Source organism: Typopeltis vanoorti, chromosome 25, assembly GCF_054136105.1.
Source record: "Typopeltis vanoorti isolate ZY-2024b chromosome 25, IOZ_Tvanoo_1.0, whole genome shotgun sequence".
Taxonomy (NCBI): domain Eukaryota; kingdom Metazoa; phylum Arthropoda; class Arachnida; order Uropygi; family Thelyphonidae; genus Typopeltis; species Typopeltis vanoorti.
The window spans coordinates 75861867-76006045 of NC_143573.1; the positions used below are offsets into that span (position 1 = coordinate 75861867).

General features: G+C 35.0%; 1 protein-coding gene across 1 annotated transcript; it reads right to left on the reverse strand.

Annotated features, from left to right (window-relative positions):
* Nucleotides 1–21252: 21252 nt before the first annotated feature.
* On the reverse strand, nucleotides 21253–88654 carry LOC150092857 (soma ferritin-like). The gene is made up of 4 exons (XM_090414681.1): nucleotides 88358–88654; nucleotides 59985–60131; nucleotides 40270–40395; nucleotides 21253–21820 (listed from the first exon to the last, which is right to left on the reverse strand). The coding sequence occupies exons 1-4, from the start codon at nucleotides 88460–88462 to the stop codon at nucleotides 21680–21682; spliced, it is 519 nt and encodes a 172-aa protein (XP_090270807.1). The 5' UTR covers nucleotides 88463–88654; the 3' UTR covers nucleotides 21253–21679.
* Between the last annotated feature and the right edge of the window lie 55525 nt (nucleotides 88655–144179).

Consider the following 144179-nt stretch of genomic DNA (forward strand, 5'->3'; position numbering starts at 1 on the left):
AACTGAGTGTCTTCCATTGCTTTAAACACTGCAGTTAGTCTTCTAAAACGCTCTCAAATTTCTGTTCTTTGAGTTGTATTTTCATCTTTGTTTTTTCAGTAAAAATAATTCACAAGACTCGACATTTCATAAGTACAGAAGGATTGGGAACGGTTATGTTTTATTGGCCAAAAAAACTATTAAGGAGTTTTTTGGCCAACGGACAACGCGGTCACGTGTTTATCTAAACAATAATAAATTCGTACATCTAATATGGCTTTAAATTGAAATCAAAATTACAACTCAATAATTCGATACAATAACACGTTAAAAGAATGTACAAATATAAATTATAATATTACAATTATGAGTATAAACTCATAAAAAAATTATGAGTATAAACTAGTTTCTGTAGTGAAATTAGATGTGTTATCAACTGACGTTCTAACTCTTATCGAACGTAATATATAAATATTAATTTTTATGGCTATTTGGCCTATTTTTCTGTAGGAGTATCCCTTTTATGATGTCGTTGGCTTTTTACTCAATTTTTAGGGTATTACTGATTTAGGGTATTACTAGTGTCTTCTTATTGAGCGGCATCCGACGTATGGCGATAAACGTTTACTGCTGAAGTATGAGAGAAAGGAAGGGGGGGGGGGGATAGAGATGTGGGAGAATTGCGGCTAAGACCAAGGTATGTGAGTTTAAAACCCGGATTTCAAGGGTAGGCCGTGAATTCTTTGGGAAGAATGTGAAAGATAGAAATTTTGAGGAAAGGAGAAGGATAGAATATGATGAAACAAGATTAGGGGTGGGAGTAACGGGGTGTGAGCCGTTTCGCATGTGTGTAGTCTTCGGAGCTCGTGGGAAAAGTGGAAGCGTGAGAAAAGTCGCACGCCTCCACTAAAGAAAAATAGGACAAATAGCCATATAAATTAATATTTATTTATTTATGGATAATATCAAGAAAGAATGCCGATCAAGTTTAGATCGGCATTCTTTCAGGCCAGTTTAATTTTTAAATCCACGGGTCACTTCTATCGAACTTAAGAGATGTAGGCAATGGAAAATTGTCTAAAATGTCAGCATATCTTGTTTATTTTCTGAGCATTACAACGTGTGTCCTAGTGCAAAGTAGAAAGAATCTACATACCATAACATCACAACTACCAAACTTAACAGACGGGATGATACACGCTGGGAAAGAAAGAAAAATTAAATACTTTCAATGTCCTCTATATACTGACAAAGCCTTCTTAATGCGAAAAATGTATATGGTGATTCACATCACCAGGGTTCACTATGTACACTCAATATACGACAGAATTATTTATACGGTTATTAGACGTGTTTCATTATTATTATTATTATTATTATTATTATTATTATTATTATTATTATTATTATTATTATTCCTGTTTTTGTAACCGTTATAACATCAATATTCTAGTTTAAATGTTCCTCAAGGACTGGAGAAATAATACTATTAACCTAATTAATCAAAATTGCTGAATGAAGTACAAACTATGAAAAGATTATTAAAAGTAATAACGTATGCTAGTTATCAGGTGGGACATTTTTAAATAATGCTACGTAAAGCAATATTCTGCCTTCGTTAAACCTACTTACATGGATCCATAGCGGGAACTGGTCTGTCATTAGCATAACGGTTTACTTCTATTTTTCTGAATGTTGTTAACAAAGAAAGAGATCTCGTGTGTGTGTGTGTGTGTGTGTGTGTGTGTGTGTCATTCGCTCTATTACAATCAGATTTACAACCATCAGCTAATATTAAGTGTGTGACCGGCTTTTTAATTGCATATGAAGCTTATTTTAGTCAATATTAACCGTACAGCGAGTGGTTTTACCAATCATTATTTGAAAGTGATTAAAAAATAAACGATAATGAACTTATAGTAATGATACATTTCATTTCTTGATCTCAAATCAACCATTAAAACTTTGCATTTCATTCACTCTATTACAATCAGATTCGTGATTTTTTTTCTTGCGCTAACTCTTGGGACAGTTAACAGCAAGTTGAAAGTCTACAACATAGATAATCAAATATAACTACGGTAGAAAAAAATATTAAGTTCGGCTACTCACAACTCTCTATAGTTGATTGTGGATATCTTTCATTGCAAAATATTTCAGACTTGGAAATATCTCCAGCAGCATCAAAACAAAATTATCTGTTATCTATGTTTCTCACTTGTAAATATTATATTACATATTGTTATATTCTATTTTATTTCATTATATCTTTATGAATATGATATTTATGAAACTGGATGTTATATTATATTTTAATGTTTGTGTTACGTAGACAGGAGAGTGAGTAGTGTGATGTAGAGTGCCCTCCCTAGATTCCAAGAAATCCAAGTATTTATTGAAAGTGTAACGTAATAATAATAATAATAATAATAATAATAATATCCATGATTTAGGATTTTCTCAATAATTCTAGATTTTCCTGGAACAACATGAGGAATATCAGGATCCATATAGTGGCGCCATCTATTAGTTACTAACAGAGAAGACAACTAGTTAGTGAAAAATATTTTAAATTATATAAATTAAGGGATATTACATCCCATATTGTTTCATAGCCGAATAAGAAACTCAAAGAGTTTCATGCCGAATATAAAAACTATATAAAGTTCGACGAGTCCAAGCATAAGCAAATACCTGGATAGTGCAACACATAACCCATTTGGTAGTGCAACACTGAAGCAACTCATAGCAAGGGTGGAGCAAGTTCCGATCACTGTTCTTGGTATTTACTCATAATGTGAAACCCAGCTCCCAGGAGCTGCATGAGACCTCAATAAAGGTTGAAACCAGTCTGGGTAGTGTTCTTCTCTCACTCATAATGTAGAACAGTAATACAGCTCCTAGGAGCTGGGTTTCACATTATGGGGAAATATCAAGAACAGTGATCGGAGCTTGCTCCACGCTTGCTATGAGTTGCTTCAGTGTTGCACTACCAAATGGGTTATGTGTTGCACTATCCAGGTATTTGCTTACGCTTGGACTCGCCGAACTTTAAAGAGTCTTATTCGGCTATAAAACGATATGGGATGTAATATCCCTTAACTTAAATAAGTTCACGTCGCCGAATTGAAGCCTTTGGCTCTTCATATAATTAGTATTTTAAAGTATAATAAATAGAATACGGCAATATTTCAGAAACGTTCTTTTATGATCTAGAAAAAGTTTATTATTATTTTTGAGCAGTCTGACATGACGGACTATTTCTCTAAAGCGGCTTAATTATGATATTTTTTATGCAAGAAGTTTTTTTTTTTTTTAAATCACTCATATAATAAAAATAATAATTTTACACAAGTAATTCTTTGTGAAGTAATTCTTTGAATGCAAAATCAAAATGAATTTACGTAAAAGTAAAGTAAACTTTGGGGAAAAGCAGGAAAGGGAGAATTTGGTGCGTTTTCATATGAATCCCCAATGGAATGTATGCGTTCAATAACATATGTGAGGCCCTAATATCTTTCGTGTGGAATTTCTGTTAACTTGGAGTGCAGAGTTTTCTGAGTGGAATAGTTGGGAACCACATTAGTTGTGAAAGCGGTATATTATTATGAAAACTAATAAATAAATAAAAACACTTTGATTTCAACAGTAGCCTTAACCATTTAGGAAGAACCTTCATCAATTTAATATGGCCGACAATGACATTTTTTCATTCTTTCACTTCCTATTCAAAATAAAATTAGTTTTTCATACCATCTGCACAGGTCCGAACAACAATAATCTTTCACACGTGGCAGGACAAAGAGGGACAGTTGTCAACCTTAAATCAATTAGAAGAAAACAAAACGGACAAGGAATCAAAAAAAAAAAATGTCAATGGCTTGATGGCAACCTTACGTCCTATGTGCACACGAAGTGCTATTATCCTATCTGGAAAGGGTGTAATGCTTAAAAGAAAAAGAAAAAAAGAAGCCTAGTAGGTGAGTGCATTAAAAAGCAATTCTGGATAATGTAGATGAAACTGCGCCTATAGCCGATCCCATAATTAACCTAATTAGTATCTCAGGATTATCTATATTGATGGGATTCATAAACTGTTAGTTGCTAGTGTTTTTACCTTAAAGGAAATTGGAAGATGACAGAAGCGAGTCTAGAAGAACAAAACCTGTGAAAATAGTAAAGAAAATGCAATGAATTAGACACAGCATTTTTGAGGAATTATTCTGCGAGAAGGGGAGTCATTTATTAATCTCAGCACCCGTTTTTATCTAAAATGTTTAATAGCAAGAAGTTTTACAAAAGTTTACAGTGCACTACGTAAAATGTGAAAACAATATTATAAAGCTAAATGAATTTGAGATTTGTAGAGTTTCGGCAATTTGGGGTTCTGCTTGAACGAAAAAGGATAAAAGGATTTTTGGAAACAGAAGAGACTATGGTTTGGATGGATTTGTGCCAAAAAACGTTACAAATGTAACTCAGAATATCAAGATAACTCCGATCTTGCCTACTGATCGGAGTATTATCAAAAGTAAGGGGGGGGGGTATTATCAAAAGTGTAAGTAATACACTTTTCCCCCTTGTAGAATATAAAATCATTAAGTAGGCCTCATCACTTCAGAACGACACTTGCATCTTCATTTAGAACATCGGTTATATACGATCATAAAGCTTGGATTATTTGAGTACTAACAACTTTATCAATGATGAGTTTGGGATTAGTAATGTAATTTATGTATATAATGTGTATATAATTTGTTTATTTATTTATTCATGTAAATTATGAGGCAATTTATGTATAGGAATAAGAGCGGTGTCGAAAGTGCTGAAACCTGGGATACTCCTAATTGATGGAAAAGTCTGAAGAGAGAAACGCTATTCATCAAGACCTCCAGTTGACCACCAAAAAAATATCTGACTAACGACTGCAAAGTATAGAAGCTATATCGTAGGATGGTAACTTAGAAAGCATCTACTGTGCAATTGACGTGGAAATTATAAGAATGACCCAAAAGGGTCTTTTCATCTTCTTTCTTTCTTTCCATACAAATTTCACATAGTTTCTTTACAAAGATGGATAAGGTTGGCTAGCAGACATGCTCCTTATCATCTTAGTTGATCAACTTCCAGATCATGAGCGAAGTCTCTCCTTGTGATCTTCTCCATTTATGTAGCTGGGTGGGTTGGGTGAGTTTAATCCCCTTTTTTGGGATCATTAATTATAGGTTCGTTTTCGTGATGTCGTATAGATGCCCGGATAATATGAAAGATTTGTAAAGACAATATAAGATTATGTTCCATATTTAGTGAGCTGAGGATACCATCAAAACTATGCCTTACTGGTATCCAAGATAGTAAGGATTATTCTGGTGTGTGAATGGTCAGAAAAAGCATGCTGTGCGCTGTTTTTGGTGGACGTGATTTGCTTTGATTGTCTAAACAAAAATTGGTGCAGAAAACTTATGCCAAGGGGTCAGCCTTATCATCCTGTGATTATCATTACAATCCCACCCAAAGATTTTAGATAGATGTAAGAGAGAGAGAGAGAGAGAGAAAAGACGCAGAAAAGTAGAATTTGAGCACATAGCCTTGTAGAATAACCAGAGAGCTCAGCTTATTTAATAATAATAATAAAAAGTTTCTGAACTTCTTATTTAAAAGTTTATTATACATAAAACTACAATAATCTGCGAGACTGTTACAGCTGCTGCAAGTCACTTGTGATACACATTTTTCGTTAACTAATTTAAAATAATGATTAGAAAGCCGGCGGTGACTTTATGGAAGCCTTTGAAATCACTGATAGCCTCGCTCTTAGTTATGACTAAGGATGATTGCTCACTGACCGTCCAAAAAGTTTCCAGGTAAGATTTATGCAAGTCGACTTGAGTAATTTGAACACTAGCACAGGTAAATAGTTTTTAATCTTGAAAATTCTCGTTGTTAGCCCTGCAAGTAGAAGAAGAAGAAAAACTCTGCTTGCTTGTGCCAGAGATGGAAGAACTCTGGAACTGGCTGAAAACAAGGTGACGAGAAAAAATTTCGGTATGTAGCGACTAGAAACGCTTTTCCTTATGGCAATCTAGCATTATGGTGATGTTGCCATAAAGCTCTTTCTGACAAGCATACTTGAAAATAGGATATGAAAAACTGGGGGGAAAGAAACCTGGAAAGAGCAAGCTGAGTTCAGGTCAAATAGGAAATTTCAGATATTTTTTTCAGATCTGTCTGATCTTTTTTTTCTTTGCACCTTATACAGCGTAATATAGAATCTAAACTTAAGATGTAATACAGCAGTTAGAACTGAAGGATGGAGTGGAAGTTGGTTTTGTCCAAAATTAGACAAAAGGGTGAAGTTGTTTTGAATTGCAGCCGAAGCAACTGACTATGAGACCACCGTATTATCTGCTAACTTCGTGCTTTCCTCGGGCCAGTTTTCTAGCTTTAAGGAATGTAAACTAGTTTCAAGAAGGGAAAACTTAACTCCAAGGGATTATTTTGTCATATTCCAAACAGAATTTGAATCAATAATAACAATAATAAGAAGAAATATACTCTTCATTTTTATTTATTTTTCACATCATTGTTTGGCCTCTCCAGCAAGAAAACTCTTTTTCAAGCTACTCAGGCCTGAAGTAAGCAGAAGGATGCGCTCACTCTGTACAATGATGTTCATCTCTCACCTAAAGTAAAACTTGAGGTAACTTGAGGTAGAACTACAGATTACACATCAAATGGAATAAAGCAATTAACTCAATAACTAGAAGTAACTGATTACAAAGAGTTCCTCCCATTCGCTGGTGCTGTTTGAAATCGCAACCAGTTGGTTGGAGAACGATACTTTAATCATGCGGACAACAAGCTAAAAGCGTGATTACGTTCTTTTTCGATGAATTAATCAAAGAAAGATTGTAAGTTTTTCAACAATTGCATGAGATTATAGACACATGGAAGTATGCTATATGGCATCAATTCACCATGGCTGTCAGTTTTTGTGTTTGTTATTGCTGAGACGATCAAACATCAACAGAAACATTTAAAATAAGAGTTTCAATATGTTTGCATCACTTGGGCTTCAGATTATATCACTAATAAACTATCTTGGTTTTTTCCTATCTGGTATTTGAAACATTTTAGCCTCTGTATGCCCCCCCACACACACATCCGCAGTACTGAATTATCCTCTTCTGGCTTAGAGATTACTTGACTCTGGCTGTGTTGAGGTAAGCAAACTCAGTACCAGAGTATGCACTTACATCTTATATTGTAATATTTGCTTTAATCAAAGACTTCTCAATTTCCGATAACATAACATACCGCTTATCTCACAGACTTAGGTAGTCTGCGATATATAAACAAGCACACACAAACACAAAGAATCGTTTCAAAAGTTCTGTACTGCACAAGTATGCGAATTATTAACGGAAATATTTCCATTCTCACATCAGTCGTGAGCCAGACTCTGGATAAAAGTCCTTTAATCCGTTTATTGTTTCTTGAGCTTTTGCTCTGTGAAATACAGCTCAGGTCAGATATTATCCAATTTTTCATAACAGCGTGAGACCACGTTTTAATGGAAGTCGCTGATATTATAACAAATGGATGGCAAATGCTCCTTCACCCCAACTCTCGCAGCCCTGACATGAGAAAGAACTACTCTTTGCGAAAAACGTTATGACCACTTATGAATGCTGATGAATTGGACTTAACGTATTAACATCATAAACAACAAAAAACGTTTGTTGACGGTTACACAAAGACTTATTAAAAGATGGATATAGAACTCGTAAGGTAGAGTAAAGAATATACACTGCTTAGAAAGAAGCCAACGGACACCATAGTGTGAAGAACAAACAGCCATGGAACCCACTTTAATAAGATGTAATAATAATCAGTATATGATGCAGCAATCCTACGGAAAATAATTTTCCACAAGCGTATGATCGCAATCAATGGGAATTTTCAACTATTCTTCCTGTAGCCATTTAAAGAGGTCCTGGCTGTTGTAGGACGGAAGTCCTTTGAACTCACCCGGTTTTTTCTCTCTCTCTTTCTCTCCCTCTGTGGGACGGAAGTCCTTTGAACTCACCCGACGCTCTGGTTCGTCCCACAGATGTTCATTAAGATTCAGATCAGGGATCTGTGGAGCCACTCAATTGAAGTGACGGTCATGTTACAAACCACGCAGTCACAGCAGCAAGCTTATTATATGGTGCATTGTCTTCTGAAATGGACAATGATCAGTTCCGCATATAGTCGGAAGCATTGCCTTGTCCAGAATCTTCAGATACCTATCGAAGATCGATATTCGTGGCACCAGAAACTGAGGTCCTAGGCCAAACCACAAAACACAGGATCATATCACCACATCGCCACTTCTGTATTTCATAGTCTGAATTAAGCACTCTGGTTAGAGACGTTCGCCAAGCATCCGTCCATTGATCGTTAGAGGGTGTAGTGTGAATCGTCGCTCCAAAACACGGCTTTCCAAGCTTCCACGTCCCACTGTATACGTTCTTTGCATCACTAAATATGACGTTGAATGTTGGGTCAGTTACGAAAGCAGGGCTTGCATATTGAGGTCTTATGGAAACCCATGTTGTAATCCTCGGTTCTGAATGTTTTTGTGTAGATTCGTGTTCAAGTCGATGCCCGGATTTCTGCAGTGTCGGTCTACTAATGGTGGTTTGTACATATTATCCTATGTAGCACCTTACGATCACGTTCGGAGAGTGTGGTGGGTCGTCAGTTGCAGGTAGCACTTGCAGTTGTCTCCCTGAGCTTCCGTCTCAGTATGATATTGCTGTTGACCTCGATTGTTCCAATTTGTCAGCAATTTGCCAAACAGATTGGCCTGCAGCAGGGAATCCTATCACAATACATCTTTCAAACTCCATCAGTTCCCTTCACACCAGAACACAGTTGCACTGACTTGGGAGCATCGTATTCCTCCAATTTATACTGGCAACAAACACGTGACTCGTTACATGGCACGATACACCTTGCCCATGGGGGTGTTCGTTGACTTCTGTCAAAGCATTGTAGATTGAAAGCTAAATATATTTCGTTAAATAAATGTTTCCTTTAACACCAAGAGTCCAGAACTTTTGAAATGAGTCCCATTTAAAGACTATGAGATGACGGCAGTTGTCCACCTGCTCTCCTCCTCTGATACCTATTAAGTTCACTGATCACCTTGCATCAGTCTTTGTGACGGCTACGGTGGACGGATGGGCACAACTAGTCTTCAAATTAATTCACTAAAGTTGAACGCGCTTGCCTATTCTCTCTGGAAAGCAGAAGGCAGTAGGGGATTTATATTAAAGGCATTAGGAAATGTACGGAGACCGGTTTTTTTTCTCTCTCTCTCTTTCTCTCTCTCTCTCTGTATGGAAGTCATGTCCATCCCTGTCTCAGTGCACGTCACTGCTATATCTTTCTATCTAATCATGATGAATCTAAAATGAATCTCCTTCATAAAGCATCCAAAAAGTAATGTTACAACCAGACACAACATATACAAGCCAATCAAGAATCTCTTCAATAAAAACTGACTCTCACAGTCACTTTGCTAACACCCGTGGCATAAACATAAATGACGTCCACCACCACTTGCAATCCTCAAGACAGATATCTTATTCCTATCAGAAACGCAGATTGCAGCTACATCCGATACCCAGATTAATGAATGTTACTGAATGAAGCAAGGAAACCTTGAGCCAGAGAAGATCAAAACCAGTGGATTCTAAATTAACCATTCTTTAGCAGGCTATGTCAAAAGGATCAGGTGCCACCCTTGTGCCTTTGTGAAATCTGACATAGCCTGCCAGAGAATAGCTAATTTAGAATACCCTGCTTTTGTCCTTCTCTGGCTCAAGGTTTCTTTGCTCCATTTAGTAACATTCGTTTGTTGCATTTACCAGACTTAAAACACTGATAACCATTGAGACCTCTTGACATTCCTTTCCATGAAACTCAATCATCTGCAATCCAGCTATCCGAATAGTGAGGTCAGCTTACTGTGCGACCTCAACGTCCACAATTCCAACTGCCTCTCCTATTCCAACATCATCGACCAAGCTTGGCGAAGGTGTTGAAATACGAGTTCAATGTTCGTGACACTACAGGGGGTCTGAGGCCAAACCAGAAAAAAACACAAACATTCAAGATATTCAAGCACGCCCTCTCCACATCCGACCTTATATCCCCTCACAAATGGAGCCAGCTAGGATGACCACTGGAAAAATTTAGTTTACTACCTGTGGCTCTCATCAAGAACTCCAGCTTCATACTCTGCGCTTCTGCTCTCTTGCACGTTCACCTCTCTCTCTCATCCTAATGGCACCACTGATACTTCACCCAAAGATAAAACTGACTCCCTGGCATCATTCTTTTCATCGAACTCCCATAGGACGACCAAAGGAAATCGCCTTCTATCATTCCTGAATCGAAGCGCTGTTTGGCCCCTGAAGTTTTTGGATAAAGAAAAGTAATAAATAACTTCGATACTAAAAAGTCTTCTGGCCTTGATGACATTTCTCCAATTATTCCCAAACATCCCGCTCCGGAGTTAATCCCCTACTTGCATCGTCTCTATAATCTATTATAGATATCTGATACTTATCCCAGATGGTAGAATTCTACCATCAAACTTCCAGTTGTTATCGCCTCTGTCCACCAATTAATCAACGTATTCCACCGTTCAAAATCCACAGCTGATCTCGCAGCTTACATCACCAGCCACTGAACACGTACTATGGAAATGTTTGGAGAAATATGTGCAGTCGCTTTCGACCGTGAGTAGCATCATGGCCTGCTTAACAAAATGCCATTCCTTTGGTCTCCCGGCCACCATCTGCAATTGGTTAGTCAGTTTTTTCTCTAGCCATCCTATGTGAGTTATGATAGATGACACTCTCTTCCAACTTCACCACCAATGATGGAGTTCTTCAAGGCTCTGTGCCATCACACCTACTCTCGTTCTCCTGTCCATAAATGACTTACTCACAACCACCATTAATCTTATTCACAGCGTTGCAGATGACAGTACTCTCCACTCATCCTACTCAGATAAACCATGCAGTGTTGCGACATCCCAGGCTAATGATAATCTACAACTAGTGACTTAAACATTGATCTTCATACTATCCTTCAATGGAGCGAGGACAACCTTATCCGGTCCAATGCCACCGAAACACAATCTTGGCTATTCTCTTGCAAAAGAGCTCTCTGCTCACCCACCCTTACCTTAAATAATGCACAAATCACCAGACAAGATAATATTTCTCTGTTTGGACTCTTTTACCTCAATCTCTCCTGAAATAAACACACGACGTCAATTGTCTCCTCAGGATCCAAAACACTAGTCATTCTCTTTCCTTCAAGAGCCTATTTTATACCCAACCAACTCAACTATATATATATAAATCCCAAATCCGCTCATGTTTAGAATACTGCTCACATGTTTGGGGTGGTCCACCTAAAACTTTGCATAAAATCCTTGATGCTATCCAGAGACGAGCAATTATGCTCATCGATGATCCTTCTCTTACAGATTTACTTCAGCTTCTATCTCACAAACGCAGTGTTTCAGCTCTGTGTCTGTTTTAGAGCAACTTCCATGGTTACTGCTCTAGTGAATTGGCAAAAATCATTCCTCCACTTTCTGTTGTACCTGTAAATACAAGAGTAGCAACGGTTCAGTATCTCTTTTACTGTGCAACTGCAAACATCCCATACCTGCTTCTCTTTTTCCTCTTTGATTCTCTCCATCTCTGTCCTCTGAACAGCCTTCCTCATAAGTATTCCCAAAAAAACTGCAACTCCTGCAGCTCTTAAAAAAGAAAATAAACTTCTATCTCGGTCCTCGTCTGCATACCTAATAAGCTCTGGTGTGCTTTAGGACTTTTGTGTAAGAGATCTATATAAAAATATTGTTGACAAGGTCGTTTAGCCTTAACTAACTTGAAGACTAGTGTTAGCTGATGGTCTAAACCCTTAGCTGTAGTAGCCAGCATATTCAGAGCAATACGTAGAGAGAAAACCAGTAAAAGAAATGCTTTCAGACTTTATGAGTATCGTAATCAGATCATTAAAAAGAGGTTTTAACTATTAAAAAAATATCTCTTATATAATCATATCTTTAAAATGACCGATAGGGGAAATATGGCTCTGTGAGAGGGATACAATTACACTAATGTGAACGGGAAAGTATGTGATTGTGAAATGATTCTGTCATTGTCGGACAAAAGTATTCGATTATGTTTATTTCGCTCGTTACATAAAATAAGCTGATACAAAAAACTTCACATAAAGATGAAATGTTGCAAGGAGCTGTCAAGGAGATCTGGATAATCAATGGAGATGACGTTCGATTTCTTGACTGGACTGCCTGTCTCTTGAAATCGAGAAACCATGCATCACGTCGCATTTGTTGTCACTGAGTCTTTTTGCAGTCTAGGGGTCTACTCTCGCAAAATGCTGCTGCAGTACTTTCCACATTCCTATAGAAACACTTCACAAACAAGGTAAGGTAAAATCAATTGCGCATGTCAAATGATTGTAGAGCGAGTTTGGTTATTTTCGTATTGGTTATTTTTGCATTATGATATTTTTAATTGCTAAAATCTTTTCCCCGTGATCTGGTTAAAGTACCCATTACATCAAGTTTGGGGACTATTTTATTTACTTAATCTCTCTACAAATTGCTCTGAATAGGGGAACTTTAATTTGAAATTTTATACATACATACCCACCTTAATCAGATGTAAGACTTTTCGCTGCGAAGGCAGCAGTCCTACGTGGCATACTTTTCGCAACCGCAGGATAGCGATCAATGGGAATTTTTGACCGTTCTTAGTAGGCATGCAATGATGTCCTGGACTGTTGTGAAGCAGAAGTCCCTTGACCTCACCTGCTCCAATTCATCTCACAGGGTTGCGATCAGGGTTCTGTGGTGGCCGGTTAAATGTTCATGTCCACAAACCACAAAGTTACAGCAGCAGCCTTATGACAATGTGCATTGTTTTGCTGAAAAAAAAAGACAATGGTCAGTTCTGTTAAAACCCCATAAAGTAGGAAGTGTTTCATTGTTCAAAATGTCCAGATACCTCTCGGAGTTCAATGTTCATGGAACCACAAAGGTCCGAGGCCAAACCAGAAAAAACAACCATACCACCACATCACACCCTTTGTATTATTAAGCAGTCTGGTAAGAGACGTTCACCGGATATACGCCACACCAGTCGACCTTCTCGTTAGAGGATGTAGCGTGAATCGTGCTCCATAAACAGCTTTCCAAGCTTCCACATCCCACTGAACACGCTTTTTGCACCACCAAAGACGACGTTGCATGTTGGTTCGGGTAATGCGGGGCTTGCATATTGCGGTCCCACCATGGAAACCCATGTTGTGAGCCTCGGTTCTGAATGTTTTTAAGCAGATTCATGTTCCACTCGGTGCCCGGAACTCGGCATTCAAGTGCTGGCGACGAATGGCGGTTTTTACATATTATCCTTTGTAGCATCCTTCAGTCACGTTCGGCGAGTGTAGTGGGTCGTCCATTGCGGGTAGCACTTGCATTTGACTCCATGTGCTTCATTTCAGTATGGAGTAATTGATTGTTGACCTGTAATGGCCCGACTTGTCAACAAATTTCTAAACAGATAGGTAGGCCTGCAATATGGCATTCTATCATGCCTCTTTCAAACTCCGTCAGTTCCATTCTAGCAGCTACTTGTTCTTTTTTTAGTCTTTAGACTACTGCACTTGCGATATGTTGCTGCAGCATTCCCCCATTCCTATAGCCACTTCACAAGGAAAGTAATTTGAGATCGCGCAATTCGAATGACTGTAAAGCCATCGAGCTGAATTTTACAACACGTGAACCGCCCTAGGGTTCACGTGTTGTACAAAATTCAGAATCTATTCTCGCTAACAGCGCCATATTTTCCTATTAGTTATTTTTGTATTATCATTTTTTAATTGTCAATATCTTTTCCCCCACGATCTGGTTAGGGTGCCTATCAAGTTTGAGGGCATTTCATCCTTGTTCTCTCTATAGACTGCTCTGAATAGGGGTGCTTCAATAGGGGCCTGACTGAAAATCACTTTTCAGTCAGGTGCCTTGAATACCTCGCATGTAATCATATGGAAGAAAACTCTGCTCCACCACAGTAATTGAAAACTTGACTCTTTTTTAGAATCAGTAGCAGATTTAAAAATAAAAAATAACCAGCCCAATCTTAATAAATATGGTTGTGTTACACTTCACAATGTTTGGCTGTATCATAATAGGGATTGGGCAAAATGATAGAAACACTCGTTTTACACATACATATCAACTTCATTAATATTGTGTTGGACCACCTTTTCCCTTCAAAAGAGATTGAATTCTTCTTGGAATGAACTCAAATATATGGTTTGAATAGTTTGTGCTGGAATTTTGTACCATTCTTCTTGAAAAACATCTTCGTTGTTTTAAAGGCGTCCGAGATGGAAATCTGTTTTTATTATACTCTCCAAAACTGACCAGAGTGGGTCAATGATATTCGAATCTGGTGATTATCCTTGCCAAGGAAGATATTCATTCTGATGCTCTCAAAATTACAACTGTACAGTCCAATCTGTGTGAATGTCGCATTTTCGTCTTGGAATACTATACTACATTATTTGGAAATAACGTTTGGCTGATGGTGATGCACTTGATTACCGAAAATGTCAAAATAATCACTTGCAGTAATTCTGTGATGAAGAGTAAGTAATAATGGGACAAACCGAATACAGTAGCCCCCCCCCCCCTTATCCGTGGGTGATACGTTCCAAAACCCTCAGTGGATGCCTGAAACCGCGGATAGTACCGAACCCTCCCTCGACTTACGTCCATTCGAATTATGTTCTTTCGAAGATACGTCCGTGATCCCATAAGAGAATGAATAATATACTTTCGAACAAGACGCAAGCGACCATAAGGTAAAGCACGCACAGTGGCAACAGCGCTTTCAGCGGCAACCTCCCTCGGCAGTGGGTACGTGTCTTCAACAGTTCCTCTGTTGATTTTGTATTTGAGAAATGGGTTATTTGTGTATTAATCATTAAATATTTCGCGATGTTTTGTGCAACAGGACCCTCTACATGTACAATCAAAAAACCTAGTGACGAATCACAGAAAAGGAGACGAGCAATTGATTTTGAAACGAAGTTGGAAGTTATGAAGCAACATGAAGCTGGTAAGCCCGTCAATGTGATTGCACCTGACTTCGGATGGTCTCATTCTACAGTGACAACCATTTTGAAAAATAAGGATAAAATTTTAAAGGCTGTGAAAGAATCTGCTTCCATTAAATCGTCGATAGTGACGAAGCAAAGACAAGATCCTAATCGGTGATATGGAAAAGCTACTTGCATCATGGATAGAGGACCTGAACCAAAAGCACATATCCCTTAGCACTGTGACCATAACTGCTAAGGCACTTAGTCTCTTCAACATGTTGAAGGAGAAAGCAGAATCCGATTATGGCTACGAATTCAACGCTTCTCTGGGTGGGTTCACGAGATTCAAGCAGCGTTTTGTGGTGCATAATGTGAAAATGTATGGGAATCTGCAAGTGCTGAGAAGGAGTTTGTGGAAAAATTGGATAAAATATTACGGAGGAAAATTATTTGCCCCAGCAAATATTTTTTTGAGCATTAGCAGGTCATCTCTACATATAGGAATTGCCTAATGGTGTGCCACCCTTTTTTAATAAATTACTCTGGATTTAGAGAAGGATGTTGAAAGTTTATTTTTCACTTGGTTAGACTATAATAAATTTAGTTTAATCCTTTATCCAAGTGTGAGCAAACAAAGTTTGCACCTGAAAGCATCTTCAGGACTGGGGTAAGGTGGTACAACACCATCAGGTGCAAACTTTGTTTGCTCACACTTGGATAAAGGATTAAACTAAATTTATTATACTCTAACCAAGTGAAAAATAAACTTTCAACATCTTTCTCTAAATCCAGAGTAATTTATTAAAAATTAAAAAAGGGTGGCACACCATTTGGCAACTCCTATAGGTAGAGATGACCTGCTAATGCTTCTGCCTGGTATCTCCACTTGGGCCTGGCTCCCACTGAAGAGACCTCAATAAAGGTCGAAACTAGTCTGGGTTATGGCCCTTCCCTTAATGCATAACATTAGACATATCTGTAAGGAGATGTGTTTTGCATTATGGGAGATACTGAGATAGGAGTGTTGGTAGCTTGCTCCACCTTTGCAAGGAGTGCCCTGGTGTTGTACCACCTTACTTACCCCAGTCCTGAAGATACTTTCAGGTGCAAACTTTGTTTGCTCACACTTGGATAAAGGATTAAACTAAATTTATTATTAACAAAAATTAAATTGATCACATACAGGATTAAACACACAACTATTATATATTACTATAGAAAAAAAAAATTAATCTACAATATGGAGTTAAAAGGGGATGGATGCATATGATCCTCTCAAGTAGGATCGAAATTCCTATGGACAGCAAGCTACACTCTATACAAATACCAAATTGGAGTGAACATACTGAAAGAATGGACAGTTCAAGAGTATCCAAAAAAGATATGCCAATACCCACCAATTGGCAATAACCAAGGAATATGAATGAGATCAGGACAGTGGGCCTAAATCCCTGAAATGCTCACTTATAATAAGCATACTGCATGGATATACCTCTACAAATTTTGTTAATACAACCATACAACCATTTGCAATTGCTTGGATAGTTCTTGGAACAGACAAAAATGCAGGGAGTGATTTAACTTTTGACCACTAGCCTTCTCCCTTACTTTACCCAAATACTGCCCCTACTGTAAAATCAGTTAAAAATGAAACCTTCTGCTAGAAGTCTCGTTATCAAAATAAGTTGAAATTTGCAAGTAGCAACGTTGCTGAAGAAAAAGATGTTTAGCTCATTAGTGTTGCTTTTAATTACTAAGAAATAAACTATATTTAAATATGGTTTTAAAACAATGGACAAATAAGTTGGGTTTAATATTACGTGTATTGTAGTTATACAAGCATATATTCATAGAAATTATATCTAAATATGTGATTATATTTTTCTTTTGAATAGTTTTTTTAAATTTTTTTTTATCAAGTTGAGAATATATATACAAATAAAAAAAAAATGGGGGGAGTTAACTCATCACTAACATATATAGCAATGGTTGTCACGCCATCAGTGCTTATCGTGACCAAGTTTGACTACTCACACGAACACATTTTCCCTCCCAAACATTTGCTTTTCTCAATGTGAACACTAGCAAACCAGCTAGAAAGCATACAATTGATAGCCACATTATGCAAATGCAGATAGGATTAATCACTCATGCATTAATTATGTTTGGAAGAAATCACATTACTTGGCCATGATGAGAATTTGATCAAGATACGTCCTGAAAGAGCAAACAGGAAAGCAGATAAAATGAACAAGCTCTTGGCTCTGAAAAGTTAATTAAATTATACCATAGCCATATCTAACCATTTACTTACAATTTGTTGACACTAAGAGTAATTCAATTATACCATACCCTCATTTCAAGAAATTATAACCAATTAGAATTTCTTGAAAGTTGGAATCAAATGTTTGTGTTTCAATTTGAGCATCCAGGAAGAGAATCAGTTTTTTTTTTTTTTAAATATTGTATTTAAAAACATTAAAATTAATTGTTTACTTCTTTGCTAATTGTTCAGGTTGATGAATCCATAAGACTAGTATTAAACTTTTTCTTCTGAAAACAGTGGAATAAATGGAAAATTCCATTATACGATCTTTTGAACAATCTTATGGTCAGTACTATTAGTACATAAAATAAAAATGCTGCTTCAGAATACATCTTAAGTGTCACGTCCTGAGAATGTGGAATAAAAAGCTATGAGTCAGTGCATTTTTAAGTCTCTAGATTTATGTTTAAGGATAAAAACCTTAGCACCTATGTTCCACATTATCCTAAAAAATATGAACCTAAAGCTTCCCACAAATGCAGTGCATGAATAAAGCCATACCTGTGCAAAAGAATGAATGTTGCAGGAGGCCCCCCGCCCACACACACATTTTTAAGTATTTAATATCAATTTAGTGAGAAACCCTCGAAGTCAATGCAGCAGAAGACATGCTAAAAATATACATACATACATACAAGCAGACCACTGTGGGAAGCCAAGTGCAACCCTAGATCAAAATGCAAGTTTTGAAGAGGGAAGAGAAAAAAAAAAAAAATCCAAGTAAGCTAATTTGATCCTTTTTTATATCTATAAGGACTTCCATCATACAGAAATAGGTGAACAAAGCAGTTATACTTGGCAAGGAACAGCACAGATTTACTAAATGGAAGTCATCCCATAGAAATTTGCTCCTGTTTATAATATTATTATCGCTGAGTTGAATAAAGGAAATGGATACACTACGATATTGTTTGACTTTGATATCACATGACAGGCTACAGCAGGGGTGGCCAACTATGTGTCCTTTTGGAGCCAAAATAATTCTGGTAAGACAACATTTGACCGATGCAATGGTAGGGAAGCGAGCGAGTGTGCGCATGGTGAGTTTTAACAAGCTTGTAAAAAATGCTTTGACTAATTACACACTTAATTTTAAGGAGCTTACTAAGAAAATGGATACAAGGAAGGCCGGTACTAGTAAATAAGTAGCTAAAATTGTGTTGACTTCAATAAAATTATTCTAATTTTTCAAATTAACTTCATTTAATGTGTTTCGAATTAAACTTTTTTATTGCAGTAATTTTTATTAACCGTTTTTTCCTCTCTTTAATTTTGTTCCTTTTTTTTTTTCATTGTCTCCTCTTCTCTTTTTGTTTATTTTTTCTGGTAGATCTTGAGGAGCAATGTGACACGTGGATGCGAGCAGCTAGTGAGCCACCCTTGGGTTATAGCATAAACTGGAGAATATGCAATTGAAATGTAAACTGTCTTGGATAAGTGGGTGGCTGATGAACAGGTATCAGAAAGTGTTATGGGGAGAGTATCAATCTGCCAGATTTTAACAGGGATCTGTTCTTGGACATTCCTTTAATCTATATATATCAATGATATTAGAAAGGGACTGACAGGAGATCAATTGTTTGCAGGTGATGCAAAGATAGGCCATGCTATAAGAAATGTTACTGATATAGAGCATTTACAGGGCAATTTGAATAGGTTTTCACATACACAGTAGTAATGCACCATAAGTTGATCAACCAACCTCTCGTGTATGGGCACAACATAAAAACGTTGGAAGTGTAGTCAAATCGTAATGACTATCAACTCAACATTTAGTAAGTGTTGAGTTATGCATGTTGTCATGATGAGATATCTAACAGGCATATTATACCAGAAAGATTGTACTTGGAGTAAATTGATGAGGCCAGAGATTTGAGTTGTGGTAGACAGGAATTTGAGGTTCAAGGGTCACATAGCAAAAATCGTAAATACAACACAGATAACTGCAATGCTGCAACATGTTGATGTGTACAGGAAATAAATTATTTGCCTTTTTACAGTATCCTGATACTACACACTGATCACCACATACAGATTTGGTCTCCTGGGTTTAGGGAGAGGTGAAGCCAGGGGCATGCCGGGAATATGTGCAACGCACGTGCTAAAGATTTAAGGCGAGGAGGAAATACTTTAAAAAAAATTATTCATTAATTATATCAAAATAAATTATATTTTATAGAGAGCCTGTGTAGCTCAGTAGAAGTGGCGTTTGCACTCTACGATGCTTGACACCGCATGAAGAAAGGATTTGGTGGTTCAAATCTAATTGTCGACTAGAGGAAATTTTTCTAAGCCTCTTTTTGACCGGTTCCCGAGTTAGTCGATCTCTGGCATGGGCTAGCGGGTTTTTTCTCCCAGAAACTCTGGTTTTTCGACCTGTAAACTCAAGAAAATCGACCGTCGAACCCACGCTATTTTCAGACATTAAAAATATTGCGTTAGGGACCACGAGATGGCGGCACTAGCTTGCCACCTTCCTCACTGTATACAGATGAATCAGTGATAGCCTTGGGCCAGCTATCTCTCTGATTGGCTACCAGTGGAGATTGAACTGCCCACTCAGTCTCCAAAAAGTTACATAGGGTAAACAGCCCTGCCTACTCCCTATACAGGAACAAATAGGCATTAGCCGATTTTCTTTTTTTAGATTTGTCTTAAACAAATTTCCTTAAGATCTTATTTTATCCTGATCCTAGTTTTAACAAGTAGTTTAGCATAAACAAGTAAAAACTTGAACTTGCATGAGTTACTCTTTACAGGATGATGCACGTTCGAATTGGTTTCTTGTTCACACTCTCATTTTCTCTAAACATAAAAAAATCTGCTACGGTTTTTAACTTTATTCTATATTCTGCTGTTATCAGCAGAATATAGGCAACATCTTCCAATGTATCTGAATCATCATGAGAAAAATTTAAATATCATTTGAACAATTACAAAAAATGGACAGAATTAATTACATCCTTAAAAAATAAAACTTGTATTGATCATTTGCAGCAAACAGTTTTAGATAATGAAAGGAAACTTTGGTATGAAGTTATAAAAAGAATAATTTTTGTAGTACAGTTTTTAGGCAAACAAAATCTAGCTCTTTGTGGTAAAAGTAATAAACTTTACCATCGCAACAATGGCAATTTTTTAAAATTGCATTGAGATGTTAGAAAAGTTTGATCCTTTTATATCGGAACACATGCAACGTGTAGCTAATGATCCTGACTAAAAATATGCCCTCCTATTTAGGAGATAAAATTCAAAATGAAATACTCACTTTATTGGCATCAAATATTAAAAATAACGTTTTTATAAAGTGTTTTTTTATTGGGGGAGGGATATAGGGGCATCAACTAAATTTTGTAGAGGTAGTATGGGTTCTCAGAAACTTGTTTCATCTCAAACATACATCAGGGACAACAGAGAACATACCTTGGTAAATTGACTATGAACAAGAATAAATGCCCCAATATGAAGGAATATGAAATATTTGTAGATTTAAAGTCAGTTTCTCCATACCTTCTAAGAATCCCCCCAAGAAAGAGCTCAAATGTCTTGTGTGATTTTGCTTTTTTTGCCAGATGTTCATATAAAGTAGTTTATTACTGGGCTGAAGTACAATGTAAACAAAAAGTTCAAAATTCTTTTGAAGGTTCTGGTCACAACTGAAGGTGCAGTAAATAAACATTAAATTATATATCTTGCTTAGGCTACTCCAAAAAGGTTTTCTTCAAAAAACAAATTAATTATTGGACAACAACCAGTCTTGGCAATTTATTTTTAACCAATTTTCTTTTCTTTTTTTTTTTACACAGTTAAAACCTATCGATTTTAAATCAGTACAACACTGTCAAAAATAAATCACAGGACCATATTAAAATGAGAAATTGTGCATGTCTAAAACTGCTCATAATTTCTAGGTTAAGTACACTGTTCTCATTTCATATTCAAGATGAAATGCAAAACAAAATAAAATGCCATTTTTATATAATCTAAATGTACAATAAATGCAAGATAACAATATAAGCCCTATCCCTATTAATTTTTTTTTACTTTTTTTTTTTAACATTTTCCTGTTATGAAGAAGTATCTCAACTTCTGTATTTTTTTAAGATGGTGAAGTGCTCTCCAACTCCTATTCCAAGCCATTCTGGAAAGGGAAATAGATAGGAATTAATCCTGAAGAGTCTCCTTGTCAAACATATATTCACCAAGGCCAGAACCTACACGTTTCAGATTTGTAATATAGTCAGACAGCTGCTTGATGGCCTCTACTTGTTCTTTCAGGTATTCTCCTTCCAGGAAATCCATCATCTTGATTATAAACAAAAACACATGAGAGATCATATCACAATATATAAATAAAAAATTAATCAATATAAAAACAGAAGATTTTAATCTGAAAATGTTTCATATGATCAACTGCAACTTTAAAAAAAAGATAATAAAATAGAGGCAGGTTTCCCTGATTAATAAATTTAAATGCAAAAGCTAGAAGAAAGGCAGGTATCTTAGTTTAGGAGAACGCACCATTAATCCACAAATCAAAAGCCATACACAAATTGGCAACAGAAGACAAGAGTAAGGAGCCATCACTAAATCTTATTTCTGGAAATAACTGCTCCAAGCAAAGACAAATTTATTCTTGAAAAGAATGGATATATATTTAGAGAGCATTACTTCTCATATCCATCCTCTCTTTCTCTACTAATGGACAAAAGAATATCAGATTTATGTATTTCTGGCACACCACATAATCTAGAAGTAATAAGAAGCATGATGTGTTTATTACTTCACATCCTTTAAAAAACCAATTGTATGCCAAGTAAGATCATTAGTCTTAATGTGAAGACCAGTTATGTCAATTATTACACAAAACTTAGGAGTTTTGTGTAATAATTTTCTGCTTCTTGGGAGAAGAGCTTGATAAGGAAGATAGAGTAATTAGTCTAATGCTTAAAGCTTCTTCTTGAGATATTTAGTAGCTCTTCCTACATTAGCTATTATTATAGTAGGCACCACCATGGAGTCTGAACACTCGTGTGAAACCCAAACTATCCACACAATATTTATCATCTCTCTCCTTGAACCCATTAACAAAACACTCGACTGACTGGCATGCTATTCATTAAATAAGGATGCAAGGACTAGATTAAAAATCTAGTCCTCACATCCCTAACAACCACACTCTTACTCAACTTCCAGGGATGACCATGTTCTGCACCATTTAGCCAAGTGCTGAAACATTTCCCATGCAAAAACCCTTGTAACTTAAAAATTCTGTTCTCTCACTATCCTGACCATCTCCACGACTTCATCACACACACACAGGTGATGTCTACTTTTGGAATGCAAAAGCGTAACTGCAAATCAAAAAACACTTAAAATAAAAGTTAATGATTAAGTTTAGAACTGGAACGATTTACTTTAAAGTATGGTATAGTCTGTTTCATATTGGAGCTGGTATAGGCAGCAGTTATTGCCCCCCACCACCAATTAGAAAATAGGCTTTAATCCAGGGGGTTTGAATTTCAGCACAACAGATATTTAGACCACTAAACTTTTGTAGATCGTTTCAGCTTTACAGGAATGAACTTTCACTTTAACCTTAAGTTTGGAATAAAATAATTCTTTACATTCTTTTAAAAAACAGAATGTGCTAAAAAGCAAAACTTTCAAGGACATTTAAAAAATTCTGAGATTATGAAATTCAAACCCCCTGTATATGATTATACAGCACATTAAACAGGAACCAGGGCCTCACACGTCATGACATACAAAAAGCAGAGTTTTACGTATCATTATTTAAGATAACAATAGCCATCTTAAAACCTTACATGTTTCACACTTTATTTCCTTTATCAAAATATAAGCAAACATTGCATGTGAAATATCTTCACAAAAGGTACTTGTATACAGCAGTTAATGACTTCACACCAATTGCCTTTAGTATCCCATAATTGATGTAAAGTCATTAACCTCTATATACAAGTAGCCCACTTGTGAAGATACTTCATGCACATATATCGTTTGCTTACACTTGGATCAAGGATTAAACCAAGAATATGATTTCTTCACATCTTTAATTGATAGTAAATCCAAGTAAAAAAAAATCTTTCAACATCTATCTGTAATGCAGAGTATTTTAATAACGTGTCGCACCTTCTGACTACTTGTATATGGGAAATATACGACTTCTGCATTACCTCAACCTTGGTATCTCTTCTGGATCTGACTCCCACTAAATGTAGCTTATTTCCAGGGTTATAGAGAGGTTCTGCTTGGAGCATAGCTTTTGCCTGTCACTGAGTCACCAGGTTTACTTGTCCAGTAGTGATAACTTTAGTAGTGATCCTTTGGAGACGATGAAATTAAGAGTGATCTTGTAAATCACTCAGATTTTGGAGAGGTATCCTTGCACTTTAACATACCTCAATAAAGGTCAAAACCAGTCTGGGTAGTGGATCTTTTCTCTTTTCACAATGCATAGCATTATACACATCTGAAAGGAGAGGGGGGGGGAGTGCATCATGGGAAGGGCCACTATCCAGACTGGTTTCAATTAATCAGGTCTCATTACTATAGATTTAGTAAACATTAATTAAACAACCAATTGATGTGAAGTTATTAGCCTCCATATACAAGTAGCCCAGTCACAAAGATACTTCGTGTGCAACATTGTTTACTTACACTTGGAGAAAGGATTAAACCAAGAATATAATTTTTTGGCACCTTTAAATTATAGTATAAGTGAAAAAACTTTCAATATTCTACAGATGATACACAGAAGCCAGAGAACAGGTATGAGATTTAAAAACATGGATCCACCTGCTATTTTACATATATTGTAAAGAACCAGAGAAAGCTTGCAACCTAGCCTACTAAAGATAGTGCCAAACCTAATCAAATGACTTATAAAGAGTAACTGCTTAGGTTTCTCTAAAATTTGCCAGTATATTTATTCAAGGGTGGGTGACACACAAATTCATTCTGAATGACAGTGACAAATAAAGAAAATTAATGAATTTCTCCACTAAGAATTAATGAGAGCAACAGAATTTAGTTTGATTTATTGCTCTTCTAAGGAAGGAACTGGATATGGACTAATTTTCAAGCGAGAGAGAAAAAAATGCGCATTACAATGCACACCATTCAAATTGGATAGCCTGTTGGATAAAAGTTATGACCATTAGCCTTCACAAATGACATAAATAGATATAATGCAAGTTTCCTGCATTTGACAATTTAAAATGTTTTGGATATGATAAATTTTCTTATAAGCCTAAAGTTTAAGCAGAAGAGGAAGATAAGATTTTGATGAGTCAGTTAAGATACTTGATTCTTCTCTTGAATATCACTGGCACACTTCTTGAAGAAATACTCAAACTCTACCTCCATTTTAAATTTTCAAAAAGAATGAAAAATGAGTCTACATTAGAAGAGTGAGAACAATAATCCAATCAATGAAATGACATAAGTAAAAGATCATTCTATTTATTGTAATGCCTAGCATGACAAGTAGCACTGTGCAAGTGTTACATGGAAAAATTAGGTCGAGATCTGAAATGCCTAAGGATAAACAACCTTCACAGCACAGTGGTCAAGTGGCTGGAAAACCTGCAATTTACAGACAAAAAACTATTGTTGAACAGCAGATAGCACTGTGTGTTGATGGTGGTAAGTGTCATTATGTGGAGATGGAGGATTTAGTAGTAGAGATAGTGTTTTTGTATAGAGTGCCCTCCTTCTTTCATGAGTCACCACATAATAATCCACTTAAGGATCACAAGTGAACAGGAGATCAATTATAAAATTTGTTATAATTATGTGGTATTCTTGCAGGCATTCACACAAACCTGTGGTTTGTGTGAATGCAATGCTGATAAAAAATAAATAAAAAATCCTTATCTCTACCTGCTGGATCAGTGCAATTACAGAAAGAATTGCAAACAACAAAATGCCTAAAGAATAATTTTACTATCAGGAAATGGGACTAGAGTAAATTAAAGTGATGAAATCAAAAATTTAAGAAAGCCAATGACAAATTAGATTTTTTGACAAAAGGCCTAAAACAGATTATTTAATCTGAATGCTAGCATGGCATCAGAGGGCAAACATATGCCACATCTGAGATTGAGATGTGTGAGGGAAATTATAAAGAAGCTGACCATTGATTTCGTTAGGAAAACAATTGGTTTTGCAGATTAGAGACAGAGATGGTCATCACTAGGTAACTAAAACAACTATTTATAAAGTAAATCTGGATGGTTTGAGGTCACTAGCTTTTCTGCATATCATCTATTTCTCTTTTGACTTTAAGTAGTTATTTAAAGTGAAATGAAACAGGGATACATGAAATGTAGTATGACACCCCACTTTACAAAATAACTACTTTAAAGCTGTATTATCCTTGAAAAGAAATTTCAAACTTCATGAGAAAGACCCAACTCAGGAAAAGATCACTGCATGCTGGAAAAAAAACAGAAGAGGGAAAGGCCCTCCAAGTCTGTGGGAGAATGACTTAGCTAACAGGCTACTAAGCAACACCAATGTGAAAACATTGAGGATTTAGATGCTGCATAGCACATAGTTCTTATTGAAGTTCACACCTGGACTGCTAAACAAGCCTGAATTCTAGTTCTAACAAAAGTATTCATGATTTTCTAAAAAATATAAAAGTCATGCATCTACAGCTTTACTTTTAGACCATATTAACTATGAATCTAAATGGTTTATAGGATTGCATTCTGTGTTTTAATTAAAACTGAATAGTTCAACTATCAACAAAATAATGTTATTTCACTAGACTACAGCAACATCTTCAGCACTTTCACTTTAAGAAAGTGATGTTACTTTGGGAATGTAAATAATTCAGTTCTCATGGGCATGTTGAAGTTATAACTGAAACTAATCTTTAAAACATAAGAAACTACAAAGCAGAAGAGAGAGAAAGATACTTTGTATGTGTTTTAACACTGATTTAACCTAAACAGGGAAATATGGATGCAATTTGTATTTCAAAATTGCACTTAGTTTTTAATTCATACAAACTGCAAAAATTCAGTCGGTGGGAGAATGGAATACCTACTTTGGATTAAAGCCGTCAAATTATCAGAAGATGAATTAAATGGAATTCAAAATGTATGCAGTGGATGATTATCAATTTCATGATGACTACTAATGGATGTACACAGGCTAGGACAAGTTTTCATCAAATAAGCCTATTACTTGACAGCACTCTAATACTGTAATATGTAATACCTCCATCTTCTAAGGCACTTCTGACTGAATCAATCCAAGTAGATCTTGCCAACAAATACCTGTTTTAAGATTTCCTCTTCCATTCTCTTTAAATGCCCATCCAACCTTAGATTAGCCTTGCTCACATTATTGAATCCTAACAAATGTCGAGTTCCTTCCTAATATTTTCATTTTTAATATGATTCTGATAGTGATCTTATCTGTTCACAGCCTAATCTTTCTCAGAACTCTCATATCTGTGCTCTTATCTTCGATCAAGTACTTTATTTCTAACCCAACTCTCAGATCAATAATGTAAAACTGGTTTGAACACCATCTTATATGCTGATAGTTTAGTGCTTTAGGTAATTTTTCTTATTCCATATACATTTATTCAACTGGCTCACCACTACACAATACCATACCAGCTCTGCTTATGCAGTTTATCTATTTAATTTGCATCTTTACTAAAAACTGTCCCTACACAACTGAAATACTTTACATGTTTTATAGGTTCTCCATTGAAAATACAGCTGAAGTTTTCTATATTCCTGCTTATTTTCATAATTTTAGTCTTAAATGCAGATTTTTTCATATAAAAATTCAAACCAAACATCACACAGGATCATTCCTGTGTGATATTTGGGAAAAAAAAAATCACTCACTAGATATTTCTGCATGTCAGACTAACTTTTCAGCCAACTATCTTGCACATATCACTGAACAATAGCTAACTCGTGCTAGCTCCACATGGTTTTCATTTGACTTATTATAATGGGTCGTACATGCTCTTCATTTTGTTCATGTTAGCCTTTTATTCTATTTTTTTTTTTATCTTAATCCAGATGAAGCTACAAGCATCTGCAGAGAAACTAGTCAGTTTTGTTTTGTTTTAATATTATTACAGCCAAATAAAACTCAATGCATTTCTCCTTATAATTAGAAAAAACTTGCAGAAAAGCTAATATTAACAAGAACACAAGTAGAATTCTTAGTTTCTATTACTTTAGTATAGAAGAGTATACTAAATATAATAATAATCTGAGAGTGTATACAAGATGGGCATCTTTTCACTATCTACACATAAAACAGTGAAACAATCTGGGTATGAATTTTTTTTTTTTTTTATGTGATCTCTACCCATGAAAAGATGGTTGTAAATCTATAGTATTAGTCAGGGCCAGTTCTAATAGGTGTGAAGGGTGTGCATGCAAGCAGTCGGCCGATGGAATAAATTCGATATAGCCTATAGTTAATTTTAAAATATTAGCGATGAAATAGGAATGTAACATTGTTAAAACTTATAGCGGTGCTAACTTCGAAATATCTTCTTTGGGTTTCATTCTCTTTCTCTTTAAAAACCTCATTCAACAAGGAATGTTCATTCAAGTGAACCATAGTTTTGGCCTAGTTTTTTGCTACTAAAAATACATAATTGGGAAAAAAATGGAATTACAATTTTTTTTTTTCTAGCACCCGTTATAAAATATACCACCGTCTTTCAGATAGACCTGACAGACGGAATGGAGTTTATTCGGAATCGGTACAGAAAGGCTTAGGTCAGTTGGGTCATTACAACATTTATTTATTCATTCAAAAAGAGGAAAAATAATTTGTGCTTATCATTATTATTAATGTTTTTTATTATATGTTTAGATATGTCGATAGGAAAACTAAACATCTGTCTGGTGCATTTTATCACAAAAGAAAGAATGAAAGTGATAAGGTAAAATTACAAGGATCCATATTGAAATATGTAAAGTTAGACAAAGATAACTCAGCAACAACAATCACTTCAGAACCTTTTTCAGACAGTAAGGGCAAAATCAAAGTGGAATGTGAAAAATCAAATGAAAAGTTTGAATTTGGTTCAGAACTGTGCCAGGAGGAAGAGTCAACGTCAAAATCAAGCTGTTGGGATAATTTACAAAGTAGGTCTTCTGGTAATTGTGCTGAATTCACGACAGAATGCGATTTAGAGGATCCTTGTACCTGGCCATCTATTGTTATAATCGGTTATTAGAACTCATAATTCATAAGGGACCTGTAACACCTCAAAATATAAACTTTATTAAAGATAACAATGGAAGATCATTTTCCACGTCACAATTTCTAAGACTCTTAGGTTCAAAGAACTTGGTTAATCTATTCTGAAAAATCCAATAGTGTATTTTGCTATTGTTGTAAGCTGTTTGCTTTAAAGCAAAACAAATTAGCAGATAGTCAGGAGTTTTCAGATTGGAGACATTTGGCCACTAATTTATCACGACATGAAACGAGTGTAGAACATATGCAAACAAAATTATATCTGTTTTAGCAAACAGCATTAAATCAAAAATTAAGGAATTTGTAAAAAAGGTGAAATATTTTTCTATATTTCTCAACTGCACTCCATATGCCAGTCACATTGAACAGATATCATTTGTAGTAAGAATTTTAAATACTGACACTTCTGACGTTGCAATCCAAGAATAATTTCTTGGATTTTATCCAGTTTCAGACACTACAGGGGAAGGTTTATATAATTATCTTTTAGGTGGACTCTTGATAGATTATGAGTTAGTTATCAAAATATGCATGGACAAGGGTATGAAAATGGGGCCAATATGCGTGGCAAGCATAATGGTTTGCAGAACAAAATTAGGAATATAAATCCTAAAGCTTTTTTGTACCTTGTGCATTTGATTCTTTAAATCTTGTTGTAAATGATGTTGCCAAAAAAACATTTGAAACAGTTAATTTTTTTTAACATTATCCAAGAATTGTATACATTTTTCTCTGCATCTCCTTATAGATGGGATATACTAAAAAGCAATATTCCTAAATTGACACTAAAGCCTTTAAGTGACACAAGATGGGAGCGCAGAATAAAAGCGGCGCGACCTCTCGAATTGCAATTAAGTGAAGTCTTAAAAAGTTTAAATGATATATTATTAGCTGATAATTCCAAAGATATGAAAACAAAACATATAGCTCAGTGTTTGTTCGACCAGAATGCTTCTTTCAAATTCATTTACTCAATTGTTATATGGAACGATATTCTGTGAAAAACTGATGTAAGCAAAATGTTGCAGTCTCCTGAATCTAATATAAATGAATCTCTTGATGTTTTGGGTGAGCTCATTACATTTTTAAGAGCAGCTAGATGTGATAAAGCATTTGATACTTATATTAAAGACACAAGCGTTTTAGCTAAAGAAGTAAACATAGTATCCAAATTTCCAGTGGTAAGGAACAGAACTAAAGTTTGCCACTTAGATTACGAAAGTCCAGATGAACTTGATGAAGAGATAAAAAATTCAAAAGAATTGTTCAGAATAGAATTTTATCTAATAATTGTTGATACTGCATTAAATTCCACTAAGGAAAGATGATTTGAAATTCTGAATAAATGTAATAACGTATTTAAATTCCTTTGTGAGGAGACCTCCACATAGCCTTTAAAGGAATGCGGAGAACCGACCAGGGCTTCTGACCTAATGTCCAATCCTCACCTTCTCGTGGTGCACCCTGTTGGGTATCTACTTTGATACTGAACGAACGAGGATGGGCTGGCAATTTGGGATTTAGCCGACCAAATTGTATTCTTATTGGTTAAACCAAAATAAAAAATGATGGTACAACATGACAAAATTTCATGCCGGCTGGGGCGTCGCCCGGTTAAACAAGGCCCCCCGTTGTTTTCGCCAGGGAACCAGGGCGAACAGCGAAAAGTCAGCTACTGGAACAAATCTGGAAACAAACCCCAACTCAACATCACCAGAGTTAAAGATCGGTACTATCAACGTAAGAAGCCTGAATGGCAAAGAAATGGAGCTAGCTGAGGAATTAGATAAGTACCAGATCGACATAATAGGGGTGACTGAAACAAAAAAGACCAAAACTGGTGAGATCTTTCTGAGCAATAAATACAAAATGTTATATTCAGGCAATCACAATCAAGGAAAAGAAGGAGTAGCCATAGTATTCAACACAAAATACGAGGCTAATCTTCTTGAATGGCAGTCAGTCTCAAGTAGAGTAATGTGGGCAAATATGAGAATGGGGAACTGGACAATGAGACTTATTTGTGCCTATGGTCCCACAGAAGGTTCTACTAAGGTAGAAGTGGAGGAATTTTTTGAGGCTTTAGAAAAAGCAACTGACACAATGAAAAAGGAAAAGTTGGTCCTTGTTGGGGATCTAAATAGTAGAGTAGGAAATCATTGTGAGACATACAAAAATATTTTGGGAAAATTTGGAGAAAAGAGCAAAGCTAATAATAATGGCAAATATCTGTTGGATTTCTGCTCAGGACATGGACTGGTTATTACTAACACCATGTTCCAACATAAAAATGTGCACAAATTCACATGGAGAGAAGAGGCTAGGAATAAGAAAAGTCTCATTGACTATGTTATTGTTGATAGTGATGTTTTCTCCCTGGTGCAGGACACCAGAGTGTACAGAGGATTTGAAATTGGAAGTGATCACTATTTAGTCTTGAGCAGGATAAAATTGAATTTCATATTGAAAAGAATAACATGTAAGAAAGTTTTAAAGCGAATAAAAGTTGAGCAGCTCTCAGATGTGAACTGTAGACTAAAATACAGAAATATTATTGAAAAGAAAATGAAAGAGTTTGAGAACAGGAATCAAACCTTGGAGATTCAGTGGCAAACTCTGAAGGAAACATTGATTGATTCTGCCAGAGAGGCATGTGGTGAGGTTGTGTGCAAGGATAAAAAAATTAGAACTCCCTGGTGGACACAGGAAGTCAAAGAGGCAGTGAAGGAAAAGAAGAAAGCATATCAAAAGTTCCTGGCAAATAAGTCAGCTTTTACTCTTACAGAATACAGAGACAAATGTAAGAAAGCTAAACAGTGTGTAAAACTAGCTAAACAAAAGTCATGGGAGGACTTTGGCAAGAATATAGAAAATAAATATCAAGAAGGTGGCAAAATATTCTGGAGGTTGTTGAAGAAGCTTAGGAATGGAGGAAAGAGTGCTGTAAAAGGAATTAGAGATGATAAAGGTGAAATGAAAACAGGAGAAAAAGATATCCTTGAAGTATGGAGTAATTACTTTGAAAAACTGCTAAATGAAACAAGCAGTGATGACAGCACAGTGGTAAAAAACACTGACCAGGCATGCAGTCAGGAATACATATCCATACTTGAAGTAGAAAAAGCCATCAAAGGCTTGAAATGTGGAAAGGCAGCAGGAGTAGATGATATTCGACCAGAAATGCTGAAGTATGGTGGTATAAGAGTCTTACAGTGGCTGCACTGCATAGTTCAGAAAGCCTGGACAGAGGGACGAATTCCCGATGATTGGAGTAGAGCTCTCATAGTACCCATATATAAAAAGGGAAATAAAACTGAATGTGAGAATTACAGAGGTATTTCCCTACTGAGTGTTCCTGGCAAGATCTATGCAAGTATACTTGAGAAACGGTTGAGAAAAATTGTGGAAGAAAAGCTTGGTGAAGAACAAGCTGGATTCAGGCCAAATAGAGGCTGTCAGGATCAGATCTTCACTTTACGACAAATAGTCGAGAAAGCATGGGAATATAACAAAGATCTGTATTTAAGTTTTGTCGATTTGGAAAAGGCATATGACAAGGTGCCAAGAGAGAAGCTATTCAATACGCTGCAGTTATATGGTGTCAATGGGGCATTATATCAAGCAATACTTAGTCTTTATTTGAGTTGCAAGTCAGCAGTTAGAATTGAAGGAAGTACAGGAAGATGGTTTAATGTTAAATCTGGTGTGAGACAAGGTTGTACATTATCCCCTCTGTTATTCATTATCTATATGGATCACATTATGAAGGAATGTGGTATTCAACCTGATATCAAAATTGGAGATGTTAATGTCAGCTCTTTGCTTTATGCGGATGATGTTATACTTCTAAATAAATCCGCTACAAGTCTGCAAGATTCTCTGACTGAATTGAATAGCTGTTGTAATAGATATGGTATGAAGGTCAGCAATAAAAAGACAAAGACAATGAAAATAGGCAGAATCATTGAAAATGTCAACTGTGTTGTGAATGGAGAACCTATGGAACAAGTAAAACATTTCAGCTACTTAGGCACAATTTTTAATGAAGATGGTAAACTAAATATAGAAATAGACAACAGAATCAGCAAAGCTGGTATCGTGGGAAGTCAATTGAATAAATTCATATGGAATAAGAAAGAAATTAGTTGGAACACTAAATTAGCTGTATACAAGACTGTGTTCAAACCAATTTTAACTTATGGATCTGAGAGCTGGGTCAGAAGTAAAACACTTGACCAAAGACTAGAGACCGCAGATATGAGAGTCCTGAGAAAGATTAGAGGCGTGAACAGATGGCATCAATGGCAATATCATATTAAAAATGAGGATATTAGGAAAGAACTTGACATTGTCAGCATCCAGGAATGCGTTAGCAGAGCTAATCTCAGATGGTATGGTCACTTAAATAGAATGGGAGAGGAAAGATTAGCAAAACAAGTGTTCTCTGCCAGGTTGGCAGGAAAACGACCCAGAGGAAGACCAAGATATAGGTGGATTGATACGGTACAAAGTGCCTTAGACGATAGAAATATAAGATCTGATAATGTTGGAGTCTTGACAAGTAACAGACTGATTTGGAGGAAAATTGTAGATAGGAAGTTAGTAATGATGTAATTTTTTTCATGTAGTACTGTCATATCCTGTACACCCCTTGAGGGTACATGACAGGAATTTGATGATGATGATGATGTGAATTCAGAAAAATGACTGAAGAAAAAATTAAAAAATTTGTGTTGATTTAGACGTTTCCCTTCAAATTAATAAAGATGGTGAATATATTAAAGATATTGATGGTTCTGAGCTCTTCAATGAGCTGATAATGTACAGAACTTTTAGCGGTGGCAGTGGCATTACAGAAACTGACCCATTAAAAAATTTGACATACATTGCAAAAAATAACTTTATGTCATCATTTCCAAATCTATTTACAGCTTTGAGAATTTTCCTCACATTACCCGTTAGTGTAGCATCAGATGAAAGGAGCTTTTGGAAACTCAAACTTATAAAAACACATTTAAGAACATCAATGACCCAAGACAAGTTTAGTGATTTAGGATTGATAGCAATAGAAAAGGATTTGTCTGAAAAATTAGAATTATCAAATGTTATTGGTGAATTGGCAAATAAAAAAGCAAGAAGAGCAATGTTCTGACATAATGATTGCATCTGTTTGGGAAGTTGTCATTTTGCATCTGTTTGATATAATTTATACATTCATTGTACTTTTCCATTTTTATAAAATTAAAATAAATAGCCTACAGTATATAAAATATTTTATGAATTTTCCTTTGTCAATTAGGCTACATTATACTGTCATAAAAACATACTAATAGTAATATTCTGGGTTATGCTGTAAATTTATTCGCGATCTGCATTATTAGGGCAAGGCTACACTAGTTTTTTTTTCCGAACATGTACAGCATTGAATAGATAACATGCACAATAATGACGATGTTCTGCAGAAATTTTTTCCTTCAACGTGGCTATTACTATTCTTGCATATGTTCTATTCACTGCAGTACATGTTCGGGAAAAAAAAAAAAAAAAAAAAAAAAAAAAAAAAAAAAAAAACACTAGTGTAGTCTTACGCTCAAGGGCGGCCAATTATTTCTAGCACGCAGGCATCGACAGTCTAAAACTGGCCCTGGTATTAGTATAATGCGTGGGATAAGGATTTTTTTACTCTTTATTTCATACATTTTTGGATGAATTAACATGGAATTTTTTCAAGAAAAATTTTAGGCCTCCAAACAGGGTTGCGATTTCACACTTCTTTTCAGCCATTTCTATCCACTGCGGACAAAGGCCTCCTCCAGTTCTTTCCACCTTTCTGTTTTTGGCAATGGTTGACCAATTTTCCCCAACAAAATTTGACAATTCATCACTCCACCTTCCTTTAGGACGTCCTCACTCTTGTTTCCCTTCTTTAGGAATCCAGTTCGTTAGTATGGTGGTCCATTGCTCATCTTCTCTTCTGGGTAGATGTCTGCCCATTTCCATTTCAGTCGCTTGTGGTGAAGAATGATGTCAATGATGCAAGTCTGGCTTCTTATCCAGGTGTTTCGAGTGGGACATGATTGTTTTGAAAAATGCTTTTCCATTTACTGAATGTACTCCAGGCACGTTGAACTCTCCTATTTATTTCCTTTTGGAGTCCACAGTTTAGATCAATGAGATGACCTAAGTATGTATATGAAGAGACTCTTTCCAAGAAATTGTTTTCTATTATTATGTTTTTTGGTGTTACAAAATGATTAAAGATGATTTTAGTTTTTTCTCTGTTTATTTTTAGACAAACTTTTCTGCTTTCATGATATAGGTCTATCATTATATTAAGGTCTTCTGGAGTGTTTGCAAAAATTATATCTGTATGTCTTAGGTGTGTTAAGTTTGTTAACTTTTATACCAAGGTTTGTCCAGTTTATATTATTAAATATTTCTTGAAGAAATATTTAATAATATTTCTTCAAGCTGTAAAGATTTTGGGTGATAGAGAGTCTCCTTGTCAGACACCTTTTCAATTGATATTTTATTGCTACTCGTGTGAAGTTAGATTGTTGCAGTGAGGTATATTGCCTGGAGGAGGTCCATATATTCTCCAGGAATGCCCTGATTCTGGAGTGCTTTGATTATTGCATTAGTTTTGATGGAATCAAATGCTTTTTCATAAATCAATGAAAGCTAAACAGAAAGGCAATTGGTTTTCTTCTGCTTTTTCTATTTGTTTTACTGCACAAATATAAGTGATTGTGTTAAAGCCTTTACAGAATCTTGCTTGTTCTACTGGTTGATTTGAATCTAGAAGAGGTGCTAACCTGTTTGTTATTACTTTTGTGAGAATTTTGTACAGATTAGAGAGAATACTAACTGGTCTATAGTTCTTTTCCCCCTTATTTAAATAGCAGTATCAGAGTAGCATTTTTCCAATTTTCTGTTATCCTCCCCTCTTTTAGGCATAGATTTAGTTAAGTTTGTGACATGGTGAATTATATTGTTTCCTCCTCTAATTAATTCTATGTGAATTACGTCTTCAAAAGGACATTTTCCATTTGTTTTAATGCAGGTTTTATTTCATCTGAAGTGAATGGGGGGGATTGATTCCATATGCAATGGAGAAGAGTTATTTATATTTGATTTATCTATTGAAGGATCACTACAGAGTTCTTTATAAAATTATTCTAGCCTGCTTAGGATTTGTTCTTGGTTCCTTATTGTAGTTCCAGTCTTATCTTTTATTGCAGTTATTTGACTTTTGCCAACTAATAAATGTTTTTTTAGTATTTTCATATTTTTATTGTTTATTTATTTATTTTTTTATTTTAAAAGATCTTATTTCTTTCATCACAATATTGCATAGTTCTGCATATTCTATTTTAGAAATTAAGTTTTTGTCTTGTTTCATATTGCGTCTCTTTTTTAGTAGTTGTAAGGTTTCTTCTGATAGTTTATAGTCTTTTTGTTGTTTGCTGCTTTTGAATTCATTGGCTGCCGAGATTATTACTTCCGTTAGGTTTTTGCTTATTTATGTCTTCTCCAAATATATTTATTAAATCTAGTTTTTGATCTAGTTTTTCTTCATAATCCTTCTTGTTTTTGATAGGTTTTCAATCAAAACTTGATTTTTTGTTGTTTAGCCATTTTATTCTTTCCAATTTGGGATTTATTTTAATTTTGGCTCTGACCAGTCTGTGGTCACTTCCTGTTTTTACTTGATTTAGGTACTGAGGTATTTTGAACTATTTCTTTATTATTATACAGTATATAATCTATTTCATTTTTTATTTCTCCATGTCTATTTTCTTTCGAGGGCTTTCTTAAAAAATGTATTCATAATATAAAGCTTGTTACTGATAGGGAATTCTGTAAGAGCTTCCCGAGTTGCTGCTTGTACCACATATGTATGATCCTATTGTATCTATTTGGTGAATGGGATGACTTACTTTGGTATTAAAATCACCCATTACTATAGTAAAGTTTTGATTGCTATTTCTTTTTTTTTATCTAGAGTGCTGCAGTGCATCATAAAATGCTTCTATCTCTTGATCAGTGTGGGATGAGGTGGGAGCATATATTTGGATGATCCTGATTTTAAGTGCAATTTCTATTATTCTTTTATCTGTATAATTAAATTCTTCTATAAGGTATGCAATTGTTTTCTTAATTAGAAATCCCACTCTGTATTGTCCTTTGTTTTCCCATAATAGTATAAGTCGTCTCCATTTTTTAGTTTTATTAAATGTTTATCCTGCCTACGAACTTCACTTAAACCTATGATGTCCCATTTAATATGTTTTAGTTCTTACTATAAGATGGCAAGGTCTTCCTCTTCTTTAAAATGTTCAAGAATTAAATGTTCCTATATAGAAGAAAAGAGGATTGTATTGATTACTGTTATAGTTATGAATTCTTTGGGCTATTCCAGTATTGCTTATTTGGAAAAGCTTCCTGAATGCATCATGCTCTGCTCTTCATAAATGGTTTCGATCAGAGTAGTCATATAGTTGGGGAAATTTAGTCACATCCAGTGATTGCCCATTCTGGCCATAGGTTTTATGGCCTTTCTTCTTCTTGGCATTGTAGTGGAGGGGTTGTGGCCTTGCAAAACCTGGATTTCTTTCCTTCTTTTGGAGAGATGCCATTTAAATTATCACAAAACATTTAGTACTATTTGCATAATACAAACTTAAATATTTAAAATTTATTAGAAGAATGCAGTTACATGAATCATGTGAATTCTGGTCTGGAAAACCACAAAGACTATTGAATGTAAAAATATATTTATTGGCTGAAAGTCAGAATAAATCTGACCAATGCCTTTTATAATGCTATGACTTCTGTTGCCTGCGATATTTTGCACATGGCTGTGTATGTAGGAAATCAGTTCTTGTTTATGCACTATAATGTGAAATCAAACATATTCTGAATTAAATTATACTTAAAAAGAAACTCTTGTTTCAAATACAGCCGCTCGCACATGACATATCTTTAAGGCTACACAAACAGCAAGTTGGTGTATCACATATCAAAATATTATAGACGAAAAAGTTACAACAAGCATTTTCACATGGTTAGGAAGCAAATTATATATTTGTCAAGAAATGGTGTTCATATTTTAATCCTTTATCCATCTAAAAAAAACAAGAGTGTGTGTACTGCGAGTACTTTCATGACTAGGCCACTTGCACTAGCAAAAGCTTCTCTGTATATAAGTGGCTTAGTTGGGGAGCTGCTTCATAAGCAAACAAAAGCTTGCATATGAAGCAGCTCGCCAACTAAGCCACTTGTATACAGAGAAGCTTTTGCTAGTGCAAGTGGTCTAGTCATGAAAGTATTATACAGGGTGTTCAGGATAAATTTGACATATTTATAATTAATTATATTTTTCCGTAAGTTACATGTATTAACACACACTTCTCTTCATTTAAAAGTTTGGACCCTTCTTCATTCATATACAAGATGTCAGAAAGGATGGATAGCTGGAACCCACCTGAATCATGGAAGAGAATAACTTGTATCATGATGATTCGTGCCCGCCATCAAAATAAGGATATTACGACTGCTGCCCAATGCTCCCTGAATACAGTAAAAACAATCAGGCATGAACTAGAGACTTGCAATGGTGACTACGAGGATGTAGCAAGAAGAAAGATCCCTAGCAGGCGATCTGATTGCGTTCGTACAGCAGAATTCCTCGCAAATCTGCAGGAACAGGTGTTGAAGAACCCTGGCATTGGAATTCGGGCTTTGTTCGTGGAGTTGCTAACTGTAGTCAAGCCCTGGATAACAAGGGTAGCCAATGGTAGGCCGTATGTATGGCAGCAGGATTCGGCCCCTTGCCACACCTCTGGGAAAAGTCAAAAATGGTTGTCTGAAAATTTCTACGACTTCACCAGTCCAAATGTTTGGCCTCCAAACTCCCCAGACCTTAACCCCATGGATTATTTTGTATGGGGCGCAGTTGAAAAAGACACCAATCGCACTTCCAGTAATACAAAAGCCCAGTTAATGGATAAAATTAAAACAGTTTTTGTGGCCCTTCCCAGGGAGACTGTAGCATCAGCTTGTTCGAGGTTCCGAAGCAGAATTGAAGCTGTGATCGATGCTAATGGTGGTTATTTTGAGTAAATCTTGTTGATAGTATTGTAATTAACTCTGCCTGTAATGTTTTTTTGTCAATTCATTAAATTTAATAGATACAAAGAAGATTTTCTTTTTCCTTACGAAACTGTCAAATTTATCCCGAACACCCTGTACATGCATTTGTTTTTTTTTTTTAGATGGATAAAAGGATTAAAACATGAATACTGTTTCTTGACAAATATAATTTACTTTCTAACTAAGCAAAAACATGCTAAAACTTTTATTCCATTGAACCAAGGAAGAATACTGAATATTACTAGCAAAAGACCAATGTTTGAATAAGAACTGTAATCTTTTGACATTTTATTCTGCAGTAAAAAAGCATCTATTGAATTTCATGGTCTTTGCACAAGTTCAGTCCTGTGTGGCCACTCAGGATCAGCTTATTTTAAGTGTAATTTCTATTATTCTTTCATCTGTATAATTAAATTCTTCTATAAGGTGTGTAATTGTTTTCCTAATTAGAAATCCCACTCTGTATTGTCCTTTAGTTTTCCCATAATAGTATAAGTAGTCTCCATTTTTTAGTTTTATTAAATGTTCATCCTGCCTGTCATAGGTCATAAAAACTTAAGGTGGACAGAAGTTCTCTACCTGAATAATCGGTACTCTCCTTCTGGATATCTTAATTCCAAAATGAACATTCATTCTCAGTGTTCTATATACAAGTTTATATCCAAATACTTTTTTTTTTAATATGCTCTCTCTAGTTTCTCATCTATGTTTATTTAGCCACATATTTGGAAAAGGAAATCTTAAATATTCTTGAGGGAAGACAGTAAGATGAAACTAGATAACTCATCTCTTCTAATTTGAGGCCAGAGGATAATCCAACTGAATCTTCTGACCAAAATGACCAATTTACATCTCCCTGAAAGTTGGGATTAGGCCAACCAACACCTTCCTATTTTCTTAAATAGGAAGGTATTCCTAATAAAGTGGCCACTGAATGTGTGTATGTCAAATTTTTCTTTGCTATAAATATGACCTTTCTTCAATTCTTTTGTAGTACCCTGAAGAAGATTGCTCAACTGACTAGCAAAACAGTCATTAGAACATAAAATATTCTTTGAAATATTTAATTAAACAAAAAAAAAACTAGAAATTTTATTTCATATTCATCACAATTTGCCTTTATTACCTCATTAAATATTTGCTGTCCTTGCGAATAATAATGTTACAACAAATACTTTTTTGAAAAAAGAAAAAGTCAAGTCATGGACTATCTTAAACATTAGCTATATTTAAGTATTTTACTTTTTACTGAATAATTATTTTGATCAAATAAATAATTTAACCAAAATTTGATCAAAAAATAAGAAATGCATAACATTTACCTGGGCATCATCATGAGTGGCAGCAATCTTATGCAGATCTAAAAGAGATTGATTCACACTTTTCTCCAGTTCTAATGCTGCTTGCATGGCATCAACACCAGCACCCCACTCTTCACATGATGGTTTCTAGAAATCATTAAACAAGTAGTCAAATATGTGGCGATTCAGTACCTGAACATGCGATTTAATTTAAAGTTTAGATCCAAATACTTTTTTTTTTATAAATCTAATTCTTTGGAAAAGAAAATCTTAATGTTTGGGGGAGTGGGAGTTACTAAGAGATAATTGAGGAGATATCTAGTTCTATTTGGGTCAGAGGAGAATTCTATTGAATCTTCTCACCCAAATGATTAATCTATATCCTTGTAAATAGATCTGAATGTTGAATGAACAAGGAGGAGCTTAGTTTGGGATTAAGGCAACCAAATTATAATACTGGCAGAAATTACATATTTTGCATGATATCAGATATCACGGGAGTAACATATGGCTATGCAAGACTTAAGTTATCAAGAAATCTGAACAAATACTAAAAAATTAGTTGAAACAAATCTAAACAGAGCTGATCACCCTTGAAGTACAAATCAAACGGAAGAGCAGAACTGGCAGAAGAATTGCTGCTGAAGTACCACATAATTGGTGTTACTGAGATAAAGATGCAGGTGTGGATCATCCCACAAAATAGGATGAAAAACCCAAGTTCCTGGGAAGAAACCTGGACACCTCCATATGAGACCAGATATGAAAGATGTTTCAAACCAAAGGGCAACCAGAGCTCAATACATTGTGCAAAACTGTACTCGCAACACAAAGTTTACTCACCGAAAGTCTCAAGTCAATAGGAGTTCCATAAAACAATCAGGGATGCTGCATCTGTTTATAAAGTTAAAAATATTGTTTAAAAAGTTATTAAATAGAAATTTAATATTTTGCCCAGTCTGTGGCTTCTCTCCAGCTGGCAATATCTACTTACTACTGGTAAGCAGCATATCTGTTGAACCCTGGTCATTACTGACTAAAATAGACCAAAAACAAGATCCTTTCTTTCTAAATATAAATTTTGATTCAAGCAGCAGGATTTATGGAATTTATGGAACAGTTGAGTGATGTGGGGAAAGTTCAAAATGCAGAAACTGAACAATGACATTTATTCATATAGTCTAACCAAAGGTGGTGCAAGCAGGAAATGAAAAAAAGCTGCTGAAATAAAGAGCCAAACGGTCTCGCTCTGCCGATGCAAATTATTCAAATTAAGTGGATATTGAATCCAACATTATTTCAAAGCCGAATAGAGAAACTATAAAGTTTCAGCAGATCCAAGCATACCTTTCATGACAGGGGCTACTCATGGTAAAGGTGGAATAAGCTCTGATCACTTTCCTTAGTATTTCCCATAATGTAAAGCACATCTCCTTGCAGAGATGTATGTTGCTATACATTATGGGGAAAGTCACTACCCAGACCGGTTTCAACCTTTGTTGAGATCTCATCAGTGGACAGGTACACCCAGGTTGAAGTGATGCAGAAGTTATACTTTACCATATGAGTTGCCAAAAGGAGTCACATCACAAAAGGCACCAAGAATTACTGAAATAAAGAACCAAAATGCTCTGCTTCAGTGATGTAAAATTATTCAAATTAAGTGGATATTGAATCCCACATCATTTCAAAGCTGAATAGAGAAACTACAAGTTTCATGCTGAATATAGAAACTATAAAAATTTCAGTGGATCCAAGCATAAGAAAACCTTTTCATGACAGGGGCAACTTGTGGTAAAGGTGGAGTAAGATCCGATCACTTTCCTTAGTATTTCTATATTCGGCACAAAACTCTTGTAGTTTCTCTATTTGGCTTTGAAATAATGTTGGATTCAAAATCCACTTAATTTGAATAATTTTGCATCATCACCAAAGAGACTCCTTTTGGCTCTTTATTTCAGTAATTCTTGGTGCCTTTTGTGATGCGACACCTTTTGGCAACTCGTATGGTAAAGTATAACTTCTGCATCACTTCAACCTGGGTATTTACATCTGGATCTACCTATCCACTGATCAGACCTCAAAGTTCAAAACCGGTCTGGGTAGTGACCCCCCACCTCCATAATGTATAGCATCATACATATCTGCATGAGGAGATGTGCTTTACATTATGTGAGATACTAAGGGAATATGATACATTATGGAAAATACTAAGGAAAGTGATCAGAGCTTACTCCACCTTTACCACGAGTTGCCACTGTCATGAAAGGTTTGCTTACCTTTGGATCTGCGAAACTTTTATAGTTTCTATGTTCGGCATGAAACTCTTGTAGTTATTCCTCTATTCGGCTTTGAAAAAAAAGCTGGTTCTTGTTAGATACCCATGATAGATTCTCAGACATAGGAAAACAAGATAAAAGCACAAGGTAAAAGAACATAAGTACCTGCTAGATTTGTCAAAGACTGACTGGTCATTGCTAACAACAGTTTGAGAAAAAGGATGATAAAAGGAAATGCATATTAAGTTTTGAAAAAAATCAACTAAAATCTGAATAAAACTGATTCAGCCAAGAAAATTAATATCTGTCTGCAGATAGACAAATAAGAACTGTATTGTCACAGGAAGTGAAAAGTGAAAAGAAAATTATGAATTCCTTGCTAGCAAATTAGTAAGGGCTCAGAAAGTAATATATTTAAGAAGTTTTGTTTTCCTTTAAATGATGTTTATAAGTATCAAAAAAGTCATGAGAAGATTTTAAAAAAAATAAAGGGATGCCTTAAAAATTATTTTGTAATAATAAATAAGGTAGCTAGAAAAATAAGTGTAATATGAATTACACAGGGAATGCAATCCCAAAAGTGTTAATATTGCATAGTTACATAAAACCGAATTCTACAGGGTTTTTTTTGGTAACTGATATTTTAATTCTAATGTCAGATAAAATTTTATGGAAACTTTGGCCCAAGAGAACATTTTGCTAGAAGCTACTAAAAGTAAATTTTGCCTGCTAAAGTTTAAAAGCTTGTAAATCGACTAGCTCCAGGATAACACATGCAATTAACAGACAAATACTATTGGCTGATAGTAGACAATGTGTGGAGTATTAGTGGGCAGTAGAGTGCCCGTGCCCTCCCTACCCCCAACAAGTCCATGGAGGTGGAATGTAATAACATCAGGTGACCATAGTACTCCAACTTAAACTGACACCTGACTAGCAAGCAAGATATGTCTGATTGAATATAGAACCCAGCATGAATGTGTTAATGTTAATAAAAACCTCACATAAAGCAACACATGGCTTATATTTAATGATGCAAATCAGCAGTCAGAATTGAAGAGCATACAGAAAGATTGCATGACATTAAATCTAACATAAAACAAGCTACAGTATTATCTACTGTTATGTATAATCAACTAATACATACACATGCAATTTCATTTATTTCCCCATTTCAAAAGAATTTGAGTGGTAAAATGAGCTACTTGATAACATTCTGTGTTTGAAAGTATATCTTGAATAGTTATTTTGAGTTACAATTATTTTATTATAATGCATATTGTGTTGTAAAATACTGACAATATAAATGGCCATGAGTGAACATATGTAAATAACTGTTGAGTATATGCACTGTTAGCACTAACCATTGTTGACATCTGAGCAGTGTCATTCTGAAACCAAAACTAATTGAAGGGTGCAGGGGAAAAACAACTTCAGTCCACGATATTGACTTCCGAAAAAAACTTAATTAAATTTTCCTTGTCAAAATGCAAGTAAACATAGCAAACAAAATAATAATAAAAAAAAATAATAGATATGGTACATTCATGTATATTAAGCATAATTAATTTAAGTAGTACTTAAAAATTAAAAAAAAAAAAAACAAATGGCAAATAATGGCCTTTTTGTCAAAATGGCCAGACTGAAGTGGTTTTTCCCACAGTAAATTATGGCTAAGTTGGTGCCAATATAAAAAAATGGTTGTTATGCATATTTTTTTTTTATTAATCAATTTGGTAATATCCAATTTTTTAATTAATTAATTATTTAATTTATAAATAATAATCAGATCGCATCTCTTGTTTTAAAGATAATAGATACTAAGGGAATTATTATATTATTATACTAACAAAGGTTGGTAAGTGCTTGTTTATTAAGCAATAATACACAAAAAATGAAATATGGTAAAAAGTAATAAAAATTTAAGTAGTTAAAATATTGTAGTTTTAAAATAATCATTTATTTCAATCATCTATTGGATGGTCACCAACGTTGTTTGTCATCGCCACCCTCTGGAGCATCATTATACAGCAAGCCTTTGTAAAAATTTTTTGAATTTGGCCGCTCTAAAAATCGAGACAGGTGGAGTAGGTCGTTATACTTCGCTAACTTTATGGGTACTTTGGCAGTGTATAAGCTCTGTAGCACAGTTTCTCTGTTATTTTTTTTTTTTTTTTATTCTTCTGATTCTTTATAGTTTTCTTTAAATATGCCCCAGAATAAGCCTACTTGTAAAATATCACTGTAGGTTTTTTGTCCTTTAAAATTTGCAGCATACGAATTGGTCTCGTGGGAAAAGGGCATTTCGCTTTATACAAAGGCAATAAATGATTCGTCCAATTTTGGAAATCAAAATCCTTTCTGCAGTCGATCACTTCAAAACAGGTATAGGTTTATCTCGACTGATACGTAAAACTTGTCTCCAGTCGTCCGGAGTTTCAGTGTAAGATTATTGGTTTAACAACCCCATTGATGCAATAGTGATAATAGTTGATGCAATTGGACTGAAGTTGTTTTTCCATACAACGGCTCAGACTGAGGGTGTTCTTCCCAAGTTTAAGAAATATTCTCCGTTCATTTGTCTGGAATGAGGTTGTTTATGCAGAAAGTCGTATTTATGAGATGAAACCTTCCTTTAATCCCCAACAGATGGCAGCATTAGGTTGAATTCACAAAAATTGGACTGAAGTTGTTTTTCCCCTGTACCCTTCAATTTCCTCCAGCATGCATAGGAAAATTTTAGACATATAAAGAAAGAAAATACTGAAGAGTATAGAGTAATAATATTTCAGTGAAGATTCTGGAAGATATCTGCCTCTGGAAAAAAGTACAAAAAGCAAGAGACCTGGATGTGACTGATGCAATCATGCAGGGATTCTTTGACTAACAACTGAAAATGTGTAGAAAAATAACAGCTAGAGTAGAATTGGGGAGCATAGCAGAGATGACAAGTATGGAATAATTTGGATCCAAAATTTAAGGAATGAAACAGATTTTATTTAAGAAGATGAAAGTCAATCTGTTAACAGGTGTATGCCAATATTTTCAAGCTGCTTCTTACAGGAATTTGTTAAAGTAAATGAGCTGTTAATAATTACTACAGTTGTTAGTGCCTGGAACAGAAGAAACTAATGTCCTTCTATCATGTTATAGAAGAACTTATATTTTTGCAATGGAAGCAGTATTTGAATTTTCTTCCAACTACTGAAAAGTAATACTCGTTTCTTTAGTTAAAATTCTCTTGTGGTAAAGATGGAATTGGATGGTTATTACTAAACACCTTGAACTCTGAATGCAGAAAAGGTAATTAATATAATTTACCTGCTCTGCTTAGTTCATTCAGAATAATTGAAGATTTCAAATTGTTTAGTTTGGATTAGTGTGATATCACACCATGGCCTACATTTGTCATGAGTTAAATTTTTTAGTGGAGCTCACTTCAGTTTCTGTTTGTACAATTTAATTGATAGAAAGATCTTGAGACTCAATTTTAAGTTCTTGATATAATGATTTGTCTTTACATCTTGTATATAATGACTAAATAATATTTATTTTTTTATTTTTTTATTTTTTTTAATATACTTGGAGTTATCACCGCCTTCAGCTGTAAGAAACAATGATGAAATTTTCTTTTAACTGAGATAATACTTGAGCAGGATTAGTAACAGAATTTGTATAGGAGACAAACCTGACTGGCCTTTCAGCAATTATGACAGATCACTGAATATCATAAAGAAAATATTCAGCATATAAGAAAACTTGCAAATCCCCAGATGAGACATTTTTATAGCAGAAGATTTGTTATAATGAATTTAGAGTAAAAAATACTAACCTCTACACTGTTCCCATGGAAAAAAAAAATTGAAAACAACAAATGAAATTGAAAAAACCATAAATAGAACACATGTACTGAACAAACCATTGGCAGAAACAATATAAAGCTCACAAAATGACAACATGGGGATTTGTAAATTTTCTTATATGCTGAATGTTTTTTTTATGATATGCTTCAAATGCAAGAAGCAAGACAAAAGGAAATAAGCAGAAGAGGATGAAATCATAAAAATGAAAATCCATAATTAATGGTTACATTTTAGTTTAAAATCACCCGGAATCTTCATAATACAAGTAAGTGTACCTGAAATATTCATATTACGGGTTCACATTCATAATGCGAACCTGTATTTATATTATGAATACGGGTTCACATTATGACCCATATAATGTGACCCGTTCCATGAAAATGAAAGCCATGGAACATTATATCAGAGACACATTATATATATAGAATATCATTATATTCAGAGGCACATTATATATATAGAATATCATTATATTCAGAGGCACATTATATATAAAGGATGTGTGTGTAAAAAGCAGTGAGCCTACTGTTTGCACTTGCAAATATTAGGCTCAATTCTATATCATCTAGATAAAGATGAATCTAATGAATTCAGATTTGCTTGCAAGAGCTTCTTTGTAGATTAATACAAAAATAAAGACAAGGAGAAATAGCTCAATATGAAGTTCATAAAATATTTGTGCAGTATAAACTTCTCTGAAAAAGAAATCTTAAAACATGAATGAATTTAATTTTGTAGTGGCATGTAGTTTTGCACGTGCATCTAGATAGGTGTTAAGTATGAGAAACTTGAAATTTATATATTGTTATTAATTCATTAACTTAGAGTTGTAGAGATACAATTATTTAATTTTGCGAGGATAATGTGTTATGCAATGACCACAGTCAGACATTTTAATTTGTCTAGAGACAAGTGACTGGAGAAGCACAAAGAGTAATCATTGGGGCCAAGAGAAAAGTAACAAAGCAAAAAGAGAAAGAAAATGTGGTTTCAGACATTGAAAGACACCAGAGGTAAAATGAAAAGATCTCTAAAAGTAAGCTTTCATTAATTAATTATTTTCTGTATTTTCTAGATAAAGAAGAAATCTTTTCCTTCTGATATATCCTGATCAGCAGGTGTTCATTCATAATGTCATTACAGAATGTTTTCTTCTATTTAAAGAATTTAAAATGGAAGTCTGATTTAGAAAAATAAACCATTTGTTAACAAATGCCCTCAGGCTTTCAGAAATCCTACTAATCTCCGTATGAAACTGAGTAACTCACATTAACTTGGAAAACCCTTAAAGACCAACTCCTACATAAGATTTGAACTGAACATGAAACCGATCTTATTTATATAGTAGAACAATATGCTAGTTGGTTAGATGAGCAGTCAAATGTATCCACTCTCCAACCAACAGGCTATGGGTTCAAATTCTAGCAAGAGAATGGCTGGTTGTGATTAGGTTGAAAATTCTTTGTCCGGTGATGACAACTGCTCGTCCCACTTATTAAAGGCTTCAAATTTGAAATAAAGTACCATTTCAGCAGTTGAGTGTAATTTACATATTATGTCAAAAAAGCTTTAAACCACCCATGATATTCACATAATATAGGCTTACAATCCTTCATGGATGGGAGTCAAACATTCTGCTTCAATCTAGGAAGAGCAAGTTAAGATGGCTAAATTAATATGGATAATATACGTGATTTAAACATTTATTGCTGTAAAATTTCCACCTATGTTTCACAGGCATTATCAGAAAAATGGAATAGACCAACCTAAAAAAAAATAAATAAAATTAATGTACTACTACAGTTAGATTTAGCATGGTAACATGCAGTTAATTCCAAGAGTGAAAAATCCTAGAGAAGATTAGCACACTGGAGATGGTACATCAGACCTGCTGAAATCAGGATAATATAATAATGCTTGCACCCTTGCATAAGCATCCACTCTGTAAAATTTGCAATCTTCGAAAGTGTTTAGAGAAGATCACATGCTGCAAGGCCAGAATGTATATAATATAATACTATATATATAATAATGTATATAATACTATAGAATGCCACAGTAAACAACTTATGTAAATATTAATCTTATTTATCATAAGACATCAGTACAACTATCAAACAAGAAAAAGGAACTGAATTCAAAAAACAGTAGTGCACATGCTTAAATTGGAATCCCTCTATGTATACAGTCACATGTTCATGGATTAAAATTATTGGGCTAAAATGAAAATTAAATTAAAATATAGCAGATAATTATTTAATACAACTGAGGATAACAATTTTCCAAACTTTTGGAATAGTGAGACAGTTGTTCAGATTAAGATTAGGTCTATGAAGTAAGGCTTCAGCACTTTCATGTGTATATATGTAGTAGCTTAGCATTTGACAATGTTCAGAGATACGTTTATTTACAGATCTCTCTGTTTGTCCAAAGTAAGACAGGTTACACAAACATGGTACTTCGTATATGCCAGGTAGCATCACTGGTGAGAGTGTCTTTTAGAAAAGGTAGCAAGTTGTGAATTTGGTTGATGGGTTTGAAAGTAGCAATCAGTTGATATTTTTTCATAATTTTTGTCACACGTTCAGATATGCCTTTAACATATGGTATAGAAGTCCTGTGGGCTTCTTGTCTTGGTTGATTTGAAGGAGAGTGGTTAATTATATTATTGGGGTTGCTATTGGTTTATATCCATTTAGTAAGGCTGTTTCTTTGATAATTTCCAATTCTTGTTTTAAAAATTCTTCAGAAGAGAAATCTTGTGTACTCTGGATACTAGAGAATTTAGATGCCATGTTTGAGATGGATGGTGAGCTGATGTATTATGGATCTAACAACCTGAAAAAGTTATTTATGGTAGACAGAAGTGGAAATATTTACGATGGATGTGTACATCAAGAAACAAAATACCTTTTAATGATTCTTTTCTCAGTGTGAACTTGATACAAGGATGCAGGCTGTTGATTTCTTTGTAGAAATCAATAGTTCAGGTTCTGTGCAACTCCAAACTGCAAAGATGTCATCAATGCAGCACAGTCAAATTGTTAGTTTTGGATCAAGAGCGAAAATTTTATTTTCTAGGTGTTCAAGAAAAAAAGTTGGCTAAGTTAAGTGATAAGGATGAGCCCATTGCTGTTCCTTCCTCTTGTTTATATATATTTTATCTTCCCATGTGAAGTAATCTGATGTGATTGCAAATTTGAATAATTCCACTGTCTGGTGGAATTTTTTGGGATAACAATTCTATTAACTCTTTGTGAGGGATATTAATGGAGAGAGAGACAATGTCAAAGCTTACTGACATGTCTGTATCTGCCAGTTTAAATGTCTTTTGCCTTGTATGAAATTCTATGGAATTTTTTTTTTTTAAATCAAAAAAGCTGAGTAGCCTGTGAAGGGTGGAGAAGGTTGGACAGAAACTTGATTTTATATGTGGGCCAAGAATCCACAATAGGTCTAACTGGACAATTACTTTTATGTAATTTTGGTGAACTATGTATTCTAAGTCTTGCATGGTATGTTTTGAGTCTTTTGATGGTTTCTTGATCTATGGATGCCATTTCATCCAATAACTTGAGTTTTTTTGAGCTGACTTTTGCTAGAATTATTATTAAGCTAGGGGTATGTATTGAAATTCTCCCTTCAATAATATCCCTCACAAAGAGACAATAGAACTGTTAACCCAAAAATTTCCAGTCATAGTTACATGCAAAGAAATGGAGCAAGCTGAGGTATTAGATAAGTACTAGATCAACATAATTGAGGTGACTGAAACAAAAAAGACAAAAACTGATGAGATCTTTCTGAGCAATAAATACAAAATGTTATATTCAGGCAATGACAATCAAGGAAAAGGAGTAACCATAGTATGAAGCTAATCTTCTTGAATGGCAGGCAGTCTCAAGTAGTGATGTGGGCAAATATTATAATGGGGAACTGGACAATGAGATTTATTTGTGCCTATGGGTCCCACAGAAGGTTCTACTAAGGTAGAAGTTGAGGAATTTATTCATGCTTTAGAGAAAGCAACCGACACAATGAAAAAAGGAAAAGTTGGTCCTTGTGGGGATCTAAATAGCAAAGTGAGAAATGATTCTCAGACATACAAAAATATTTTGGGAAAATTTGAAGAAAAGAGCAAAGCTAATAATGTCAAATACCTGTTGGATTTCTGCTCAGGACATGAACTAGTTATTACTAACACCATGTTCCAACATAAAAATGTGCACAAATTCACACAAAGAGAAGAGGCAAGGAATAAGAAAAGTCTCATTGACTAGGTGTTGATAGTGATGTTTTCTCCCTGGTGCAGGACACCAGAGTGTACAGAGGATTTGAATTTAGAAGTGATCACTATTTAGTATTGTGCTGGATAAAATTGAATTTCATATTGAAAAGAATAATGTGTAAAGAAAATTAACATGTAAGAAAGCAAATAAAAGTTGAGCAGCTCTCAGATGTAAACTGTAGACTAAAATACACAAAAATTATTGAAGAGAAACTGAAAGAGTTTGAGAACAGCAACCAAACCTTGGAGATTCAGTGGCAAGCCTTGAAGAAAACACTGATTAGTTCAACTAGAGAGGCATGTGGTGAGGTTGTCTGCAAGGATAGAAAAATCAGAACACCATGGTGGACAAAGTTAAAAGAGGCAGTGAAGGAAAAGAAGAAAGAATATCAAAAGTTCCTGGCAAATAAGTCAACTTGTGCTCTTAGAAAATACAGAGACAAATGTAAGAAAGCTAAACACTGTGTAAAACTATCTAAACAAAAGTCATGGGAGAACTTTGGCAAGAACATAGAAAATAAATATCAAGAAGGTCGTAAGATATTCTGGGAGGTTGTTGAAGAAGCATAGAAATGGAGAAAAGAGTGTTGTAAAAGGAGTTAGAGATGATAAAGGAGACATGAAAACACGAGAAAAAGATATCCTTGAAGTTTGGAGTAATTACTTCGAAAAATTGCTAAATGAAACAAGCAGTGATAGTACAGTGGTAAAAAACACTAAACAGGCATACAGTCAGGAATACATATCTATACTTGAAGTAGAAAAAGCCAAAGGCTTGAAATGTGGAAAGGCAGCAGAAGTAGATGATATTAAACCAGAAATGCTGGGATATGGTGGTATAAAAGTCTTACAGTGGCTACACTGCATAGTTCAGAAAGCCTGGACAGAGGGACAAATTCCCGATGATTGGAGTAGAGCTCTCATAGTACCCATATATAAAAAGTGAAATAAAACTGAATGTGAGAATTACAGAGGTATATCCCTACTGAGTGTTCCTGGTAATTGAGAAACTGTTGAGAAGAACTGTGGAAGAAAAGCATGGTGAAGAACAAGCTGGATTCAGGTCAAATAGAGGCTGTCAGGATCAGATCTTCACTTTACGACAAACAGTGGAGAAATTATGGGAATATAACAAAGATCTGTATTTAAGTTTTCGATTTGGAAAAAAGGTATATGACAAGGTGCCAAGAGAGAAGCTATTCAATATGCCACAGTTATATGGTGTCAATGGGGCATTATATCAAGCAATACTTATTCTTTATTTGAGTTGTGAGTCAGCAGTTAGAATTGAAGTACAGGAAGATGGTTTAATGTTAAATCTGGTGTGAGACAAGGATGTACATTATCCCCTCTGTTATTCATTATCTATATGGATCACATTATGAAGGAAAATGGTATTAAACATGATATCAAAATTGGAGATGTTAATGTCAGCTCTTTGCTTTATGCAGATGATGTTATACTTCTAAATCCACTGCAAGTCTGCAAGATTCTCTGACTACAGATATGATATAAAGGTCAGCAATAAAAAGACAATGAAAATAGGTAGAATCATTGAAAACGTCAACTGTTGTGAATGGAGAACCTGTGGAACAAGTAAAACATTTCAGCTACTTAGGCACAATTTTTAGTGAAGATGGTAAATTAAATAGACAACAGAATCAACAAATCTGGTATGGTCGGAAGTGAATTGAATAAATTCATATGGAATAAGAGAGAAATTAGTCGGAACACTAAATTAGCTGTATACAAGACACTGTTCAAACCAGTTTTAACTTATGGATCTGAGATCTGGGTTAGAAGTAAAACACTTGACCAAAGACTAGAGATGCAGATATGAGAGTCCTGAGAAAGATTAGAAGCGTGAATAGATGGTATCAATGGCAATACCATATTAAAAACGATGATATTAAGAAAGAACTCGACATTGTCGGCATCCAGGAATGCATTAGCAGAGCTAATCTCAGGTGGTATGGTCACTTAAACAGAATGGGCGAGGAAAGATTAGCAAAACGAGTGTTCTCTGCCAGGTTTGCAGGAAAACGACCCAGAGGAAGACCAAGATATAGGTGGATTGATATGGTACAATGTGCCTTAGATGATAGAATTATAAGATCTGATAATGATAATATTGGAGACTCGACAAGTAACAGACTGATTTGGAGGAAAATGTAAATAGGAAGTTAGTACTACATGAAAAATTTACATCATTACTATCATATCCTGTACACCCCTTGAGGATACATGTCAGGAATTTGACAATGATGATGACATATGTCTGAACATCAAGACCACATCCGCTTTATCAAACCTCACAAATCTGGCCTTGCACAACATGGAATTGAAAACATCAAGTTACTACATGTTATATGAAAATGGCAGCTGATGATTCTGTCCTCAGTAAAATGTATCTGAAGTAGCCGCTTGATGGGGTGGTAATGTGAGGAGGGGCACCATCCTGCATAAGAACTGTTGAATCCAGGTGCTGACACTGTGGAAGTATTAGAATCACCTGATTGGCTAAGAAAGATGTATAGTGCTGGCCATTAACAGTGCAGGTAACGAGACCAGCAAGAATGAATTCGAAAAAGAAAGGTCTAATAATGAATTCCACTGTAAAACCACGCCAAACAGTGACCTTTGAGGAATGAAGTAAAATCTGTTACATGATGTGTGGGTTTGCAGTTGCCGAAATTCTGCAGTTGTACATATCTACAGCACCATCCAAATGGAAGTGAGCTTCATCAGTCCAGAAAAGGTTTCATGGCCAGTTGTTGACCAGTTCAGAATAAGCAAGAAACTGAAACTGCAGAGCAAATGTTTCTCATGCAGCCGGTCAGGATTAAGCAACTTCTGAATGTGAACTCTTGTAAAGATAACAGTGCAGAATTTGCCTTACAACTTCATGAACCATGGTTATGGGTTTGTCTAAAGACCGTGTGCTGCTGCTTCCTACAATATTTGCCAACCTTTCTTCCTCTAACACTGTGGCTACTTATCCTACTGTCTACTGTTCAACAGGCTTCCATCCTCTGCCAGGTTTGAGATCTAAGGAACCTGTCTCTTCAAATTTCTGGATCATTTTGCATAATCCATTTGCAGTCATAGGACCCATTTTTAATCCTTTTTATGTTCTGAACTTTCAGAGTGCTGTCAAGGCACAGCTGTTATTTTGGTACAGCAACTTCAAGTGCACAATTCTTCATTAATGGTAACATTGTGCTATGACAAGTCTGCTCGCAGGTAATGAATTTATGCATTCTGCACTACCTACTTTTTATAGAAGCTTCTTTCTAAGCATATGCCATAGGGGACATTTGTATAAATGGTAGTCGCAGCATTACACTGCATTCCAAGAATATCATAGCTAATTTATTGTATTGCAGCATCACCCTACTGGAAACTGTTAGAACTAATCCTTTTTGGATTTTGTGCAAAATGAAATTCCAATGCTGCACTAAATATTAAATCATTCTGGCGAGTTGTTTGTAGATCATTTTTTGCCAAATAAAATAGAAGTTAAACAGTAATTGAACAAAGTAGTGATGTTTCTTGGGAACAAGTTGTCTAAGATGTTGATGACTTCAACCACTGGAATGTTAGTTAACGTCCAGGATTGCTAGTATATCCTCTTCAAAAATAGGGATGATTTTTATTTTATCTATAAAATGTTTTGAGTTTTTAATATAAGTATCCGAGACGTGAATGTGTTGTTGTAAAATCTTCGCAAGATACTTGGACAGTTGGTAAGTGGGAGAATAGATTCCATCAACCATTGGACGTAATGGTATACCTTCTTTATGAATTTTTGGAAGGCCATACAATCTAGGAGTAAGTGGGTGCATAGATTTTAGTTTTTTTTATAATTTCTATAGGCCAGTTATTCATTCCACGTAATAATTCATTGGTGTCATTATGGTTTTTTGTGGTAGGATCTCTACTGAGAACTTCATATACAGACCTGTCAGATAATAGATTTTTAATTTTTTCTTCATAATCTTTAGTATTTAATATAACTGTATTATTACCTTTGTCGGCTTTGAGATGATATCTTTATTATTCCTTAATTTGAGAAGCGTTCTTTCCATTTGGTTAGAGTTGGTGTTAGGAGATCTTGACTGAGCTGAAAGCATTATGCTGCTTTTTAATCGTAAGTCATTAGCTATTGGAACTGGTAGTAATGAGAAGGCTTTTTCTAAGTTGCAGATGAACTCTATTTTAGGAAGAATGACAGTGGGTTTTAAAAGCAAAATTGAATCCTTTTTTGAGGATAGAGATCTCAGGTTTACTTAAAACGTGTTTAGATAGGTTAATTATCACTTGGTTATCTGGTAGAGACGGTTTGCAGTTGTTATGATTATCATACAGTATACTGAATTTATCAATTTGTGTCTTTTTGCTGTGATTAAATGTTTTGGTAAAACTGTTGCTAATCATATTGTCTAATAGTTGCCATGTCTCAGCATCAAGATTATTAGAGATATCTGTGAATAAATTATAGCACTGTGAGTCTATTTCTTCATTTGAAATGCTTAGCATTTCAAATGAAGAAATTTTTGGAACACACTATTGTCTCTACATCTTTTTAAAAAAGTCAGATGGTTTAAATACCTCGCTTTTTTGCATTTTAAACCTTCGAGATTGCGTACCTTTTGTTTGGTGAACTCGTTGATCCTGTTCATTATGTTGAATTTTTTCTTGACAATTGTTCATAAGACTATTACACTTTTTTTATATAATCTTTGTCAAGTAACTTTATTTTATCCTCCTACATGTTTCGCCAATCTTTTTCTATTGGCATCCTCAGGGAATACAAACTAGTAAGCTAAAATGAAGGTTACAGACTAGGTTATAACTAATGGTTCTAATTCATACAAAAAATTGGTATTGTGCGTGACAATGTGCGTGTCTCATTAACGTGATTTATTCGTTATTGTTATTGGCTCATGACGTAATTGTTATGAAAGTTCATTTCTTTGATGTTTAATGATCTGATAAAAGTTTTCCAAATTTCCGGTAAAATTAGATCTTGATTCTTGTTTAGGTTTTCAGTTTTACAGGCGACTGTAGCTGCTTCTTTAAAGGTTCTTGAATGGTAGTTATCTTCTACGTATGGCATAACGCTCTTATCCAACTCAATGTGATAGTTAGTAGAGGCAAAGTGGCATGAAAGGCCTGAAATAGAAAAAGATTGGCGAAACATGTAGGAGGATAAAATAAAGCTACTTGACAAAGATTATATAAAAGAAGTGTAATAGTCTTATGAATAATTGTCAAGAAAAAAATTCAACATAATGAACAGGATCAACGAGTTCACCAAACAAAAGGTACGCAATCTCGAAGGTTTAAAATGCAAAAAAGAGAGGTATTTAAACCATCTGACTTTTTTAAAAAGATGTAGAGACAATAGCGTGTTCCCAAAATTTTTTCGTTTGAAACAACATTATAAAACTAGACAAGCCAACTTGATTTACCAACGAACTTCGTATGCTCTTCTTAGAGAAAGAATTCGCCATACAAGCTTAGCAAAATAGATTCACAGTGCTATAATTTATTCACAGATATCTCTAATAATCTTGACGCTGAGACATGGCAACTATTAGACAATATGATTAGCAACAGTTTTACCAAAACATTTAATCACAGCAAAAAGACACAAATTGATAAATTCAATATACTGTATGATAATCATAACAACTGCAAACCGTCTCTACCAGATAACCAAGTGATAATTAACCTATCTAAACACGTTTTAAGTAAACCTGAGATCTCTATCCTCAAAAAAGGATTCAATTTTGCTTTAAAACCCACTGTCATTCTTCCTAAAATAGAGTTCATCTACAACTTAGAAAAAGCCTTCTCATTACTACCAGTTCCAATAGCTAATGACTTACGATTAAAAAGCAGCATAATGCTTTCAGCTCAGTCAAGATCTCCTAACATCAACTCTAACCAAATGGAAAGAACGCTTCTCAAATTAAGGAATAATAAAGATATCATCATCTCAAAGCTGACAAAGGTAATAATACAGTTATATTAAATACTAAAGATTATGAAGAAAAAATTAAAAATCTATTATCTGACAGGTCTGTATATGAAGTTCTCAGTAGAGATCCTACCACATAAAACCATAATGACACCAATGAATTATTACGTGGAATGAATAACTGGCCTATAGAAATTATAAAAAAAACTAAAATCTATGCACCCACTTACTCCTAGATTGTATGGCCTTCCAAAAATTCATAAAGAAGGTATACCATTACGTCCAATGGTTGATGCAATCTATTCTCCCACTTACCAACTGTCCAAGTATCTTGCGAAGATTTTACAACAACACATTCACGTCTCGGATACTTATATTAAAAACTCAAAACATTTTATAGATAAAATAAAAAACATCCCTATTTTTGAAGAGGATATACTAGCAATCCTGGACGTTAACTAACATTCCAGTGGTTGAAGTCATCAACATCTTAGACAATTTGTTCCCAAGAAACATCACTACTTTGTTCAATTACTGTTTAACTTTAACTATTTTATTTGGCAAAAAATGATCTATTAAATCATTCTGTTGAACAGTTATCCAGTTATAGCCTTTCAACTTTAATTATAATCACCCTGTATAAAGCTTCTGCGGTGATTAACTTGAATTACAGCTTTGTCATATAAAACTTAGTCAGGATATATATTAACCTAAAAATGTTATTCACTGGGTGTTCAATTCAGAGCTCTGCAACATCACAGTGTCAGTTGGAAGACCAACAGCAAAGCAGGGGGAAGCAAGTAGCTCATTTCTAAAACAGATGTAGCAGCAAGAAAAACTGTCATATCTTTTATGTATGTATGTACGGCATTATAAAGTGGGTTAATATTAAATTTTCACATCTAGAAAACAACTATATGCAGTTCAATAAATAGTCAGGCACTGGTATAGATTGAGTAAAAATAACAGAATATTACTCCCATAAATGACAAAGTATCAACAGAGGCTCTACTACCTTATGACTCTGGGCAAACATGGTTTGGCAAATCTCAAGTGACGTTGCATGCCCATTTCAGTCGGATGTGCTGATGTGTGGCTTATACAACTAAGTTCACATCAATTTGACTGTATGATTGCATTTTAATTGATGTATGAAAGTTTCAAGAATATATAGCACATCAGAGCTCATCTTAATTGGTCTGATGCAATTAACGTTAATTTATCAATTCTAACCAAATCTGCATAGAGTGGAAAACAATGTGTTTAGACGTTTTAAGATATTAGAAAACAATAATGAAGGAGGATGCTATATTTGGATGGCATATTTGAATTACTCAAAATAGTAATTTGGAAGAGGAGGATGAGGCTTTATTCGACTACAATCATACAATCCACAAAAGCTCTTGCAGAAAACAGGACATTCAGTAGACTGTCAACACTGTTTCCCCATTGTAAATATGAGCAAAAAAGTTAAATTTATAGAAAATTATTAAAAACCTGTCTATATCAGTGTCCTAAACGGGTCAGTTCACACTTCATGCATGCAAAACAGATGAAACTCGGAAAACAAACAGCAACTCATGACAAATGACAACATTCAACCAGATTGGCTGACAAAATAACTAATAACTAATTGCAAAATAACTAATCACAGCCACTGATTTCAGGGTGCTATTGTCTCGCCGCACGTTCTGCCCCATCTTCCGAGTTATTTAAAACCACAGGAATGCCGAACAAATTAACGCAAATGTTTACACATTGAAAAGTGTCCTCTTTATGAAGCACTAATATACTGTGTTTAATTTTAGGAATCATGAAGCCAGGAAACAATTATGGGAGCCTTTAACAGGAATAAATGCAAAAATATAATATCAGTGATATAGATATTCTATGAGTGTGCACTGCACACCTAGCATATGCTGAATATACGCCCCTGCTTTTGACCTAGTTTGGCACAAAGGTCCATTAAGAAAACTCCCATCATTTGGTCAGCCCCCGATTTCTGGTCAGACACTCACTTCGATGGCTCCTTATCTTCTATCTATTCAACTAATGCTGACAAATCTGCTCTTTTGCCCACCCTCTTTCTTCTATATATAAACGATCTACTCCAAATCCAGAATTTTCTGATGGCAGCACAATGCACTCTTCCTTTTCATTTGACAAATCCTGCGAAGCACAAATCACTCCTCTAACCTCCAATATCTTAAATTCTGATCTTCAAAACATTCAGTGGGATTTGGATAATCAACTTCAACTAGCAAAGCACACCTCTGCATTATTTCCCATAAAAAAGAACCCTGTTCTTCAAATCTTACCCATGACAACATTCAAATCTCTGTTCAAGATGAGATTCAACTTCTTGGAATCACTAACTTCAAAATCTCTCTTGGCACAAACATCACAAATGTTGCTCCTCTGCATAAAAAAAAATTAAGGCTCTTTCACTCGAGGCATAACTCCAAACAGCTCCTAACCCTATAACAAATCAGAAATCCTTCCAACCATTGAATTCTATACAGAAAAGAGCAGGTTGATTGATAACACTTGTCTCATTAATACACCCCACTCAGTTTTGCAACCCCACAGAACAAATTTCTCCTCTTCATTTATCCCTTCCGCTAGTACTCACTGGAAGTCTTCCACCACGTTTCCCAAGAAATACAATCCACAGCACTAGTATTTATCCTTTATCACATCCAGGAGTCTACCAAGTACCCTGCTCATGCAATCAAGCCTACTACGGTCAAACAGGAAGAACAGTAAATATCCGCATCAGCAAACATAAACGATACGTCCGGAATTATCATTATGGGAAGTTGGGCCTAGCAGACCATGCTCTGGATACCCCTGCACATAGGATCAACTGGAAAAACACAAAAGTACTACACAGAAACCCGTATAAATCAGAGAGATTGTTCTTAGAGGCGACAGAAGCCCTAAAACACACTCCAAATCTCAACAAATATGGCTGTATTAACTTGCTGAAGATCTGGGAGACAGTCATATTAAGAAAAAACTAGCACTTTTCTAGGACTCTAGTAATATATGATAGGTTTTTTTTTTTCTTCCCAGATAGAGGGCGCCAAAATCAGGACTTTAGTCTTTATGTTGCTGCTACAATTTTGTTTAAGTACACCATGTTGTTTTAGTCTCGCGTATTATGTGTGATCTGAAGATGCTGGTTATAATACCAGTGAAATATCAGCATCAAGTTAATAAATTAATTATTTACTTAGTTTCTGTGTTCTATTATACTGTTAAAATAATAAACAAAATATATTTAAAACCTTTATACTCATGGTGTAATTTTATTTTACCTGGATATTCTGTAAAACAATGCGACCTCCACGCATATTTTGGTACTTCATTAATTTCTCTGCATGTTCACGCTCCTCATCACTCGATTTTTTAAAGAATTTATAAAATCCCCGAAGAGCAACATCATCTCTGTCAAAATAATATGCCTTCACAAGACAAGGAAGAGGGAGGAGAGAAAAAGAAATAAAATTAATAGGTAACAATTTTTTCTCTATTTCACTAAATTTTTAAGAATCAGTGGTTAAACTTTTGACACTGAATACCAGATGCTTCTTTGGATATAGAAAATAACAGAATTAATATTTAAAAAAATACAAGGTATATCAACTGTTAGGTTTGAAGAATTGTGCTAGGTCACTAGTCAAGCAAATGTTGCTAGCCAAATGTCAACCTTGGTTACCTAATAATCACTTTTTTTTTTTTTAATCATAGATCCAACCAAGTTATAAACTTTTGTTATCACTATGGCTAATTTTTTCAATGTGTGATATCACAATATTTCAATTTTTTTTTTTTAATTAAACTGTCTTTTGGTGAACTGTTATTCAAAGAACTGTACAAACGAGCTGTTTTCAGTGAATTTTATAGATACCATCTTTCATGTAATAATGTATTTTCTTCATCACTCGAAATAGTATATGACCGCTCTTATTACAGATACTCTTGTACAGTCAAAATGAATTGCATTATCAAAAAAAGTAGTTATACTTCTTTATGGTTGGTAAATCTGGTTTTTAACGTATCTAATGTTGGGAGATCTTAACCAACTCAGATATCATTATACATTGTTCAGTTTGCATGTTCTGCAAGAAGTACATCTTTCTGGCTCTGGATTTGCTTCAATATGTGAATTTCCATTTTCAGAAAAATCCTAGTTTATTTATTTTTTCTAGTCTTAGCAGGTATATGCTATTGAAATTTAATCACCCACTTCACCTTGTACTTATATAATGCACTAAAGTTGTCTTAACTACAAAAGATCTTTCACCTATCCAGTTCTGTCTACCAGATGGAATGGTCTCTACAGTTTCTACTTCTTATAGCTTGATTACTATTTTTGTTCTCCTGATGCATTACCAGAAAATTCTAACTGAAATTAAGGCATTTCTGTTAATTTAAATCAAAATATGTATCATTTAATTCCCATTCCATTTATACTTACTGACTTCTGTCCAGTGCCTTGGACAGAGGTCAATTTTCTTGGAGTAACTAAATTATTCCAAGAAAATTCAGCTTAATGTCTGGAGAACCACAACCCGTAGCATTTACATTCAGCCAATGTTGCAACTTGCAACAGCTGGAAGAATGCAACAATTCTGCATGTTCATTTAATGTCTGGTATGAAACCAGATTTTTCTAAACAGATATTAAAATAAACAGTATAACCTGATAAGTTCCACAAAGTGTTAGACTTGCATCATCAGGCATACAACTCAATTTAAAGATTATCTAAACATCTTGCACCTACGCATAAAATTTGCTCTTGAAATGGAAGATCACAAAATTAACCATTTCTTTACATCTTTCTTGAACTATCTGAAGAAGAAAAGATTCAGTTTTTTTGTCTATGCAAAAGATCAATCACAGCTGGAAGATTCTAACATGCTGCTTAATGCCACCTATCTATTACAAAAGACAGGCACAATAAAAACATTATGGGACAGACCCTACATTTCCAGTGCCTTGGGGAGGGATGAAAAACTTATTTCGGTGGATATGAACTGAAGACTAATGAAATTCTTGCTTCAAATAAGATTTCAAAATGTTATTACACTACCTTACATCAAGAATGATATGGACAAAGTTGTAACTATGCTTCATAATTATGTTAAAGTAGCTTCTTTCTCAATGTATAAGATTTTGATCATCACATTTCCTAAGAAAACTTAGAGGCCTCAGTCTCTGTATCCTACACCATGTAGGATACGGTCTGTGGGATCCCACATGTTCTATGTGGGATCCTATAGCAAGTTTGGTTTGCATTAATCAAAAATCTAGCAAATCAAAAATACTGCAGAACTGGGATATGACTGTTTATGCTACAGATCTTGAGCAATAACTAGCATTGCTCAAATGCTTGCACATTAGTTAATACAACAGAGGTTTTTGGTTGCAATTTATATGTACTAGTGCAGGGTTTTCCAAAGTGGGTCTGCAGAGCCCTAAGGTTCCACAACTGAAATTCTAGGGCTCTGCAATACAAACATTCACTTTTTTTTTTTTTTCAATTAATGCATCAAATGCGATTTGTTTGTTTTATAGTTTTTTTTTTTTTTTCTGGTGAAAAATTCTAATTTATCAAGGGAGGTATTCAGGAAAACATTTTATGGAAAATTCTAATCATTAGGAGCATGTTGTAATCCTGCCATATTTGTTAGCAAATGTTACACCAACTTCATAAGTTTATTTAAAGTTAGTTAGTTGGTCAAAGAACTTGTTTGTGGTTTCTCCTGATAAATGAATATAGAAATAAATATATAAAGTGTTTATTAGTTCATGAGTGTAGCATTTAAAGAAAGTGAAATAATTCTACCCTTTAAAATGAATAAGTGGCTGAAAATTAGCAAATGTAATGAGAGTGCAGGTAGTTCAAATGCAGCAAGTGACGGTAATGCTCAGCCTGTTGAATTGTAAAATGGCAAGTGTTTGATTTCTTCCTATTTTCATGTTTATTTTAAAGACTGAGTTGAGGGCTCAGCAACAAAATTTTGCTTGCTTTAGGCTCAACTTTAGCAAGTTAGGAAAACCCTGTATTAGGGTGTTCTTTTAACATCTGCTGTAATTATTTCTTGCTTTTTTTTTTAATTATAAATCTTGTAACCTCTTGATGTAAGTCTGACTTGACAAAAATTGTTGGGTTATATTGTTTATTTTAACAAATCTGTTTAGAAATATGCAGTTTCCATTATTAATTATATGAAGAGCCAAAGGCTTCAATTCAGCAATACATAAACTTATTTAAGTTAAGGGATATTACATCCCATATTGTTTCATAGCCGAATAAGAAACTCAAAGAGTTTCATGCCGAATATAGTAGATACATAAAGTTTGGCAAGTCCAAGCATAAGCAAATACCGGGATAGTGTTACAACTGACCCTTTATGCCCTAAAGGCGACATAACACTATTTATCCCCTAAAGGGTCAGTTGTAACACTATCCCGGTATTTGCTTACGCTTGGACTTGCTGAACTTTATATATCTACTATATTCGGCATGAAACTCTTTGAGTTTCTTATTCGGCTATGAAACAATATGGGATGTAATATCCCTTAACTTAAATAAGTTTATGTATTGCTGAATTGAAGCCTTTGGCTCTTCATATATTTAATAATGTATTAGGACACACCTTCTTGGCAATTCTCATAGTAGGGTATATGTAAGTTCTGTTTGCTACAAACTTGGTATTTCTAGGTTTACCTACTCACTGATGAGACCTCAATAAAAGGTTGAAACCAGTCTGGTTAGTGACCTTCTCTCACTCATAATGTAGAACAGTAATACAGCTCCTAGGAGCTGGGTTTCACATTATGGGGAAATATCAAGAATAGTGATCGGAGCTTGCTCCACCCTTACCATGAGTTGCTTCAGTGTTGCACTCCCTAAAGGGTCAGTTGTAACACTATCCAGGTATTTGCTTATGCTTAGACTCACTGAACTTTATATATCTACTATATTCGGCATGAAACAATATGGGATGTAATATCCCTTAACTTAAATGCAGTTTACATACTGGAAATTAAGTGAAGATTTGCTAAACGACTGAAATATTCATATTACTTACGAATGTTTTTGAAAGGACCAAATATGGAAACTAGCTTTGGATTCAAATGGCAGTAGAGCCTTCTGAATTCTTGTTGAGGTCATTGTTGCAACTTCTACCACATACCCACTGTATACCATTGTAACCAGTGGCATACAGTGGGTATGTGGTAAAGCAACATTAAAAAAATATATATATATCCTAAATTTGTATTAAAATAACTTAAGAAAAAATTATTTATACAAATCACTTCATTTCTGAGATGTAAATGCTATGCAACTTCACAAGAAGCAGATGTTCTTTGTTGTCTGTTTTTTTAACTTGACATTGTGTTCTTGGTTTAAAAAAAGGTGTACACAAAATATCTTCAACACTGCTTATAGTTGAAGGATAAAAATAATTTTTGTAGGTATTAACTACTTTTTTTTAATCTAACAGGAAACCACAAGAAATAGTTAACTGCACTACCAATCTTGGTCGTAGGTAATCTGAGTAAAACTAAACTAATTGTGCTATTGCTTGGCTGAGCATGTCTATGGGGCATCTACAAGAGCAGCTGCAACATCCATTTACTGCTTCAAACTGTATTCATTGTTTCCATTTCTGTTCTTCAGAAATGACGCCTTGATGCCATCCTAAGAGATAACTATTTGCTATTCCTGATACTAAGTTGAATAACTGTTCTAATAGGTTCAGTATGAAAATCAGCAATAAAAAAGGATAAAGACAATAAAAATAGGCAGAAACATTGAAAACAGCTGTATCTTGAATGGAGAACCTATTCAAGAAAAACTAACTAACTAACTATTTAGGCATTACATTTAGTTTAGAGGGTAAATTAAATATAAAAACAGAAAACAGAATTTGTAAAGCTGGTATGGTAGGAAGTCAGCTGAATAAATTTATATGGAAGAAATTTAGTTAAAACACTAAATTAGCTATATACAAGACAGTGTTCAAACTAATTTTAACTTGTTGATCTGCGAGCTGCATTAGAAATAAAACACTTGATTAAAGACTAGAGACCTCTGATATGCGAGTTCTGAGAAAGATTAGTGGAGAGAACAAATGGCATCAATGACAGCATCACATCAAAAATTAAGATATCAGGAAAGAATTTGCCATTGTTAGCATTCAGAATGTGTTAGTAGAGTTAAACTTAGGTGGTATGGTCACTTAAACAGAATGAGAGAGGAAAGATCAACAAAACCAGTGTTCTTTGCCAGGAAAAAGACCCAGAGAAAAACCAGAATATACATGGATTGATACAGTAAAAAACACCTTAAACAGAAATATAAGATCTGATAATACTGGAGTCTCAACAGATAACAGATTAATTTGGAGAAAAATTATTGATCAGAAGTTAGTAATGGTGTAACATTTTCATATACTATTATCATAATTATAGGTATTATTTCTGGAAAAATTCCCATGTTACGCCTCTAAAACAAATTATTATTTTAATGGCTAATATAGCCTACTTTCGTTTAGGAGAGTATCATAATTATCCAGGACAGTATCATAATTATCCTGTACACCCCTTGCAGGTACATATCAGGAATCGGATGATGCTATATCATCAAATTAATTTCAAATCACTTAATATTGGCTTTAACTGTAATCTTATTTTGCAACTACCCATAAAGTGGCATTCTGATACTTGTCTAAGCTCCATAAATAAGATTAGCATTCTTGGCTAATCTTATTTATGGAGATTAGCAAATAATTTAACTAGCATCACCTTGTGATTACTGATGATAGCTCATTAGTTTTTGGTCTAAATATTTGCAATAACACAAAGTATGTTCTTGTGAATGTGTGTCGAATAAACTGAGATGGTTTAATGTTACATACAAACATTCAGATATTCACTTCTTACTTCCATCTAACCTCAGTTCCATCGAAGCACATGCATTTCTGAAGTGCAAAGAACTCGAGAAGAAAAAAAAAAGCAGCTTAGATGTTTGCAATTAAGCATGTTTGTAGTGCAATAATTTAACACCACTCAAGAACAAAAATAAGCATCATTTATGTATGATGCTGCTGATATCTATGCATTTCAAACCAACATAATTCTGAACATATCACTATGGTTCTCGTATTCTGCATAAAGCATTGTGTTCGGAGGATCAGTTTAAATTTTGGAAAATATTAGCAGTTTAATACATAATCACATTGTTTTTGCATAGTGTTGTAAGCCAATAAAGACTGACTTAGAAAAAGTCAATTCTTTCATCCATCCACTACAAAATCCTAACAATGTAACATTATTTCCCTTTAAATCTATACTTTTACACCATAGATGTTCTCTAGGGTGACCATCTCCTAGAAGTTTGCATCTTTTCTTTTGCCTAAGATATCAACACTATGCTTACAAAAAGTTACAAATTACAGTGGGGTTAGATAATTACAGAGACCTGCTCTGGACACCAAATAGTACGCTTACAAATTATATGAGACATCTATTTGAAGCAGGGTGGTCCCAAAGTGGGTGATAAAATTCTTCATGTGCTGTCTTCTGCTATTAATCCTCCACTTGTCTTATCCCATTATACTTTCAGTGCAATTTGCATTTGTGCTAAAGCCCTTGTTTATATACAGCATATATATAAACAAGGGCTTTGTTAATGCATTTAATACCAAAGTAAAACAAAAGGACCAGAAGAACTCTGATGTAATCAAATCTTTGTGGAAATTGTTAAAAATCTCTATAAAGAGACTGTGCTAATTTGTTTATCTCTTTAAATGAACCATTTTCCCACACATGAAGTGCAAATAAGTAAAGTATACAAGAGTTCAATCAAAGTAGTGTATAACTTAACTGTTATACGCTGAAAAGTTCTCAGCCTCGACCATGGATGGTAGACACTATCAGCAAAATTTTTTTTTTCTAAGTTGGTACATGTGCCATAAGCATTTATATGAAATTGCAAGTCATTTCAAAAAAAATTTTACAAAGAGTTATAAAATTCTTTGTAAAAGAAGTTTTAACGTCAAAAGAAATTCATTAGAAGTTCATAAAAGTTTATGGGCACTCTTCTCCTTTGTTTGACAATTAAGAAATGGACTGCCGAGTTTAAACCTGGCCATAGGATATATTTTACAGGAAGAATTGTAAAGGAAAAAGCTTTGTGTAAGATGGGTGCTGCACTTGTTCACAGCAGATCAAAAACATACTTGCATGAAAATCTCTGAACAATGCTTGGAGCATTTTAACAAGAATAAAACTGATTTTGTGAATCAATTTATTACTATGGATGAGACTTGCATTTACCATTACACACCAGAATCCAAACAGCGGACAGAAGCTGGTTCAGCAAAGAAGTTGTCTTCTTTTCTGCTGATGGAACAGACTACAAAGTCAGTTCCATCAGCAGAAAAGGTCACAGCATCAGCATTTTAGGATGCCAAAAGGCATTTTGTTTATTAATTATCCTGCAAAGGGTAAAACAAAAACTGGGGAATATTATTCCGATCTTTCAACCAGACTAGACGAAAAATTTGTGAGAAAAGACTGTTTGCAGAAGAAAAAAAAATCATCTTATCAGGAAAATGCACCTGCCCACAAAGATGTTTTGGCAATAGGAAAATTAAGGGATCTGCACTATGAATTGTTGGCACTCTATTTCCCAAAACTAAACCTCTTCCTCGCTGGTCAGCGTTTTTCTTCAAATCAAGAGGCGATTGCAGCTGTAGAGGGGTATTTTGCAGATCTTACTGAAAACCACTACAGGGATGGGTAATGGTGCTGGAGCATTGCTGGAATAATAAAAGTATTAGTCTTAAGGGAGATTATATTGAAAAATAAAAATTATTTTGAAATTATAAATCTTTTTTCATTGTTAGGCCGAGAACTTTTCAGACCACCCTTTGTGTGTGTGTGTGTGTGTGTGTGTGTGTGTTATATAGCCTGCCTGTTGACCAAGTGGCTAGTGAACCCACTCTCCAACTAAAAGGCTGCAGGTTCAAATCCAGTCGTGGGCATGGATGTTTGCAAAATGTTTTCAGGTGATAGATTAATATCATCGCTGAGTGCGAGATCATCACTCCACTTACTGGTGGAGGCTTGAAAGTTTCATGTTTAGCCCCTAGAATATGGTTTCTGGACTATGTAAGACATAAAAAATTAAAAAAATAATAATTAAATTAATAACTACTAAACTATTTGGATCCAAGGCATAAATAAAAACTATATTTCAGAGATCTCCTTTATCTTTAAAGGATAAATTCTTTATCTCTTTGACTCATTCTATTGATGGTTTGTTTTACATGAGCTTAGCCTACCAGACTAATGGGTGTTTTTCACAAGAAATTACTACAAACAATAAAGGTTCATTAGAGTCTGTTCTTCATCAGGAATTTTCTCAAAATATAAACTTCTTAATACTAAATAAGTAAACACTATGCAGTGTTTCCTTATTTAGCATATATCGTTCCAATCATCCACATTGTTTCACTGAATTTAAACAGTCTTACCCCAGACAAAACACAAATTATAAATTCTTTACTAAAGAAAAACAGTTTACTACTTTATAAAACACAATATCAAAGTACAGCCTCTTCATTAAAAGGCACTTTACAGTTTCAGATTTTGCTAATTCCATCACCTGTTCCAATAAAATAACATCACTGTCATCCTTGATACAGAAGACAAATAAACTTTCTATTATGTGTTTCTCTGAACGTAGAAATAGAATTTTATTTTTATTTTAAAATTCTATTTCTTTGGTCTGTTTTCTCAAACTTCCATTCTCTCTCTTGTTATCTGTTATCCAAGTACCAAACACTATCAACCACCTCAGTGAGAATGTGTACTCTGTTCAACTAAGCAGCAAACGAGTTGGTAATGGCTTACACATTGCCATCATTAGCAAAAAAGAAAGAATGTGTTTACAATGAAGAACAGATAATCACAATACAATTCAATTCTGAATTACAATAAAGAACATTTGAAATTGCAGCTATCAGATATCTGGAAAGTAGAATAAATCTCACTTGAAAATTTCACTTTAAAAACATATCAGACACATTGCTAGTGCTGATTATGTGGTTACGAAACCAAAACTAATAAAATAATAACATTGAAAAATGATGCCATAGTGCATAATTCTGATGCAAGATGTCTGAGAACATTTCTATAAAACTACATTTTGTATACTGTTTTGCCAATTTTAAAATAAAATTTAATATGAAAACTTTCAAATATAAAAGTTGTCAAATGGCCCAATAGAGCAACCTATGGTTTAACCTAAAGACTTTCTGCATTATTATATCAAGCTTGCAGCCAGCACCTGTGTATACATAGAATTCCAATTCTTTTTGAACATACTTCTTTTCTGAAGCTAGTGAAAAATTCAAATCACATCCTGCAATACCAGAAATTGAGCCCCATATGCCTCCTATGTTTTCCAGCAAAGCATCAGAAGAATATTTAATTGAAAAGTTTTCACTTGGTTAAATTAAAGACACCAAGAAATTTTATTCCTGGTTAATCCTTTATACAAGTGTAATTATGTATACTCGCATAGAAAATGCATGAGTTACTTGCATGTGAAATAACTCCAGACTAAGCTACTTATGCAGAGGATAGCAACTACATATTAATTGCCTTAGTATCTCATAATGCAAAGCACACATCCTTTTGGGTCTATATAATACTATGCCACTAATGAAACCTCCAAGGTTGAAACAAGTCTAGATAATAACCCTTCCCATAACCATGAAACAAGAATAAAATTTCTTGGCATTTTTAATTTAAGAATACTTAACTTGACACGAGTTCTCTGGTTCCAGTGACATCTCTTCAATTATACTCAAATTTGGTACTCCAGAGCTAAACACATGTCCTATATACTCTAGTCTTCTATACTTGGCAAAAACTTATCCAACATGGGGAACTAAGCATATACCCAACCTATTCCAATAAAGAGAGACAAGTCAATTAAGATTTGCTACCTAGAGGCCTACCAGTTAACCTGCAATTATCAATATGGAGTCTGTCAATCTAGATCCACAGCTGACTTTTTAACCAATATCACCCACCTCTGGACACTTGCAAGGAAAAGAAAAATGAAGAAATAACTATTATTCATAACCATGACTTCAAAAATGCATTTGTCTGCTTATCTGTGACAAGTGCTTTTTTTTAGCTGAAAAAAAAATAAAATAAAATAAATAAATAAAATAGTTTTATTTACATAATGCTGATTTTGCTTTATGTTTTATACTGTACATAGTTTTTTTTTAATAAGTTTACCTTACTTATAACATCTATTGGGGAAATGCTAATCATTACAACTACCTGTTGTGTTGATCATTGACTTTGGCATAATGGAATACTACCAATGAGAGAATAAGATAATGTGCATCATTTTATCTTTAGAGAATACTCAATCATACTGCAAAGTAACCAATTAATTATGACACATCAACCTAAAATAGGTATGCATCAAACAGAGTAATTAGTTTATTTCTTACCCAGTGAAGGAATATGCAGAATCTGACTGTTAATAGAAAATATTAAACTTGGAAAGTTTAAATATTTATTTTCCCAAAATATTTCTTTATATTCATTTAAACTTGAAACGTTTTGATTGTTTTCTATGAGTTACTGCTGTAGCATGTAATATCACTGGTCCTGTTGCTGCTGACAACATTTTTAGAGCCAATCAATTCAGAAATGCATGTGTATACATGTTTTTATGATACTGAATATTCAACATTTGCTTACAGTGACAAAAGAAACTGTTTGCTTTTTTTCCCTGTATATGGTATAAAAAAGTATGTTAATAAAAAAAAAAAAAAAAAAAAATCACTTAGAAAATTTTCATGCATATTATACGCAATTGATAAACACACTAATACACAAGTAGTTTACATCTGTACTGGTAGTTTTACAGGCTAAAAATTAGAAACCACATTAAAAATGCTTATTAATTAAGTAGATCCAGGATTAAAATCAAAAATGCATTCCTATGATATATTAAATGACAATGGCAGAGTACACCAAAGCTAACCTGACTAGTGAGCAAGCACAAAATTTTAAGCTCTGTTCATAACATTTGCAAAGCATATGATCATGTATGGCACTGAGGCCTGCTAAACACACTGCCACCTTTTGTTCTCCCTGCAAACTTCTGTAATTGGGTAGTTAGTTTTCTCCATTATCCACTGCATTTTATGATTGATGGCTTCCTCTCTTCCAGCTTCACCCTGAAGAAGTCTCAGGACTCACTTCTATCACCTATCCTCTTTCTCCTATACATAAATGACCCACTCAATCACTAGTAATCCTGTTTAATTCATCCCACTTGTCTGACAAAGCATGTAGTGCTAAGACATCCCAAAACTCAAAACTTCCAATGCCATAAACAGGGATCTCCATATCATCTTTCAATGGGGTAAGGATATTCAATACCATCAAAATGCACTCTTGTCTTTCACAAAAAAGATGGTATCTGAGCTTATCTTCCACTATCTTCAAGTAATACATCTATCACCAGGCAGTCAGATCTTGCTACCTGGAGTCTTACCTCTAGCTACTAATGGCATAAATACATCACAACTAAAAATTGAATTGAACAACACTATACTTCCATATAATACATTCCTGAAGTACTTGAGAGTCACACTTGACCGTTCTCTCACTTTCCGGCAACATCTTTCAAACTTGGCATATAAACTAAGGACACGTAATAATATCCTACAGACTCTGTGGCACAACCTGGGGTTCTAGAGCCTCTACTCTTCAGACAACAGCCCTTGCTTTGGTATTCTAAGTGCTGAATATTGTGCTCCTGTGTGGCTAAATAGCCCTCACACAAGGATTGTCAATTCTCAATTGAACAATACCTTAAGATTAATTACAGACTCTAATTAGATCGACCCCAACATATTGGTTACCTCTTTTAGCAGGCATTATTCCTACAGAACTACGTAGATTGAATTCTTTTGTCCGTGAATTCCAAAAAATTGCTGGTAAAACGAACCTACCTATTCATCAGGATCTCCCAACACTCAATGTCAATAGATTGAAATCTCGCCATCTGTCACTACGAGCAGCAGAAGAACTAGTGCTAAATAATTTTAATCCTTTATCAAAGTGGAAAGAAACATGAAAGGAAAATACGAAAGAACATTTGCATAACATCTTTAAAGGTGATCAAATCATCACAGGATCAGATCGTGCTCCTGTGTGGCTAAATAGCCCTCACATAAGAATTCTCAATTCTCAATTGAACAATACCTTAAGATTAATCACAGGCTCTATTAGATCGACCCCAACATATTGGTTACCTCTTTTAGCAGATAGAATTCGGACAAATCATGGCCTATGTGGAGATACTCTCTATAAATGGAACAGACAAACATCTCCAGAATATGACTGTGGTGCTTCACAAGAGACTATGTAACAGAATGCATCTTCCGTGCTTATCAGAATGACTGGAATGACTTTTTACAAGTGGCTCCTGAAGCTGTGACCTGGATTACAAACTTAGATCTGAATTTATAATGATATGTTTCTTTTCCTTCTTATAACATATTAAGACTTTTACTTTTAACTCTTATTTTAATTTTCCAATTTCTTGGATTAGATCTGTGTTTTCCTTCAAAGTTTTAACGTAAAATATTTTAAATTCTTCAATTCTGTTAATATATAATGACATCATGATTCTCTTTTTTAAGATCATGTTTTTGCCATGAGCTATGTATGTATGTATCACATCAATATATTCCTCAACATCTAAAAAGTCTATTCTTTAGTAGTCAAGAGGCTATTTTCACCAATCTAGGTGAAATCCAAAACCAACCCATTCTGATATTGCTGTTCACATGTTTGAGGTAGTATACCTCAAACTCATTAAAAATTCTCTGTACTGTCAAGAGGAGGGCAATCTGGCTACTATAGCGGATCCCTCAATCAGAGACCGATTTTTCATCTTCACACAGGCTCACTGCTTTAGCTCTTTTCTACTGGTACTTCCAATGTCACTATTCCACTGAACTGACAACCATCATTACTCTACTTTCTATTGAGCATGTTAAAACAAAAGCAACTTCAACATCAATTTTCAGTACAACACACCAAACCTGCTTTTATTTTTTTATGATTATAAGAGAAATATCTATCTACTTCTGTCCAGAACAGCTTCCTTGAGTATTCCCAACCTCAAACTCTTCAAGAAAAATGTCAAAATTCTTGCCCAGCCTTCATCTACAGAGCACGCTAACACCAGCAGTCAATCAACATCACAAATCCAGTCAAGAAGACCATGCAAAAAGAAAATAACAAGTCCTTAAATGCAGTACTCTCATATCACCCATCTCTGGACAAATGCCATGGAAAAGTTTGGTGAATCTCAAGTGGTTGCACATGTTATCTCCTCCAAAGCTTTTGACTGGGTCTGGCACAAAGGCTTACTAGCAAACTCCCATTATATGGTTGGTCCCAGGACTTCTGCAAATGGACTACCAACTTTGTCTGGATGTACTGTGTGAGATGGTGAATGGTACCTTATCCTCTCACCATTCAACTAATGCCAGGGTTCACAAGGTTCTGTTCTCTCACCAGCCCTTTTCCTTCTATATATCAAGGATTTACTTCAGTTGACTTCCAAACTCAATACAGTTTTGTAGATGACAGCACATTCCATTCCTTCCTTTCATTTGATAAACCTTACTCTACACCAGTAGTTCTCAAACCTTTTGAAGTCAGGGCGCATTTAAAATCCTACAAATAATTGTAGGTGCACTATATACAAATTTCTGAGAAATATGTTATAATAATCGCATCCAGGTGGTGACGTTGAAAAAATGAAGGAACCATTAGTTTATATGGGAATTGTGATTAATGAAGTGGAGGTGAATAGTCTATCACAGAACCTTAATTTGAATACATCTGTGGGATTGGATGGTATACCGGCACGGGTCTTGCATGAAGCGGCTAATGAATTATCAGTGCCCTTGACCATGTTGTTTAATCTGAGTCTCAGCTCTGGCTTAGTCCCGAAGGCGTGGAAAGAGGGGAAAATAGTTTCACTGCATAAAGGAGGATCCAAGACTATGGTTGCAAATTACCGACCGATCAGCATATCAGGAGTCGTTGTCAAGGTCTTGGAGAAAGTAGTCAAGGGAAAAATACAGGAATGGATTGATGAAAATGAGATGCTGTACAGAGGACAGCATGGCTTTGTGAAGGGTAGATCATGCCTCAGTAACTTGCTCAAGTTTTATAACAAGGTGACGGCTCAACTGGATAAGGGAAATGGGTTTACAGTGATACTGCTGGACCTGGCAAAGGCATTTGACAGGATACCACATGGAATTCTAATCCGTAAACTACAACATATGGGAATGGATATAGGGTTGGTGAGATGGATAGCTGGGTGGTTGATGGAGAGATATCAAAGAGTAGTTTATTCAGGAGTAGAGTCCAAAAAACGGCCTGTGACTAGTGGTGTGCCACAGGGTTCTGCTCTTGGACCACTGCTGTTTAATCTGTTCATTAACGATATAGGGAAGGGTCTAAGTGGGACAGTTCATTTGTTCGCTGATGATGCAAAGTTGGGTACGGCGATAGTGAATGCAGAAGATGTCAAAGTCTTGCAAGATGACTTAGATAGATTGGAGTTCTGGACTAAGGAGAATGGATGTCAATTTAATGTGACAAAATGTAAGGTTATGCATTTCGGAGTGAAAAGATTAGCAGCAGTATACCACATTGGTGGAACTGTACTCCAAGAGATTGATGAGGCCAGGGACTTGGGAGTGTTGGTGGATAGGGAGATGAAGTTTAGGGGGCACATTGCGAAAGTAGCTAAATCAGCTCATCAACTCACTTGGTTGTTGAAAAATACCTTGACGAGCAGAGAAAAACAAGTTATTGTACCTCTGTACCGAGCCCTGATAAGACTTCATCTCGACTACTGTGCCCAGATTTGGTCACCTCGGTTCCTTCTTGATGGGGAGGAGGTTGAGAGGATCCAGAGGCGAGTGACTAAGATGATAGCAGGTCTATGGAATGAACCATATGAGAACAGGTTGAAGATTTGTGGGTTGCAGAAACTAGTTGATAGGCGGAAAAGGGGAGATATGATTGAGACATTCAAATTGCTAAAAGGATTCTATAGGATTAATTCAGATGATATTTTTGAGATCAGGACTGGTGGTGGGAGAACTAGGGGACACCCATGGAAGCTGGGCAAGAGCGTGGTTAGCAGGGGTGTTAGAGCTGGGTTCTTTACTTTTAGAGTGGAATAAGCTGCCAGAGTCTGTTGTGGGTGCTATGACAGTGAGCGAGTTCAAGGCAAGGTATGATAGATACTGTGAGAATGTTGAACAGCTGCGTGAACATGATGTTTAGGGCCTCCCTCGATGAGTCTAAGGACTCCTGGAGTAGGCCGTGGTAATAATAATAATAATAATAATTAAGTCAAATATTACAGAAAAAAAATAATGCAATAAAAAAAAAATAAAATGAAACATACCTTAAGTTTATTCATTCTTGTGTTTATGAGGAACACGAGCCTGATGTGTCCTAGCGATTGCTTCAATGTTTGGGCATATATTTGAAAGGCAAACTCTCATTTCCTCGTCAATACATTGAAGAGTTCCTCTTTTTTTTTTTTTTCACTTAATTGTGGTGAGGGTAGAAAATCCTAATTCACATAAATATGATGTTGAAAATTGTAGTAAAATGTTCAAAGTGTTTTTAGATATTGACACATATTCTTCTTTTATAGAAATCCAAAAGGCTTCAAGAGACAATTCCTTATGTTTAATCATAAATCCACGATCAGTGGATATAGCTGCTAGTTCTTCTTCTGTTAATGTTAAACCAAAATCATTTGAAGTTTCCATAAATGGGTTTCTAATCCAATCGTATTGTTCAGTGTTAAGTGATGAAAAATAAGAACTCAATTTTTCTTCTAAACTTGTTAAATGTTCAACTATTATTGGAAGTGTTTCATTTATGCAAGTGTTACCTACCAATGGAAACATTTCCAAATTACCTTCAACAGCTTTTCTTTTCCAAATCTGTAGTTTTCTCCGAAACGCTTTCATTTTGTCAGTGGATGCGAGAATATTTTCTTCTTTCCCTTGCATGCTAGTATTCAAAATATTGAGCTGCTGAAATATATCGGCCAAATACTGTAACCTGGCAATCCAAAATTCGCACCGAAGGAGGTTACAAAAATGTAATTGTTTCATCTCTTCAAAAAAACGCAAGAAGTTCCCGTCGTAGCTCATGTACACGGGTAAGTACTTTCCCACTTTCCCCCTTGATAGCCACCTCACCTCAGTGTATAAAAGCAGCCATCTGTGTTGTGAATCCATATCGATACAAAGCTTTTCGAATAAACGCGATTTGACAGGTCTAGTTTTAATAAAGTTTACCATCTGATCTAAAACTAAAATTATCTAAATCTTGATCTAAAACTTCTCTTAATTTTTCTCCCAATGTTTTTGCCATCAAGGCCTCCCTATGAAGAAAGCAGTGAGTTACGATAACATTCTCATTTTGTTTTTTTACAAAAAGATGCAAGGCCCTTAACACAGCCTACCATGGAAGGGGCTCCATCTGTACAAATGCCTACACACAACTTCCATGTTAACTGCCATTTATCAAGATAGCTATTCAAAATGTTAAAAACGTCCTCACCTTTTATAGACACACTTAATTCTTTACAAAAAAGAAACTGATTTACTATTTGATCTTCATTAATAAAATGGACGAATGCTAAGAGTTGTGCCTTGTTGGTAATGTTTGTTGACTCATCAACTTGCAATGCAAAATTTGAATACTGAAGTTTATTACTGCATACATTTTTCTCGATATCAGAAGACATTTCTATAATACGCCTGTGAACTGTATTGTTGGACAGAGGAATCTTGCTTATTTTCATTGCTGCTTCATTTCCTAGCATTGTCATGACCATTTTTTTTGCATGTAGGCAAAACAAGTGACTCACCTAAAGTATGATCTTTCATATTTTTTGCTATCAGTTCTGCGACTTGATAAGAAGCGATTTGAGCTTTATGAGAAACAGTCATACTTTTTAAAAGAATTTGCCGCTTTTGTTTGTTGTTCAGACAATCTCTTGAAAAAAACTTAGATTTATCTTGTAAATTAGAGTGTATAGTTTTAAAATGTTTACTCAATTTACTAGGAAGCAATTATTCATTTGCCATTTTACATCCACATACTAAACATAGTGCAAAGGATGATCGTCACTTCCGGTCCAAGTGAAACCAAAGCTTAAATAACTTTCATAGAAATACAATTTTATTAATACAGACCAGTATTTTACAATAAACATTTATTAAAACCTAGCAGTTTCACCAGCAAACTGTAGGTTTTAATAAATGTTTATTGTAAAATACTGGTCTGTATTAATAAAATTTTATTTCTATTATAAAAACGACCAAAAATGTATACTTTAAATAACTTTCATTATATTTGCGAGTGATTTTGCTCACTTCCAGAATCTGATTCTTCAATATCATGCTTCTTTTTGAGAAATCTATCCATTTTATTTGGGTGTATTTATCTGAAAATAAGTAATATGCACATAACATCCACTTCCAACTTTTAAAATAAGTAACATACACAAAAGAATAAACCATATTCTTTTTCTCTTTGCAAGAAAAACCGCTGTTAATTAACATAATGTGTTGACAAAAAGAGCGGTATATCCGTAATGAAAAGGTATAATAAAGCAACTATATTTATTTTTATATCTGGACACATATTTCTCTGGAATACCAGAGGGTGCACCCAGAAATCTTCTAGGGCGCACCCTTTAAGAACCACTGCTCTACACAAATCACATCAACCGCCACTGCCCTCAATTCTGATCTCCAAGTCATCCTCCGATGTGGTTCAGATAACTTTGTCAATTTGAAATGTTAGCAATACCCAGTTCCACCTAATTTCTCGCAAAAAAATTTTCTTCCAGTATTACTTTTGACAACACTCAAATTTCCAGACAAGATAAGATTTCTCAAATCACCCTGACATCAAGCCTCTCCTGGTATGAACATGTTACAACCAATGCCTTCTCCTCAGATTCTAAAAAACTAGGATTTCTTTTTGGCTCAAGATGTTACTTCACCTCTGAACAGCTGTTAACCTTATCTTCTTCTTTCACTCTGCCTTATCCCATGTTAAACGTGGTCGGCGCACCAATCTTTAACCTTCCAAGTTCTCCGGTCCAGGGCATCCTTCGGACTCCACGTTTCTCCCTAAGATCCTCTGTCATCTTATCCCTCCACCTGAGCTTGGGCCTGCCTCTTTTCCTCCTTCCCTCCAACTCCATATACTCCACTCGTTTACCAACATACTCCTCATCCTTCCTCTCAACATGTCCAAACCACCTCAGCCTACTTTCTTGTATCTTCTTGCCAATTGGTCCCACCTTAACCGTCCCTCTGATGTAGTCATTCCTTATCCTGTCCTTTTTGTCACACCACTCATCCATCTCAACATCTGCATCTCCGCTACCTCCATCTTCCTCTCCTGTGCCTTGGTTATAGGCCACGTCTCCGCACCATGGAGCATCGCCGGCCTCACCACCATCTTATAGAGCTTTCCTTTCCTCTTACAACTCACTCTCTTGTCGCACAGGACCCCGCTCATCTTCCTCCAATTCATCCAACCGCATGTTATTCGGTGCTGTATTTCCTCATCTAGGTCACCATTCCTCTCGACAACCGACCCAAGGTACTTGAATTTCTTCCCTGAAATTAGCCTTTCACCCTGGAGTCATATGACGATATCCTCGTCACTCCCCGTTGACATATATTCAGTCTTCACCCGGTTAATTCTCATGCTGCTCTCCTCCAATGCCTTTCCCCACTCTTCCAGGGTATTTTCAAGTTCTCTAGGGATGATTCGCATAGAACAATGTCATTGGCAAACAGCATGCTCCATGGTGCCTCCTTCTTGACATCCTCCACTAGTACATCTATGACCAGGTCAAAGAGGTAGGGGCTCAGAGCTGACCCTTGGTGTAGCCCTACGACAATAGGGAACCCTTCTTTCATGCAGACACTAGACCTGAGTTTCTGTTCCCTCATACATCTCCTTCACCAACCTCACGTACTTCTCTGACACCCCCTTCTTCCTCATACACCTCCATACCTCCTGCCTGGCCACTCTGTCGTATGCCTTTTCCAGATCTATAAACACCATGTGCAGATCCACTTGCATCTCTCTATATTTCTCCATCAATCGCCTTAGCACAAATATTGCATCCGTTGTCCCTCTTCCTGGCATAAATCCAAACTGCTCCTCACCAATTTTCGTTTCCTGCCGTAAACTTGCTTCAATTACTCTTTCCCATATTTTTAATGTATGTGACATCAGCTTGATTTTTTCTATGGTTGCCACAGTCTTGAACATCTCCTCTTCTTTTGTAGGTTGGGACAAGAATACTTTTCCTCCATTCCTCCGGTATCTTTTCCTGTTGGGCTATTTTACACATCAGATCCCATAACATATCCACGCCCTCACTGCCCAAACTTTTCCATACTTCCCCAGGTATCTGGTCTGCTCCCACAGCCTTTCCATTCTTCATTTTTCTCAGTACCCAAACCACTTCCTCTCTACTTATGTCTTGCACCGGTCTCTCATTTACCTCTCCATCCTCGCACCTCTCTCTCTCTCTCTCGGATTCTCCTCATTTAGTAGTTTACGGAAATATTCTTTCCATCTTCCTCTGATTTTGTCCTCGTCTTGTAATACTACTCCTGAGGCATCCTTTATCTGCTTGACTGATGCTATGTCTTTCTTTTGCAGAGACATTTGGTTTTTGCTATATGTGATAAAATATTTCCATCTTAAATGTTCATATGAAATAGCATCAATAATTCCCCCATCCGTCAGAACTCATGTGGCTGGCTGCCACCTAGCATCCTAAGGAATACAATATACAAAAACTTTTAAATCAAAATTTAAACAAGTTTCTCCTTTTCCATCCCACTACCCATACATGCTACTAATGTAGGTTGATTAACCAAACCTCTCATGTATGGGCTCAACATAAAAAATACAGTAAATATGCCAAAACATTTAAGGAATTTACGGAACCCTTGAGTATTTCAAAACTTAAAAAGGATGTAAAAAAACAGCTGAGCTTCTATCATCCTCTTAAAGAAAGAGGGATAACAGTTGTGAAAGATTGTCACTCCTCAAGATAACGTAATGGCTACCTTCCGTTCGTCTTAGCTTACCCATTTTCTAAAGTTTCCTTGTCTATCTTTACTGCTTTCCAAATGACATTTCACTTTTCTTTGCTTCATGTTTATTACTTAATATAACTTGGCAGAATATTGAGTATTTTAGTAATCTTGCTAATGATAATAAAATGACAGTAATAAGTAATGTACTAATTTTTCTTCTTTGAAGAATTTAGTTATTTTTGCTAACATAGATTTCATCCCTGTATTGAGTGAATTCACTGTCTATCAATGCCAAATTAAGCTATTCAATCTTAAATATGAGGGATGACATCCATCAATGAATCATAATATCAGACTCTGTTGTTTCAAGGATACTTGTGACATAAGGCTGAATGATATAATCACGTAATTACAAGAAAGATATTTATTTAACCAAATATTTCAGTCTGGAAATAGCAGACCATTGTCAGTGGTAATACAAGAACAGTTTAAAAATACAAGCTAGAATACTAACAATAGATCGTTAAAATTATAACACGCCGCGTGATGTTAAATCACTAAGTATGAAACGGAATATTTTCGAGTACAAACATGATTGAATTTGCTATTTAAAAAAAAAAAAAATTAATTAATGAGTAATCTTGATTAGACTTTCCCAGATTTTTGATATAGATATACAGTCATTACGATGCAGGTTGGGGCGATGGAGCAAGGCCTCCACGCTTTCCTTGAACAACCGTTCGAACCTATAACGGGATCTATGTAAGAGGCGAGTCTTGGACCAAAGGATGCTGTGGTTAGTTTCAATCCCGTGTTGAGCCAATCCAGACTTTTCAGGTTTGTTGTGAAGAATGGATGATTGATGTTCTTGGATTCTTTTTTCAAGAGAACGTCCAGTTTGTCCAAAATAAAAGAGATCACAGTTGCATGGAATTTGATAAACTCCAGGAAGAGATAAAGTTGAGCATTTGTCTTTAGGAGAAGGAAAATGAGAAGACAATTTGTTAATAGGTGAATACGTAGTTGTTAAATCATATTTCTTTAAAATTCTTGCGATAGGTTCTGAAATACCAGATATATAAGGAATAGGCACTCGACGTGTTGAAACTTTGTTGTTTTGTAGAGGATTATAAGAATTGAGAAGACGTTGAGTACTTTTTTCAGAAAAGCCATCGCGTTTCATGTGTTGTTGGATAGTAGAAAGTTCTTTCTGTAGATAATCAAAAGTAGAACGATTAGTTTTGGCTCTTCTGATGAGGCATTTTAAAATTCCTGTTTTTTGACATGGATGATGGGCTGATTCTTTAAGAATATAACGACCTGTGAATGTTGGTTTCCTGTATACTGTAGTTGTAAGAATATTTGAAGGTGATCGGATGAGGAGAACGTCTAAGAAAGATAACTGGCTGTTTTCTTCTAATTCCATAGTAAACTTTATGCGATGATTCAAGGAATTAATACTGTTTAAAAAGGAAGGTAAAGCGTTTTTGCTGTGAGGCCAAATAGTAAATATGTCATCTATATATCTTACCCAAAAAGATGGTTGAGGGAAAATAGATGCGAAGAGGACTTTTTCTAAATTTTCTAAATAAAAGTTGGCTAAAGCCGGAGAAAGAGGACTTCCCATGGCCGTTCCTTCTACTTGGCTATAAAATTTGTTTTGATATACGAAATATCCAGAATGTATTACGAAATCGAATAGTTTTATAATATCTTGAGGAAAGATGTCAGCAAGTAATTTTAAAGTTTCCTTGAGAGGTACATTGGTATATAAAAGATTCTATATCAAAACTAACCATAAGATCTGTAAGTTGTAATGAGACATTTTTTAATTTTTCTAAGAAATCTGAGGAGTTTTTTTTATAAAAGAATTAGAGTTGCCAATGTGAGATTTCAATAATTTAGCTAGATATTTGGCTATACGGTAAGTAGGAGAATCGATACAATCTACTATTGGACGAAGAGGATAGTCAATCTTATGGATTTTTGGAAGGCCATAAAATCTAGGAGGTCTTGCAAAATGAGTTTTAAGTCTTTCAATTGTGTCTTTATCCAAACTGATGACTTCATCAAGGAGAGAATTTAATTTCTTTAGTTGTCTGTTGGTTGGATTTCTTTAGTTGTCAATTTCTTGATATGTGGAGCGATCTCGAAGCAAAAGAGAAAGTTTTCTTCTGTAATTTGCTAAGTCCATAACTACTGTTGCTGTTCCCTTATCAGCTTTAGTGATAATGAGGTGATTATTTTTTCTCAAGGAATGTAAAGATTTCATTTCAAAAGGAGATATGTTGGAAGGAGGAAGTTTAGCCTTAAGTAGAGACGAAGCGACTTCTAGGCGAAGAGCATTAGCTTTATCACTGGTTAGATGATTAAGATTCCTCTGAATATTAACTAGGAAATCTAGATATGGTATTTTATTTGGAACAATAGAAAAATCATGTCATTTTGACAGGATGAGGGTTTCGCTTTTAGTCAAAGGATGTCCGGATATATTTACAATCCAATTATCTGGAGTTATGAATGGCTTGGATTGCCTAGACGAAAGAGCTTCATATTTACGGTTAAGATGTTGATTTAGTTTATTATAAGCATGTTGAGAAGAACGTTTAGCCACATTTAGAACTATGTGAGAAAGATGTGGATCCATATTTATGGATATATAGCTGCGCAAATCAGAAATCTGATGACTGTGAAAAGCAAGGTCACGTTTAGCAGCTTTAAGTTGATTACAGATTAGAGATAAACTAGTGTTCTGGTAAATATTATGAGCTCCAGGAGATTTTATTGTTTCTTTAATCTTAGCGAAATTGGGAATAATCTTGTTGTCGTGGCACATTTTTAAGAAATTAATCTTTGCTCATAACTTACCTTGTATAACTGAAAGTTTTCCTAATTTACCAATTATTTCGGTAGCATTTTCCCAGTGAAGGATAAGAATCTGTTGTTTCAAGGATACTTGCGACATAAGGCTGAATGATATAATTACAAGAAAGATATTTATTTAACCAAATATTTCAGTCTGGAAATAGCAGACCATCGTCAGTGGTAATACAAGAACAGTTTAAAAATACAAGCTAGAATACTAACAATAGATTGTTAAAATTATAACACGCCGCATGATGTTAAATCACCAAGTATGAAACGGAATATTTGAAGTACAAACGTGATTGAATTTGCTATTAAAAATAAATAAAAATTAATTAATGAGTAATCTTGATTAGACTTTCCCAGATTTTTGATATAGATATACAGTCATTACGATTCAGATTGGGCGATGGAGCAAGGCCTCCACACTTTCCTTGGACGTTCTCTTGAAAAAAGAATCCAAGAACATCAATCATCCATTCTTCACAACAAACCTGAAAAGTCTGGATTGGCTCAACACATGACTGAAACTAACCACAGCATCCTTTGGTTCAAGACTCGCCTCTTACATAGATCCCGTTATAGGTTCTAACGTTTGTTCAAGGAAAGCGTGGAGGCCTTGCTCCATCGCCCCAACCTGAATTGTAATGACTGTATATCTATATCAAAAATCTGGGAAAAAGTCTAATCAAGATTACTCATTAATTTTTTTTTTTTTTTTTAATAGCAAATTCAATCATGTTTGTACTTCAAAATATTCTGTTTCATACTTAGTGATTTAACATCACGCGGCGTGTTATAATTTTAACGATCTATTGTTAGTATTCTAGCTTGTATTTTTAAACTGTTCTTGCATTATCACTGACGATGGTCTGCTATTTCCAGACCGAAATATTTGGTTAAATAAATATCTTTCTTGCGATTACATCATTCATAATATCAGACTGCTTATCCACTTAGCATTCAGCTTTTAACCACAATCATTTCTTCAAATGATTGCACTGATGTTTAAGTAGCAATTGCCAAAATGATATTTTAATGTAATCATTCAGTGATGATTTATTGGTAATAACCAAAAATACTAAGTTTTTAATGAGTGAATACCATGTAATTTAATGTATTTTTTGTACCTGGTTTTACACAATTTTTTTTTTTTTTTGTTTGTTGAAAATTATACCACTATACCCAGTAGGCAATAACAGCTTTGGTCACAATTGCATACTTAGAAAATTCTTCAGTAAGTGGATATCAGTGTTCTAGAAAAGTTGGAAACAGCACCTGCAATGCAAAAAAAGTATACTTGGATCTCAAGTATGGTACAAATGGAAAAAATTATGTCTAAGTCATAATGCATGCTTTTCAGGCACATTTAATAAAAATAAAACTCAGCAAATAAAGCTTCTCAAAGTCACATTTTACAATCCAGATCAAACATTCTCATAGCAAAATCACACAAGGTCAACAAAATCCTACTCTCAAAATTCTTCACATATGGGAGTTTTGTTGAGAAAAACTACAGCTTCTCATACAGATGAGCAGGCAAACTTTGCATTCTGAGGAATGAATACACAAGTCCAATGAAACTTGTCTTGCTGCATTTGAAGAAGGAAAAAAAAGTTCTTAATCGATGGTTTCCTAAACAGCACTGATAATTTTTCTTAACAGGCCTTAAAATGAGGAAATACATTAAAAACATGATTAGTGCTTTTTTTTCAAAAGTCAATACATAGAGTGGGGGGGGGGCACAGTTCACATTGAGGTATAACTAATACCGATAACAGGGTGTCACACAGAGGTCGCCTGCCTCACAGCACAGCTTAATAAGGGCACTCGTTCAGCCATACTGCGGTAGGCTCAGTTGCTATGCTAACAATTCCTGTTAAGCTTAAACTGATTAAAAATCATTTGCAAACAGCAATGACCCAAGAAAGATTGGTGGTCTAGCAACTATATTTGCCCTGTAGAGCAAACATTTAATTAATATTATTATGTAATTGTTTTGCATTAATGTTTCTCTTGTAATAAAAACAAAATAGCAATTGGAGATTTTTTTATATTTGTCTTAAAAGACATCAGGGATGATATTTAATTGTTTGCCTCGGGGCACAATCTAATCTGGCGATGGCCCTGGGTATAAACAATCAAAACATTACTTGAAGAGACCAAATAAAACACTCTGCAGCTATGTAGAGAACCTAAATTAAAATCACCATTTTGTTCTTTCTTTCTCTACTGCAAAATGAAATCAGTTAAATGTTAATCGAACATCCAGCTGCACTTCAATAAAGTACTTAAGGTCATCATTAACATTTTACATAGAAATAATGAGTTAAGCAACTACTTGATCCCTCCATGTTGAATTAACACGGAAACAGAGGTACTGCAAATATGAGAAGAGAGTTGAGTGTTGCAAATATTACTTCAGAACATACAACTATGTTTTCTATTCATTTTCGAATGCATCATAGATTTAGCACTAATTTACATTCAGAAGTGATATGCAGATACATTTAATGAAAATCAAGGCAATAACTTATTACAAGGAAGAAAAGTTCTTGGTCAAATCTCTATAGAGGTAACTAAAAAGTAGTTATTTTGAAACATTGAAGACTTAATCCAACAAACTATTAAACAATTAAGTGAAAAACTACTGATGAGGAGACTAGTAAGCGATGAATAAGAAAGATTACTAAAGTTGTTAGTATGCAAAACTGTTCTATAAAAAAGGTGTGACCAATTTAAGTATCGTTAGAGAAAGATATCTTCATAGCCACAACTGGAAAAATAAAAAATTTTTCTGCACTATATCCAATGACTACAAGTCAGAGCTTTGTGTGTGCTCATCCTATCAGTGTTCACAAACTAGACCTAATAACATGGCTTCTTATAAACCCAACTTGAATAATGAGGTTAATTCTATTTGTTTTAATTATTAATTAATCCACTGAAAGAGGGGGGAGATTACCATATGAAATCAGCCAATCCCCCACTGGTTCAATAAAGGTTTATATGAAAGTTCACTTTCTAAAGAGTATTTCAATTAATTTTTAACATTCAATTAGTTAACAGAATACCAAATAATCTTCCCACTCTGAACACCTCAAACCTTTTTATCCCTTCAAATGAAGTTCAGACATGTTAGCTATCCTCTTAGCAAATCTAACCAAGTTTCATTCACTACAGATCCACCTTTTCCCAGCAAATCTTAGCCTCATGTCTAAATGGAATGTTTAAATTTTATCAGCAAATCTTAGCCTCATGTCTAAATTACTGTTTCTACTCCAATCCAAACAAATATTATTATAAAAATTATGTATTCTTCATAATTTTATGAAGGATACATAATTTTGGGATGAAGGCCTGTGTTCCTCTCAAAACCCAAGACCTTTATCCAAGTCTTGGTTCTCCAAGAACTATGCCGATGCTGTTCAAGATTAAAATTCAATGTACATGTGGTGAATGAAGTCAATCTCCAGCTCCTCACTCAGCATACAACAATTCTAAGCTACTACAGACAATGAGTCTAAAGTACGCTTTGTATAGGCCAAATGCAAAAAAAAAAAAAATGATTGCCTTCTGGTTTTCTGAAACAAGAAGTTTCTGAATCCCGTTTGTTCCATGTAGCAATCACCTAAAGATGAGGCAGACCTCTTGATAGTCTTTTCCTTCAATTCTAGTTCTCACACAGCATACCTATTGATTTTTCAACAGAAAGACCTCAGAAAAATCCTCACTCTGTTAATGCAACTTCTTCACTATCCCAGAAGTTGCCAACAATTGACTGGTGATCAATATGGATTTTGCAATTCCCTTTCTACAGCCAATATTAACTATATCTAATCTCTGGAACCATGCAATACAAAAGTTGAGAGATTTGATGATTCTGGATTTATTGCAAAAGCAACTCAGGCTATAAGGCCAATGTATTATGGCGGTTAATTGTGTGTTCTAGTGATCAGTTTCTTTCGTGGGATAAAAAAAAACAGAGTTTCCCAGAGGAGGAACACTGCTCCCTCTGTGAAAAGTTGAAACTCATGGTTTCATTCTTGATATTTCCAGGGCATTAGATCAAGGCCCTCCTTTTACCAAACTACCATTTTAGTCTCCTTCCTGCCTTTTATTGATCACATTACTAATTGCCTCTGGTAACTCAACATGTCGTTGTGGATAATTTCATCTCTGATTTTAATAATCAATGCTGGGTTATCCTACGGCTCTGCTTTCACCTGTACCTCCTACAACAATGACTTTCTCTAACCTCTAATCCTATCTTTAGTTTTACTGAGAAAAGTAAACTCCATTTCTTTTCTTTATTCAGAGAACACCTTTTAGAACTCGAATGATTCAATCTTAAACATCAATTTCCTCATCATCATTCTCAAGTGGGATGAAATAATGCCATCAAAACAGAATCCTATCTTCTCTCTCACTCACACACACACAGTACGACTTTACTTCACTCCCTCTTTTGATAATATTCTAATTTGCAGTGAAGATCCATTCTCTTCTGGGGTATAGGACAATCCACTTAATGCTCTCTCTCTCTCTCTCTGTGTCAGATTCAACCTAAATCACTTTTTCATTGATGCTCTGTTTCTGAACTGTCTTCTTTATGCATTTTCATGGGCAGCACTCCACTAAACAACTAACCACCACTAGTCCTCCACTTTCATCTAATCAGGTATGAACACCTGATTAGGAGCTGATGAACATCCATACACAGCTCAGCCCCAAAACTTAACTTATCCTTTCCACTGATTATTCTTTCTACTTCTGTTCTTTTTATCAGCCTTCCAAATACCTACCCAAACATACATTTATTTTTTGTAAACTCTTCATGAAAGATGTCACATATGGCTTTAGAATCTTACAGACCCACAGCAAGAAGTCAACTACAGCAGGCTTCTTGCTGTGGCTTCCTGCAAAATGATGCTCGTTTTCATCCAAATGAGACTATTCTGAACATTTGCATGATGTCCAGTGGTCTCACTGTGGGAGATTACTTTGCTTACTCCACCCTTTAATTGCCTGTTGACACATGCTCTCAGATTAGTTTGGATGTATGCAGTTTTATAAAATATTTTCTATAAGTGAATTCAGCAGCACTTTTTTTAAAACCGATAAATATCTTATTACTATGACAACATCAATAAGGAAGATAAGAATCTTTGCAGTTACAAAATACTCTTTTCTTTTTCCCCTATGCCTCACAAAAATATTATCCTGAGATTCTTACTCATTTTTTTTAAAAAATGGAATGCTCAAAATTTTGCTATAATAGGCCAGACAAAACAAAAGCAAGATGCTGTGGCTCTTCTATCAAAACAATTTTGGTTCGTTATATCATTAAAATACTACATTTTTCACACTCCCATTTTCAACTTTTTTTTTCCAACATGGAAGATATTGTAATTATACCCAACAAATGCATACTTATCCTTGCAATTACCATCGGCTATTAATAAAAATGTTATTTAACATAGTCGTATTCGAACAGATATTGACTAACTTAAGTACTATGAAAATAGTTTGCAAATACGGATTACGAAAATATATATAATTACCATGGACAAGTAAACATAACTAGCATACAACTCCATATTAATTTGCTTGTTAATGCCTGCTTCACAATCGGGATGATAATTCTGGCGAGGTTGACTGGCTGCCATCTTCACCGGGATCTATAGCTTCAGAATTGAACTGCTGTTAAGAAGATGACAAAGGCAGGGAATAAGAATGTGGAGATGCTCGTTCAAACACTGTTGAAGCAAAGCATCTACCAACTTTTGACGTCAGCTTCTTCTTCCCGGGTACTTATATTGCTGCGGCTGTTCTATATATCACTGGCACCCTCAAGGTTCCGAAACCGCTTTCGCAATCTTTAAATGAAAAGAATAACATCATGTAATTTCGTATAATCACATTTAAGCTTCCTATAAATTTATGAATCAGAAAATATTTTTATGTTCGTTTAAAATTCCATACTACAAAATTATTTTCATGGGGCGTTGCCCGTACTGAGCAATAAATGTATTGGAGTGCGCAATCGCGCATGAGTAAACAGCTCACTTTCTCCCAGTATTATTTTCGCTAAGAAAACATTTCAAACGAAAACATGGAGAAGCATTATTACGTCAATTTGTAATCGAAGTATGATGCAATAAAAAGAGAAACGATAGAAATAAATGCTAAGTTGGCGTGATACTACTGAAGTGAAATTGTTCGAAAAAAAAAATTAACTCCATTTTTAAATTGAAAAATTAACAATTGCTAGCCAGAAATTACGCACATGATGTAATATAGCAGTTATTCTAAGACATGAAATATGAATGAAAACTGAACACAATTGTTTAATTATTATAAAGCATTACATTAATTTAATAATTTGTGTCCAGCCTCAATACTGTGTAGTAGTGGAGACGGAGAGTTGTACAGTAGGTGTCCTCCCGCGATGAGTCTTCGGATTCCTTGGGGGTGTCACGAATAATAATAATAATACCCCTTAATAATTACCAACTACAGCATAGTTTCCTACGTTTGTTGAAATGGCAATTGCTTCGAGACTTAAATTTCGATAAGTAGCTCATCTAGATGACTTATACTCGCTTGTTATCTTTTATATTGTTAGAAAGCGTGATGAAGATTCACTATACAGTATAATTGATATTTGCGCCACATCCGAATTTTCGCATAAGCTGGACAAACTAAACTTAGGGTCTCATATCATTACAAGGACCTCCAAAAAAATATTGAATTTACTTATTAGAGAGGGACCTCGTAAAGTTACAGCTTAGGAGCCACAGTAACCTTAAATCCGGTCCTAATTCGCATCTTGTATTCTAACCATTATGAATAGGTGTTTATCTTTACGAAATCGTGCTCTTTATCATACAGCGAAGTTTAAACTGGTGAGTTTTACAAAAGAAGTACAAATAAATATCTTTGAAAAAGAACACGCAGATAGTAAACATCTGCATGCAAAAATAAATCTTCTAATGCATTTGTGTCCCAACGGGTAGCATTCTTAAGAATACCAAATAATTATACTTTGCCATGAAACTAATTTTATTTTAAAAATGTATACGCCTTTTTTTTTAGCATTCGAAAAAACAAAAAATTATAGAAAAACTAAAAAAATAATACATCTGAATTCCGTGTACAGACAGCCTATAACTTCCTTTATCGATAACCTTGATTTTTTTTCTTTCGTCAATAACGAATATGTGAAACATTACAGTTATTGCAATGGCAACTTTTTTACATCAACATTTTGCCAAGTGATTGTGAAACTCTCTCTCTCTCTCTGCTCTCTGGATCACATTGTCGGCTCTGCAGGACTTTGCGTTAGGTCATTTTACGGAAACACATTTCTCAAAGGAATGCGAATGCGCGATTTCTTTTTAAGAATTTTCAACTCAAGCATTTAACATTTTATATCAAAACTAGTGTGCTCCTTCCCTTCTACACTCGCTCCGCCATTATTCTTCAGTCTAATGTTGTGGGTTCGGCTGCTTTGTTTTCAGAAAAAAAGAGAATCGCCATTGACCGACTATAATCAACAACTACTTATCGTTAACACTTACTTAGAAAGGGCCCATCCTATAAACTCAGCCTAGTATTATTGCAGACGTCCACATGTCAAGATGAATGTGATAAGTTAGCTGACCAATACGACAGAAAGACAATGGTTTTCCACGCTTCACTGCGTAGCAGTGCATGATATTTCGCAACTCTCAATGCTTAACTAAGATAATGATGATCAAGGCAATGAGATTTTCATTTTTCATGTGTACAGAGCTACTTTGATTATTATTATTATACCCAGATACCTTGCTTATGTATTTTAACAATATTTTATTTCCTTTTCTATGTACTGTATATTATAATTATCAAACAACCTTCTTGATGTTGGCATCTCTTTCGTCTCGATATTCAAAATCGTGGATGTTTTCAGTGAGAAAATACGTATTGTGCCATTGCAGGCTCCTTTCCCAGGGGTATCCCCAACGTTATGCACTAAAGCACAATAGCGTAACGATTAATCCTTACGAGTCGTTAAGAATAGTTTTGGTTTTTGTTGGGGGGACAGGAGGAGTGATTTGGAGACCTTATGGATAAGATTAACAAATACGTATTATTTTATTTTTTTTATTTTTAATTTAATAATACATATTGATTGCATTTTATCAATATAACTTAGTGCAATTTTTCATCAGTAACGTTTATTTTCATTTTCATTTTATTTTCATCTGGCTTTAGCCCTCCTGCATACTGGAGGGCTAAATTGGCTTGAAAAATTCCTGATTAGTTTCCAAGGCAGAGATTCCTGATTATTTAATCCAGTGCTTCTCAAACTGTGAGCCGCAACCCCCTTGGAAGCCGTAGGTTTTGTTGAGGGGGGGCCGTGAAATAATGAAAACAAATTTAAAATCTTTTAAGACCAAGTAGATTTTTTTTTATCTTAAAAGAAAAATTTAATTTTTATAATTTTTTTTATTACTTTTTATATTTTAATGGAAAAAAATCATACATCGGTGCGGGTTCACAAATTTTGCTTCCTGCGTATTTCGGCGCTTAATGAATATTAGTAAATATATGCTTATTCATATAAGTTTTATTTCAAAGCAGAAATCTAAGAATTGCAGTTTCAAATATTTCATCTGATACTGGTGTAGCAGTATTGAAACACATCCATCACATTTAATAAATTGTTATTAAACTTCCTTTATATTTTTAATTCTTTCTTTATTCTTCTTCTTCATGTAGCTTCCTCAGTGAGAGGGTGCAGTACCATGTCCTTCCAGTTCTCTCTGTTGGTGGCTTTCCTTTTTGTTTCTGCATAGCCATGCGATCCTGTCCATGATCTTATATCTTCAAGCCATGTCCTTCGTTTTTGGCCTCTTGATCCTTTTCCCATAATTTTCCCTTCTAAATCCGTTAGTATCCTCTGTCCTGCTGAACCTCTCAGTACATGTCCTGCCAATCTCATCTTTTTCTGGATCATTTCCTGTAATAAAGATCTCTGTGTTCTCATTCTCTGTAGGACATCTGTATTTGTCACATGTTCTGTCCATGGGATTTTCAGAGCTCTCCTATAGCACCACTTTCAAAGGCCATTATCTGTTGCCTTACTCTCTTCTTGAATATCCACGTCTCACTTCCATATGTGAAAATTGGCCACACTAATGTTCTTATCATTATTTTCTTTGTCTCTATACTCACAGAACTTCTGAGCAGATCTTTATTTTTCCAGAATGCATCTTTAGCTATGGCTGTTCTTATTTTTATTTCTTTATCTTGCTTTCCATCTGCAGTAAAGTAGATGCCTAAATATTTGTATTCTGTTGTATGTTCAATTTTCATATTGTTTATGAATATTTCTGGCTCGGATTTACTTTCTTTTGAGATTTTCATAAATTTGTTGTTTTTTTTTGCATTAATATCTAATCCAAATTCTTTACCTTCTTCAATTAGTAGCTGCAGTAATTTGATTAGTTTCTTTCTGTTTTCTGCTATTAGAATGGTATCATCGGCATATCTAACATTGTTGTATTTTATACCATTGATACTAATTCCTGTTTTTTGTTTTTCATTCTTTTTCGTTATTACTAATCGTTTTACGTTTCATGCGCTTGTACTGCAAATGTGCAATAATAATATATCTATCTATCTACACAAAAATATGAGATAATGTACCATGTCAAATGTGTATGTAAGATGCTAAAAATGTAATATTTGCATTTGATTTTTGCAATATTCGCTGTGTATTTTTCGTATTCAATATAAACACAATAAATATTATAATAATTACGATTATATTACGATATATTACGATTTTTGATGGGGGGGGGCCCGTGAAATATTTTATTTTTCCATACAAATGTAAACTATACTAGTTTACATTTCATAAGCATCTATACAAATGTAAACTATACTAGTTTACATTTGTATAGATGCTTATGAAAGATGATTACTTGTATGAAGGTGAATAATAATAATAATAATAATAATAATAATAATAATAATAATAAATAAATAAATAAATAACAATGCACTTCATCCTAGTGTGTAGTTGTGCTAAACCACTCCCCAATAATTTGCCAAATCGTAGTTAAGTTTTCCAACGAACTATTGTTCTGAATTGCGATACAAGCCATGCTAAATATCGTGCTTCCAACAAACCAAGTCACCTAGCTTGCTGGAAGCATAATAATGCTCTGATAACGTGGCTAAGTTCAATCGGCATAGTCTCACGTCTGTCAATTACGTGTGCTCTAAAGACAGTTTGGGGAACGAAATTTCATTTTAGGGAATGAAAACCCCGAATTGCCGCTAGGAAAAAAAAACTGTACCACTTCCATATGAAACGGGCTAACTTACCTTCAGACGTAGGAAAAAAAAAAAAAAAAAAAAACACCTTATGAAGGGTTCTTATTTCTAACCAAAAGGCATCGTCGAAAACGACTGATCTACTGAGGCTACATCGGTAGCGCACTCAGGATTTACTCTTGCGGGGGGGGGGGGGGTTATTAGACTATTTGAGAATACACACTTCGCATCGCATACGACTATGACTGAGCATCTGCAATGATCGCTAATTCATAAATAGCATAGAAATAGAAGACACAACACAACATAATTTTTTTTTTAATTTTAATTAGGAAAAGATTTTTGGAAATTTTTCTAGTGTTTTTTCCCTCTTTCTTTGGGGAGCCAAGGCCCCCTGCCCCCCCCCCCCTCTGGGTGCGCCACTAGGCTACATTATATTTATGCCTGTTAATTGTGGGTGTTCTCCGGAAGATTTGCTTGTTTGGGGTAATGAAAACCGAGTTTCCAGAAGAAAAAGCTTTCCACCTACTATATGAGACCAGATAACTCAAGTTCATGTAAGTGTACATTTTTGTCATGTTCATTTACATGACAAAAGTGTAAGATAACTGTTACACTTTTGTCATGTACAAAAAAAAAAAAAAAAAAAAAAAAGCGTTGTTACACTTTTTTTTATTTTATTTCAAATAGTAATATTTAGCAGAAACTGACATCAGTTTCCAGGGGAAATTTTAATCTACATAAATATCACTATATAATTTTATAACTAAGTCAAAATGTTGGTTCTGTCAGAAAGAGGCAGAATCTGTGAAATTCTTCCTTAAAATTTGTTACTAAATGCTATAAGCTTTCGCTGTACAATATGACTAATAGCGGTGGTTGAACAAAATATACGGCTGTGTTAAAACGATCGAAGCAAACTACGAAGCTTGATAAATTAGACCATGTTTAAAAACGTTCGTTGCGGGAATAATTAACGTTAATGCCTAATGTCAGGTAACACGGTTGATCTTCTCTCTGGTCTGCCGTGTTTGAGAATCACGCGTATTCTTCAGCCGTTTTATCTATTAAAAATTTAAAACAAAAATTAAAAAAATCCCGCAAAACAGGAAAAACCAGCCAGAAATGCACGCACACTTAACCGACTTACTATACTAGCCTAATAGTTTCTTCGGCGGTGGTTTAAGACAAAACAACTCGCACATATCATTATACAAATAGTATAATGCTAATAATATTAATGCGATCAATTGGGTCAAGTCTAGGTGAAATGAATTTCATTGCTTGGCGTGATACTGCTATTTTGTTTATCGGAGAGCGTAAAAATCATATTTAATCTTTAAAGCAGATTTATTAGTAGAGCTAAAACTTCGCCAACTACCACATTTTTAAATTATACCTTGAATTTTCATTTAAAAAAAAAAAAAAGGGATTTCTGCTAGCACAGAATACAAATCATATTGCATATTGTGGTTTCAATTTGATTATTAAACGAATTTTGAGGAAAAAGTGCCCACATTCTGAGAGTATGGTTTGTTTTAATACACTGCTCTTAAGGTTTGCTTTACGTTTTACTCTTCGAAATCGAGTATTTGAACATCATGCATGATTCTGCTTATTAACGAATACATATAAAATCGTTGAAATAAATGAAAAGAAAGTAGATGTCGATTATTTGAATGGTGGGAATGTTTCTTTTTTTTTTTTTCTTTTTTCTATTTTTCCCCCTTCACTGGTTATGATTATCAGATTTTTAAATTTCGAATTTGAGACGCCTATACACGCATACAATCAGCAGAAAAAATATGAACATGTAATATAACTTTCATTACTTTATCGGGATTTTTTTTTCTTTTCTTTAACTAGTGAAAGAACTTTAATTAAGCTGATCAAGTTTACTTCTGGCAGATAAAAAATAATAATAATAATGATAATGCTGAATCACAGAATATTCGAGATATGAATTTGCTGAATTATATTATTTTTGATTGAAATTATTCATTATTCAGATTCGCTATGTTTGATGTCTCTCTCTATTCAATCAAATGGTGAGTTAGCTGTTCTCAGACTGATCTCGGGTTTTTCGTTCCTCAAACTGTCCCCATGAACGCACAAATACAGGCATGACTACTAGCTTTTATGGGTGCAGCAGAGGAATGGCGTGCCGGCTGTATTTATTTGCAGTAACTCCTAATTAGGGGCCTTCACTCCTGCAAAGGGACGGATGGGTTCAAAAATAAGATAAAGCCATTCATAATTCAGTTGTAATCATTTGTCTTCAAATTTCTTTGAAGTATGGATAGACTCATCTTCAGAGACTAAAACTGGATTTTAATAATTAGGTTTAATAATAACAATTCATTATTTTAGCTGCTATAACTCTTATAACAATTAAGATTATTATAAAAATAAATTCCCGACCACTTTTTTTTTTTAAATCAAAATGGAGTTAGGTGAACTTTTATAGCCCTACTTCTAAAGATTTTAGAAGTAGGGCTATTATTATTTCACCCTCAGCCGTTAACGAAACCGAGGTCATCACTAGCGATGATATTGAAGACATATGAGCTAGAAGGCATATAAGCAAATACCACCATCTCGTGATTCTAAATCTTAACTCTTATTGTCGTCTAAAATAGTGAGTTCTACGGTCGATTTTTCTGGATTAAAATCTGATTTTCCTGGAGGGAAAAAAAAAAAAAAATTCTATGTATGGCTATATCAGGTTTCTGTCTTGTTATGTCCCGCGAAGAAATTCCACGAAAATTTCGAATCTTTCTTGTCTCGAGTCCCGAGAAAAACAGCAAGAGACTCGAGACCTCTCATAAATTTAAATTTAAGAAAAGAAACAAAAATAAAGTATCAAATTTATTATAATTTTTATTTTAGAAAAATAAGTATTGTGTCATTGACGACTATATAAATATAATGTTATTCATTATTTTTTTTATATTTAAATATAATACAATTAAATGACTAATAAGACTTTAGATCAAGTGCAACGAAACAGCCAAGCTTAATAAATAGTTTTTATCACACTTAAACGTTTCGATTTGGTTCGCTCACAGAATTACCCTGTTTTCAGACAATTCGTTAGTTATACGAAAACAGGATCACTCCCACATTTTTAAAAGAAGAGCTGTGGAAAACAGAGAACCTTCTAGCAGCTCAAAAAGAATTAAGGTTGATAAGTCAATATTAATTTTTTTTTTGTAAACAAGAAAATTAATTAGTCTAAATTGGTCGCCAAAGGTGGCATCTGAAATGGAACAACTGCAAATACGAGAGGGATCGGGAAAGTTCTGATCAACACCTAGAACAAAAATGTTATTAAAGCAACTGGTTATATCAGTTGTTATAACCAGTAACGAGGATATAAGAACATAAGTTACCTTCACAACTCTACTACTACTATTAGTATGTTCTTTCTTGTGGTTATATCGGTTGCTTTAATATCGTTTTGTCTAGATGTTTATCGGACCTTTCTAGATCCCCCCCCCCTCGTAGTTCTTTTATAGAGGAATCCATTTCAAAGCAGAATTATGCATTGTCAAAGGACTCAGATATCGTAGATCTAATATCTAATTTTGGACTTCTGTGAGCATAAAAAAAGAAGAGCAAATAACAAAAATTAATCAATTAACAGAATCGGATCGCCGTTTTAGTGAGTGGGACCAGTATTGAAAATAAAACATTTCAGTATTGTTGTTCATTCAATACGAAGCAAACATTTTAAATTTAGGATTAGTTCTTATATCTGGAAAATGTTCTTAATTAATATTCAAAATATTTTGGACTTATGCAAGAATCTGGAATAATTTTTAAAAATCATGTTGGGACTGTAACAACAGATGAAACGGATGCAGAAATGTGAAAGTTCAGTTGAAATTTTGTTGATACATTTTATAAAACTATAAATTATAAATACATTTAAAATAATAATAATTTATATGAGCGGAATCATATAGGAGCGGGAATTTTCCAGAGACTTCGAAGAGAAAAAAAAATGTCTGTCTCGAGTCCTGGGAACAGAAAAATAGCCCAGACTCAGAAACCCTACTTCTTATCATGGAAGAGCACTCACTTTAAGTTGCGGGAAATTTTGGAATGAGAAATAGTAACAGAGGATTTACTTTATCCCTTAGGTGCCTTTTACAATTTAACACGTTGTTTTCACAGTCTGCAAACTGTCTCTGTATCGTAATTGTCCGTCTTAAGATAAGTCTTAAGAAAAAACGTGCACGTGTTTTTCAGGAAAATTGAATTTTAGGTTCAGCATTTTTGTAAGTTCTATATGCACTATCATATTTACAAAACAGAAGAAATACATCTCGGCTACTAACATGTACAAAGCTGGCATAATTAATATACATAAAGGCGATTTTCTTTATTCGCATTTATTGAACCATAGCAATGCACTAAAAACAGAACGTGAATAATGAAATAAGTAAATTTCAGGATGTGTAATGAGTACTGTTATAATAAATGCGAGGCCAAATGGGATCATTTTCGTTGGTTCCATAATTTCAGTCAAGTATTGAGATAATATGCTGTAAAACAATATTAAAAATTAAGTAATATATTTATTGATTTTTTTGTAAAAGTATAAAATAATTATAAAGTTTTTTTCAGCAAAATCTTCCAAAAATCAAATTTCATTTTCATTGCATAGCGAGGGGTCCAATTGAGCCAAATCGGTGCAATCGGCTTAAGGCTGGCTGACCTTGTTGAAATAATAATAATAATAATAATAATAATAATAAATAATAGATATATAAATAAATAAAATAAAAAGATAAAAAGAAGAAAGTGAATGGGTAAAAGGGGGAATGATGTGATGATTTGAATATTTTAAAATTTATAAATGCAGATTTTTTTTTTTTTTTTTTTTTTTTTTTTTTTTGTTTACTCTACTACCCCATAGCAGTCTAAGGACAGAAATAGAATGTTGAAATAAGCAAATTCCGGGATGTTTAACATCAGTTCAAATAAAAATAATAGGAAAGAAAGAAAATAAAGGGGAGGAGGATATGGAGTGACACACGATGACTTGCAGATTTCATCACTGATTGCCAAACTGGCCTCATTGCATAATCTCTAACTAGAGTATGTTTACGCGTAGACAAGAAATTTGACAATTGCGCCAAATATCTTTTTCAAGAGTGCCAAACTAAGTGCGGGCGGAGGCTCACCAACTTAGGCAAAGCCAGTGAAGACTGAAGGGAAGGGACCCAGCCAAATTTCTCAGTGTGCCAAGGAAACCAACGATAGCTTGTTGTAGATGGCTTAGAAGAAGGTTCACAGTGCGGGATTCTGTTGGGATGAACCCTCAAAATTAGAAACACATGATAAAAATCACTGCATAAGCGACACTATAATAAAATTGTTTACGGTACTTGCATGTTTCAAGTTTCGCATTAAAAGGAAACGAACGTAAGTTACAAATAGCAGGAAGTGTGTGTGTGTGTGTGTGTGTTGTGCATTAAAGAGCATGGTATTTCTTTAATGTAGATTCATCGAGCGTTAAAAACTAATCAAGGCAGCGTCCTTTCTCATTTTGTGCTCAAAGATAAAAAAAATAAGTGCGTTGTGAAAAAAGACTTTTTAGGATATATTTCATTACATAATACAATTATTAATTAATTTATTTAATTAATAATTAATTTAATTTTCCAAATATAAATAAAAATTCCCAGTTGAATTAACGTCTAGACCCGAGTTTTCCGCTGGAAAACTCGGGGCTAGATGTTAGAAATCGCCATTGAAATAGGTTTTATCATCATATGCCCAATGGTAGGCCCCGTGACCCGTTATAATTTCACGCTATCTATTGACTGGTCTTTCTCTAGGGATATAATCGATGTATTCTCCTTTTTCTAGGGATAATCGAAGATCCTGCCTTGGTCTTGTCCATTCTATTTACATACTGTAATCATTTTCGTCCTTATTGCTGGATATATTTCCAGCAATTATATAAGTGAAATATTTAGTTTATTCATTATATTTTGGTTCTTCATTTGTCAAATTAAGTATATCCTGCAGTTCTCACAAATTTCATTTCAACTAATACGAGCAACTAGTCTTGGTTTCTCTGATGCAAGGCTTCACTCCCAACGGATAGGTACTGGTCTTACTAATGTCTCGCATACTTTAATATTCAGGTATTTTCTGTAGTTTTGTTGGATCGACATGGTGTATAATTAAGATAATATAGTTTTAGCTTCATAGAAACTTTTAAAGTCGTTTTAAATTATTCTCAGTACATAATACATAAAAAGCCACTACTAAGGTTATTATATAATATGTGATACTAATTATCAAATTATTTAAGAAAATGTAGCAACTAAGTTAAAAGCCAACGATTCGATTCTAAGTGTTGTTGCTTTCCTAAATGGCTAATCTGCACTTGATATTTTCACTCTTTCGGTGGTTTGAATGTTTCCTGATTTATAACACACACACGGTACGCTGTTTTCAAAAATGTTTTAATTATGGTAATTATATTCTTACTCCTGGCCTTAAGCCAACATATTTTTTTCCACTTCGTTCAAGTTTTGTTTTTGATTGTCTTCCTTCTCTAGTGGAGAGTGGTAATAATTGTTTACGCCATCACTGCAGCTGCTGCTGGTTCCATTAATTATATAATGATATACTGCAATATGCCAATATGCTGTCTTTCTATCCATGGGAAGTTTTAAATAATTGGCAATAATTTGTTGTGTTGTTCATTTTGAGCATAGCATACTACAGTTAGGAGGATTCCAGTTATAGTTGATGTAAGAAATAGAAAACAGTCTTTCAGCACAACAGTTAACTTTTTTTTAAGGTATTCTACCTCCCCATTCAAGCTTGTTGTTATTAAAGAGACCTTGAAAATCTGAGAAATGGGGCATTTCATACAGTAACGGTACTTTGAGGGGAGAGTTCCTCTACCCAGACGCATTCAGGCTGTGTTCTCTATTCTCTCTTCCCCTGGAAACTCAATAAAGGGCCCTCCGCGTTAGCTGTCTTTTTTTTTTTTTTTTCTCTCCAGCTGGTGCTAAGGATAGCTTGGGGAGAACATTGTGTGAATAATTCTGCCCCCATGCTTCCCACCTCTCTTTCCCTATTTTTCTCTCCCTCGCTTGGAGTCACCAGCGAGAAGATATACGTGTTACACTTGACGATACGACGGCTTATATAAATAACCATAACATGGCTTTAAAATTCTCGTACTTCTTAATCTTAATAATTAATGAAATTATTTGCTATTGAAATTAGGAGACATGTGATGTGGTTTAAGGTCACTGTCTGTGATAATACTTCCAAGAAATTATTTACTTCCTGTTACTCACTACAATATATTTATGACGAAATAAGACTTATGACAATACTTCCCTGTTGCAACTTCACTACACTCGGATTTCCACATATTTCTGGGAAAACACGCACACGCACAACAAGCTGATACACTTATAGATATCGAATAGTTAAAAATCTAAACCTATTGAAATCTTGAAGATATATTTCAACCTTGAATCATATTGAAAAAAAGATCTGATAATTGCTGGCATAGCATTTCCTTTCTTTGAAAAGTGCTGCTCCTTCCCGATGCTAAACTTTCCTCTGTTCTGTTCTCAGATGTATGTCCGTGGAAAGGCATTGATAAATACGCATTACATTTTTAAATAAACATCTCTTCGAATAAAAATCAAAAAATTAAAATAAAATACACACTAGTAAAATATTTCATTTTATTAATATAATTTAATGCGATATAATTAGTTAATTAAAAATAATTACATAAAAGTGTAAAAAGCAAACTTGCTTGTTTACTTGGTTATAAAATGTTGTTTTATGACGAATGGTGTTTATTACCGTTTTCATAATTTTCAATGCCGGTCGAAATTTTTTGTGGCTCTTTTCTGCGAGACTTTTTTTTTTAACACGTCGATCGAAATAACACGATCGAATTAAATAAATAATCAGAAACCCTGCTCTAGTGACCAAACACGATATTTTTCACGCTCCTCGAGACTGCAATAGGTAGTGTGCCGTTGTTACATCGGTAATGAAAATCATCTACCCACCAAAAATCAAATCATTCACTAACAACTATCACACAGTGGTATTTGAAATGGCCACCCGTAGGTGCTGTTAACTCAGCCAAAACTACAAGCACGCATAATATTCTAGGTTTTTTATCTGGTCTCTGATGAGAACCAACAGTTCCAAATAGCTGTCAGGTCAGGGAAAGCCCTTCATCAAAAGCACGAATCAAAGGAGAATGTGCTTACTTCTGGGGTCACTGCCGAGGCATGTCGTGCCGATTATACTCTAGTAACTTTTCTACAGGGGCGAATGCTGGTCTTGAAAATCATGCTTGCTCTTGTTGTGTTGTGAGAGGCGTGATTGAAGTCTGATTAGCGGAATAATGAATTACTGACCATTTAAAACTATATATTTAGAAATTTATGTACATTTAATCATACAAATACAACACTTATTTTACAAATGATATTCTATCTTTTTCAATTTAGCACCTTGAATACAAATTCTACCCTACGGTTCTTCTTTATGAACTGATCAATAACATCATCATAAAAAGTTGGTTGTAACTTAATTTTTCCAAGCAATACGCACACTTGTAAAGGCTGGCTGAAGCTCACTGGCTAGAGCTACTTTGACTGAGTATGGCCCGTGTTTAAGCAACAGGGTGAGATGACGTGGAGGGAGCGGGATGGCTATGCGCGCGCATGAAATCACATTGCTGCTGCGAGGACTCGGAAGCTCCTACAAACGAGCAAGCCAAGGTAGCTTTGACTACACGAGCAAGCATCGGCCTTCGATACACAACGCAAAGCTCAATTATTGCCGCGCAAGCTTAAGACGTCTTCTGACTACAAAAATAAGAGCCTAAATGAAATGCTTATAAATGCATGCATTTATTAACAAATAAATATTACTTCTTTCTCAATTAATGAGCTTGCGCAGCAAGCATGGAGAATTCGCCCTGCCTTTCTATCACCTTGGAAGCTTTTAAAGTTTTAAGAAGCAGACTTTGTCTCCTTGCTGGGATGTAAAATAACAATGATATTTATGATCCTTTCTTTTCATAGCGTTGTACACGTTTAGCCAATGCACAAAGGTGAGTCATTGTATCAGTGCACGTGTGGGCTGCATCTCTCAAGGTTGAGTTGCGTTTGTTGTTGCCACAGTGCACTCTACTACTGTTTTGCTTGTTTTCATTCGCAATAATGATTGCTATTTAAACTAGTAATCGTGTCAAAACTTTAAAATGTTTTGGATTAAAAGGATTAAAAAGTTAATTTTAATAAATTCCTAGTGTTTATAAAAAATTATCAAAAAAGTAGAAATCGTAAGTATAGTATAAGACTAACTTGCAGATTGGCGTATTAGTCTCTTTGCTTGTTGCAAAACTGGGGGAAAGCGCTTACATAGGTGGGCACAGTGAATGTTCGGAAAAGTCCAGAAAATTGTGATGGTCTCAAGGATTTAAAAAAAAAAAAACCTTGTTGCAAGTGTCCAAAAAACGTAGTTTCATAACTGAATCCTTCCTTCCTGATTTAAGCGTAGACCTATACTTCATGCAGGTATTTGAAACCTGATAAAGATTCGTCATAGATGGGATGCGAATCCGGGTCTTTTCAACGAAGGGGATCGTCTAAACGAACTGAGCTACTACCGAGGCTCCATAACTGGTTACATGTAATTAAATTAGTGGTAATCTGATAGCCTATTTTGGCTTTTCAAATCATAAGTTTTCAGGAATCACAACTGGGTTTTGCAAACCACTCTTTCCATAAGGATCCGTGCCATTTTGGGAAAGTAGTGTAGTATAGTCGGAAGAACCATCTACGGGGAACCTTTATTATTATTATTATTATTACTCCCCCACCACACATACACACACACACACAAACCTACGACAACCCCTCCTCTCAAAAAACTACCACTACAAGAACACAAAGAAACAAACACACCATGTCTAAATCCAACCCTATTTGCACAAAAAAAAAAAAAAAAAAGTTAAACTGTAATAGCAGTCGAAGTCTTTCAAGCACGTACCAACAAACAGTAAAATCAACACCTGGCTTGTGACCACTAGAGGAACACAACCATGAAACCACCACCCTCTGTCATCTACTATCTTCCTCAGATAAGCTCTGCTAAGCTTCGAGGAAGAAAATTACTAACTTGCAAGTATCTGTTATACACACTTGTAATGCGTTATAAATATTATATACATATAATTACTACAGCAGCTATGTATGCAATTCATCTGAGACATAAAAAAAAAAAAAAAAAAAAATTCTGTACAATCCTTATTGTAATTCTGTAAATATTATTCTTGTATGTAACTTATATTGAGACATAATAAAATGTAAAAAAAAAAAATAATAAATAAATAAATAAATAAAAAATAAATAAATAAAATAATAATAATAAATTATTGTTATTATTCAATTGTGTGTGTATGTTGCATTACTGCATTGTATCGTGAATTGTGTGCACATTGATGCCAATCCAAATTTAGATAGTTTAAAAAAATGTATATTCATATTTATAAAATGTACTCTGCATTTTGTATATCGAATTTTCGTACTGTACAGAAAAGAGAATATCTTTTTCATTGTGTGTGTGCAGATACACTGTGTGACAGTAAACCTTATCATTTTCATTGTAAAAATAAATAAGTCGTTTATATAAAATAAACCTTATTGTAAATATTGTAAATATTATTATTGTATGTAATTTATACTGAGACATAATAAAATGTTTAAAAAAAATTATTATTATTATTATTATTATTATTATTATTATTATTATTATTATTATTATTATTATTATTATTATTATTATTATTATTATTATTATTATTATTATTATTATTATTATTTTATTTTTAACTGAGGCCTGTGTAGCTCAGTGGAAGTGGCGCTTGCGTCCTCTGCACTTGGTCGCTTGAAGTCAGACTTAAGTTCAAGTCTAGTCTCCGACTAGAGGAACTTTTTCTAAGCCTTTCTTCGACCGATTCCCGAGTTAGTCGATCTCTGGCACGGGCAAACGGGTTTTTCATCCCGTAAACTCAAGAAAATCGACCGTAGTACCACATTATGTCAGATAGTAACATATCTTGTTAGGATTAGGTACCAAGAGATGGCAGCACTTGTTTGCCAGCCTCTTCATCGGCGGCTGCTATAATTAGTGATAGACATGGGCCAGCTATCTCTGATTGGCTACCGGTGGAGATTGAATTGTCCACTCAGTCTCCAAAAGCTAGATAGGGTTAAAAGGCCTCGCCTACTCCCTATAAGGGAATAGAAGGCGTTAGCTGATTTATTTATTTTATTTATTATTTTTAACTGAAGGTGAGCTACTCATGAAGACGCAAGACGAAAAGTCTTTTCTTTTCGGAAGATGGAATTTTTTTTCTCTCCAGGAAAATAGACAAATCTGTTGAAGAACACAAATGACTAACATAATATAAATGCTCTTGGCCTTAAATACCTAGCGGATTATTCAAAAAATACCTTAAAAAAAGAATTTTGTACAGCGTACAGCTTACGTTTATTTTATTTATTGTTCTTGTTGTCGCAAAACCTATAGTAAACAAGCAGTCAAGAAGAACTAAACAACCGATGATATTTTTCTTGAGCAGCTAGAGGTTGTAATCTGGATTTGGTTTTACGGTCGATGCCACTAAGGCAATGAGACCAGTACCGTATTTACTCCAATATAACTCGCACTTTTTTCCCCAAAATTAAAGTTAAAAAATCATGGTGGGAGATATATGAGGGGATTTTCGTAAACTAAAGTTTTTTACACAAAAGCTAATCGACGTTTATAATTAAATCCTCAGTATTCATTATAATTTATAATTGCTCATATTATAAAATGAATGCATTTGAATTTTAACTATCAAATTATTTATGCGATCGGCCGTTCACCTTCAACACATGATATATTTGAATCTTTACCGACAGTGCTTCTGTAATTAACTTTACTTCTGTAATTAACAGTTTCATTCTTGCTTGTCCTTTTATCATTTCGAATTATAAGATCTTTGAGTTTAAAATCAGCACTGTAACTTGAACGTTTCTTCATATTTCAAGCAAAAATTACCAGTTATTTACAAGACTTGAGATACATAATGAACAATCCTTCACGAATGATTAATGAGAAGTGAAAGCAGAGCGCGAAACGGACAGCAATGGTAAGCCTAGAGCAGCTATGAAGACGTGCATATGATTGGTGCAGTGTTAACAAAACATCGTGCGACTCAACGACAAAGGCAAGCTGACAATCGTTGAGTTGAAATGCTTATTCTCTTCAACCGAATTCCAAAATATCTGAAACTGCCATGACAACATTCACTATAATTTCTTAGTTTTAACACTTTCATTTCGGGGTGATGGTTCGCCCGTTTATCGTTCCGACAGGACTTCTCATTACTGTTTGTGTACTGCTTCGCGGGCGCGGGCGGGCTCAGGACACAAAGTTTCAAACCCCCCCCCCCCCGGTTGAATTTTATTGCTACTTGTTTGCATGCCGCTTCCGCGTCGGGCGGATTCACACATTGTAACTAACATTATCGGCATGTTAGTTACAATTCGTGGTACAGGTTTATTTGAAGTTAGCCTTTGTGATCTGTCAATGGCATTGAAAATTTCAAATGCGATCGAAGAAACGCTTATTTTTTGTAACTGAAAATTTGGACAAATGTTTGGACAATAGTTTTTAGTTAGACACTGTGTCTGGCGGTACAACATATGGTTTTGCTTGAGTCAGCATAGTTTCTATGAGAGGGGACAGGACAGTTTATATCCCGTTTGTCTCTAATTGTACTATTTGTTGAGAAATATGTTACAGACTATAAATGTTTCTGTACCTTATTCAGTGATACAATAAAACTACTTATTTTTCTTGCATCTGCAATATAGTGGCAGTTGAGGAGGGCGTGTTGTTTTTACCGCGGCGAGCGAGTTACTGTCTCCCCGACGTGAACGTACAGTATGTGAACTTTTTTTCCTGTCGAGGTATATGCACTTTTTAATTTATTTTTTCGTAAAGTAAAAACAGAGGTGCGAGTTATACGCGAAGGCGAGTTATATTCGAGTAAATACGGTATATTATACCTATTAAATGCATTTGCCCTTGACCGGGTGGCCAGTTTCACGGGGTGAATACATTACCCGTGTTTCCATAGGGGGGGGGGAATTTCCACCTCACTAAGAGAGAGAGAGAGAGACATTTACGAAGTCTGAAGTGCTTTCGTTTTTACTAGCTTAGAAGAAATTGGAGTAATGATAGAATATTCAGTACAACCATACTCATGAAAATACCTATAAAAAGGCATACGGCAAGAAATCAAATTCTTGTAGAAAAGTAGTTGAATGAGCACGAAAGAAAGGATCATCTAAATAGTAATAATAGCAATAGTATCCCAACTGACACGAAATGTTATAAAAATATAAAGTCTGCTTGATACTATCTATCTATCTATCTATATCTATATAGTTTGTACCAAGTTTGTACAAAAATTTGTACCAAGCCAACCCAACATCTATGGAGGCCACGAATATAATTCTCTCCGATGTGAAAAGACTCTCACCAACAACAAGGAGTAACACAGAACTTCCCATCACGTTACACGATCTGAAAACTGCCTGCACCTCCTTACCTAAAGATAAATCTCCTGGCATAGACGGGCTCACCACTGAATTTTATCAGTCCTTCTGGGAACAGCTTGGACCTATCCTCTACAGAGTTTTTGTCGAAGCGAATATCAATGGCTTTCCACTCAATATGACAACATCAGTTATTAAACTCATTCCAAAGAAAGGAGACGCGACGAAACTAGGAAACTGGAGACCCATCTCTATCACAAACACCGACTGCAAAATTATATCCAAAGCCATTGCCAACAAACTTAAACCCGCTCTGAGCGAAATAATAAATAGGCATCAGAGCTATTCCATCCCTGGAAGATCTATCCACGAAAACTTACACCTCATGAGGGATCTCATAAGCATAGCGAACAACAACAGTGAAACAATGGGTCTTGTAACACTAGACCAAGAAAAAGCTTTCGACCGCGTTGAACACCTTTACCTCTTCAACTGCTTGAAAGCATTTGGCTTTGGCTCAGGCATCATTCACTCTATTAAAATGTTGTATGCCAAGGCACAGTTTTGCATGAAAATAAACAACAGGCTTACCATAACTGCACCATACAGCAGAGGTATTAAACAAGGCTGTCCACTCTCCGGTCCTCTTTACACAATTGCCATCGAACCCTTTTTGTGTAGACTCAGCATGCTGCTCAGAGCATGCCGCCCTAAACTTCCCTACCAAACCATAGCCCTGACAGCATATGCTGATGATGTTACAATCATAGTCCGCAAAGAAGAGGACTTCCATAACATGCAAATGGCATACCAACAATATCAGGCAGCCTCAGGAGCCAAACTAAACACACATAAAACCATAGGACTGCGGTGTGGCAAATGGAAAAACCGAACCGATTTCCCAATGTCTGGTACCTGGTCCACAGAGGGAAGCAAATACCTGGAGATTTACCTAGGAAACACACCCTCTTATGTGGATAAGAACTGGGAAACACTAAACAAGCGTTTCAAGCAAGTTCTAGGAAAGTGGGCAGCAATACGAGCCTCTGCCTCCACAAGAGGGAGAACAATAATCGTTAACCAAATAGCCACCAGTGTTCTTTGGCATACACTAAAGATTCTTACGCCACCAGTGCAATTCATCAAACAAATAAAGTCAACTATATATCGATTCATATGGAACAAAACAAACTGGCTTTCCTACTCCAAGCTATGTACTTCTCTCAAAGATGGAGGACAAAATTTGGTCTCCATTGACAACAGGATAACAACATTCCGCGCTCGATTTCTCATTAATGCACAACAACAGGAAATATCACACAAATGCACCACTGAGTATATTTTCACTTCTGCCACTAGAGGTCTCTCTCTCTCCACCACCTTAAGAATGACAACAGCTCAAGTGCCTGTAAATTTAACAAACTTCTACAAAGATGCCCTTCGACGATGGAAGAAGCTAAACCTCCAGCACACAGTGAAGACAGCATCCCTACCTGAAATCCTCATGGAACCCATCTTTCACAACACGATGGTAAGAAGCCCGATCACTCAGAAAGAATTTTTCTTTCCTCCATGGAGCTGGCGAAACGTGAGGATCTTGGGTGACATTCTTTCTCCAAGCCTCACCTGGCGCTTTCCAAATTCGCTCAAAAACCTGGAATATGGGAATGAGTCTGAGCCAGATAGACACCGTAAAGGCCGCTTTTCAAGCCGCTATGCCTGATAGCATAACAGAAGTGGGGCTTAGCCCTCCAAACTCAGAAGTTTTGGCGCCTATCTTTCTAATAAAAACCAATAACTCATGGGAGAAACTTACACCCAGCGACACCAACAAGATCTACAGCACTCTAACACAACAGTCGAACCAAAGCACTTTGTTGGAAAATCCTGCATCATCTGATCAAACACTATTTCAATGGGATCTACCATATCGCACAAGAGCCATCAAACCTGACGCAGATATTCAGTGGAGAATGTGGCATAATATATTACCCACTCCTACTATATTACGAAAACTTAACTCAAACGTCTCAGATAACTGCCTCTTCTGCTACCAATTAGGAACGGTCCGGCATATCTACTTGGAATGCCCAGTCAACACTAAATTAATCAGTTTGACTCGGGAAACGGCAGCTCTTACCTGTGGTAGTCTTCATACAGAAGAGGAATATTTCAATCTCATCCATGTGGAGTCAAATAACCATTCATTCTGCAATTACCTTTTCATCACCGCGAAAGCGGTAATATACAACTTCTACCTCAGACATACAAGACCAGACACCACAGCAACTTCACAGATGGAGGCAACTGACCAACTTACTGCAGCCTTCCAACAAAAGGTGAGAAGCCGGATCCTAAACGAGCATCACCACCATAGGCAAAACAACACCTTACATCTTTTCCACCAAGAATGGAATCCACAGAATCAACTCCTGATTGAGCAGGGCGACTACATTATAATCCACTTTCTAGTATAGAAGTGACACTTTTATCCCCCCCCCCCCAAAGAAAGAAGGATTGTTGTGCTTAACAGTGCGAAAATTAAACAGCTGGCACCCTCGTGTAAATAGATAATATTGTGCAATAGTAACTTCTATGTTCTTCCACATTTATGTTCTTATACAGTATCATGTTAAAATAACTCTTAATGGTTTTAATTTAAATTTTTAAAAAAATGTAATTAGCCTTATAAGTGACTTCGATGTAACATACCTCAACAAGAGTATGAGCATGTAACCTCTCTGTCTGACTGCAGAGAACCAAAAACCGGGTAATCCTGTATATAAGATTGTTATGTTTACAATAAAAAAATAAATAAAAATAAAAAAATATCTATATATATATATATATATATATATATATATATAGAGAGAGAGAGAGAGAGAGAGAGAGAGAAAGTTTTTTTTATCTTGGGTATATACTACTGTATGTTAAAGATACCATGCAATTTTATACGCCAGGTTTTAATCCTTTTTTCCAAGTAAGCAAACAGACAAGTAAGTCAAGTTTGCGCCTGCACGTAGTGCAAGTCTGAGGCAACTCGTGGTAAAGGTGGAATAAGATCCGATCACTTTCCTTAGTATTTTCCCCTAATGCAAAGCACATCCCCTTGCGGAGATGTATGATGCTATGCATTAAAGGCATAGCATCATACCGGTTTCGACCTTTATTGAGGTCTCATCAGTGGGAGCCAGACCTAAAAATGCCAAGGCTGAAGTAATGCAGAGATTATAAATTTTACCTTTAACAAGTTGCCTCAAGGTGTTTTGACCTTATTAAATAAAAATCTCAGGATGAGAGTAAGATGTAGTGCCTCAGACTGGCACTACATTACCACGAGTTGCCTCAGACTCCACTGCGTGCAGGCGCAAACTTGACTTACTTGTCTGTTTGCTTACTTGGGAAAAAAGGATCAAACCTAGCTTATAAAATTGCTAAATGTGTATATATATATATATGGCCCTTCCCATTACGCATTGCATTATACACGTTAGAAAGGAGTGTGCTTTGCATTATGGGATGCATACTAAGGCGAGTGATATGAAGTCATTAGCCTCTATATACAAGTAGCTCAGACGTGAATATATTTCACGCGCAAAACTTTGTTTGCTTACTTGGGAACAGGATTAAAACCAAGTATAAATATATATATATAGTTCCAGAGTAATGATAGAAATGACAAAATTGATATATTCATCATTTTAGTCATTTGCAGATGCGTTTTTAATAATAGGCTAGATTTCGTAGATTTGTCCACCCATACTCATTGTTTTCCTTAGATTTTACTGAAATTCGGTATTTAAAATCCACACAGAAATATGTCCATTTTCATTTTAATTGGTCTATATGCAGGTGCAGAATTCCGCAAAAGGTTCCTAAGTCATAAAAAAAAAAGCAATAACTCCACTTACAACAACTGCTATTACGAATATTATTATCTGTGATCGTTTCCTTCTTTTATGGTAAAACTTATCATGTTTATTTTTCACTAGTCTAAAATTTAAAAACTCATTTTATCCGTTGTTGACTTACCTGTGAGATCTGCTACTGTGATTACTTTTAACCTTCGAGGAAGTTCTTAGCCTCTGATCACATGGGTATAAAGTGTATCTCGTGTTTCAGGAATGTCTCATATTACACAGAACTATTAAAGAAACACTTCGTCAATACCACCTAATTAATAATCTGTAAAACACACTCGAGGAGGGATAGAGATTAAAAACTACACACACACACACACACACACACACACACACATATATATATATATATATATATGCATGGAGGTTCATCTACTCGGTTGTTAAGTATATAATACTCGCATATTTTTAAAAAGAATTGAATGACAAAAACCGAGAGAGAAAAGGAAAAAGGTTTAATAGTATCGCACGACTAGTTTCGACTTTTTACAGCCTTCTTCAGGTGTTTTTATAAAAGAAAAAACCCTAAACATTGAAAATAAAAAAAAAACTGTGACTACAAAAAACTACAGGGTTGAGGATGATTTCTCTAGATTCTACAAATTTCTCTCCAATTAAGTTAAATTAAATAATAATTTAAGCTATAACCTCCCAGACTGCCATTCTGCTGTGATCAAATACTGGCGCTCACGAGATGCCATACGCACGCACTCACCCAACAATGTGACCAACGAAGGAACTACTTTGAATACAATTAACTACAACGTTTTCACGTTAAATATGCATAGTGACTTTCCTGTGCTATTCACAGTTTTTTTTTTTATCTTCAATGTTTAAGGTGTTTTCTTTTATAAAAACACCTGAAGAAGGCTGTAAAAAGCCGAAACTAGTCTTGTGATACTATTAAACCTTTTCCCTTTTTTCTCGGTTTTTGTCATTGAATTCTTTATATATATATATATATATATATATATATATATATATATATATATGAGTATTGACTTGGTTACTGTGATACATTTAAAAAAAAAATTTAATGATTACAAAAGCACAGGTTAATTGTATTAGATAATTAAAAATAAAAAACAATTAACAATACAATTAACCTGTGCTTCTCAGTTTTCTTAATATCTTCAGTCTTTTATATATTGTTTCTTCTACCTACAAAGATACCTGATGAAGGCCATAATAAGCCGAAACTAGTTGTATCATTAAAGTTTTCTAACTTATTCTCGGTTTGTTAGTCATTAAATATTTAATATATATATATATATATATATATATATATATACATAAAAAAAGAAGAGTTGGCTGATAAGGCCTTATAGGAAAGATTAAAGTAAGTGAATCTTCCTCAAAGTAGAAGAAGAAGAGGATAGATCCAGCTAGGGGTACATGGGAGTGCCACTTCCCTTACAATCAAGATGATTGCCTCTTATGGCCCTGTTGGTCCACGAGTCCTTATTCAGTATATTCGGACCACCCTACCATACATACACACACACACACACACACATGGTGGGCTCCCCTATCCGCCACCAAGGGGACGCGCTCGCTAGGGGTTACAGGGTCCCCCTTCTATAAACATAAAGACATACATAAATATACTTGGGCAGCAAGAGGATAGAAATCAATATTAGATTATTTTATATTAAATGAAAATACATCAAAATTTTCACTAGATGTTAGAGTTCACAGAGGATATGAAATAAGCAGTGACTACTTCCTTGTTAAAATAAAATTAAGATTACCACCTAAATGGCTACAAGTAACAAGAACAGAAAGAAAATTTGAAACATTTGTTTATAAAACTAGACTACTGAATGAAACAAATGTCCAATAGCTATATGAACAAAGAATTAACCAATATCTAGATAAAATAAAACGAAATGAAGAAATAGAAATAGAAATAGAATGGCTTAATATAAAAACGATACTAAATGCAGCAGCAAATGAAAGCTTAAGAAAGACCAAAAAAATTCAATAAAAGGAAAAAACTGAAGATCTAGGATGACACAATCAAAGAAATAATCAAAAAGAAAAAAGAAGCTTATCACAAATGGTTAAGCAGTAAAAGATTAGAAGATGAAATAGAATATAAAAGAATAAGAGCCATTGCTAAAAGAGAAGACAGAAAAAGACATAGAGAATCATGGAACAAATTTGTTTCTAATTTAGAACATGATTTATATAAAATAAGACCCAATGTATATAAGATTTTGAAATAATTCAATGCAGATACCAAATAAAACATAAAATTAAACACCGAATTGAAATTAGAAGAATTTCTAAATTACTACACAAAATTGTGGACAGACAAATATTTTAAAAAAGACAACTGGCAAACAATTAACGAAAATGAAAAGGAAATAACTAAAGAAGAATTAGAAATCAGCCTGAAAGAAACATATGTATAGAACCGGCCTTTTGTCTAAAATTAATAATAGAGAAAAGAAGAGAATACAATTTAGAAACACATATTGCATTTATTGACTTTGAAAAAGCATTTGGCAAAGTTAAAAGAAACATATTATTTAACATATTAAAAGAAAGACAAATACCAAATAATATCCTAAAAGCTATCACAAGTATATATGAAAATAATCAAATACAAATAAGATTAAATCGCGAGCTATCATATACGAGAGAGATAAACCAAAAGGTCCGACAGGGATATCCCCTCTCAGCAACTCTTTTTAATATTTACTTAAATGAAATAATAATCTCCTACAGTGAACTTAAACACTCTCCTTTTTGCCGACGACCAAATAGTAATTACAAATTCTGAAGATAACTTACCGAAAGCTATTTTAGATCTAAATGAGATAGCCAAAGATTATGGTATGATAATATCAACGGAAAAATCAAAAACTATGGCCTTTAAAGGACAAGATCCAGTAAGAACTAAAATAGTAACAGATAACAAGATCTTAGAACAGGTGAATTCACTTAACTACCTAGGATGTACGATCACATATGAGAAAGATATAAACGTAAAAATTGCAAAATATTTAAAAATAGCAGATGTAATTAACTCTATATTTAAACCAAACCTAGTTCAAAAACAAACCGGACTAAAAGTATACAATACATTAGCCTTACCAGTCTTAATGTATGGAAGCGAAATCTGGACAATAAAACAAAAAGACAAACAAAGATTAACAGCAACAGAAATGAAGTTTATGAGAAAAACTGCAAAGTATACCCCATTTGATCACAAAAGAAATGAAGATATTATGAAAGAATTAAACCAAGAACCAGTAATAGAAAAATTTAAAAATATAAACATAAATGGATGGAACACGTTCAAAGAATGAAAACAGAAAGATTACCAAAACAAGCCTTAAAGTACAAGCCATTAGGGAAAAGAAAACCAGGACGTCCTCTTAAACGATTCAACGATGACTTCTAAGGCCGGAACAGGCCATGCTAGGCCTAAATCCTTGATAATACGCATGATGATGATATACCCAGTAATTCTTAAAGAACAACCGAGAGTCTTTATTGAACTCTTTATTAAAAAAAGGAAAATAAAAAGATATGCGTTTTTATGATTAGCATTCATGAGGGAAGACTTTTTTGTTTGTTTGTTATGAGTTGAATATATTATAGTATACTGTGGTGTATCTTCGTTTAAGAGTGGAAAATTTAACTTCCTTGATCAGTATTAAAATAGAGACTTTTAATGAACAAAACAATGTAACTTCTATCCCTTAATTCTCTCTTTCGATTCTCTCCACTCATCTAACACATGTCTGTATCCATAAACACATAAAAAAAAAAGGCAAGAAAATCTTCTCAACTGCAAATTATTACATCAAAGATTATAATTTGCAGTTGAGAAGATTATGCTAAAAACAGAATTATTTTACGATAGAATTATTTTTTTTTGTGACTTCTTGCTAACTTTGTTCCAAAGATTAATTCCTAGAAAAATTCTGACTTTTTTTATTATTGTAAACTAGCTTTTTTTTCCCGCCTCATCAGTTGGGAATTTGCAATTATTAAGCTCATGCGAAGATGAGATGTGTGTGTGTGTGAGTGTGTGTGTGTGTGTGCGTGCGTGAGTTCGCGCTTTCATTATGTATTTATTTATTAGACTTAGAGCATCATCACGATGTGGCCATAATGTTTTTGCAAATGTAAAATTCTGTTTTAAACTTTGGAAATTTTTAATGGAATCAAAGAAATGACAAGGCCATTTTCGAGTAGTGTAAGCTTTCGAAATAAGGTACGGAAAATATTGATAAACAATACTATCTGATATTAAAGATACCAAGTAATTTTATACTTGGTTTTAATCCTATTTCCCAAGTAAGCAAACAGACAAGTAAGTCAAGTTTGCGCCTGCACGTAGTGGAGTCTGATGCAACTCGTGGTAACGTAGTGCCAGTCTGAGGCAACTCGTGGTAACGTAGTGCCAGTCTGAGGCAACTCGTGGTAAAGGTGGGGTAAGCTCCGATTACTTTCCTTAGAATTTTCCCCTAATGCAAAGCACATCCCCTTGCGGAGATGTACGATGCTATGCATTAAAGGCAAGGCTACCCAGACCAGTTTCAACCTTTATTGTAGTGCCTCAGACTGGCACTACGCTACCACGAGTTGCCTCAGACTGGCACTACGTTACACGAGTTGCGTCAGACTTGCACTACATGCAGGAGCAAACTTGACTTACTTGTCTGTTTGCTTACTTGGGAAATAGGATTAAAACCAAGTTTATATAAAATTACCTGGTATCTTGAATACATAATATACTCAAGTTAAAAAAACTTTCTAATACTATCTGATATTATGGAAAAGTGTGGATGGCAGATGCTTCCCCTACAGTATACATACTGTTATAATGAGCACTCAAGGCTTCGATTCACATTAAGTTAAAATAACCATTGCATTGGAAACATGTCACTATCAATGAAGAGGTTCTTATTGAAGTGACCCGATTTATCAAGCTATCAACAAAAACAAAAACAAACAACAACAACAAAAAAAAGGTTTGCTGAGTAATACAAGATTTACCGAAACAATGGACAGCAGTGATACTGCAGAAAATAGATTACATGGAAGGTCTGTAAATGTAATTTGCTAAATTAAACGATCTCGTAAATTGTCAACATCGCAAAAAGAAATTTGCAATGTTGACAAAAAGAATTTGGACTTTCGATTTGCTTCTTTTTAATTGCCTCTAAACAGTTTTTAGGACTACAAGGTCTACAACAACTTTCATAATTCTTCTCAGACTGCGCCTCCTAATTTTCTTCATCAAATAAAGGAATGAGAGAGAGAGAGAGAGAGAGAGAGACTGGTTTCCCTGCTACACTGAAGCCTTAAACTGTCTGAATCATGTAATGGAAGATGCAGACACAATTCGTTTTCTCCAATTGCTTCTGTTTCTCTAATAAATCTCGCAAAAATCAGTCTTTCTCATATCAAATACCCGTTCAACAAAATCCTAATAATCTGGGAAATTTTAAACTGCATGTAGTGATAAAGAAATTTGTTGAAATTTATTCCTCCGCTTGACTTTCTTCTGATTATAAAAGCAGGTTGATTTGCAAAAACACTCTGCTTCCATATTTTGCTTGTGAATTGGAATATATTTCCACTGGTTACCTTGTTTGTGAGGATGTTGGGATGTTTCCGAATTAGGGGGAATTCCTTACCGTAAATCTCTTCCAGTGCAATTCTTCACTGTCATCAGTCAAATATCTTAATATCATTTACTTAATTTAAAATTATGAGGTAACTATAATTTCCTTTACAATTATCTGTCAGCTAGCACTTTGCCAAGTTTTAAATGGATGAATACAAAGTTGATCAAATAATTGCAGTTACCATCATCTGATTTGTCACATTGAATCTGAGCGTGGTTCTTGGTTTTACATTTACTACACCGGGCATTCGTACGCTGAATAGCCTCCTGATAACATCTATTGCAAACTCAAGATGTTCCTGGATAAGAAACCACCTCTTGTTAAATTAATATTGGAATGACATTTTCTGTCGTGGTAATTTCTAAATAATTAACTTAGAAAATTAATTTCTAAGTTAATTACTTAGAAATGAATAGTCCAAAGTAAGGTCCAGACTTCATTATTCATTTACAATTTTACATGCTGTTGCAGAATTAATCTGCTAAGATTTATTAGATCAGACTGAGAATTTGTAAAATTAATTTAATCCCGAATTAAGTGAAGACAGAAAAGTATTTTCAAAAAACATGATAATAAGAGTTTTTCCTCTAGATAATATCAAACTTTTTTCGGAATTGCAGATTGCAAATACAACTCGAAAGATAATTGCAATTCTGAAACGAACTTTCACATGTAAGGATAAGGATGTCATTTTGCCTCTTTACAAGACCTTGAAAAGACCTCACTTGGAATATTGTGCGTGGGCCTGGTCTCCTGGTTTCCGTTGTGATTCTGATACAGTGGAGAGAGTCAAAGGAGAGTGTTAAAATGATATCAGGATTGTGGAATACTGATTACGAAGACAGACTGAGAATTTGTAAATTGCAGACACTAGAAAACAGGAGAAAGAGGGGGGTGATATGATTGAGACTTACAAACTTCTGAAAGGGTCGTACAGGATTTCAGTTGATGGAATTTTTCATTTTATGGAGGATGGTGGAAAGGACAAGAGGGTATCCTTGGAAGCTGAGAATGAATGCCGCTAAGAAGGTGGTGAGGGCTAGATTTTTATTTCATGGGGCGGTGCGCGATTGGAATGGATTGCCATTGGATGTTGTGTGCAAGCAATGTGAATGAATTCAAGAAGTATGATAACTGGTGCGGGTAGTGTGTGGCCTCCCTGGAGGTTTCTCTTAAAAATAATAATAATAATAATAATATGCACTCTAACGCCTATCACTGCCTCCTCTATCAGCAATAAAGCATTTAGCAATGCAATGCGTCCTGCTAGAATTCATCAGAACGAGTAGCTCAGATATTAAGAAAGTGCTAGCGTACAAGATTATTGATATAGAAAGTACGTGGGATGGCTTCAAGATGATAGGAATTCAATCTGTTTTAGGGATTAAAGAGAAAGAAGCAGCAACAACTACAACATAATTATTTGAGAATGCAGTTAACTGCTGCAAGAAGAGAAGAGGCTGGAGCAGCAACTAACGAACGAGAATATACTAAGGTATAAGAAAATTAATAAACAAGTAAAAGCACAATTGAAAAAAAAAAAGATTAAAACTCCTAGTTTAACAGCTGGCAGAGAATGCTGCTAGAAAGAAAATAATCAAAAATTCCTATTTGAAGTTATTAATTAGTTATATAGGAAGATAGCGAATGGAATGAAGTTATTAAAGGATAAAAAATAAAGACACCATTGAAGGGCAAGATGCCATTTATGTCAAGGAGGGTAGAGCATTTTGGTTGAGTGTTGTAACGATTGATCCTTAGTGAACAGACTAGTTCTACTTCCGAATTTGATATCAGTTTCCTTATTCCATCTCAAGATTGCCGATAGATAGATAAAAACTTCATAAACCACCAACATATGATGATATTACTGCAGAAATTCGGGGGGGGGGAGGAAGTAAGGAGCGTATCGTGACTGACTGAGATCCCGACATTTTCTATCAAAGTGATAAAGTTCCCAGGGACTTTACCAGAAGTATATGAGTGCCATTTTTAAGAGGAGAGGAGATTCATGGTGTGTGTGTGTGTGTGTGTGTGTGTGTGTGTGTGTGTGTGTGTGTGTGTGTGAGAGAGAGAGAGAGAGAGAGAGAGAGAGAGAGAGAGAGATAGAGAGAGAGAGAGAATTATAAGAGAATTAGTTTGTTGTTATTCCAAGTAAGGTCCTCTGCATTGTTAAAATCAACATGATAAATAAAGGACCTGTTTGACAAGAAATCTAAAGATGAGCAAAGTGGATTCTGAAGGAGGAAAAAGCTACATAGCATCCCCCCTCCTGAATATCAAATCTTTTCACTGAATCAGTCATCGAGAAATGTTTAGAATTTCAGAAACCTTTGATTTCTGTTTTGTTGACTTCAAGAAAACGCTTTGTGATTCTGTTTATAGGCAAATTTTATGGGAGAAGGTTGTACGAGCTTGCGGAATACCTTACAAACGTATTAGCATTCGAATGGTTCATAAAATGACAGTGAGGTTTTGTGTTAAAGCATATAGTAAATAGTTTAAAAATAACAACTGGAGTAAGCCAGGAGTGTATGCCATCACTTGTTTTTATTTAGTATTGTAATGGATTTTGTGACAAACAAGACCTTCACGTGTTGCACTGGAGTCTAAAATAGTCTAAGAAATTGAGATACTTGATGTGGATTATGCTGATGATTTGGTCTTTTACATTTTACCATTGTATCATCTCCTGGCATCATCAACTGTCGCAATAAAGGAGGTAATTTATTCCCACATTCTCTATGAATGTGGGAATAAACAAACTATGCTTAATTATCAAAACCGAGAAAACAAAGGTAAAGAAAACAGGTGATAAAGATGCATCCTCCCCTTTCTTAAAGGATGTGCTGTAGGGCAAGTATCTCACTTTTTTTCTAGCTGTGTATTGATATTGGTGAGGTAAAGAATGAAGAAGTGAGGAGAAGATTAGGAATAACTTCAAGAGTGTTCACTTCCTAAAATTTACACTTCTCTTGGAGACTATGTTCTTATAAACGTGTTTAAGGAATATTTTGGGAGTGAGGTGGTTTGACTTCTTGAATAATGATGAGATACGGCGGAGGAGGAGGAGCTATCAGCCACCTCTTAGCTCTATTCTATGTAGCGATTGACTACGTTTCTTGGCCACGATGTAAGAATGCAGGACGTTCGCTTGGTCAGCAAGATTATGTTAAATGATACAGAAGGTAAAAAAAGAGGTGGGCCTCGAATGAACTGGCTCGACAAATATCGAACACGATTTTAATAAAATTGGCATACAGAGGCATGAAGCAGTAGTAGACGCTCAGGACAAACACATCGGGCATAGGATTCAAGCTAGTCAAACTGGTGTAACTATTAGTTGCTTGAGAAACTTGTATGTGTATGTCAAGGAGGAATGTGATATATTTTTACAATTTTTAGAAAAATGTATATGAACTCTTTATTATACGTGTTATAAGAATGGCGAGGTTAATGAAATAAAACATGCGATGCTATATAGGCAAATAATTCAAGTACTGTAGTATATAGTGTTAGATAAGATAACATAAAAAGTTCTCGAATAATGTATTTTGTGGGATAATGATAAAACTGTCTACACTACACTTCATTCGTCTTTGAGACTACAGACAGTGACCGTAAAGTTGATAGAATATTCCTGGACGCCATTTCGTCCATTATTGTACTATGGCACTGATGTCACTGTCTGGTAAAAAGTCCTCATTTCATGCAGCCTTTTGTCATGAGAATAAGTAAAAACTGAATGGCGCCAAATCAGAAGCAATGGAAGGATGTTTTCGTATATGACAATGTGCTTTAAGCAGGCAAACTTTTTTCCAAAATGGACTGGCATGTTAATATATTACTATGAAGAGAATCTAATTTATTGTCTATTCATTTCTCAGAACGTCTTCCTCTGAATACCCCCACCCCAACGGAGAATGCTACACAATGCAGTTGCTTATTTATTGCTTGTTGCCAGGAATTAACTCACAACAGACAATACCTGTGAAACAGAAATTTAAAAATAAAAATTAAAAAAAATGTAAGTGTGCTTTGTTGTAGACAGTACAAAAAGCACCACCACGCCTCGTCACTTATGTCGCTCTCGTTGGTTGAATGGATAATGTTTCGAAACAATAGGTGGCGATTTGGTATCTCACTACAGTTATAGACATTAAGCGAATGCTTTTTGGTAGTAGACGATTTTCATGATTCTGTAAGAGACCACATAGTACTTACGGAGGCTCGAAGTGAAGTGAAAAGTTCTACTGATCCCCAAAGAAGGCAAGGTTCACATTAAAAAAACAAAAAACAAAAGTGTTTTCCAGAAATCTCTATCCTTATCTCCCATATCGATGGGGAATCAATCAAAATAATACCTGTTTACCTCTGCCCACTGTTGGCATTCCAGGGACCACTGCTGACAAACAATGCATTTTCAAGTTATTCAAATCCAGGAATATTGCTCTGGAAGCCAAATAAGTATACGCCATTTCATACTTCCTTCTTTAATACGATACCAATGTATTAATATTTGTTGCTTTTTATTTAATTGTATCCAGTGGACACGGGTTGTAAAATAATGTCATATTAGGCTAAGTGTACAGCCTAATACAGACAGAAGCGTTAACGTAATTTTCTGTCAGAATTAATGAGAAGAATTATAATGAACACTTAGATCTAATATTACTTGAGTAAACTGACATTAACTTTTCGAAATTTTACATATTAAGTGGCTTCCGTTTAAAAAAATAATCTGGAGACAAAAACTCAGAGTAGTCTAATTGTTTGTGACATTTGGAAGGAAGCAGAATGGTATTCCTCTCATTTTTCTCCAAGCATTGCTACAGGTGCCAACACGTGTCTTTCCATCCCAGATATCATCTCCATATGTCATGAAGTTTGTATTCTAGCTAGTACTTTGTCAATTTCTTAATGAATCCTGGCGGTTACATTGTCCACTCAACAATCCATTGAACATGATTTTATAAGCATATTGCGCATGAAAGACTTGTATGATCATTATATTAAATACACTACAATGACGGAGTGAATCTGTTTTGGCAGAATTTCCTAGCTGGAAGTGATATTACTTACAAAGCGAATTCTAATTTTCTATACATGTCGTTACAAAAATATAGTATATTAATCGAATTAGAAAATGAATTTTCAACCAAATATTATATGTAAAATGAAAAAATGAAATAACTGTTTGTTTACTTACCGCTACAGACTTCTACATAACAATGCCGATATTTTAAATGGATATATATTTCCATACAAATAGTTAATAGCTACGTAATGTATGGCAGTTGCTGTCTCAGAATTCAGAGCGCATGCTCTACCATCCCATTCTAATATTAGTACGTGTCGCGTGAGCGACAATTATGTAAAAATAAACTCACGGTAAGCAAAATTTAAGTTAATAAAACTAGCATTTTAGTCGAAAATATCAGAATGCACTATGTGCAATTTAAATAAAGTGGCACTGTTAAGAAATAAGTCTTTAGGATGACCAGGAACTTTGGATGTTCGTTCCTTGAATGAGTTAGATAGTAAAGAACCCCACCTAGTCGCCACATACAAAAATATTTTTTTTTTGTCTGTGGGAATAGTAAATGATAAAATGTGCGTATTAAAAGTGACTTCATTACAAGAGTTAATAGGTAAAATTAGATACGCTCCAGATGGTTACTCAAGAACCGTGAAACTAACATGGTAAGAGCTGAGTTTTTTCCTGGTTGGGTGTATAAACAGCTCCACGGGGATCATATTGAACTTGTTCACCTGAAATAAACTCTACACTTCAATAAAACAGACAAACCCACCAGAAAAAAAACCGCGATTAACACACATAACATTAACATTGTCGTTATAACCTGGGTTGTTTCGGCCGAATATTATTCCAAAAAACAACACCATCCCTCTACCGGTAGCTTGCAGAACAGTATTCTTTTTATTATTTCCTAGAGTACAATCTGCAGGTAACAAATCTAATGTTAACATTCTTCGTCTTCCTCTTGAGTTTTTCTACTAGGCAGAAAGATGAAACCATATGAGAGGCAGATTGACTTCTAGTGTGTTGGCTTACCATAAATATTGCTTTTGGTATTTGGTAGGATGTTGTATATATATTACTTCATGTATATATTACTTCATGAATATATATATATTACTTCATGTAATATACACCTGTTATATTATCTGTAGACTGGTCCCTACTCTTCTTTCCCTCTGTATTTCTTTTCACCTTGCTCCTTCCTCCCAATGCTATTAGAGTATTCGAGGGCTAGGGGTGATTCTGTACTATTTACCTATTTTTTTATCTCGTGCACCTGCCCACCCACAGTTAAAAATGGTGAAGACAAATCAGAACTCTATACCGCATCGGTCGTCGCGCGGGTTACCAAGGACCGCACTGGATGTTAGGCTTCCTGGACAGCCAGTGACAAATGGGCTACAGGAGCAAGATCCACAGAACTCGAAAGTATTTACTAGGAAAAAGTGGAGCATGGCTGAAAATATACAAGTCATGCAGTGCTTCTACAGTTCAAGTCCATCAGTTAGGGGATTTTTAGAAACGAATGTTCCAACTTTGGCTTGAACGACACCCAAATTCTGAAATTTCATTCGAAAGGCTGATGCAGCAACGCAGCTTCACTATCAAACGCAAGGTATTTAGTGAACTTGAGCTGGAAGCACTGAAACCTCAAGCTGTAAAAGGAGACCGTACTGACCCTGAAGTGACCAAGAATATGAATGAAGCAGAACCAGATTCCAACGTGCAGAATGCTAAAAATTTTGAAAATATACAAATAGTTGAAAGGAAGCTATCAGATAAGGAACAAGAACTCGCACGAAAAATTATCGAGCAAATGAACAGCAACCAGGAACCAGTTAGGCTTCCAGTATTGAGACAAGTACCTCAACAAAAACTGAAGGAACTCCTACAAGAGGCCAATAAAGCTGCAAGGGATATTCCTACTGGAACTATTGGGCAAACGAATCAACTTATGTACTCAATAGCCTACGTCGTGACATCTGAATTAGGATATAAGATTCGTGAACCAAAAATCAGTAAGGCTCAGGAACCAAAATGGAAGCATCGACTGGAGAATAAAATTCTTCTCAGAGCAGACGTGAGCAATTTGAAAAACCTTAAGGAAAAGAAGCTGAAAAACACAAGAAGATACAGTGCAAGCATTGAACAGTACAAGCAAAATTCGATGTTTCACGCAAATCAGCACCAGTTTTACAAGAAAGTTGATTGCTGCAGGAATGATAACCTTAAAGAAAATATAAATATAAATACCAGAGACAAAGAAAATACACTAAAGGTTTGGAAAAACCTATGGGATAACCCTAAGAGGCACAATAACAAAGCAAACTGGATTGAACAAATTACGAACGAATCTCAAGAACGAAAAATGGACCAACTGAAAATAACAACTGAAATGGTTCAAAAGCAAGCTAAAAAAAAAAAACATTGGTCAACACCCGGGAAGGATGAATTACATGGCTACTGGTTGAAATATCTAACAGGCTTATATGAAAGACTTGCTAACCAATTATATGATGTTTTAGAAGGAAAAAGCAAAGAAGAGTGGCTCACAGCAGGGAAAACGTTTTTGATCATAAAGGATAAAGAAAAAGGTCCAAACCCAGAAAACTTCCGACCAATAACCGGCCTGCCAACAACTTTTAAGCTACTCACAGGCATACTAGCTGATAAAATATACAGCTATCTTAAAGAAAATTCTCTTCTCCCAATTGAACAAAAAGGTAACAGCAAAAATTCAAGAGGCACAAAAGACCAATTGCTGATTGATAAAATGATTCTTAAAAATTGCAAACGTACAAAAACCAATCTCCATATGGCTTGGACAGATTATAAAAAAGCATTTGATTCGGTGCCTCATAGTTGGATTTTAAAATGCACACAACTCTTCGGTATTAGCGAAAACGTGCAAAACGTTTTGCAATCCAGCATGAAAAACTGGGAAACAACGTTGGTTATAAATAGAGAAGAAATTATCTCCTCTATTGTTTATATTGTCATTGATACCCTTAACTAGAATTTTAAATAAAACATGTAATACATCCGATATCACAGTGGTTGAAAAAAAGTGAAAACAAGGGTGTTAAGTTTATCGAAATATCAGTACCAGGAGATAGTCGGATTGACAAACAAAGAAAATGAAAAAATTACAAAATATCGCGATTTGCAAATCGAAGTTGAACGAATCTGGCAAAAGAAAACGAAAGTTGTTCCCATAATAATAGGTGCTTTAGGCACCATCCCTAAAACATTGAAAAAACATCTAGAAGCACTCGAGTTAGATGGATTAAAAATTGGGCAGCTGCAAATGGCCGCATTGTTCTGCACAGCTTTCATTTTCAGAAAGTATTTCCACAACTCATAGGCCCTTGGGTAGGGCTCGAATTAGTGGAATATAACCAGTCTTTTCTTCAGACTGAGGAAGCAAATCAAGCTTTGATGAATATTGTGTGTGTGTGTGTGTGTGTGTGTGTGTGTGTGTGTGTGTGTGTGTGTGTGTGTGTGTGTGTGTGTGTGTGTGTGTGTGTGTGTGTGTGTGTGTGTGTGTGTGTGTGTGTGTGTGTGTGTGTGTGTGTGTGTGTGTGTGTGTGTGTGTGTGTGTGTGTGTGTGTGCGTGCGTGCGTGTGTGTGTGTGTGTTAAAGATACCAAGCTATTTTAAATATAAACCTGGTTTTAATCCATTTCCCAAGTAAGCAAACAAACAAGAAAGTCAAGTTTGCGCCTACAAGTAGTGCAAAATGGAATTGGATTAAAACCAGGTTTATATTTAAAATAGCTTGGTATCTTTAACGTATATTATACCCAAGGTAAAAAATTTCTATATATATATATATATATAGAAAGTATTTTACCTTGGGTATAATAAATGTTAAAAATACCAAGCTATTTTAAACCTGGTTTTACTCCATTTCCCAAGTAAGCAAACAGACAAACAAGTCAAGTTTGCGCCTGCACGTATTGGAAGTCTAGCTGACCCTCAAAGTAGTGCAAGACTAAGGCAACTCTTGGTAAAAGTAGAATAAGCTCTGATCACTAATCTTAATATTTACCCTTAATGCAAAGCACATCTCATCTCCTGGAGGAGATGTATGATGTTTTGTATTAAAGGCAAGGGGCCACTACCCAGACCGGTTTCGACCTTTATTGAGGTCTCATCAGTGGGAGCCAGGCTAGAAATACCAAGATTTAATAATACAGAGCTTATAAGTATTTTACCAGAACAAGTTACCATAAGGTGTTTTGACCTTATTAAATAAAAATCTCAGGAGGAGATATAAATGTAGAAATTATTTTACCTTGTATTTTAATAAGGTCAAAACACCTTATGGTAACTTGTCTGGTAAAATACTTATAAGCTCTGTATTATTAAATCTTGGTATTTCTAGCCTGGCTCCCACTGATGAGACCTCAATAAAGGTCGAAACCGGTCTGGGTAGCGGCCCCTTGCCTTTAATACAAAACATCATACATCTCCTCCAGGAGATGTGCTTTGCATTAAGGGTAAATATTAAGATTAGTGATCAGAGCTTATTCTACTTTTACCAAGAGTTGCCTTGGTCTTGCACTACTTTGAGGGTCAGCTAGACTTCTAATACGTGCGGGCGCAAACTTGACTTGTTTGTCTGTTTGTTTACTTGGGAAATGGAGTAAAACCAGGTTTAAAATAGCTTGGTATTTTTAACATATATATATATATATATATATATATAATAGTGAGGCTATTTCACAATCATCCGACTTATTTAAGAAGCAAGAATTTACATCATTCCCCGACTTTTGGTGCTGATACCATCAAATCAGAGATTCCTAAATTTGGAGACACAGTGCTTTCTTGGTAAAACATGTTGCTATGACTTTTTTTTTCTTTTGTAACGATATATGACAAACATTTTTAAAATCTTTTACTTGGATGAGGTAATTTAATTATCACATATTAGTGTAGAATTCAAATTCATAAAACTTCTGCAGTTCTAATTTGAACTGGATAAAGTAAAATCTCTTGGCCCCTGGACCAGCAGAAGCGGGCATGCAGTGCATGCGAGAGCCGCTACGAAGTGGGCGCCGCCGCCGGGGCACCGATCATAAGTTCATTTTTAAGAAACAAAATTTTTATCATGAAAACAAAAAATTCTTAGAATGATCAATATTAAAATAAATAAGGTCGGATACACCGAATAAAAATTTTAAAAAATTGTATATTGCCGCCTCTTTGATCAGCTGGCTGTTTACAGTTTTGCAGCGAGAACAGGCTAAATGCTTGCCTGCAGAATGTTTTGTCTACTGCAGTCTATCTAAAGTGAAATGGTGAACGGTTTTTGTGTGCATAAACGAATTTTCGTACAAAACATTTGTTGCTTGTTAACCAGTCATATGGTATGCATCTCAGTAGGCTACCGACAGTAGCGCAGTGCACACTATTATTTCATCTCTGTGTCGTGTTGTGTAATAATTTCTTGTGGGTATAAAATAGAAATGTAATCAAAAATTAAAAAAAAAAGTTATCCGGTGCACAAAATCGTAAGCGTCATGCTGCGAAAGAAGCAGATGTTAAGAAACAAACTGGGGCTCTTAATAAATTTGTTAAAATATTAAAATATTCTGATGCAGATTGTAACCAACTCGATACATCAGAAATCAGAGTTGAAGAACCATGCACATCATCCAGTTGGCATGAAAGTACTATTGCATCTATTGAACAAGATAACAAGACGCATGATTTAAGTGAAAAACAGTTAGGAGAAGATTTAGTTGTAGTTGACCACGAAACTAACACATTGTTAGCCTCTGTAAATTTAGAAGATCCAGGTGAATGGTGAAATATTGATGAAAAATTACGAGTTGTTTTAATTGAAATGGGGCCTGTTCAAAAGAAATATATAATATATATTTCTTTATATATTATATTATATATTATTTATTATATTTCATTGAAGCTCGTGTCGTACGAGAAGCGGCTAAAGAATTGTCAGTACCCTTAACCATTTTGTTTAATTTGAGTCTCGGGTCTGGGTTAGTCCAGAGGGGGTGGAAAGAGAAGAAAATAGTTCCACTACATAAAAGAGGTTCCAAGACTACTGTTGTAAATTACCGACCGATTAGCATATTAGGAATCGTAGTCAAGGTCTTGGAGAAACTAGTCAAGAGAAGAATACACGATTGGATAGATGAAAATGGGATATTGTATGGAGGACAGCATGGTTTTGTGAAGGATAGATCATGCCATAGTAACTTGCTCACGTTTTATAACACAGTGACGGCTGAACTGGATAAGGGTAAGGTTTACAGTGATTCTACTGGACCTTGCCAAGGCCTTTGACAGGATACAACATGGAACCCTAATCAGTAAACTGGAGCAGATGGGGATGGATATAGCCTCTGTTCTTGGACCAATACTTTTCAATTTGTTCATCAATGATATAGGACAGGATCTCAGAGGAAGTGCTCACTTGTTTGCTAATGATGCAAAGTTGGGAAGAGCAATTGTGAGTGCACAGGATGTCAAAATTTTACAGGATGATTTGGATAATTTGGAGGACTGGGCTAGGAAAAATAGATGTCAATTTAATGTGGCAAAGTGTAAGGTTATGCATTTTGGGGTGAAAAGAATAGCAACAGTATATCACATTGGTAGAACCGTACTCCAAGAGATTGATGAGGCCAGGGATTTGGGAGTGTTGGTGGATAGGGAATTGAAGTTTAGGGGGCACATTGCAAAAGTGGCTAAATCAGCTCATCAAATCACTTGGCTTCTGTGAAATACTTTAACATGCAGAGACAAACAAGTTATTGTTCCTTTGTATCGAGCCTTGATAAGACCCCATCTGGACTATTGTGCCCAGTTATGGGCGCCAGGGTTTCTTCGTGATGGGGAGAAAGTGGAGAGGATCCAGAGACGAGTGAACAAGATGATAGCAGGTCTGTGGAATGAACCTTATGAGAATAGGTTGAAGATTTGTGGGTTGCAAAAATTGGTCGATAGGCGGGAAAGGGGTGATATGATTGAGACATTCAAATTACTGAAGGGTTTGTATAAGATTAATCCAGAAGGTATTTTTGAAAATAGGACTGGTGGTGGGAGGACTAGGAGCCATGCATGGAAGCTGGTCAAGAATGTGGTTAACAAGGGTGTTAGAGCTAGGTTTTTTACTTGGAGAGTGGTGAATGAGTGGAATAAGCTGCCAGAGTCTGTTGTGGCTGCTACGACCGTGAATGAGTTCAAGGCAAGGTATGATAGAAACTGTGTGAATGTCGAATAGTTGTTCTTGACATGATGTTAGGGCCTCCCTCGATGAATCTGTCGACTCCTTGGAGTTGCCCGGAATAATAATAATAATAATAATAATTTTTTTTTTTTATTATTTTTTTTTATAAACGACTTATTTATTTTTACAATGAAAATGATAAGGTTTACTATCACACAGAGTATCTGCACACACACAATGAAAAACATGTTATCTTTTCTGTACAGTACGAAAATTCGATATACAAAATGCAGAGTACATTTTATAAATATGAATAATATACATTTTTTTAAACTAGCTAAATATGGATTGGCACCAATGTGTACACAATTCACGATACAATGCAGTAATGCAGCATACACACACAATTCAATAATAATAATAATAATTTTTTTTTTTTTTTTTTTTTTTACATTTTATTATGTCTCAGTATAAGTTACATACAATAATAATATTTACAGTATTTACAATAAGGATTATACAGAATTTTTTTTTATATTTTTTTTTTATTTTTTTTTTATGTCTCAGATGAATTGCATACATAGTTGCTGTAGTAATTATATGTATATAATATTTATAACGCATTACAAGTGTGTATAACAGATACTTGCAAGTTAGTAATTTTCTTCCTCGAAGCTTAGCAGAGCTTATCTGAGGAAGATAATAGATGACAGAGGGTGGTGGTTTCATGGTTGTGTTCCTATAGTGGTCACAAGCCAGGTGTTGATTTTACTGTTTGTTGGTACGTGTTTGAAAGACTTTGACTGCTATTACAGTTTAACTTTTTTTTTTTTTTTGTGCAAATAGGGTTGGATTTAGACATGGTCTGTTTGTTTCTTTGTGTTCTTGTAGTGGTAGTTTTTTGAGAGGGGGGGGGGTTGTCGTGGTTTGTGTGTGTGTGTATGTGTGGTGGGGGAGAGAGAAACAGGAATTGCTCTAATTTTCATTCTCGCTATAATATTTATATAGTGCCTGTTTCAGCTCTTTGTATGTTCCTAGGTTTCTGTTTATCATGTCAGGTACGTAGCAGTTTCGGGTAGCTTTGCCGTGGTGATTGTTGTACTTATATGTTATGTAGTTCGTTGACTGTGGTCTTGTTATTTGATATGTTGTTCTGGTTACTCTATATGTTGGGCTGTAGTAGTGTTTTAACATGACTGTGTAGTGGCGTAATTGTTTCACCTTAAATATTTTGTGTTTTGTCCATGCTTCCTGCATAAGAGTGGGTTGTTCCCAGAATATCAGTTTTATCATTTTATCTTGCAACCATTGTAGCCTGTTAAGTCTGTAGTCTGCGCAGAATGCGTATGATGTGATTGCATATCTTAAAATGTTTTCACATAATGCTTTATAGATTAGTATTTTTATGTGGGTTGGGGCAATGTCTTTTAATCTGTATAGTTTGCTTGCTATTATCCTAAGCTTGGTATGTAGGTAGTTTGTATGGCTATTCCAACTTTGATCTCCATCGAAGTGAAGTCCAAGGTAGCGTGTTGTTTTCACCTGTGTGATGGTTGTGATTTTAGGTTCTGCACTTTGTGTATAGGAGGATGAATGTTTGATAGTGAGATATTTAGTTTCTATGGGCAGGGTTTGGGGGTTTTTGAATATCATTAGCTTTGTTTTTCCAGGGTTTATATATATGCCGTTTTCGGTTAACCAGTTAGTGATTTGATTGATGTCGTGTTGCATATTTTTGTAAGCGATTTTTGCAGTGTTGTGAATGGATACTATGGCAGTGTCGTCTGCATACTGGAAGATTTTACTTTTTAGGGGGAGTTGGCTTATGTCGTGTGTGTATATGTTAAATAGAATGGGAGATAGGACAGCTCCTTGCGGTACTCCACAGGTTACATGTACCTCTTTGTTGTGTGCTGATCCTATACGTGTGATGTGCTTTCTGTTTTTCGTGTATGCTTTAAACCACTGGAGTAGACGACCTCCAATTCCGATATGGGTAAGTTTCGTTAACAAGGTTTTATGTGTTAGTGTGTCAAATGCTTTTGTTAGGTCAATGAATACCACTAATGTTATTCTGTTTTTATCCAATGCAGCGTTTATTAGATCTGTGAAATCTTCCAGGAGTGTTGCTGTTCCTTTATTTTTTTGAAAGCCATATTGTGTTTTGGGTATGATTTGAAATTTTTCAACGTATGTGGAGAGTTTCTGATGTACAATGCGCTCCATGACTTGGTTGATTACAGGCAGCGTGGCGATAGGTCTGTAATTACTTATTATGTTTCTTTTTCCCTGTTTGTGTATGGGTGTGATTAATGCAGTCTTCAGTGTTTCAGGTATGTGTCCCGTTTCGAAGATTTTATTTAACAGTTTTTGTATAACTGGAAGTAGGTCGGTTGAGTGTTTCTTGATGTCTTTTGGTCTGATTCCGTCTATCCCCGGTCCTTTGTTAGGATTAATTTGTTGAATTGCCAGTGATAGTTCTTCGTTTGTTACTGTGGGGAACTACATCGACTGGGTTGCTCCTGGACCTAGTGGAGAATGTTCGTATGTGTGAGGAAAGGTTGTTTCTTGTAGCTTTTGGATAGAGTTCACGAAGTGCTGATTAAATTTGTTTGCCAACTGTTTGAGGGATTTTGGGTCGCAGGCATAGCTGTGTTTTATTGTTTCTGTGGCAGTGGTTCTGTGTATATTGTCCAGCATTTCATTAATCAGGTGCCAGGTTTCCTTTATGTCGTTCTGTGCTGTTGTTAATTTGTTGCTGTAATAGTTTCTTTTTGCCGTTCGAATCTGGGTTGTTAGGAGATTCCGTTTTCTTTTGTATTCAGCTTTTAAAGCGATATTTTTCGGTGACTTCTTAAGTTGTTTCCATAGGGCATCTTTTCTTTGTATGTCTGTTAGTATGTTGTCTGTTATCCATGGATTTTGTTTCGTTTGGGGGCGTATTTTTATTTTGTTAATGCTTTGTTGTATATTTTGTTAAATGCAAGTTTAAGATTATTATATACAGCTTCAGCAGAGTCTAAAGATGCTATCTGCATCCAGTCTGTTTTTCTGATTTCATCGTTCACTATTGCTTCGTTTACAATGCTATGATACTGTTTTGTAGTCTCAGTGATTTTTATGGGTTCTGGTTCAGTGTGTAACTGCAATGCTGTGAAATAATGGTCTGCTAGTTTGCATGTTATGACGGCTGCTGTGTGGCTGTTTGGAGGGGCCCTTATATTTATATGATCAATGCAGGTTGAGGTTGTTGTGTTTCCGACTATCTCTTCTCGTGTATACGACTGTATGGATGGGGTTATGTTATATGCCGATAATAGGTCTAGGTATTGTTCTGTGTTGTTATTTATGTTCCTAATGTTTATATTAATGTCTCCTATTATTATCAAGTATTTTGAGGTGCCTACTTTCGTGGCTGAAAGCCATCTGTTTAGTTCTTCTAGGAATTTTGTGGTGCTTAAGTTGGGTGGTCTGTATATTGCGTTTAATATCAGGGAGTTTTCTTGTTTGATGTTTTTAATTTCGATGCATATGTTTTCTGCGTATTCTAATTTATAGTTTATTTCTGTTACTTCGAGTTTATGTTTGGTAAATATTATTATACCACCGCCTCGTTTTGTTTGTCTGCAGTGTTTGTGTTGTTGGAAGTGTGGCATTTGGTAGGAGGATGCCTCTTCGTTTGTCGTAGATACTTCAGTCAGTATTAAAATGTCTATTTCGTCTATATCTTCCTTCAGATAAGCTTGCAGGGTCAGCCAGTATTTTTGAATGCTTCTGATGTTGATGTGGAGAATAGATAGTCCTTTTTTGGGGATTGTCAGTTGTTTCCATTCTGATATTGATTTCAGAATGTGGCAATTATCATGTTCCGGGGTGATTACGTCTGCTTGATGGTGTGCATTCATGTTGGTTGGGGTGCTGGTCCTTCTTTACGAGTTGTCAATATTCCTTTCAATGTGACAGCCTGTTGAGGTCATCTACGGATTTTATTTCGATTGGTTTTGAGTCTTGTGTCTTTCTAAGGAATATTTTGCTGTCTCTTATCCATATAAACTGGTAATTGTTTTCTGTTTTTACTTTCCTTGCTTGGTAGAATATTTTCTGATAGTGTGGAGTAAGGTATTCAGACAAGTATATTGGGGTGTTGTCGTGGTCTCCTTTCAGATCCTTTACTACTGGATTTTTAATCTTGCTAGCTTTTATAAGTGTAGTTTTTGTTAGGCTGTTGGTGAGTCGCACTACGACGGGAGAAGGACGGGTATTATTTTCTCTTTTCCTTTTTTGTGGTAACCGATGCACTGACTGGATGTCTCTTGGTTCAATGGGGGAGCCTATTTTTTGGCTTAGTTGTATTACAGTGTCTCTTAGAGGTTCCATAGCTATTTCTGGGAGACCATTTATGAGGAGGTCATTTTTGTGCTGCTGTTGGTTTGAGAGCTCGTACTGTTGCTTTAGAGAGTTTAGTTCTTGCCGTAGGTCCGTTGTCTCTTTAATTAAATTATGCTGTCTTTCAGTTAGCTCTTTGATGCAGTTTTTAATTTCTCTAACGGTCTGTAACATATCTTCTATCGAGTTATTATTAAATTTCATAAATGCCTCGTATTGGTTAAATTTTTCTGTAATTTGTGCGGTATGTTTTTTAAATAGTTCTCCAACAAAATCGATTAAACAGTCTTTTAGGTTTTGTAATCTATTTTCAAGTAATGCATTTAAAGGTGGCTCACCTGGGTTTCCATTGTTGTTTTCTTTGTTTTTAATTCCCTCTGTTGTTGATAGCTGTTTACCTCCTGCGGTTGTTTTCTGCGTTGGCTGTTTTCCGCCTGCGGTCGAAGGCGACGTTACTTTGTTATCTCTGCAATGGGGACACTTCCATTCGTCACGATTCTTGTTTGATTTTCGCTGCCAGGTAGTCTCGGATAATCCTGAACATAAAAAATGCATGTTTCTTTGGCAGTTCCTACATGTTACGTGGTTTTCTTCGCTTAGGTCTTCTTGGCATTTGTAGCACTTCATACTTCTTGTTTGACGATCTTGCTGTATTTTCTAATATGGCGTCCTCCTTTGTTCTCTTCTCGCGTAGTTGACCAACGTATACTTCGAACTTTCAATACTTATATTTTACTTATTACTTAACAGATACTTACAGTTTTTACATCTATATGTTCGTCTTGAAGAACGGAGTTCACTGATGTACTTTAAATTTTAATTCACTAGAAAAGATCTACTTTGCAACTTAAAATATGGGAGCATCGAAATAGCGTGCTTGCGATTGCTTGCTGCTAAAGCGCCCTCTTTATAATAATAATAATAATAATAATAATAATAATAATAATAATAATAATAATAATAATAATAATAATAATAATATCCCAGAGATACATATGGTCATAAATTTGGCGACACGTATTATAATAGAAAAATAGAAAATGGGGAGCACGTGCAAAGAACATGGCTCATTTATTCCGAAACTTTAAATTCTGATTTTTGCTTCTGTTGCAAACCTTTCGCACCTACCGAATCAAGTAGTCTTGTAGAAGGTTATAACGATTGGAGAAATGTAAGTACAACTTTACATAGACATGAGACTAGTTTAACTCACATGAAACATTTCTTAAAATGGAAGTTGATAAAAATTAAAAAAACAAAACTACTATTGATTGCCAGACTCAATGGAAAAGAAACATTGGACGAGTGTTTTAGAACGCTTCAACGAAATTATAAAATTCCTTGGCAGCCAAAATTTAGCTTTTCGCGGATCATTTGATAAATTATATGAAAGGAATAACGGCAATTTTTTAAAATTAGTCGAACTGTTTGCGAAGTTTGATCCCGTTATGGAAAATCATATTGCAAGGACCCTACAACGAAACAATAGAGTACACTATTTGAGTAAAGACAGTCAGAATGATGTATTGGAAACTTAAAGTAATGCAATCAGGGATACAATTTTATTATCAATTCGAAAATATAAATATTATTCCATAATTTTTGACTGCACACCTGATGTAAGCAAAACAGAACAAATGACCATTATTATTCGCTTTGTTTCCTGTGACAATGGAATTGTCAAGATCAGGGAAAACTTTTTAGGTTTTGCAGATATATCAGATCCCACAGGACGTGGATTATGTGCAACAATAATGGAACAACTCGAAAAATGGAACATTCCCATTGAAGACATGCGAAGTCAAGGATATGACAATGGGGCAAATATGAAAGGGAAAAAATATGGGCTCCAAAATTTGTTTTTAAACAAAACTCCTCGAGCTTTTTACGTGTCATGTGCTGCTCATACTCTAAATTTAATCATTAACGATGCAGCTAAAGTGAATGCAGATACAATTAGTTTCTTTGCAATTATTCAAGAAATATTTAAGAAATATTTCTTGAAAAATATTTGTAAGAGAAATATTCAAGAACTATTTCTCTTACAAACGTTGGGCAGTCCTTTTAAAGGATTGCCCAACGTTTGTAAGAGAATGAAATGTCCTTCATGCCGAGTTCGTAAAAAAATTGACATTGAAACAGCCATCAGAAACGCGATGGGAAAGTAAAATTAATGCAATCCGCCCTCTACGATATCAGTCAGGAGAAATTTACGATGCACTTTTTGAAATTTTAAATAATGAAAATTTTAATAAAGAAACTCAGCATGAAGCACAACATTATGTGCTAAAATAAAGGACTACAAATTTATTTGCTCTCTTATAACTGGGCATGATTTACTTAACAGAATAAACCCTGTGAGTAAAATGCTTCAAGACAAAAATATGAACATTATACTTGCTTTAGAATCTATCGAAAACTTCAAAATATTCTTACAAGAGTATTGATCAGATACAAATTTTAAAGAAGTTCTAAAAACGGCAAAAGAACTGAGTGAAGAGGTGGACGTAGAACAAGAATTTAAAACTGGCACGGAAGTCCGACGAGCAAAGAAGACACGACAATTTGACTACGAGCTTCATGATGAAACGCCACAATCGCCAGAAGATAAATTTACAGTGAATGTATTTTATACACTTCTAGACGTTGCAATGTGTTCGTTAATAGAACGTTTTGAACAACTAAAAACATATTATGATAATTTCAATTTCTTGTATAGATTACTACAAATTAATAACGAAGATTTACGAAAAAATTGTGACGATTTAGAGATTCTCTTGAAGGACGGTGACAATAAAGACATAAATGCAATATAACTATATGACGAGTTATGTGCTTTCCGGAATATTTTTCGGAAGGATAATTTAAACATTCAAAACCATTTCGATATTCTTAATTTTATTGTGTCCAATAATTTATCTTTCCCTAACTTTTCAATTGCTTTAAGAATACTATTAACCTTACCTGTTAGTGTAGCGAGCGGTGAACGTTCCTTTTCCAAGTTGAAATTGATTAAAACCTACTTAAGAACAAGTATATCACAAAAAGGCTTGTTAGTTTGGCGTTAATAGCTATTGAAAATGATATATGTGCGGAATTAGACGTCAAGACCATTATTTAATGTTATGAATATGAAATCAAAAACCCTAAAATTTTAATTAAAAAAAATTTCAAGTATATTTATGTAATTTAATTTATTTTCAGTTATTCTGTAAAGATGTTGATTTTTGAATACTTATACTAAATGTTCTAATTATTTCTGAATTCTTTTCTTATTTTCTCATCTATCTTGAGTTAAATTTCTTTTATTTTCCTAAAAGATAGTTCTACTTATAAAAATTATTAAAAATTTTTTACAAGTTACTAAGAATTTAATAACTTGTAAAATGCAAGAATTTTTTAAACCTTAGTTCAAATAAATTTTAATTAAAATTCATTTTAATTTTGTTAGCGATTCGGGTCGGTGAGAAGGCTATAATCCCTGTATCATTATATTTAACGATTAAAGTAAAGCGGCTTTATGAGAATTTGCTTTAACTTTTGACAATTTTTTGAATATTCGGGTTTTTAACGATTATTCTGCCTAGTCAACAACCGAGGTTCGTTACATTTAGCGAACCCACGTGTGGCTGTTCTGTCAAAATTTATTTAAGAAATTTCAAATAATTTAAATTTTTATTATCGTAAAAGAACCACACACGCCCGGATCGATAAAGGGGGCACTTAGATAGACATTGCTTGCGGGCGACAAAGACCCTAGCGCCGGCTCTGCTCGGCCCCACAGAGTGTGATAGCACCATTTCTGATTATGAGGATTTTGATTAAATTCAATGCAAGTTCTTTGTTAAATTTATCTCGTACATATGACTTTTGGCCGTATCGGTTACATGGAACGTACAATTTAATGAGTATTAGATTCCAGTTTAATAAACATTTACTCATAGTTAAAGGCATACTGCTATCTAACACGTTAATATAAAATAACAATAACAAAGTCCTTTTAACATTGGGTATTTTACATTTACATAGTTTTCTTTTCCCATTTTTATCTTCTAAATATTAGTTTAAAGAAACCTAACTTTCTAACTTGTATGAGTGTAATGGAACAGTCGTAGTCATATTTCAGAACTTATTGTTTCTGAATCATCATTCGAAAAGTATCTCCTTTTGTTACAGTTACGCAATTAGCAATGATAACGGCAGTGACACTGAACAATGTTTTGTTGAAAGTATGAGTAATGAAACTTCCTGCCATCATAGTGGAATATAATATAATGTAACATAATAATAGTTCCTATGATCTCATGTTTTCATGAAGAGATTTAGATGCAATCACTATTTTGGGAACCATGTATGTATATATATATATGTGTGTGTGTGTGTGTGTGTGTGTGTGTGTGTGTGTGTGTGTGTGTGTGTGTGTGTGTGTGTGTGTGTGTGTGTGTGTGTGTGTGTGTGTGTGTGTGTGTGTGTGTGTGTGTGTGTGTGTGTGTAGAAAGTATTTTACCTTGGGTGTTAAAGATACCAAGCTATTTTAAACCTGGTTTTACTCCATTTCCCAACTAAGCAAACAGACAAACAAGTCAAGTTTGCGCCTGCAAGTGTTGCAAGTCTAGCTGACTCTGCACGTAGTGCAAGACCAAGGCAACTCATGGTAAAAGTAGAATAAGCTCTGATCACTAATCTTAATATTTACTCTTAATGCAAGGCACATCTCCTACAGGAGTGTATGATGCTTTGTATTAAAGGCAAGGGGCCACTACCCAGACCGGTTTCGACCTTTATTGAGGTCTATATATATATATATATATTAGGATAACCAAGATATTTTATAAACTTGGTTATATAAACTCCGTTATTTTAACTCCTAATTCCAAATATGCAAACAATTAAGTTTGCGCCTGAAACAAAGTTCAAGTCTAAAGATGGTACAACACCATGAAAACTCACTGTAAAGGTGCGTAAAGCTCTGATCACTATTCTTAGTATTTTCCCATAATATAAAGCACATCTCACTAGAAGATGTATACTGCAATGCATTATGGGTGGGGTCACTACCAAGACCGGTTTCAACCTTTTTTGAGGTCTCCTCAGTGAGTAGATAGACCCAAAATACCAATACTAAGGTTATAGTAATATCACTGAGGAGTAACCTTGGTATTGGTATTTAGGGTCTAGCTACTCACTGAGGAGACCTCAAAAAAGTTTGAAACCGTTCTGGGTAGTGACCCCACCCATAATGCATTGCAGTATACATCTTCCAGTGAGATGTGCTTTACATTATGGGAAAATACTAAGAATAGTGATCAGAGCTTTACGCACCTTTACAATGAGTTGTCCTGGTGTTGTACCATCTTTAGACTTGAACTTTGTTTCAGCCGCAAACTTAATTGTTTGCATACTTGGGATTAGGAGTTAAAATAACCAAGTTTATAAAATATCTTGGTTATCCTAATATACAATATCCCCAAGTTTAAAATTTTATTATATGTTATATTACATATATATAATATAACATATTTTTTTTAAACATAGATTTAATGACTTTAATAACCGAGATAACCTATAAAGATTTTAATGAGAATAATACAACTAGTTTCGGCTTATAATAGCCTTCCTCAGGTATTCATAAAGGAAAATAATAGTAATAAGCATTGAAGTATCTAAAAAAACTGGAAATTACAGGTAAAAATTGCCGCACATAATTGATACATAAAAAACGTTGTATTTTTTCAAGTTGTTCTAACAGGCGTGCCATTGTTTATTGCAAGTGTGCGTGCAAGTTCACGTGAACGCCGATATTGAATAACTGCAGCATGGCTATCTGGGATGTTATAACTCAAATTGTTGTTTAAGTGGACAGGGTTCAGCAGGATTTCCCTTGATTCTACAATTTTTCTCTCAAACTCATCATCACAGCGAAAAATATTTTTTGATCTATCCCAGCAAACGGAGTGGCTTTGTTGATCATCATTAGGATTATTTGAAAAAAGAACATGACTGGATAACACAGTTGCATGAGATATTTTGTAGGAGATGTCTCTCTTATGCTCTTCTATACGTTGTTCAATAGATTTGTTAGTTTGTCCATAATAAGGGATAATTTGTTTATAGTTACATATATATTGTCAAGTAGGGCTGCGGGTTCTAATCTCTCCTATAGAATGGATGTTTGTGATTGTTTTTCATCTTCATACATTCATCCAGACAAATATGTGTACACTCTCCCAAATTGGAGTGGATTACCATAGGAGAAGTAGAGCCAACCCTTCCACAATGGAAGAGGCATTCACCCAGCAGGCTATGTGTGTGTGTGTGTGTGTGTGTGTGTGTGTGTGTGTGTGTGTGTGTGTGTGTGTGTGTGTGTGTGTGTGTGTGTGCGTGTGTGCGTGCGTGTGTGTGTGTGGATAGTACCTCTGCTCTCCAGCATGTTATCAGACATCAAAGGAAAGTCATAAATCTAGAGAGTAAGGTAGTAAAAGTTGTGGTATTCGTACATGAACTCTTTAAGAGGAAACTTCCTTCACTAATAATATCATTACCATATACCAATGCAAAGATGATCTAGGAAAGACATCTTTCAAACCAAAACTAATGGAATATGGATGGCATGGTGCAGGAAAATATCAGTCTTCTAAATCCACTTTAATACAAGGAGATTTTTTTGTAGTTTGTATTTTCTAGAGATTCTGAGCAAATGATTTTATGTTTATTGTTATCATTTTCAATTTTAGTAATTTTGTTTATAGAAATTTTTCTCTATGAGCTATCATATTCAACTTGCATCTACCGAACATCATGGAAGCAAGCTTTCATGCACCTTGTACCAGTAAAAAAGGGAGACAAAACTTTTGTCTCCCTTTTTTACTGGTACAAGGTGCTGACTTTTGTCACAAAAGTCAGCCATCTACTGCCCCATTGCTTCCAATTCAGCACTTTCAAAAGTAATGGATAAAGTTATTAAAACTAGCTTCTTTATTACTTGAGACTCATTAAATAATTAGTTGTCGCCAATATGGATTCCACCATTCTCATTCTACATCGGACTTCCTCGCTAATCTCACCCATCTTTGGACACAGGAAACGGAAAGATTTGGATAAACGCACGCTGTCGCTCTAGATATTTCAAAAGCATTCGATCGTGTTTTCTGCAATCTATCATTGGATTGCCAGCTTCCTCACCAGTCGTTCTTTGCGTGTCATAGTGGATGACTCCCTCTCATCAATTTCACTATTAATGCTAGAGTACCTCAGGGTTCTGTACTCTCACCCACAAACCTCCTCATTTACATCAATTATCTTCTCTCTCTGGCTTCAGATCCTGTTCTATGTTTTCCGATGATAACTCTCTTTATTCCTCTTCCTCATTCGAGAAACCCTGTAGTACTTAAATGATAGAAGCCTCAAGATCTTCTAGAACCAATGACTTAAATACTGATCTCAACATCTTCAATTGGAGTGAGGAGAACTTAGTAAATTTCACTGCCTAAAAACCAAAACCAGTCTTATAATGCGCAAGAAAGCTCCCACTTACTTTTGATAATGCTTTCTCTTCTTTGGCTGACTGTCACATCCCGTTTACTCTGGCACAAATATATTACATACGCAGCCTCTTCAGCCTCTAAAAACTTGGAATTCTTTTCTGTTCAAAGCATTACTTCTCTTCTTCACAACTTCTAATACACATTATAAGTCTAAGATCCGCTTAACATTGGATCCGCCGATATTTGTGGTTGTACACCCAAAACCTCCTTAAGAATTCTCGATTATATATAGAAGAGGGTGATCCACTTAATAGGTAACCCTTCTCTCACACACACTCTCTTCAGTCACTTTGGCATAGTCCCTCTGTTTCTTCACTGTGCCTTTTCTATAGGTTCTTTCATGGGTATTGCTCCCCTGAATTGGCAACTATCATTCCTCCAATTTCTTGTAACCATATCAAAACTACTGCACTATTAGCCAACACCCATACATTTGTAAAATCTCGATGTAGCTTAAAAATACCAAAGCGCCTTACATTGATTTTTTACATAGGTCAAGTCCCATGAGAACTGTAACTAACCTTGATTGTTTCTATGTATATTTTGCAAAATATTGATGTAGTAAACCCTGTGGGAAGTGAATATATTTACTGTTTTAACGTCAAAAACAAAGGCAATGCTTTCCCAGAGGAACTTTGTAGTACTAATCAATAGTACTACAATAGTATAAGTCAGTAGTACTAACAAGATGGAGGATGTTGAATTTTTTAGAACTGTAAATCCTCACCTCATAATCCCTCAATGCTGGAGAGGATCACGATGATGTGTTGTCTTTCCTCAAGTTTGTAGAAGAGCTAAGGAACGCCGGAAACTGGTCGGACTTCCTAATAATACTTGGGAATAAACTGATTATAAGAGCCAAGAATTTTTTGTATTCCTCTCCCATCTTTAGAAACACTTTGAAATACAGTAAATTCAAGGATACCCTAATATCTCAGTTTTCCAAAGTTAAAAGCGTAGGTCCGAACCGGTGGAGGCTGCAAAAATGTAAACAAGAGAAAAATGAATCCATAAATGATTATTACAATAGACTGCTCACCTTAGCGAATAGCCTGAGTGTGTCCAGAAAGGAAAAAAGCCATTTCGAATGGGTAGTCTTCATTCAGTTAAGAATGGGAGTAAGATAGGAGTTCAGGAAAGTAGCATACAAAAAAAAAAAGAATAAACAACTTACAAGAATGCTACATCGCAGTAAAGAAAAGGGAAGATAAACTAAGAGAAATTAGTCACTCCCTTGACTTTAGACAAGAAAGAACCCCAGATTCAACTAAAGTTTCACTCAACGGCTTGAAAATGGTACACGCAAATACACAAAATGAAACGGGAAATAAGAAGGGTCTCGAAGTTTCACGCCTCACTACACAAATTTCAGTGAAAAAATCACAAGAACCATCTAGCATAGAACAGGTACAAGACCTGATTAAAATGGAACTGAAATCCCATGAGGAGAAATTAAAAAAGAAGTTTTAACAGATAGCAGAAAACTCGAGGGTGTATAAGAGAGAGGAACAAAGGGGCCAAATAAGAAAAGGAGTTAGTACTAATTTAAAAGGAAAGCGCAAAATTACGAAATTAAATGTCAATAATAAAACAAGGAGAAACTGCACAGAAAAACAGAGGCAGCATAGAATGCTTAGTGTGAATGAAATGATTCAGGAGCAGGAAGAGTTACTAACGACAGTACATGGCCTAGTAAGAGATACGCCCTGTGAGGTTCTCCTAGACACAGGAGCCCATGTCTCTGTTATCTCTTGGCCGTTATTTTCTAAACTAAGGAGCATAATTCCCGCCAGGTCATTGAACTAGCCCACCCTATCAAACTTTCGGGAGTGGCAAGAACACAGCTCTACGCTACTACAAAATTAGGGGTGGTCATCACTCTACCTAGGTTTAATTTGAACTTGCCTTACGAATTAATTGTTCTCCCTAAAATCACGAGCAAAACTGATCACGTAATCTTAGGCATTGATTTCCTAAAAAAGTATCAGTTTGCATGCAATTTTGCCACAGGCACCGTATCTCTATGTGGGGTAGAGCTTAGACTAAATCCCGGTCTCAGGGAGCAACAACATCAGAATGAAGATGAGACAAGTATAGCACTGGAGATAAAAACAGCAAAGCAGACGGAGGAAGGTCCTGATTGGAGGGAGGAGTTAATAAAAAATGCCACAAGTCAAGCTACTTCTACGGAAGAAAAGAGGGTGATCGAAGAGTTCTTACACACACACACAGCATTCCAGAAGTACAACAGGGTTTTTACTGAAGAGATCACCTCGTTGTCGTGTACGGATTTAGTGGAACATGCCGTCCAAATCACTACAAAAAATCTCGTTCGCGTTAAACAATATCAGACACAATCAAACAGATGGAGAAACTCGAAGTGATGCTGCAGGAATACGAAGAGGCAGGGATAATTGAAAAATCAAACTCCCAATGAAACAGCCCTTATATTCTAATATAGAAACCTAATGGTAGTCTTAGATTCTTTCTGGACTTGCAAGAAGTGAACAAGGTCACTAGGCCAATTGACTTCCCATTATGCAAAATAGAAGAGCTACTGATAGGACTGGAAAATGCAAACTACTTCTCGAAACTAGATTTGAATTCAGGCTACTATCAGATCCCATTGAGGAAGGAAGACAGGAAGTATTTTGCGTTCACAACGAGATGGCAGAAATACCAACTGTGTAGGCTCCCACGAGGCGCACGAAACACCACCATGTCGTTTCAGTTCCTTATGAACGCAGTCCTCGCTGGCATCCTGGGTAAGGGGATTATTTGCTTTCAAGACGACCTACTGATCTATTCACGAGACCTACACACACATACACAAGGATATACTATCAACCGTGTTAGCAAGATTGTATCGGGCCAAATTGTCATAAGGTTAGCGAACATGGAATAATTCCTACTCAAAGCAACGTATGTGCCATTCTTGATGCAAAAATTCCAAGAACGGTGAGGCAAGTTCGACGATATATGGGAATGATAAATGTTTATAGAAAATTTATTCCGAATTGTTGTGCTGATGGAGCCTATTGTCAAATTAACAAAAATGGGGTAAAATTTAATTGGATCAGTGAGCAGCAAAGCACCTATGAATCTCTAAATTCAGCTCTAACAAGATCCCTTATCCTTACGTGCCCTAAATTTGGGGAGACTTTTTTCTTTCGGCGGATGCCTAAAACGATACCATTGCCTTGGTGTTAGAGCAGAAGCATGGAGACGATTTCCGGCCCATAGCCTTCATTAACAGAAAGCTGTCATCCTTCGAGCTGAACTATTCAGTCACAGAGAAGGAGGTCTTGGTAATCGTGTTTTCATTCAGAAAGTTGAGATATTTACTGTTAGGACAACATATAATACTGAGATCAGATCACCAGCCACTATCTTTTCTGTTCTCTATAAAGGATAAGAACCAGAGAATAATTAAGTGGACCGTGGAACTCCAAGAGTATAATATTGACACACAATATATCCCAGGAAAGAAAAATGTGGTGGCTGACTACTTATCAAGATCTCTAAGAGAAAACAATGAAGAAAATGAGCCTAGTAACAGTGATATTCCAAACCCCATACATAAGATCGAGGATATAGAAGAGAACAAGAATAAGCCCCCCCCCCCCCCACCTTCAATCATGGGAGAAACCTCTTATTATCGCAGCTCAGACGAAAGAC

Coding starts and splice junctions, on each gene's coding strand:
- LOC150092857 (XM_090414681.1), bottom strand. CDS start 88,462: ATGGCAGCCAGTCAACCTCGCCAGAATTATCATCCCGATTGTGAAGCA. Junction 60,132..88,357: donor GTTATGTTTACTTGTCCATG/GTAATTATATAT, acceptor TGTCTTGTGAAG/GCATATTATTTTGACAGAGA. Junction 21,821..40,269: donor CCACTCATGATGATGCCCAG/GTAAATGTTATG, acceptor TTTATAATCAAG/ATGATGGATTTCCTGGAAGG.